The sequence below is a fragment of the Parus major genome, chromosome 12 (assembly GCF_001522545.3).
Source record: "Parus major isolate Abel chromosome 12, Parus_major1.1, whole genome shotgun sequence".
In the NCBI taxonomy this organism is placed as follows: Eukaryota; Metazoa; Chordata; class Aves; order Passeriformes; family Paridae; genus Parus; species Parus major.
The window spans coordinates 4,316,552-4,460,200 of NC_031781.1; the positions used below are offsets into that span (position 1 = coordinate 4,316,552).

The following is a 143,649-nucleotide window of genomic DNA, read 5'->3' on the forward strand; positions in this document are numbered from 1 at the left end:
CACCTGGTGCAAAGGGTCTAAACACCAGGAGGCTTCTGGAAATTTCTGCTGTACAAATAAAGCTCCCAGGCACCTCTGGGAGCTTGATGGCACCTGAACTCTTGAACTCCAACCCTCAGCTCTCTGGAGAGCCTACAAAATTGTATGGCAAAGAAGCTACTGAATATGAATGGAAAGAGAAGGAAGCAGGAGCCAACAGTGATCAAACCATCAATTTCGGAGACTTTTACCCCCAGGTGAGGGGCAGCAAAGCTGTTGGCTGACACTCAGAAGACCTAGAGCTTATTTCCCTTTCTGCCCAGACCTGTCAGCTATCCTGAGACAAACCACTTGTACACCCTGGGCTTCCAGGCCCCCTTTCCCCCGTTATTTGCCTCACTGGTATCAAATACAAGCTTCCTGGGAGATGGCTTCTTGTAACATTAGATGCATCCCAGATTGCAAATGCTGAATGGGTCTGTAATGGAAATGATAACGAGCACTTTAGGTTTGAAGCCTTGTATTTCTAGGATAATTGTCACAGCTCATATCACCAGACATCCCAGGGTCAGCAAGCCTGGGAAGAACTGTGCCTGCAACTTCTGGTTACAAAAGAGGAACATTTTTACCATAAAATGTAAATAAAAGAAAATTCTCATTCTTCACCCATGAAAATTCTAGGCTGCTGGTAAACAAATCTATTGGAAATTTGTGAGCCCAGAATTATCAGGGGCTCATTCTTTATTTCACTATGATCAGCCAGTTACCCAGAAATAGGATGACTGTATTTTATTCTTGGGGGTGGTATCTGCAAGGCCACAGTGCAACGACCAACCCAGCAGTATCATGCTTGGTAAGTGTGTGTTAGTTATTCTGCACCCTGCAAAATCACTCACCCACCTTGTGAGCACAGCACAGGGATGGAGCTGTGTCCAGACAAGCAGATAAACACAGATTTCTGTTTAAATGATGTTTTGTGGGCCTGACTCAGCTGCTGACACCTCCTTACCACACAGGATGCCTGAAGTCTTTTGTAGCAGCTCTGTTTTTCCCTTTGAATCTGTGCTAAAAGGAAAATATCAGGTGGATGCTATTTTTCTAGTTAGTGTTTTTCAAGATGCTGCCTAGCATAGATCAATTCCAAGAACTGAGGCAGTCAAACAAAGAAACCCTTACAGGCTGATCAGCAGCATGAGCATTGCTGCTCTGGCAACTTCCCACGCTGTAAGAAGAATGAGCACAAACCAAAATAAGACCACACGCAACAGAAGGGCTGAGCTCTGCACTCAGGGAACTGCCAGTGACAGCACCTCCAGCCCCTCTGCACAGCCACAGCTCCAGCACTGTGCCCCTGTTTCCCTGGAATACACACTGCAGGAGAAAGCTGCTGCTCCAAGCAGCTGCCCAAAGCACAGCAGTTATGGGAGCAGGATGCAGATGGGCTTGGTCACTCAGCTCCTTCCCCAGAGGCCAGAGCCTTGCCAGGGATCCCACCCCACAGCCTCTTCCCTGCCTCACAGGACTATGGATGCTGGCTCTGGAGCCTGAAATTCAACTGAATGGCAGTGAAATTCCTTTGGGGACAGGATGGGGCAAAGCAGAGTCTTGTAGGATCCAAGAGCTTCAGCCCTTCTTCCTTCACCCTCCATCACAGAAAAAAAAAAATAAAAAAAAAGAAATCAGTCACTTCCATGAACTCTGTACAGGCACAAAACTGATCTCAAGAAGTTGTCTCATTACATGCTACCAGTGGCAGCTACCAGAAATGGTCAGGTCACCCCAACACCTTCTCTCCTTTGGGTGCCCTCTGCCAGATGCCCATGCTGGCACTCATGACAAGTTTGTTTTCTTTCCCAGGTTACTGCAAAGAGGAGATGAAATCAGGGGCCAGCTCTCATCAGAGCTCCACAGAGAACATAAAGTATCAGTGATGATCTGTGTCATTTAAAAAGTCCAAGCCAATTTTAAGCACAGGGAAAGAAACAGATTTTTTTTTATCCCTTGAATAAAGAAAGCAAAAAACACTGAAAGAGAAAAACCTTTGGACTACTTCTATTAATTGCATCCATGGAAATAACACTAGACATGCCTACATCTGCCTGTTCTGGTCACTTTAAGCTGTTTCCTGATCTCATCAGACTCAGCTAAATTTGGCACTGGGGCTATGGCTGTGACATTCACAGCTGGGGAATAACAAGCTTTGAATCAGTCTAAGTAAGGAAATAAATGAACCAGTGCATTTCCAGTGGTCTGGAACAGATTGTGTTTCTGGAGATCTCTCTGCCTGGGGACCCCACAGGCACTAATCCACTCTCAAGATGCCCACCTGAAGCACAGTATCAGTGTATCCTACACTACTCAGGGAAACTGAGGCACTGGAGAACCCATCATGCAACAAGAAACAGAACTCAAATTACAGGATCACAAACTGTAAACTCCTCGTCCCTATCTGTAACCCTCATAAAAGTAATTTCATTTAACTGACTGGAATTTACCCAATGGCACAGTTGTTAAATGACTCTAAAAGCACAAGATCAAACATTCTGTGCATCAGTGCACAGCACCAAGCTGGAATTGCCCTCTCAAGGTTTTTCTTAACTAGGGCAGTTGTGGGGAAGTCTGTGGCTGAGTTCTCTGCTCTACAAAAAGCGCTTCCCTCACTGAGCACAGAAGACATGGCCACTGGTACAGCCTGGCTGAACAATTGCTCTGCTTCAATGGGCAAAAAAAACAAGTAAAAGGTTTTATTGGTCCAGCATAAATCTGGACAGCCTGAGTTACCTCAGGGATGCATTTGCTGATGGTGTGACACTGCATTTCAGAGTGGCTTCCAGACACACAGCCCCTTTCTGAAAGGGCACATTTTGTAGCCTGTCTCGGTGCAGTGAGGGTTAACCCTGGCTAGAGAACAAGCAGGATCAAGATCAGCTCATCTTTTCCATTGAAGCAGAGAGCGCTACAGAAAATGCTGGTTTCTCGATGCTCCTTGTCTCAGTGACTTCCAGGAACAGTGAGCTAAACTCAGCTGCTCTTCCCAGCACCAGCTGAGGGGGCGGCAGGGGATGGAACATAGCCTGTTCTTGGAAGGCAGGAAAAAATAAGGCTCTGGCAGAGCTGAGTGAACTCCCCTCTCTCCCCCCTCCTCTCCCCAAAAGAGTCTTTTTAGCATCTCTTAATGCCTCACTGTACAGCTGGGTTGGTTTTCCTTTTATCAAAGCAAATGTAAGAGCAATGCAAGAAGGTAATTCTCAAACAGAGAGAGGTTAAGTTAATCGAATAAATAACCAATTAGCTCATCTCCATGAGCCCCTACATGCCCCATGATCTTGCTCAGTTTAGTGCATGACCTACTGTACTTCTTAACTTTGTCTTGTTAGATAAACACAGAAAGTTATAGAACCATCCAGCTTATAGAAACTATTTTTGGCTGCTTTATCTTCAAGCATTATGAATTCCAAGGGATGATTGGATATTTGGACTTCTCCCAGCCTGGCTGACTGTGAAGGGAGCACACAGCAACCTCATTGCTATTCTTCTGTGGAAACAAACATCTTTTAGAGATGACAAGTATCTGGCTTGTAGGTAGAGCACCCTGAATGAGACTCGGGAAAACTGAGCAGTCATCAGCAGTGAGGAATGTGAGAATAGCCTTGAGCACAGAAAAAAGGAAAACAGGAACCAGAAGGAGTTTGTTTTAGGGTTCCCCACAAGCTGTCCTAGGAATAGAAGGCAGCAGCACAGAGTCATGAACAGAGGGAGAAATCCTGATGCAGAGTTTGCAGTCAGTGGTGCAGCTGGGTGAGAATCCACACAGTTATTATAGAATTCAAGCCTGACCTGGCTGGAAAATACAAGAAATGCCGTGCCAGCTGTGCTGGGAGGTGTGCCACCCGTGTGCCTGTGTGTGCCTCAGCTGGGCACTCAGCAGCCCGGTGCCCTGAGCCGGGGGTGGCCGATGAAGGTCCCTGGCAGCGGCTCCGAGTGGCGCTGTCACCCCGGGAGGGCCTGGCCCGATACCACCAGGGGCTGCCCAGGAGCTGCTCCCCGAGATACAGGAGCTGCTCAGCTCACAGATAAGGCTCTGTCTCCACTGCACTCAGTCTCTCACCTACTGCAAGCGTTCCATGCTCTGGTTTTCTGTCTGTTGGGTGCTTCTTTCAGCTGCTGGATTGAAGGAAAGTTCTGGTCTGCCTGGGCACACGGGATGCTGGAGGTCCCTGCAGTGCCAAGGCCACACGCCCAGGTCAGGGACACAAGCAGGCTTCATTGCTATCTTACACGGATTTTAGGGATATTAAAAACCCACCCAGGGAATAGCACAGAAAGCAATGTAGAGTGAGCAACAAATCAGGTTACAGGCTGCTGAACATTTTCCTCTCTCTGATTTTCAGGTTCTTAAGCACCAGCTTAGAGATTGAAGCGCCCTGCTGTCCCTCCAGGACTTCTGAACTTCACCAGCATGACACACTATTTATCTCTGCTCCCTTCAATTAGGAGCAGGAAGCAGAGAATTGAGCACTGGGCTCATTTTTAGCTGTGCCAAACTGATGACCCAGCTTCTTGCCTATAAATCAATGTAGATGTGCTCATTTATGCTCTGTCAGAAATTGGTTCATTAGCTAGAATTAAACAGAGGCCCAAACCATGCCATTTAAACTTGAACAGTGCTCTTGAACACCCTGTTCTGCCCTGGATCTGGGATTTGCTTGGTGCCTTCCTATATTTAGCATACAGTAATGTAATTGAAGCAATAAAATTAGACCCACAAATAGACTGGTTTCTCAGTACTTAATCAAGGACCTTTTCCTAGAACTGCAGAGGGCTGAAATTAAAAGAAAGGAATGTGTGGTAATCAGCCCCATGGAGGCAGGAGGAAACCACCATGAGTTTAAACTCCAAACACACACTCTGGCCAGCTGAATGTACCCTTGTTTAAATTAAATGTGGCTTTACAGTGACCCAGGCCAGGGTCACACTGCACGAACCACTTGAGAATGCACAGCCCACGTACAGGGAATTAGTGAGCAGATACAAATCACGGTCTGTGAGTCACTGAACAATAAGAATGTCCTTGGAGCCCCCATCTATAATGGATGAAGGAAACAATAGCTCCAAGATACCTCTGCAATGACAGGTACCTCTGCAGCAATGCTAATCTGTCAGTCCTGTCAGTTTGTCAACAGCAACAGGTAAAGAAGTGACTGAAAGACAAACCCAGTGTGCAAAGTGCAAAATGCATAAAGCAGGCAGCAGTCACATTGCAGCTGGAAAAATGGCAGGAGCCTGCAGCACAGCACTCATTTAGATTCACTAATAACAGGTCTTAGAAGATAAACTGGAAGACTTCATTTTATGGCTTTTTCTTCTGAATAACTTAATTTTTACTGGGGGAGTGCTAAATAGGAGAATTAAATTTAAAAAGTTATTTTCTATTACCAGTTTTCATGTGGTGATTATTATGAAAAATATCCTCTTCACATTCTAACCCAACAACTGCTAAAAGAATAAGATAAAATATTCTGGAACCAGAAACACAGATATTTAAGAAGTGCTGAAATGCTTCAGAAACTGCAAAGCTTGTGGCTGACATCTGGAGCTTCATTTTTATGGATTTCTGCACTGTAAGCACCCCAAGCCTCACAGTGCCAGTAAGGACATGCAAAGACTGATGCAGAGCTAACACCCAAGGAGGTATTTTAAAAGGTATTTCCGAGCTCTATTTTCCAGCTTTGGCAATACCCTTGAAGAAGTCAGTTGTATCCTCCCATCTCCTCTTCTGCTCACAGCCTGCAACTGTTCTGCAAACAGATGGAACAGCCTGTCATGCTCCCAGTATGCCCCTAAAAACATCCTCCAAGTAGCTATTGCCAAAGAAGTTTTAGGACTGAAGTTACTTCCCAGATGCAGAAGCTACTGATTCCTGGAAAATTTTATCTGCATAACATGGGATCTCTGCTAGATCAGACAGATAACGGAGAGAGATTAAGAGTTTCCCTGAATGGGTTTCATTTACTGCATTCCCACCCCCAGAAGATAAGGACATGCTGGGCCCCCAAGCTCACTCCTCTCCCTCACCCTGCACAGAAAAAGCAGCACTATGCTCTAAAACTGCAATCAAAAAATCATCTCCTGAAAGCTCCAGATACTGAGAATTGATTATGTAAAGCTGCACCAGGGAAAGTACTCCTTGTGTGGTACAGATCTTTTCCAATGCAGGTCTACAAAACATTACAGCATAATTAAGCTTCCATAAATACTAATAATTCCATTTGTAATTCAATTTCTAGCTCCTACCATTTATCCAATAATTAATATTGCTTTTACATCAACATTACAGACACCAGCCTGATAATAGGAACAAAAGATTAGGCTGAGAAGCTCATTTGTAATGAATGGAGATGAATAATACCAGGTGCAAAGTTCAGGAGTACAGAAACTGAATGCCCCTATCTCAGAGCTAACTGAACACACAAAGGCCTCTCTATCTGATATTCACAGGTACTGGCATTTCCTAGAAGACTGAGAAAAAATAATTTACCTTTAAATTATGAAACACTGGAGATGTCAGTACATCTGAAAAATACACATTAAATAACAATTCAGGGAAAAGCACTCCAGTGTTTTAAGAAAAACCAAATTACTTTCCTAGCAAGGCAGCAGTAAGGACATAAAGTGGAATTACCACCTCTGCCATCAAGAAGCTGCAAGACAAAGCTGATGAGGAGGTGGAGGACTGTGCATATATTTATATATTAAAAATACAATAAATATCTTTTATCATACAATTGAAAGCAGAATGAGCATGTGAACAGTGTAATGCTTCACCCTTAGCCTTGCTTTCTTGGCAAGGGAGACAAGCAGGCAAAGGCTGTTCCTTTGATGAGGTTTCCCTTTCCTGCTACACCCTTTTGCAGTGAGGAGCTCAACAGCCTTGGCTTGGAAGCAGCACCCAGGCATGTCTGTCTTGTATCTCTGAAGCTTCATGCTTGGGCAGCATTTCACCCTTTTATGCTCCAGTTTGTTTTGCAGGAGCAGTCTGGGCTGCCAGATCTCATCCAGGCCTCCAGCCCATAGCAGGGAAGCCCCTGGTAGTGCCCCAGTGGAGACACAGCCAGCAGACAGAACTTTCCTGGAGTTCATCTTGGAAATCCTGTCCTGGAGCAGGTATGAAGGTGGGAAAACTCCCTCAGTTCACAGGCTGCTCCAGAGCACCCAAGCCCTGCAGCTGGACAGTCCATGGCAAGCCCAGAAGCTCACCTGCAAGCAGACCTTTTCTTCAGAGGGAGGCTCCAGGCTGTACAGACTCCATCCCCCTTCCTCGCCCATCAGAGAAGGAATTACTGTTTTCAGCACCTGCATCATCATTCAGAACCTTTCCAAGGGAAATTAATTCCTATGTAAGCAGGAGCTTAACTCCCTGGTAGACAGAATATCCAGGAGTAAACAGCATGGGATCACCCCCAGTACCAGTGAACCCAAAATCCACATTGCTTTGGGGAATGGTGGCCAGGAACCTCAGCCAGCCCACTTCTCTCTCAAGTCAGAAACACTCTGGAGCTTTTCTTGGTCCAGACACTTTCAAAAAACTGTTTATTTGATTCCATGACTTCAAACAACCTGTTCCTAAAGAAGCTGACTTGTCATTCTGTCCTGTAAGAGTCACGAGAGGCTGTAAATCCAGCATCTACACAAAAGGGTCATCTCCCTCAGGGCTTCTCCCTAAGCCCACAGAGAAAGAGGGAGCCAGGGAAGGAGCCCTTCACTCTGAACTCCCCACATGATTGTTTTCCTTGACTAATCCAGTTTTCCCTTTGGCACATTAAAAACTCAGCATCCTGGATTTTCACTATTCACTATTTTCACTATTAAGAACTGCTACATGCACACCACCTGTCCTCTCAACACCTCTGCTGAGGCTTTTGCCTGCATGTTATCTGAACATGTACTTTCTAAAATACTCATTACTTGTTAGTATTTTATAATACTTTTTTTTCCCTGATGCCTAATAATTGAGAAATTAATTCATTGTCTTCCTGTGAGTCTAGTGTATTATTCTGCTGTCATCCAAACACGGATCAGAAATACTTACTAAATGCTTCTACTTATTTTCATCATCATTAACAATTGCAGCATTTCCATTTCAAAGAGACCTTATACAATTCCTTTTTCTGTTTCAAGCAGAATGTTTAAATTCTTCAGTGCCCTTGAAAATAGCAGCCAGGGATAATTTTACATTTTCCTTTTCATTTCTAGTTTTCTGCACTTCATTTCTAATTTATATTAACTGTGCTCAGCTCACCCTCCCCTTGCACATTGCTTTCACTTTTTTGTTCCTAATGCTGTCTTCACCATGGAACAATGATCAGCTTTTATGAAGATAACTCTTTCCTGAGGGCAAATCACACTTTTTTGCAACTGTTTTTAAAGGAGACCTAATTCCAATATTGTTTTCTTACACAACACTTGCCAAGTTTAACTCAGGAAGTCTTTTAACTTTGCTTAAGTTATATGTTAGAGTATTAGTTGGGATAGTCTTCTTTTTATTTAGGTTTACCTTTAACAAGGTCACAGTCATGCAGCCACTACCAGCTTCCAATCCAGCTCTGAAATCCTTTGCTCTCAGATGTGCTAGCTTTGTTCAAACACTATTAAATGGTTTCTTGGAAGTCCACACACACACATCAATCCTTCCACTCTTAGAAGCTGCAGCTGCTACTTGTGTAACCAACCAGCACACGTTTATCTTCTCAGGATGCACATTCCTGGACTCCTGTTGTCACTGAGCCGATGTGGCACGAGGGACTAACGTGTTCCTTCACCCCAGCACCAGGTGAGAACATGCTGCTCTCCTTGGAGCATCCTCCCACTGCTCTCACTGGTGCTGGACTTAGAGTTAGACCTTAGAAGTGTGCTCCAAAAATGGGTGTGAAAGAAGGGAATTAAAACATTGTGTGTGGAAAACTGCAAAGTAAGAGCCTGAATGCTGCACAGTGCGGATCCTGATACAGGCTGACAGCTGGAGATTGAGGCCCCACTGCCTCAGGGGGACTGAGGCAAGGACAAAAGGAAAGGCAAGGGAAGAGATCATCAGTGAAAGGAGTAGAAACATCTTCTTGGGTCTCTTGTGGCAAAAAAACCCTTCTAGGTGGAGACAAGAGGAAAAAACAAGAATGGGAAAGGACCACATGAACAACAGCATTTCCTGAAAAGCTTTTAACTCCTAGGACCATGGGTATTTCATGCAACTCAACAAGAAATTACTGCTCTCAGTCTCTGATGAAGGGTTTGGTCAAACTCTTCCCTCCTGGCACCTTCACTGAATCATCCTGTGCAAAGACAAAGACAAACCTCCTCAGGGTGGCCAAAACCAACTAAACAAGACACCTCCAGGCTGCTGCTAGGCCCATCAAGGATTAGAAAAGCACACAATGGGAGGAAGCCCATGACACTAAAGGCACAGCTTCCTAGAAGTATGAAACAGCCCCTTTGCAGCTCTGCCCTTGATTCCAGGACTGACAACAGCTCTCACCAATATCTGGGGTGGCTGTTCCTGCTGCCTGGGCACTACAGCAGCACAAATCTAGGAACCCTTGGCACAGTTACAACCACAGGCAGAATTCTTTGCTACCACTTAAACCAGGAGGAGTTCTGAGAAACTGCTGCCACATGTTCCCTCCATGACTCAGTGCTTAACCAGCAGCTCTTACTCAGTGCTGGCTTCATTTTCAGAGTGATTGTAATGTATGGTCCTGCAACCAATGCCTTGCAGAAGAGAGACCAGAGCTGGGCAACTGTGGCCATCCTCATGTCTATGAAGACATCTAAATGTTCTTCTGGCTACAAATGAACAGGAACAGTGGCACTCAGGAAGGCTTCTGTCCTTTGAGTCTCACTTAGTCCTTCTTATCTGAGAAAAGTCTGGCCCGAAGCCTTCAAAAGCATACCCCCTCATCTCTGAGACTCTGGTGATTTGAAGGTGTCAGCTTCAAGCCTAGCTTTAGCAAGCAGCCACCACTGAGATCAGCTGAGCTGACACCTCACCTGTGCCATGTCCTTACTTGCAGTGCTGTCACTGTAAGGGGTGAAGGGCCACTTTCACCACAAAGCCACAAGGCACCTCCCTGCCCCTCACTGGCCTGGTGGTGGAGGTCTCCAGCAATGACTCACTGTTGACAGTGATTGGGGAATTCTGTGCTGATGCCCTGAGTAAAAAAGTGTCTTTGTAGGTAAGTTCTTCCAGTTCAGCACCCTGACCCTCCATCCAGGAGACAGGCACTGAAATTCCATCCTCTGTAAGGCTCCCTTCCATGCAGAGGGAACCTGGAGGAGTGAGAATGCTTGGCATAATGGGAAACATCTTTGAGGAGACCAAGGTGCTTCTGTCCCACTTCCTGATTCTTTTCTGACCAACCCTTATGTTTCAGACACAGAGGTAAGGCTGGATTTGTTTCCTTTCACTACACATGGAACTGAGAGACAAAACAGTAACAACCCTTTGCTGATACTTTGATTTTAGAGAGTCAAAGCTTTCACCTATGCTTAGGTTAATGGGGGAAGGAACACTAGGAAAGGGAATACATCCACTTTTCAGAGAACTCTGCAATTAACTACACCAATGAAAATTAATATTAAGCACAGTTCTCCACTTCTTTCCCTGCTCACACAGAAACAAAGAGTGCAAGTGAGTAATAAATATTTGGAGTGAATCAACACAAAGTCAATACAGCACCATTTTGCTGCAAACTGCTGCAGCTTCATCCCAACTCTGTGCTGGGCAGCACTGATCCTGCCACAGTGTCTCTCTACCACTCTGTCAGGGAGGAAAAATCAAACAGATGAAAAATGAATCAGTAACTGCTTTGAGACACCTTTACTCTGCCAGAGAGATGTGAAGGAGCACTTCAGCAAACCAGACCTGTGCTCAAGCAGCAGGAGACTAACTCCTGTTGTACACCCAGCACCTGAGGAACACCTGCACCATGGGCAAGTGCTTAACAGCCCTCAGCAGCCAGGAAAAGGGCACTGGTCACAGGTGTCCTCACTTACCACATCAGTCATTAAATACTTCACACAGAGGTAAACCATCCCCAACATGGGCCAAGCTCAGCACAGAACAGTGGCAGAACCCAAAAACAAATAAACCAAAACAATCTGACCATTGTTTCTGTTGTCACTTAGAATGAAAAAAACCCAACAATCTCTTTGATGCTCCACAACCTAGGACATTGTTTGTTACATCATAAATGCAGCTCTTGGATCTCTCTCATTCAGGTAAAAGTCACTGAAAAGCCCAGGAGCTTGATGTGAGCTGTCAGCTTCAAGTGAGATGCCTGCCAGCAGAGCCAGGGGTGTGGAGACAACACCCACATGAGCTGGGATGATCAGAGCAAGGGCTCCTCCAAACTGTTTGGTAGAGATTTTATCAGAGCTGGGCAGGCACCTGGCAGGGCCTGAGTCACTTGGCAAGAGGCCCCTACCATTAACCCCTGCCAGCAGTAAGGTTTGAAGGTGGAAAATTACAAGTGTGTTGCAGATCAAGGCTGTGTAACAGGTCACTCTGAGGGTTTGTGCTGCAGATGCTTTACCAGGTGTCAAAATGAACTGTGAAGGTGTAAAGCCCTAAGAAAATGGGTAAAACAAGAAGCACTACACCTTCATAGTAACAGGCTAGAAGCACCTCACACAACTATCACAGTCATCTTCCATGACATTTGCAGCTGAACTCAACTTTTCCCAGATGATGGCCTGTCTCTGTGTGATATCCCTTACCCTGAGCCAGTGAAATGGAAATGCCTGCAGAGACTGCACCGCTTCTCCTGGTCAGCAGCAGCACAGAGGTGTCAGAACAAAAGGCACAACACTGAGGCTGGAGTAGCTCCTGATCTGAACAGTTCTTTTCAGGATATTACATCATGTTAGTTCACTTCCTTGAATGGATTTCCTCTCCAAGGTCTGGCACCACTGCCTTGAACACAGACTGCAGCATCATACAAGCATCTCTTCCTTCTTGTCCTTCCTAATTGTTCAGCTACATTAATATCCCACCTCTGCACCCTGCTGACTGCTGCCTGGACTCTCTTGCAGTCAGGTGTACAAAAGAAGTGTCAGTATCCATAATCCTAGGCAGAGAAGTGGACATTAAAATCTGCCCCTTCCTTAGGAGCTGGGCCATACTTCCCAGCTGGGCACTGAGCTCTGTATTACCAAAACTTAGAAGTCCAGGTGTAGCCAGGAAAAGGAAAGATGGGGTTAATCCTCACTGCCTTCTCCCTCATTTCATTAATCCATCTTCTAATGTCATCTACTCCTTCTTTTGATCTGCTGCAACCTCACACTGAGACTGCAAGCAGTGACTGAACTGAGCATGGGAGACCCTCCACATCCAAAATGACCAAGATTCTCACCCTCAGATACTTCTACAACTAAGTGGTACAAAATTGGATGATGTGGCACTGGTTATAACTGACACATTTCAAGAACAGGCACACATCACTTGAATCTGAACTGAGCCCCAGAATTGTGCCAAGTTCCCTCCTGCCACATAGAAGGGTGTTTATAAATCCCCAGGGCTGGCCTGTCTTTCAGAGAAAGTGGCAAGGTCCAATCCATTGGGTGTTGGAACTCTGCACTGCAGAAGTAGCACCAGGCTCCTAATGCCTTATGGATAATAGCAGAGCTCATTTTAGTTCTTCACCTTTCCTTCAGAGCAGGAAGAAACCATCTCAGCACAAGTGACCAACTGCACTGGCACAAAGAACAGGAGACAGGAACAGCTGGTGGGAGCACAGGACAGGAGATGGGGTGTCCTTTGCACCAGCGCTGCACTAATGTCCTGAGACACAAATGGGGGACTTAATTCTAGGATAAAGGCCTTTCATTATTCAATGCAGGGATTTTATCCCTTTAATGGAAACATCCTGACAATCATGAGTAGGAGAATTCAGATTGCAGGGCAACTGTAGCTGTGTTTTTCAATTTATCTTGTGCAACACAATCCAAACTCTATTTCGAATGAAGCAACTGTTCTGAGTCCCTTCAATGGGATTTATGAACACACCTTTGGGCATTCACATACTCCACCCTGCATTATGCATTGTCCAACTGAGGCTGATGTAACCAGAACTGGACAGGTTTGAGGAGAACCTCATTGCAAGGACCCTCACCCCTGGCACCAGTGGAAAGAATGAAACTCAACTTGAGGGAGGAGCTGAGCAGGTCATTCTGATTGGATAAGCAGGAAATGTGGTAAATTGAAAAAAAAACCTTGAAATTTCTTTCAACCCGGTTATGGGTACAAAGCAGCAAACACCATTCACTTTCCTTCTCTTACTGGAGAAGTCTGCCTGGATTGCTCCATGGCTGCCTCTCCATCCAGCTGAGGGTGGGGTCTGACACCCACTGGAGGCTTTCACAAGCTCCCAGGTCTGTAGGGCAGCCCTGTGGTTGTGTAAACCAGGCTAAACAAGATTTTGTGGCTCAGTCCTACAGGCAGCAGAGAGATGTGGCAGTGACACAAGATAAAGAGACATGGAAAACATTTTCCAAACATCTTCCATTACTCCAAGGGCAGTGCCACTCTGGAATGTCCATAGCTGAGGGATTTACAGAAATACACAAACTCTTGAGGATCCTCTGTTCTCATCTCAAACACCTGCAAACCCCTGAAAGCTTCAAAACTGAGTGTGTACCCAGGGCAAAACTCCAAATTTACAACAGCTAATTTTCCCAAATTCTTTCAGTCCTCTCTCACATCCACTACAGTTGATTACATCCACTGCTCTGATTTGGAGCACACAGTAGCAAAAAGGGAAGGCATGTAAGATTTGAGCCTTTTGTTTCTGTTACTGCTGTTTGCTGGAGCTAATACAATAAAAATAGCTCCTCAATGGGCAAAAGTTTCTTACATTAACTAAGAGAATTACAAAGAAAAGGCACAAAACCAGTACAACACAAGCACCTTCCATAGTTTCATTTATGATGTGAGGGAAAGGAGAGGAAGAATGAAGTGGCAGAGGAAGGACAAAAACATGGAAAGAAATACAGAAATTTGTGTTGACTATCCCCTATACAGATTATTCTCTATGTTAAATTGACAGAAAGTACAAAAGAATTTGGGAGAACTCTCAGAAGGAGATAGATTCATCTCAATTATGATTTCTTGAGGCTTTCAACTTCTTAGTGAGAAGCATTTGTTGTATTCCCCTCTTCTATTTGCCAAGAGACAAGACTGTATGTAGGCAGTTTCTCCAAATGCCTCTGTGTTGCTAAGGCAAACATCCCACGACAGCACAGAACAAAGATATTCTTGTCACAGTTGAACAGGCATTGTTTGGACAACTGAGGAGAAAACTTTTGTCTCTATAGAATAATAAGTCTCTAACTCCATTTTTCAATTACTGCAGAAAAAGAAAAGTGAAAGAAAATCCCTTCTCCCTGCAGACTACAGATGTAGGACTCACAGAATCCAACCACTAGGTACAGTCAAAACTGGATGTCTGCAGAACTCAGCTGCTCTGAGACTCTCCTCTCCTGCAGCTGATTTGTACCTTGGCTATTGATTCCTGATTACAGCTGTCTCACCTGCTTCTGCAAGTCATCCTCCTGGCTGGGTCAGGCTGTCTAAGGCATCTGCAGGCATGAAATGAAATGAGACTGACAGAGAGAAAACTTGCTACTGCAGGATCCTCAGGCTCCTTTACAAAGCTCCCTTGGTTCCCATTTCTCCCTTTGAGACACTGTTCCACAATCTCACTCCAGTGGTTGAAAATCTAATTTCCAGACTAAGTTTATTAATAGCAAATTTGTACCACTTTGTCCTTGTGCCAGCATTGATTTTTATTACAAAGGACTTTTCTATCCCTCTAGTATTTACTTGGCATTGAAGTGTTTACAGAGAGACGTCCCATTCTTTCCCAGGCTGTTTTGTAGGCAAAACAAATTTCTCTCTTTTGGTTTTTCCTCATCTGCCAGGCTTTCTGTCCCTCATTCCTTCTCCCAGCCCTATTCTGGCACCTGCCCATTTTTTGGACCGAACCCCATGCAGAATTCTTGGCACACTCCTGCAGCTCTGGTTAAACTCCCTGTTTGCAGCAGGGCTGTCTCCCTGAAACCATCCTACAGCCATGTGAGCCCTGACTCTTCTCCACCACACATTCCTTCTAAATCTGGAGATTCTCTGGCTCAGGCAGTGATCACAGAAGAACAGAGTCTCCATTAGACCCTCAAATCTCAGGCCTGTCCTACTGAGAAGTTCACAGCCCTTACCTGGATTCTGCAAGCTCTAAAATGCAGCCAAACACATACATCCACTGAACCCTCTCTGCTGCCATCAACAGTGGGAACATCCTTCTCCTAACAAGGCTCAGTTTTCCTCAGGCTTCCCTGCTAATGAAACATCTGTTCCCTACTCGTGGGCAAGCTCCCTGCTGCCTGCATTTCACTGGGGTTTCCCTGCAGTTTTTAATATCACATGGAGCTGTGCTGTCTCCCAGATCCCAGCCTTTGCCTTGCCTTTCCCAGAGCCACTTTCAGTATAAACCCAGGCTGAGAACAGTGGTATATGAAACACCAGTTAAGAACAAGCAAAGACATTCTCATACATGCATAAAGAATCAATATGGACACAGCTAGACACAGATCTTGGCCTAGGGTATAAATTCTTCCATAGCCTAGATCTGCTCCTCCACTGTGGATGCTACTCCCAAACTGAACATATTTGTTTATAACAAACAAGCTGTTTCTGCAGTATCAGTTCATTTACATTACTGCACAGTGTAATAGTTGCATAAATTTAAGACTGATACACCCTTCACCTGTGCTGGGATCCACACTGGAATTTGGTTCCCCAAACCATGGGTTCCCAGCAGTGTCTGCAGTGACAAAGGCTGCAAGGTAACCACAGGAACACCTTCCTCCAGAAGAGCAGCCAAAGCCCACCCACCAGACAACCCCTTCCTATGTAAAGCAGGACAGGAAAGGAAACTCTGGCTCCATTAATTTTGTAGCCTTCCAGTCATGCAGTCAAGCCACCTTCCCTGCTCAGGACATCCCTGGGGGGTTTTCTGGAACTTACTTGTGCTGAATGTTTGGGCAGCACTTTGGAGAAGAGAAACAGGCACGGTGACATTTGGCATTTGCTGCAGGTGGAGAAGGCTCCATGAAGCACAGCAGGGAGAGCAGGCTGCCCTGTCCCCTGCCAGGAGCAGGAGGGTCAGCAGCTGAGCAGCACATTCCTGCCTCAGGACAAGGAGGGTTACCCAAATTCCCTCACACCTGACATGATGTGCCACAAGCAGTGCAGAGCAGGAAGGGCAGCTGGTGCAGTGAGGGGATTTTCAGGACTTTCACTATGGAGTCTTGGGTTTAAGTGAGAACATCCAAGACTTCTCTACTGACAGTGCTCAGGAGTGCAATGAAGAGGCCTTTGCTGGGGCAGGACAGCAGAAAAACCCCAGCAAAACAACTTCTTAGGAAAAATTTCATATAAGAACAGACCTTTTCTTTAATTTGTTTTTTGAAAGAACATTGATAAAAGTTCCTGCCAAAGCTCCTTGGAACAGCTTTGCTTCTGGCAGCTCAAAAGATCCATTCCATAACTTCCAAATTTTATCTTAAGAGGTCTTTATCCCACATGCATCATTATTACCTTGTCCTAACATGATAAAAACAGTGAAGTATTTTATTACTTTTCAGCTCATAAAGATGGATTGCTCTTTACTCCATAATAAAATGTTACCCAGTGTTCTAGATTAAGCCATTGCTGGGTGTTGTAATGGCAGTGCCAGATTCTCATTACATTGCAAACAAGGCAGTTCCTGTTCTAGGAATAGATATGTTTCAATCATATTAAGCAGCTGCTGTTCTTATTGATTAAAAAGAAAAGTAACTACCATTTAAAAAATATAATACATGTACTGTGGTCTGCTACTAGGCTTTACTTAGCAAATCAACAGGAAGCATAAGCAGTACATCTTGAAATGGATATAACTCAAAACAAGAATTCATAAATCCCAGAGCAAAACAGTTCTAAAACTCAAAATCTGAGACACACTGTCCTCATAGGAAATTTTAAACATTATTTCATCCAGATTACAGGGAAAAAGAAAAAAGAAAAAAGAAAAAAAAGCAAGCCAAACAATCTTTAGAGCGTCAGGACTTCCCAGGAAGCAGCAATTCTGAGTTAGACGAATGTGCCTTAGTTCCAAGAAGCCTGAGCAGGATTTTCTGCTGGGAACAAAGTCCAAGAGGATCTGGATGGAGGGAATTCTGCAGGGACTCACAGCTCAAATAGGGAGGAGAGCTGGCCCCAGGCTGAGCAGAGCCTCGTTGGAGCAGTGAGGCACTGCCAGATTGGAGAAGGGAGGGAATGGGGGTTCCCTTCACCCCTCTGCCCTGGCAGCACAGAGCAGCAGGTCAGACCTGGGCAGGGAGGAGTGTCGTGCTCTGTGTGGGGTGTACGACCCCATCCATGTGGGAATGCTCATGGCTCTACTGGCAAGTGCCCACAACTTCCACAGGGGCTCAGGAAAAGGCCCAGCATCAGAGAGGGATGGGGCCTCCCCTCCTGCCTTTCCAGACTTTGCAGAGGAAGGTGCCAGCAAACACCAACCCCTGCAAAGACGGGATTCCAAGGAGTTGTTTTGTGATCAGGACTCCAACAGGACATTCATCTGGACACCTTAATCCTTCAACTTTTGTGCTCATGACTACCCTGACCTTAACCCTGTCCTTCCTTAGCAACAAAATTACACAATTACTAAATCAAATTCTTAATATAAAACTAATGCAATTAAATTATCCAGCTTGCACAAGTTACCAAGACCACCTCTCTAAAGCAAAATTTTCACTTTCCAAGTACTTATGGCCTTTTTCTTCCCCACACAGGCAACAGCAGATGGAAAAGCCAAAATAAACGAATAAGTAACTACCTCCATACTGTTGGCTTTATTGCTGGTCAATAGGGCACACAATCACACCCTGAAGTGGAACAGACAATATATTTCCTGGAGTTTATTGCACAACTCAGGACCTGCATCACATGCATGTGCGTTGCTGAGGTGGAAAAGTTGTGCTGCTGAACAAAGGCCTACTGTCTGCTGACACAAACAAGACAAAAAACCCACTGACCTGGAAGTTAAAGTACAAAATCTACTTTCAGCCTGAGTGCCTGCTGCCCATCCATATTAAATGAAGAAGCCTTATTTAAGTGAAGTATGATCTTAATCTGCTCTTCTCAAGCAGAGAGAGTACATGCCAGCACCAGGACTCCACCCAGCAAACCCAACCAGCTGCCAAATCACTGGAGGACAATGCACCTGCATTTTAGAGGGGGATTTTTCTGTCACAGGGTTACTCCAAATTGTCCAGCATCAAGAAATTTATCTATGTAAGCCGACAAGATTGGGTGGGGGAGAGTTACACAACAAGATACTGGCGGGGGAGTAGAGAAGGGAAAACTTAGAGAGAAATGGAGCAACCTCTGAGGAGTTTCTAAGCACAGTGGCAATACAAACACACCACAAACTGCAAAGGCTCAGAGAAGGAATCCAGAGAGGCAGCAAGCTCAAAGTCAAAAGGTGTGGTGAGAAGGTCACTGCTGGTAAGTGGCCCAGCAATCAATAGAGGAGAGGAAAAAAGATTAACAGCTTAACAGCCTCCAGTCCCTGGAAAGACTTAAATCAATGACTGGATGCTGGTTTCACAGAATACAAATACCACAGAGCACCAGGTGTGCCAACTTGGATGACTGGGATGACTTCACTGAGGTCAACACAGTTGTAACAGCTTGCTCTGGGTTTACATTTGGAACATCAAAGTACTACGCAAACCTAAGTAATTAATCATCAGCCAAATACCAGGCCAGGAATTTTATAATAATTCAAGCCTTTTTCAACAACCCAAGCAACTGTGTTCACATTCCAGACAGTCTCACATGAGTATTCCAATAAGAAGAGAGAGGATGGCAGAAGCCAGTCTCCCACCAGCACCGCTGGGTACTGCAGCTCCTGCAGCAGCTCAGGCTGCCAAGGTAAGGGCCCCATGGCCACAGGCACTGTGCTACCAAGCTGATGGACAAGTCCCACTGTGAGCATGCTGCTGGGTCTGTACAAAACATGGGGGACAGCCTGACCACCAAGAAAGGAAGAAACAGCAGGTGAGGAGCTAAATTATAGGCAGCAGCTGGCATAAAGGAGAAATCAGAATCTCCCATTTCTGAGGACATGCCTCAAGAAGCGGAGTTCTGCCTCCCCTATACTCACACCCAGCCTGGAAACTTCCACAGAAACTGTGTCTGTAGAAATAGACCAGTGGCATCTTTGTGACACACTGAGAGTGCTCTGCTCTTGATCAACAAGAGCGCTGTGCTCTGTCCACTGTTGCTTGCCATCACCTGTGGTCCACAGGAACCCATCCACACTGCAGAAGGGGCTCCACTCACCTGCTGAAGTGCAGGCATTAAGCAGAAACTCTCAGTTTGCCTCCTACATACAACTTGCACGTTATAGAGACTCAGTCCCACGCTTCTACTTATGATTTCAGGGTGGCAAAGCAGGAATGTGGCAGCACAGGCCTTCCTTCCTAAAACCTCAGCTTTAACACACCCTTTCCCAAGAATCTTGTCTTCCCTAGATGAGCTTCATGCAATGGTTTCTTCACCTCTCCCTCCAATCTGCTATGTGTGTGCCTCCAGGCCCTGCAGCATTTAGCAATGGCTGTGTCAGTAATACAGTGTGAAAATTACCCTCCTGTCACATCCCAACACCAGAGCTCTCAAAATTGAACATTTCTCTCACACTCCATCAAGGAATAACAATCACTGCTTTCTGCTCTCAAGGCACCATCATCCTTCCAAGGAACAGCTGGGATGGACACTATTTAAAATACCAGTTAAGGGAGGAAAAGTACAGCTACAGCTGGGTTTGCCAGAACTGCCACTGAGAGCATTTGAGCCCTTGCTGTGACTCTGCCATGTCTCTTCTTTTGCTATGCCTCATTTTCCACCACACCTGTTGCCACTGGATATTTGGATGGCAAGCTCTTCTTTGCCATGTTGCAAATTTCAGCCCAGGACCTGAGAATCCCTGCCATGGACAGGATGATCTCAGAACATCGCAGTTGTCACAAAAGAAAGGATGAAGTGTGAAACTACTTATGTAGACCTTTAAAGCAAGCTGAACCAGAGTGAGCATTGAGGCAAGACCTCTTCCTTCCCAAGGCAGCAGTTTGTTCACACACAGTGGTTCTAAGGCCTTCCACCCTGGAGTAACCTTGCTCATGGTTATCTCTGTAATGCTGACAGAGCAGCTGCCACTCAAATCACATCGATTTCAGATGCCACTCTGCCCAAAATGCTGAGATGAGCACACAAAACACTGAAGGGTGACCATTCAGGTGTGCTGCTGAAGGGAGCAGATGAAGCAGATCTCTAGAGCTAGAAGTTGCCACAAACAAAGCTACAGTTCTGACATCAACCACACTATGGAGACAAACTAACTCCAGAGACCACAATATGTGGCAGCACTTCTCTGCACCTGTCTGCAGCACAGCCCATTTGACACTTGTGCACTGTCAGAGCAGCAGTTGCTGCTGTGCACAGGATGCACCTTCCCAGCCCTCTGCAGCAGCCCCTGTCACGCTCTCATCGTGCTCAGAGAGGCACTCGCTGCAGAGAAGTGACTGATGGTGCTCTGCACTCCCACATCCTCTGGCTTTGCACTGGAAAGCAGCAAAGCCAATCTAGGTTATCACACTGCAGCAGGGTGCTGAGTCCTGTCACCAAGCAGCAGATGAGATGAATTTCATATAAGTGCCCCTGTGCTCACCAGAGACTGCATCAACCACACTGACATTTGCCAGCAGCTCCCAAGGAAAAGAAACAGGAGGACTGTGACATGACCCTCCACAGAACAATATCTGAAACTTCTGACACTGAGCTCAAAGCATCCCAAAGCATCTCAAAACATCTATGGAAGAGGAAATAGCCTGGAAACTGGATTAAGTCTCTCTTGGTACCTCGTTATCTTCTTGAGTGTGAGAAAGAAGCCTTCTCATTTGTTCCTCAAGTTCATTAAAACTTAAATACAGTTTTTGGTAACTTTCCCAGACACCAAAAAAGTTAATGCAAGTTTTGCCTTGGTCTTCACTTGAGAAATGACTGCCCTGCAACAGGGTGAGCTCTAGCAGCTTTATTATCCCACTCACCAGAGGCACAACTATCACCTCTAACAAGTTTGAAGCACATATAATCCCCCTTACATTTCACAAGCACGGAGAGAAGGATGTGCAAGCAGCCTACAGAAAGAAGTGCTGGAGTTCTTTGTCCCAGAAATGAAGACTGTGAGGAAATATGGGGACAGAGCACATGGGAGGTGCTCTAAGGAGAGAGGCAGTTGTTCTCTACCTCAGAACACCTCAGAAGTGCTCAGCTTTAGTCACAGTAGAGCTGCCATGACAAAAGAAAACTTTCTAGCAGGTAGAACCACAAAACACCAGGACAGACTGCATGCTAAAGTCCTTACCAGCAATGGGAGCCTATGGGTCAGGCTGGGCAAACATTTGTCAGGAATGATGTAAGGCAAGTTGATGCTTACTTGGATGGGGAAATTGGCTAGATGGCTGTCAAGTTCCCTTCCAAGCAGTTTTGATCTATGGCCCTACATTGAGGAACTCAGTGCTGGCCAGCAATCCACACATACACATGGTCATGTGGGACCTCAGAGTCACCCTCTGTTACCCTAATGCAGTCTCTCTGTCTCCCAGCTCCTCCCATGGAAACGAGTCTCAGCCCTACAAGAGCACAGGCTCAGCAGAGAACAATGTGAGGATAAATGTCTGTCTCTCCAAGGTCCCTGCAAAGTCCCTTTCACCCCATATTTCAGATGGAGACTGAAAGCACGGTCAGTGCTTGCACTTCAGGGTGCTCACATGGACAATACACCAGAACAAGAATGGGATCTATCTCTGACCTCCAGTGCTGGGGGGGTTTGGGCTGCCCATTCACAGCAGGAGGTACAACCCCACTCCTGTGTCCCAGCTGAGTCCCCTTCCAGCTTCCCGAGCCCATTGTGGAAGTTCTGTATCCCCAGCACAGGAACTGAGGTTAAAGCCCCATTTGCAGCTGCACCTACACTCCAGACCTCTGCTGACCCCTGTTCTCGCTCTCCTGAGCCTGCACCTTGCCCAAAGGGGCAGGCTGAGGCAGAAGTGTCTCCAGCACGGACACAGCTAAACTGGGACCGCAGCTCCATCTGCAGGGCTCTGCCAAAGCGGCTCCTCCTCGGGAAGGGCAGTGTCACACACCTGGTAACCCCCAAAACACGAGCACAACCCCGCTCCTCAGGGTCCCGAAAGCAAACAAAGCCCCCCTCTGACAGCATCACCTCAGGAATCAAGTCACCATTTGGACACAGTTCCCAAGACCCAGAAAATTCAGTGTATGTCAGATACTGGATTATGCAGGATGCCGAGAGAAGCCTCAGCCTTTGTGGCTGCAGGGAGCAGCTCTGCCTCTGCAGAGCTCATGTGCCCAGGGCTCTGCCAAGTGGCAGCTCGGCCTCCTGCCCTCAGGCAACACAGACACGACCCATGGCTCCAGCCAGGCCCCTTCAAACCTCCAAAGAGCTTTGCAGTGCTTCTGTACCAAAAGGAGCCCGGGCCAATCCGTGTAAAACACCGAGGAACATGCTGTACTACAGCAGCACATTCCCTCGGATGCGAGTCCCACAGGAACATCCAGCCTCCTGGGAGGAGCAGCAATTTTTCCTTTTATGAAAAGGTCAGCAGCACCATGTGATTTTCCAAGAGATATAATGACTATACAATGCAAATACATAGAAATGCAAGTGTTGTAGTGACAAATATAGAATTTAACACTTGTGCTACTGGATTAGACCAATAGGTCTGTCTTGCATGGGATTTGTACTGCTCAGGGCTCAGACAAGGGATTGACTGATGCTTCCAAGAAAAAGCACACTCCCTTCTGCAACCCAGACACTGGCACTCTCAGAGGGCCACCTAACACCATCCTGCTGCAGGGAACCAGCCCACCCCCTAAAGAATGCAGCATGATGCTGTTTAACATTCCCATCAGCACATGGACTATCCAGCTTTTAAGGTCTCCTGCAGAAGCAGGCTGTGCATAATGCTCTGCTTCATACACAAACACTGCCAACACCCAGAAGAAATTTGAGAACTCATTTCTTTAAATTTAATTTTTAAACAGTCTGAAAAACTGAACTTAAAAAGTATCCCTAAATTACTGTTAAAAAAAATCCACAACCACACAAAATACCACCCCTTTGACTGTACTTTGTGCTCATGGCTCTAGGAGGCCAAAAATCAGCTGCTCTGAAATGGTATTTCCAAACCTATGCTCAACTGCACTTTAACTGACCTATTTTTCTTTTCTCCTCCCCTAGATTTCCTCTACTGTGTTTAACCAGGGCAGGTACTGCAGGCCAGAGAAGACTCCCAAATTCAAGTAAAAAGTGGATAGGACATGGTTAAACTACTGGGGTGGATAAATATAGTGTGAGATGTCCAGTGGGTGAAAGGCAAGACTGTGAACAGAGCTGTGAGGAGGGAAAGGTTCCAGCTGGAACCCAAGTGCTGGCTCATCAGAGAGAGCTCAGGTGTCTGTGGGAAAGCAGGGCTGATATTCAGGAGTTAAAGGGATGGAGGAAAGACTCATTTGAGGAGTGAGAGTGTGGAAGAGGGGAAAGGAAGCAGATGTATCGGTGCTCATGTAACACCCTCTGAACCTGCTGCAGCCTTCCAACAGACTCAGTTTGCTGCTGCATGCCCTGCCTTTTATCTCAGGCTGTGCAGCCCCAGGTCAGCCTGGACAGAGCCTGGGAGCTCCTCCCTGGCACACACACACACACAGCAGGGCCCTGTCTGGACACTCCCACCCCTCCTGAGTGCTCACCTCCATCTGGACTGGCAGACCAGACCGTTTCCTTGGCTTGCTTTCCTTCCTTCCCTGGCTAGCTATGGTGCAGAAGGGAACCTGCACCACTGGAAACAGCAGCAACAGCAGCTTGAATTCAATCCTGCCATTATTTACACTGACATGATGTTGACTGTCCACTTCAAGGACTTCTCTCAGTGCTGTTTCAGGCAGCCCTAGTCTGAGTCACCCTTCCCAAAGAGACAGACCTCAGCTATTCCCATGCCTGTCAAGAGACTGGGTCCTACTCCAAACTCAGCTTGTCAAATTTTGTGCAGGTCATTCCACCTCCTGTTTTTCAACTTCTCCATCTGCAAAACCAAAGTAGTGGCTCTGGCTTTCTCTGTAAAGTGTTGCAATTAAATGCCTCATGTGGTATTTAGGCATTTCTGTTACTATCAGAGCAATGTGTGGATGCCAGATGTTTATTCAGGCCTGCCAGCATCTCTGAATAGTAGCAGTGAAATTCTTTTAAGAACCCTGATCTGAAGCATTGTCTTTATTAAAATGCTTTGACTGTTTCTGGCAGCATCCACCAAGTGTCAAGGGCTGTAAATTCAGGTGCTGTAACATGTGCACTGATCCTTCAGAGACAATCACTCAGCAGGAGTGGAAAACAAAAGCTGCTTTGCTATTGGAGCATCAGGATCCTGGAACTGAACAGCATTTGAAATGTGCACAAGAGTTATGTCCTGTTATACCTGCATATCCATGTGCCAGTATAAGCCAGGGTTTGGGCTTATCATCATCCCATCTGGTCACATTCCATATAAATGTATCTCAAGGCCAATTAAAAAAAATAAAATTAAATTCTTTCTAGGCCAAATGGATGATTTGGCATGTTGAAAAGTTGTATTTTTAATCTGGAGCTGTGAACTCTTCTGTATTGGGTCTTGAGATGACTGAGTCACTTTAGCAGAGCAGACTAAAATGTTTCATGCAGTTCCCTGAGGAAGGTGAAACACTTCCACATGCTCAGCTGAACTTCTGCATCTCTGGATGAGGTCTGTGTCAGGAAATGAGGGGTCTATCACTGCAAGGAGAGTCCAACATTGGGGAATGGAGATTCCTTTCACAAGGCAGAAGGGGTTTTCAACAAGCTGTTGAGCTGGGCTCAAGAGCAAAAACGCATCCTTGAAAGGAGAGTTATGTCTGACACAGTTGTCAGCTGCTCTGTTTCTGGATGTGCAGAAACCTAGGCCTGTGGGAAAGAGAAAGACCAGAGCTTTAAGTCTCACTAAGGACAATGTGCTCTACCTCCACCCTATGAAAGCAGTAATTTTCCAATGGCAATAACCCCACCAGAACCAGTCACCCCATCAGAATGCTCACCTGTCAGAATTTCTGACTCAAACACTTGCATCAATTGCCAAAGACTATCCTGTCTCAGGATTCCAGAAGGTTGAGATACTACCAGGGAGCCCCTATTTTGTCAGACTGGCTTCAGCTGTGAAGCTACTCTGGGCTCACTCAATACTTACAAGGTGCAGGGACATAGGACACAAAACCCCCAAAAACATGAAGGCAAAGAAGGACTTACTTGCCACAAAAGTCCTTGTGAATGGCATGGAGAGTGAGCAGTAACTCTGGGTGTGCCTGTAGCCAGTGCTCCACCATATTTGGATGCCTGGGATCAACCTCCAGAAACACACTCCTGAAAAGACACATTTGGGAGTAGAACTGGGGACATGCATTGGGTTGCAAAACCGATAAAAATTAAGATCTTTCTTTCTGTATGACTCTGCCCACTGCAGGAAATGAAAAGGTCAGTAAACACAGTGCAATCCAACAACCCTAAACCAGATCATAGCTGTCTACATAAGACACAGATCCCAGCTGCCTCCTTCAGGGGATAAAGTGTTGATCCTGGGAGGAATTCTCATGGTACTCTGTGAGCAGTTAAAGCCTTGTATCGAGATGTAATGAGCCCTTCTGAAGCCTATCCACAGGTTTCTGAAACCTCCAAAGGTTTAAGGGCAGAAGGCAGCTTTTATGCTGCAGAAACACTGAGCACTGGCAGCCTGAAGTCCCTCTGTGTATAAGCAGTGAGAGACATGAAGTACAAGTCAGAACACACATTCTTCCACAGTAAATGTCTCCATGAAGCAGTTATGAAAACAACACCAGCATTCATGCCTACACAGAACTGTTCAAATAAGCTCATTTAGGGCACCAGGACCAGGCCTGGACACTGCAGGGCTATTTCCATCTCTGCCAGGCTTTATGACACTGGCTTATTCCCCACATCCCCTCCCATGACAAAGCAGAACCACCCCAGCTCACAGGCACAAGGAGTGATGGAGCTGGTTATGGCCTGGGACACAGCAAGAGACACATTTAGCAGGCAAAGGACACAGGCCAAACCATCAAGTGCTCTCCTGAGAACTCTTAAAAAACATCCCACACTGAATACTCTCTACAAATTCACTAGGCTAACTACAAGCTGGGTGTGGATCTCATTTCTGACCTTAAAAAACTTCCGCTCCTCAATGGGGGCTCCACCTTATTAAACAAGCAAAAAGAGAAGGAAAATAAATCACTTTAACAAACAACCCCACAGGACCAGTCTCTAATGCTGGGAAATTATGAGGAGCATCTTCTGCTCTTGTGGTCATGCAAAACATGAGGAATGAATTCTGCATGCACTATGCCTCTCAATATTCCCATTCTTCTCAAATAGCGGATTTTCAGTGACCTCTCTTATGGTGGCCAAATGTCAGGAATATTCAACTGGATGTGTGAATGCCCTGGCACATGAACAGTACACTCAGACTTTGGGGTATCAGCACGTTGACCTTCAAAATGTATCCCACATGACAGACAATAGGAACACACACTTTAGAATATTAATCATGGAGAAATTTAAGAAGTTATCCCTGACTGATCTTCTTTCTCCTGGGATATTCAGCATTGTATACTGGTACAACAAAAAGGTTTCCCCTCATTAAAGGGAGGGAGGGAAGAGGAGATCTACATCCACCCTCAAACAGATCTCCATTGCTTCTCCTTCCATCAGTTACTCACCTTAGAAAGCTCCCCTGCTTTCTGCACTCTCTTTCTTGGCTACTCTCTTCCATTTTCTTTTTGTTGCTGCTTTGACCTTCAAAGATTCTCACTTCACTAATGACCAGGAAACAACACCAACAACCAAAGAAAGGGTTCATACCACTTTATTAACCATTTTCAAGCTAATTTTGCTTACACATGACATTTTAAAAACTGCTTTTATTAACTGGGGCAATGAGGGGACAATCTGGCAACTATTTTCCCTCTGATTTGTTTTCCTACAGGAAAATACAGAATTTACAGATGTGGATGGATAAAATACATTAAATTCAAAAGAGGATAGTACTTACCCAGAAACTTTCAGAAGAGAAGGAGCCAAAGACAGAATGGTTTTGATGACTCTCATGCCATCATCTCCCCCATCCAGGGCATCAAGGTCCTCATAGCTGGAGTGTAAGAAAAAGACATTTGACAGCAATTCCTGTGGCCCTTGAGAATGCATGACCCCACAAAGGAAGGTGCACCTGACACACCTGAAATCCAGTATTCCTAGAGCAGGTGACAGACAGCACTCACCCCTTCTATGGGAAATACAGGGAGGGAGAAGGCAGCTACCACTGGGCTAAGAAACCCCACATTTAGCACAAGCAGAAAATATCCCCTGATGTATTTCTGAAAATTAGGAGCCAATTGTAGCTGGGATCTCATAGTTCCAACACACAGGTCTGTTCTCTCTAAGCTGGCCAGAGTGCAAGGGTGTTGACTGATCCATGCCAAACATCAGCTCAGGCTGTGGCTAACCCAGCAGAGCCAGCTGGGATGCAGAAAGCTCAGCTGTCAGAACCTGCTCTGGTACACATCTCATACAGAGGTGGGGGCAGGACTTTCTCATCACATGCATGACAATGAGTTTTGGATTGGGAACTTGCTAATTTCAAACTGTGTGCTTTTTCCATTTTAATAAATCTTTAAAACACTTCCATGTTGCTTCAGGCCTGCAAGCAATATCAAAGCAAGCCTGTATTATTATATCCCAAATAAACACACCTATATTTTGCATGTGTATATTACATTTGCATATTTTGTGTGCAATTCTGTGTAGTACAAGGAAGCAGACAGAAAACCTTGCTTCAAGGAATAGGAGAGGAAAAATCTCTTTGTCTGATTACCAGAGGATTTCTGCATCCAAAGAAGCCATGTCTTCATGGAAAACATACGGGGGGTTACTGACTATGACATCTATGGGGCCCCAGAGCAGCAGCTGTTTGGCAGAACCTAGAAAAGAAAAAGAATCACAAGCAGCTCTCAACCACAGCATATTCTCTATAAGCTCAGTGTTGAGACCCTCCCCAGGGAACTGTCTCCAGGCACATGTAAATGTGTTTGGTTCTGCTTTGTGATAATAAAATTTTATCCTATTTCTTTCTGCAATAGCATACCTTTTTCCCTGTCCCAGGAGTGCAAGAGTGATACAAAGGAAAGCACAGGCAAAGTATCATTTTTTCATAAGAGCCTGCTTAACAAAACATGATAAAAAGCACAGGAGCTTGATGCCCTGGAGTTCATTGCCCACCTGTACCTAAAGCAACAACCAGAACTCAGAGAGCCCACAAAGGCCTAAGTGGGAGCTCAGACTGGCTGTTCAGATGAACATCCTCCCTCTTACAGAGCTGCAGCAGGACCCTCAACGAGCTGCAGAGCCAGGGCCCCTCAGCAAAAACAACAATGGGCTGCTCTTCTGCAGAGCTACACTCCTGCTGCTGTCTGACACAGGCCAGCCCTGAATCAGACCTCATGGAACCATGTGAGCATGACACTGTCCTCAGGCAGCCTCTTGACACAGGGCTTACAGCTCTAAGAGGTAGCAGAGTGTCAAAAGTGTCAGAAAGGTGTGCTAATGAACCCACAGTGCTGCAGCTCCTGGCTCCACAGCTGTTAACTGGATAGGCCCCACCAAATGTTTGTTTTAACTGGTTTCAGCTGGCTCTGGGGAAGAAAAGTATCCTTTCCTGGTTCAACTAACCTAAATTCAGGTGAATAAGGTTGGGCATTTAATCTAAGCTAAATATGTGGCCTCCTTCTAATATCAATGGGGAGAAAGACATGTACATGTTTATCTAAAGCCTCCGTGTCAGCACGGAAAGAATTACACTCTTTATATATTTACCTCTCCCCAGCAAAAGTAAAGAGCACCTGGACTCCCAGCTCAGATGCAACCTTGGGATATCTAAACCCAGGAACAATCCGCTTTTTGATATAATCATGGACTTCTGTCAGCTGATCATCTGCCCTGGAAATATCTGCAGGGAAAAGCTTCACTGGCTCACTTCTTACTGACCTTTTTCTCTGTTAACTTCAACACTCTTTTGTTGCCTGTATCCCAGAGTGGTCCCTTGGCTGTCTCTCATGCCTCCCTCCACCCATCAAAGACAAAAAGGGAAAAAGACAAAGGGGATTATAACAGTGAAAAGAGTTACTGTGTGAAACATCTTGGTGGATGATGTGAATCCTTTCTTGGAGTTGCAGCCTGCAAAATTCCAGATGCAAGAACAGAAAGAAGAAAGATTAGGAAGTGTATTTGTGTTCATGAACAGTACATTCTACAAACAGATCATTAAATATTGCACCTCTTATCTGATATACATATATCCACAATTGCCAAGGTCTTCCCAGCATGTTCTCTCCTCCCACCACAGTGGCCTTTACACCCAAGTTCTACTCCCTTTGCTGTGGGTCTGTGGTCCTTCCCTATCAGGATACACAGGCATCAGGAAAGGGAGGGATTCCTGCACTGTGTGCCATGTGCCCAGATGGATCTGGCACCAAGATTGATCCACTAAGGCTCATCTAAGCATTTATTGAACACAGCTGGGATAAGGGAGCTCTGAAAAGCAGGCAAGATCTAAGCTGGGTTCAGTCAAGCAGTAACAGAGCTTATCCTGCTGGCTCTCCCAAGAGCTACAGGGCACCATGCCAGGGACAAGATCACAAAGATGCACTGAAAATATCCATGGAGAAATATGAAGCTCTCTGACATGGCATTTATACTCCCTCATCCACTCTTGAGCCAACAAGCAATGTTAATAAGCAAAACAATTTTCCCCAGAGATCAGAGTTAGTTTATCAAGGAGACAAAGATCTGGCCAGCTTTTATTATATCTATGAAAAATTGCAACAGAATTTGGTTTGACATTGACACATTAGGAGGAGACCTCTGCTCCCCATTCCCTGTAACTGGGCTAGGAGGCAAAGGGTAACAGTGAGGTGACCAGTTTGGGAAGGGCTTGTTCCTACTCAGCTCTTCAGACTCACACACAAGCTAAGACTTGCAAGAAGTGAAGAAATGCAGCCCAGTGCAGCCAGCACCAGAAGTAGCCTTCCCAATGCCAGCAGCAGCTTGGGAAAAGAGAGGTATTTGGATCTGTGGACAGAAATCCCAGTTAATGAGCACCTCTTGAGACTCACAGTTGTACTGAACTCCATGAGAAATAGCAACAGGAATTCTTTCTGATATGGCTCTAATTAATGCCTAGGGCCCAGCAGTTATTGAGAACGTGAGTGCAACCTGGAGCTCATTTGACAAAGCCTGCAGGGATGCAGAAGCACGCTGGGATTCCAGCTCTGGGGTTCCCTGTGGTAGTGACGGTCCAGAACAACCTGACAGAAGAACCAGCTGAGGAAGTGGAGACACTAGGAAGGACAGTGACAACCTGACATATCTCTCTAACTTCAGCACAAGGTGTTTGAGCCAGCAGCTCTGAACATCCATCCTGCCACAGCATAGGTGTCTGAACTGCACAGAATCCAGCAGAACCATTCCCACCAAACTACGACTGCAGGGAAAATGCTGAGGGACACCACTGAGCACATCAAAAGAAAAGTGCTACTTGACTGTGCAAGCATTTCTGGAGGAGCAAGGACAGAAACAAGCATAACAATAATGATCGAGGGATCCAGAGAGAGAAAGGCTCAGGATACACTTGTCCTGAACCTCCTAAGTGACATAAACATTCCTACTTTAGTCCTCAGCTTCCTGAGTTCACAGACAGGGATAAGAGACCAAAAAACACTTTGAAAACCCATGATGAACAACATGTGGGCACCACTGCTTTATTTAGGCTGCTGTCTTTGCAAAGCACATTCACAAGGCAAAGAAGCACACTCTGGTAAAGATAAGCTTTTTTTTTTTTCTGAATTGTTACACACTTTAGGAGTTCAACAACTAAACATTCTCTGGTTTCTGCTGCTGATAAACATGAACCACATATACAAATATTGAGGACTCTTGCAACAATTTACAAAAGAAATAAGTAATATGTGGTCTTGTACCTAAGTGCATTCTCTCTAGTGAGATCCACGGCAGCCTCCTCTTTATCCATGGCTATGACTCTGCTCTGGAACAGAAAAAAACAACAAATCCCACATAACACCAAGCAAGCAGGTGTTGTAACATCAAGATTCCCGAGCAGACACGCTCTGCCAAATATGCAAGATCAAAATTGACAGGAGACTGCTTACTCTTGGCTCCTGAAAGGAACAGCTCCTGAGAAATGCACGCAGGGCATAGCTGGGATCATGACTGATGTGTGTAAGGCACTAAGGTGACTGAAGGCTCTCTGTGGCACATCCAGCAGCCCACCAGAACAGACAACAACAGAGCCACAGTGACTCATCTCACCTGATCCCTCACTGCTCCTGGCAGGGTGAGACTCAACACTGGCTAGTCTGGGCTAGGCACAGACTGCAGGAAGGTCATGTTGTTGGACTTATCCTCCCTAGCACAGACAGGATCCCTCTTGACACTACACAGCCCCTTGGACACAGATTCTGCCATTTTCCATCTCTTATGCAGACACCTTTTACCCAGTTACTCCACTGCAGTCCTTACACCAGATTCACTGCCTGTATTGACTGCATGTACTTGACTGTGTGTTGAGTATTTGAAAGCTCTCCAGCATAATGGTAAGAGACAGGGCTCCACAAAGAGAGATTTGTTTGACCTTCAAGTCCACCTTGGGAAAAACCACAGGCAAAGGCCTAACACTCCATCCTTTTTTAAGCCCAGATGTTGGTAAGCATTTACACAGAGGACACATGCTTGAAGAAAGTGCTTGCATTTGGAGATGGTGTGATTTGCCACCACTCCTAAGGGGATTCATTTCATGCTGCCAGGCCAGCACCCACACACATGAAGCTCACCCTTAAGGTGAAGAACATAGCTGTGACCATAAATGAAAAGTTGCTGCTGTTTTCTCAGTACCTTAGAGCCAAATTCTGCCTCAAACACTAAGGAGATTACCCAGAGTGTGGCTACCACTAATTCTAATCAGTCAAGGCTCCTTATTTCCCTAGGCACAGCAGTTTGGGCTGGGAAAGAACTGTTATGAGTTACAGACTGACACAGCTATTTGAGTTAACAAGCAAGGAAAAGAGCATGAAGCTCTTCTCCTAGCTCAGGAAATCAGAGCCATTATACTCTGAAGTCATGAAGCTCAAATATTAACCTTCTCAGGTCACTGGGAGGAGGAAAACCCCTTCCAGTAGAGGCATCAACCTCTAATTCTTACACAGCAGGGCTCATACTTCTACAAGAGAAGGGGCTGGCCACAGCAATTCTCATTACTGAGAAGGACCTGGCTGGTCTGCAGTTCTGAGGAGAGGCAAATACTTTTCCCTTGATCACATGCAATGAGATCTTGAATTCATTTCTCATTTTCTTGACCAAAAGTATCTCCATAAAGATGTTACACACCACAAGAATCAGGGTCAAGAAGGGCTTTGGTCACCCAGATCTCAGTCCTCTTCCTGCTCTTTTGACTCTGTTCAGAAGCTGTGGGTTGTAACTAGGGAACAAAAGACCACAAAAGCATGGTTTGGAAGTTATGGCAGTGAGATTTGTTTGTCTTTTTGATCCCAAGTACTGACACTGCTATGGTAATCCATTTCCTGTATCATTTAGTCTTCAGTTTCCTAGAGACAATAACTTTTGATTAACAGCAAGGTGGTTTTTAGAGATGACTGCCCCATAAATTCAACTAATAGTGTGTGTGCCCATGCCTCAGTCCCTCCTGTCCTCAGCCCAGGTTAGTATCTTAAATCAACACCCACCAATGCTTCAAGGTAAGGCGATTATTAGTGAGCTGCAGCAGCTCAAGAAAGAGCACATTCACCTCTTTCATTCCGATTGTCTCTGCTATTCCTGCAGACAGATGGGGAGAGGGAGAAATTCCCAAATATCCCTCTATGCACTAGAAACTTACAGAGCCTGTCAGAGACCTGAGCTGCCAAAGTTCCATCAGAGAAGTTTGTGACATCTCAGTGAAGATGAGCAGAGTGGGATTGTCTCCTGACACAGGCATCTATTGCACCAGGAGCACTGAAGGGAGCTCACCTGTGGCAGTTTACAGAGCAGACTCAGAGCAATTGCTCCAGAGCCACAGCCAATTTCTAGGATCACAGGACGAGGAGCAGGAACTGGGAAACAGAGGGCTGAATTCTCACATTTCTGAAATTCTTCCTCCACAACTAAAGAGACAAGATCCTAAGAAAACAAACAAACAAACAAAATTACTAGGAGAGCTGTTTTGACTCACACCTTTGTGATCTGAGGACTGAAGTTTAAATTTCTTGACTCTGTACCCAATAAAATGTATTTTTATTGCTAATTTTAAAAGCACAGATGGCAGTAATGGAACTGGGATGCCAGAAGTCACTTCAGCTCCATCTGCTCCTCAGGGTGCTTTGATTAGTAACCAAATCCTGAGGATACAATCTCCCACAGATCCTCTGAAATCTTCTAGCACTGTTGGGAAAAAAACAATAACCAGGTAGCTGGAGCACATTATCTTCTGCAACACCATTTACTCCAAAATTTTTGCTTTCAGAATTTAGAAGATTCAAAACTCAAGATTTCTATACAGTCTCAGTAGGTAGGTGACCAGGAGGCAGTTGCACAGCTCATAATAGCATCTAAACCAGTAATCCAGCCTGCAGATGAAAAGTCAAGGCAATGAGTTACTAAATGATCCAAATGAGCAGCCCCCTGCATGTATTTCAGATTGTGGACTCCTACTACGTTTTGTTGCTATAAAGTCACATGGAAAAGATTTTCATCCATGCTCCTGGATCTGTATGCAGTTCTGCCATTTCTGCCTCCTCCCTCATGTCACTCTTCTTTTTTAAATCTCTTTGCCATGTTATATAAAATCCAACACAGCAGGAGAGGTCTCAAAGATTTCTAAGGTCTGTGAAAATGAGATACAAGAGAAAGCATACACGTGCCTCCCTCTGACTGCAGCATGAACTTCCTTTATTATTCACTGGAGAAAACTGTAAGATGGAAATCTTATGAACACCTTGAGTGCATCAGCAGCTGAGCAGATGCTCTCAGCTGCCTCCCATCCTTGTGCTTTCAGGGCACAACAGCACACACAGGCCTTCCTGCCCTCAGTGTTCCCAGCCTGGCTAGGATTCTCCACTTGAGAGGGCTGCTCTTGGATCTCACCTGTAAGTCCAGAAGATTTAACAAAACGTACAAAAAATAACTGGCATAAGCTGGAATATTTAAAATTAACAAATCCTGGCAGGCAGAACAGCTTCTATTTTACTTTACAATGGTTTTTATCAGGAGTCTGAACTTGACAGGCTTGTGCATAAGGGCAGAAGCCTTTCCTTGGATCTCTCACCCAAATTGGACTGCAGCATAAGAGATGCCTTGTGCAAAGCTGCAGTATTTCTGACGAGATTCATAGCTGCTGGTCATCCTTCATGACAGGCCACTCCAATGTGCAGTAAGTGGGAAGGGAGATGCAAACAGGTATAAAAATGAAGTGTTCAGTTAGATGAGCTTCGATGAACCATCCCTGGAGCAGGCAAGGTTGGGGACTGATATCTAAATATACTCAGCCAGGGATGAAGAGCTACATCACAATGCCCTGCCCTGGTCACAGTGTCATTACTGGCATTGCCCTCGCATGGGAGTTTTGCTAACAGACTCCAAAATCACAAACTCCTCACTGCTGCTCTGGGATTCCTTTCCTTTCATCCTATAATTATGGATGAAAACAGTCTCACAGGCTCCCAACCTGGAGGAAACTATTACAGGACTCAGACAGCATAAGGGAAAAATAAACACCTTAGCTACCCACTTCTGTAAGAAGTGGCTTTGGCCATTCAAACAAGCTCCAGATGAATCAGCCTGAAAACACCCAGGCACTGCAGCCAGAGACTGCAACCACAGCTGCTTTGGCCAAGCAGGTGAGGTGCTGAGGATTCCAAGACCACTGAAGAAAAGGCACACAAAAATTTTTGCTTGGCTATTTAATCACTTCTTTAAATACCAGCCATTTCTGGACACTTAAAACATTTCCTGGAAATCTCCACAGTAAGTCAGAACCATCTGTTCCCAGAGTAGCACAAGTTACTGATTACAAATGTCCAAATGTGACTTCCATACTCTAGAACTATTCTAACCATTTATTAACTTCCTTAAGGTTTATCATTAGTAATTTCAAGCTTGATGGGTTTTAATGGAATGCCTACTTTATACATTCCGCAGTGAAAGCATTTTAGTGTGCTTGCCAAAGCTCCCATTTAAACATGACCTATTTCAGGTTTTACCACATAAAATATAAATAAAATGGGATGTTGATATTACTTAGGCTTTGTATCCTGCTTTCTGACTGCCTTGCCTCATTGTCTTGGTTATTTCATTCCAACTGTTACTGAGGCAAAGGCTGGTTTTCTCATAATGCACATTTACCATAATAGTACAAAAGTAAAAGACATAAAAAATAATGGGACAACCTAAAGGAATAACATAATTTCCAGACTTAGTACTTCACTACAATAAAAGGCTGAATGATTATTTTCAACCTGATTGACAAGCAAAGAAGATTTATTCTAACTGGCAAAGAATCAGGAAAATCCAGCAACCATGACACAGAGTATGTCCTGTCATTCCACTCCCATTGCCACTAGGTTTCAGGAAAGGTTAAATTATCAAAATTGTTTTGCAACTGTATTTGTCAGATTCTTCTCAGTATTTTTCATTTCTACCAAATGATCCAGCCAAAATCTGTGCTTCTCCATCCAATCACACCATCACCTCCAAAATATCACCACTGGAAATTGATAAATTACAGCACTTTGCAGAACACAGCAGAGCCCCTTTCAAATCTCATCTTGGGACATGAAGTATTTCTGGCAAAGTATTAACAGTGCTCATACAAAGACTATGAAACACCCAGCAAGTCAGACATTCCCAGCCTTTGCAAAGAATCTGACTGGAACCACAACCAGGGAAAAGCAACAAAGAGGCCAATGGTGCTAAAAAGAGGTGCCTTGGACTGGCACAGAGAAACTGGGACTGGGACAACAGCAACTGGCCAAAGGCTGGGATCTTTACTGGGTAGGATACCCCATGTCTTCTCAGACTGAACAGATTCAGAGTACAAATGCCTGCTAATATAATGCCAACATTACCAAAAGCCATTTTAACCACCAGTTTGATCACCAGTTTTGAAGGCTGAGATATGAAATTACAAAAATTCCACTGGGAAATAAAAGAAAACACTTCGTGACCCAATTCCATATTTGCCCACAGCATGCCTATCACTGGGTAGAATGAACTCTCAATTGTGGGGTTATTAACATTCAAATTATTGCTTACAGTATGAGTCATTATTGTCAGTTACAACCCAATTTACAACAAAAAAAATCTGCTAACCAGTGCTACAGGTACTGGCAGAACTACTTTCATCCTGGAGCCCAGTGTACAGGCATGTGGGTATCAGTGTGATAATTGGGTGAGAATGGGGAAATGGAACATTTTGAAGAATTTTTTTTCCTCTAGTCTGTGCAAGAAGCTCCTTCCTGCAGCAAAAGTCAGTTTTGGAAGGAGTGAAAGGACTGAATGGCAAACAGAACCAGAAAAAATGTAAAATCCTCTGGTGACTTCTGCTAGCATTGGCAGCAAGTTGGAAGGAAGGTCCCCTACACAGTTTGGGCAACCCCACGATGGAGCTATTGACACCTGCATGCAGGGTCAGACTGTCTGCAAACAGACTTCACAGGCACATTTCATCCCATAGATAGATGAGCAGAGGTGTTCAAATAGCCAGGAGAAAGAGACAGAAGTCACATGGGAAAGTAGATTCAGTGACCCCGCTTTTCCTTGAAGCAAGTCTTATGTATGGCCATAAACTAAAACACAAGTTTCACATCAACATGAGGAAAATGTTCTTTACATTGATGGTGACAGAGCACTGAAACAGCTGCCCAGGGAGGTCATGAAGTCTCCCCCTTGGAGATATTCCAACCTCACCTGGTCACATTCCTGTGTCACCTGCTCCAGGTGACCCTGCTTTAGCAGTGGGTTGGACTGGATGATCTGCAGAGGTCCCTTCCAATCCCAACTGTTCTGTCATTCTGTGATTACCCTGTGCTTACATGTACAGGGGACACAAATATTTGATTCTCATGCTACCTAATTTCCAATACTCAAGAGGCTCTCAAGCTTTTGTCTTTTAGCCAAACCACTCACAGGCTGTTCTCACCTTGTGACTCCAGGAAATCTTGCTTCACTGCCAGATTCACCCTAAGTTCACACTATCATTTATTTGGGTTCCATCTTCTCCCCCCCCCCCAATCTTCTCTTGGAGTGCAACAATTGTGAAACTTTATGAACACCTCCAGCTTCCCCTGAGCCTCTGCCTCACCCTTCCACCCACAAGTGCAGTTCCCCAAGGCCCCCCCGGCACCCTCTCTGTTCTCACAGGCTCCTGGTGTCACCTCTGGCCTGTGGCCAGGGCTCTGGTTCACTGCATTTCTTGGAACTGCAGCTGCACAAAGCAGTGTGAGGCCAGGGGCTGCCAGTACCCAAACCACAGAGGCTGCAGAGCTACAGCCCAGGCAGAAACAGCACAGGTTCAGCTGGGTTCCAGCCCTGAGACAGTTGGGAGGAGGCAGCAGAGATTCCTGGGCTCAAAGGTGGCTGCAGAGCCAAGCACAGGGACAGAGCTGAGGGGATCCTCTGCTACAGCCCAGCACCCAGGAATAACCCATCATGTGTTTCTGCCATCAACAAGGACAAACTAAATAAAACAAGAGGAAGTGAGGAATGGGAAAGGCAAGGGTGGCAGCCACAAACTCCTACTGCATTCCCTACAAGCACCCTTTTTCCATGCCCCAGGAAAAGGAGGGAAGACAAGGTTCCAGAGGTAAGAGCCAGGGTGGCAGGAGATTTAAATTCCCAGGGCAGTCAATTGGAGAAGGAAAGCAAAAAAACCCAGAAAACCCCTGGTAACCTTCTCTCTGCTCTCCCACACTTCTTGGGAATGTTTTACTTGTTTGTGTGCTTTCCAGAAACTTCTGTTCTTAGAATCCAGGACTTTTCATAGAACCTGATCTGATATTAACCCAATCACCTCTCGTGCCTTGTTTGCCCACTTGGCTGCCAATCAGCACATGACAAACACTGGGAAGCCAAGCTGGAAACCCAATTCCATGGTAATGGCCCTAGCAGATCCCTGCCACATATCCCACTTCCAAAACCAAGCCACCAATCCACTGCTTCATGGGCAGGCAGGGGTTTTGTCCTGGGCTCTTCTGCCTGGTGCCATAGTAGGAAAGAGAAAAATCACAGAATATTCTGAGCTGGAAGGGACCCACATGGATCACTGAGTCCAGCTCTTAAGCAAATGGCCCATGTGGGGATCAAACCCATGGAACTCCCACTATAAACATATGGGAATCTGAGTGACTCCAGAAGAGCCACTGATCCTGAAAGGGTGGCTTTAGGCATTAGCAATGACAGACAAGCATGTCAAAGCATACCTAATACTGAGGAAGGGGTTTGGCTTTGATCACACAGCAGCAGCTCCTGATGTCAGGGCACATGCCACGTGCTGCTTCATCTGTTGGAGCAGAGGCTGTGACAGCACCAGAAATTACTTTACCAACAACCCATATGTGCTTGTGCCCAAGAGAAATTACCACAGCTGTCACATCTAAATTTAGCCATGCCCAAAGGGCAAGAGTGGATCCAAGTTGCTGTACACTGGCCATACCTCAGGTGTCCAGCACAGAGCTCTAGCCAGGCACACCTCTCCAGAAGAAAGGTATTTTCTTTCTCTGCAGATACAGGTATTGACCCCTGCAGACACAGCATCTGGACAGATGCACTAGTCTAGCTTTCTAATCCCTAGCTCTAGTTACTTGGATGTTTGAGAATAATTTAGGGGAGGAAAGGGATTTTTTCCCCCTCATGTGGGAATCTCCTTGAGTCCCATCTGTCACAGCCATTTTAGTGCTTGTTTTTCTCCAGTTCTAGTCCTACATCCTGCTTTCACTGTGGATGAGCTACAGGATTCAGAAGAAACACATGAAAACAGGAGGCTCATTCAATCACAACAGGGAGATTAAAACCCCCCAAAAATACAGGCATTAACAACAGAGAGATCTGTGAGAACATATTAGAAAAGTCCATATAAGTTAACCTGGGGAACAAGCTTGTACATGATTTAAAAGAACAGCTGCTGCTTTCCCTGCCTTCAGCACAAATTTTAGCTTTAAATTTCTATTTTTTAGTCTCTCCTGAAAATCAGCAGCTTGGAAGTAACTTCTCTGCACTAGCAGAGTCTTGTTTTCTTGCATAGGAAGCCAGCAGAAACTACCACTACAGTTCATCTTGGCCAGTCAGCCAGGAACAAACCTGTTTCTTCCATCATTTCCTTTTGAACAACAAGAAATCTGTCGGGGGAAAACATTCTGTCCTGATTTTCAAGTGGCCAGCAATAGACTCTTGCTACGCTGTTTCAGCATTTAATTACACTCTCTGTTGAGATGTGCACCTTTTCTTCTAGCCTGCATTTATAGTGCTTATTATACACTTGTCTGTGAAACCAGAGAGACTTCAGTTTTCAAATTTCTGCTGTCTGTGCCAGATAATTTACCCCTAAGCTTGTCTTTGATGAGCTAGACAGTCTTCAACAACAAGGCAGACTTTTTCAACCTATTAATCCACATACTGTTTTTTCTCCAAATCTAATTTTCCACTTCTTCCTCAAGCAGTCAGTAAAATAACTGAACATAATAGTTCTGCAGCTATTCCATTACTGCAATACTCATTATTTAATGCTGCTACATGCACGTGGCACTCCCCTATCCCACATGCAAGGATCCCATCAACCCCCTGGGCAGCAAAAAGTGGGTGCTCCTGTCAGCCAATATCCTATAGATACTGGTGATCCCAAATCTTTCTCCAAGCCCTTCTGGCAGCACAAGTGTCTCAGCCACAAGGCACAGGCTGCTTTATTTGCCTCTCTCTATATGATCCTATTAAACTCTTGTGCCTTAGCACAAAGGGAAATTCCAATTGCTCTACAGCAACAACAGGCTCCCTTCGTAATTTCCATTCCCCAGCCTCTCTGCCACATCCCACCTGCAGAAAAGATTGTTCTCCTCCAATACACTGATGAACTATTGCCTATCACATGGGCAAAATCTGATCCATGAGGACACAACAGCAACACTCCATCCTTAGCACATTTACTGACAGCTCTATTTTGACAGATAGCAGATAATTTTTGATTTATTAAATAATGCTCTACTGCATTTATGTTTAAGATACCTTATACAAGTCTACACATATTTCAAGAAAGGACCTTAAGCTATGTCAAGACAGACTATTAGCCTTCTCATTTTCCAAACTGGGAGACCCATTACACAGAAAGGGGAAGCAGCTTTCCCTTGAAGAGGCAACTGCTCAGAGGCAAAACTGTGAAAAAAACCCAATCTCTTGACTCTTGATTAATGGCTGTAGTCACTAGACAGTGTAACCTTTAGACCTTTCCAAGAAGTATCCATCTGTGGAAAAGAAATTAGGGAAATGAAAGGACATTTCTGCATCAAAGTGTTCCTTTCAGCACTGAATGAAACAAAGAATGTCACTGCTTTGACAAAAAACTCTGGAGAAAGAAAGGGCCCACCTTGCAATCCGTTTATTTGCATATACAGGCCTAGAAGGGAAAATTCTCCCTTCTCTGTGCACTGGACTTTATTGAAAGGTTAATGATTATGTTTGTCTAGAAGTTAAACTTCATGAAAGGCTTCTCTGAGCCAATCTTTGACTCAAGTGCTTTCACAGAACACCCCACACAATGAATGCCATTCCACAGGCAGCTGCAAATAAACAGCATTGACTTCAGGTTTCAAGCATGTTATCAGGGGAAAGAAACAACCTATTTTTGGAAACAAGCAAAAGAGCTTCAAAATCACAGGTGGAAAAAGAATAGACAGAAACATAACTAAGAATTACAAATCCTGTAGTGAATGGTTTAATTGTTACACAGTAAAAATTAAAGGTTTTCCTTTATGTGTAAATGAGCAGGCAGCACTGGAAGCAAAGAATACACTTTTCCCACCTACAATACAAGATTTGCTGTCACATGATGCCAGGGAGGTTAGACACAGACAGACTCCAAAGAGGATTAAACAAATCAGTGGGGGACAGATCCATTAGCAATTATGAAGCAGGATGGACCCAAATTCAGCTTTGGCTAAGAACAGTCCTTAACTGCTGTCAAGAGAAGAAGGGACCTTCCACACCCACCTTTACTCTTTGTCATTTTGCTCCCACCATCTGCTATAGGAGCCCGGATCAATACCTGCGAGGCACAAAGATGGCCATTTTTGTTTCCACTGAACAATTAACCTTCTCAGAACCACCAGAGATCCCGGGATAACGGAGGGGGAATCGAACCGCCAGGAACGCAGCGCCCGTGAGCCTGGAGCGCCCTCTGGGGGTGGCAGCGGGTGTGCCGCGCATCCCACACCCCTCCCTCGGAGGAGCCTGGACCGAGCCAAAACTGTCCCTAAGGAAAGCCATGGTGAGCCCAGAGAGCCTGCAGTCACCTGGACACAAAAGGAATAACATATCCATGGCTGGCTGAATTCTCCTCCTCTTTGTCCTATTTCTCCCAAAGCAAGGCCTTCTCAAATGTTAAACTTTTTAAAGTAAAAAAATAAATAAATATTTGCCTTGGGAAAAAGTCTTTTTCTTCCATTAATAGTGAGGAAGAGATAGGGATGCCTTGACATTACAATTATCACCTAACAAAGATAATTCATTGTGCACACCCCATAACTTTGGTCCAAATGTTCCCCAGTGCAGAAACCTGGCTCTGGTGCCACAGGAGGACAGCTGGGAGGATGCTGAGTTCCAAAGGCCTTCACAAACCCACCCAGCACTCACAACAGCCAGTCCAAAGCTTTTCTCAGCAGGCCAGAGCTTGAACAGGACCTGCTCTTTCCCTGCTTTTGGCTGCCTGTCCCCTCCCAGCCAGATTCCCATGGAACAGAAGAACAAAGCCACATGTGCTATAAAATATTCCCGGAGGGAGAGAACAGGAGAGGGCTCAGCTAGCAGAGAGAACTAAATAGATGACATAGGGGCAAATTTCACACAGGACAGAATTAAGCAGACAAGGGAGCTTCTCTCTCTGCGTGTGTCTCTGTCCCCAAGCTTGAAACAATACTCATGGTTTAGGTCATGCTGTGTTTAATTTCATGCCATTACCAAGGCGCTGGGAGCAAGAGTCATAACCCTTCTGTTGCAGCCAGAGAACAACATGTGTGCCATCAACATGGCTCCCCTTCTTCTCTGACTCGAGTCAACACACAGGAGCACCTGCAGAAGCTACACACAGAAAATCAGGAAGAAAATTTTGAAGCTGCCTGTGTATCTGCACTAACGAGTCAGTTTACATAGTCACATTTTCTCAGCCAAAAACAAGATGTGTGGCTTGTGTGTGCAGTCACAGATAAACTTGAGCCTGGGATAACAACGATTCCTAAAGGACATTATTAAAAGGATTATTTACAGAAATTATCCAGTGAAAAGTTTCAGCACTACTGGTTTTAATAACACTGCAGACAAAGTCTAAACAAAAGGAAAGCAACAGATTCAATGAACTTCAACATTTCTGAAAGCAGGTACTTCCACTGTAGTTTTAAAGTCCAGTGAAGGATGAAAAAAATTAGTGATGAAACAAGACATAGACAAAGCCCAATCTAAACACATCATACAAAGTCAGTGATTACCAACCTTTCCTTCCAGCAGAAGGAAAGGATCTGGATACGACTGTGCACAAGTTAGACACAACTCCTGAAAGCAGCACTAGTCCTGAAAGGGGCTGCTGAATAGCTGGATTTTGTCCCCATGGCTCTCCTGTCACAGGAACCTCCCCAGCACTTCACAAGCAAACTCGCCATTGCCCACAGAGCTCCATTCCTGAATCATTATCATAAACTTCTGGTTTTCTGTAATAAATGTGTTGAAAATGTGCCTTCATAGTAATTTAAGCAAGACAACAAAGTTTTGCCAGAGACAAGGTTTGGGTTAAGCTGTTTACACTCCATTTTTGCACCAGGGTATGTTAAGTGGTTTCAAACTCAGCACTGCACTCCAGTTTGGGCCAGCAGAGATGCTTTTACCAAAATCAGGCATGTGGGCTCAATTAACAACATTCTCAAGCATGGGCCAGCCCAGCTTCCAGTCCACACAATAGGCTTTTGTTATGAGCCTGGCACTGCATGGGGACAACCAGAGCATAGCTCCAGAGAAAGCCTCACCAGCAGATATTTTGACTTGCAGAAGATAGAAGCTCTCCCTGACTGCAATACTCCCATTGCATCCATGAACTTAACTGGGATTTGAAGGTTGGAAATACTTTTTTGAATCATCCAGAGCAAAAATACTGTTGACAATAACAAAGCTAACCATCACTGGCTCCAACTGGCAAAATTATTCCTTGGAGCTCCATCTCCAAACTCAATCACCACAGAATGATCAATCCAGACCAGGGAGAGAGTGCCCAACTTTGCTGGACACAAGTGTCAGCACTATGACTTAGGGCCCAGCAGATTCTCCATGGGGTGCTGCTGATGCCCCACACCAAACCAAGAATCTGGTTCTAAATATTCTTCCCCTCTCTGACTTAAGAGGGTATCTATGCTGTAGCTGTGCTGATTCCCACTAAATGCTCTGGAACCCCCTCATGAATTCCAGTAGCATCCTTCTCCTGAAAGGGCACAACAGAAGCACAGGTTGTCTTTGTCCTTAAATTTTTGTTTAACTTTTGCACATTACAACAGGCAAACAATTGAAGAAATTACTACTAGACTGAAAAAAGTTTAAGCTTCTGGGACTCATAAATGGACAAGGTAAGAGGACCACTTCATTTCCAAAAGCTAACACAGCTTCCAAAGGAGAACAAAATCTCAGAAGGTAAAAACCCCAAACCAATCTAAAATAAACAAAAAATGCACCTTGCAAATCCTAAGCCCTCCTGAGGACTAGTAAACAAAAATTTTCCTTGCTAGGATGGCCCATGTGCTGAAAGTGAAAGCTAGACTACTGTCAGGGCAAGTGTCACCATGTAGATCTTAAGCTCTTCCATAGCAGTAGGAATGTTGGGGAACACAGAGTTTTAACTTGGTTATATATGGCTGTCCTTTGCATTCTTATGACTGACAGTCACGCTTAATTCCAGCCCAGGTCAGAACTTACCTTTCAGATTCCTGTATTTGTCCAGAAACCACCACGGAGCCATGAGACAGATGGTAGGTGCCACTTCCTACCAGCCACCACATGGACACTCAAGCTCTCTGGATTCCATTACTGTTTTCCTATGACTGCAGGGCTCTGCTGGCAACCACTGGATATTGTTTAGATTCCTGTATGCACTAAACCACTGGGATATAGCAGTAGATGTTTTGAACTTCTCAGGAGTCCTTACTATTGCACAACGAAGGGAAGCAAAGCCACATCCTTAAATCAATGGCAATTGATTTCTGTGTAATTATGGGATACATCAGCTTGCAACATCCCTCCCTCTGAGGCAGGAGGCAAAGGTTACCAGCATCAGGTCCAGATCATAAGCCTTGAATCATTATAAAAGAAGTGGAGCGATCTGATTTCCCCATCACTGCAGCCTCACAACATACAGGAAGCCTCCACAACAATGCCCTGATTGTATTGTGTCATGTAACTCACACATCCAAACCTGCCCCTGCCACATTCCCCACATTCATACCTCTGTTTCAGGCCGTGGAATAAATACTGGGGGTCTCATCTTCAAGGTCAGGTCCTGGAAATCCCACTCTCCAAGCACGTACTGCACCGGCATCCTGCGGCAGGCAAAAGGAGTGTGAGCGCTTTGGGACTGTGCTGGGCGACCAGAGGCGCTGTCCTGCTGTGCTCACCTCACTGCTAAGCACAACCCCTGCTGAGGGCCAGCAATTGCATCAGCAATGTGCATGTGCACACCAAGGGAGATCCCTTGGCACAGCCTAGCTTGTTATCAAGAACTGGAATTGGGAACTACAGGTCAGTCAGCCCCACCTCGATGCTGGGGAAAGTGATGGAACAAAGAGTCCTCAAGGTTGTGTCCAAACATGTCAAGTGCAGGAAGGTGATTGGGAGTATTCAGCACAGATTTACAATGGGGAAATCATTCCTGAGTGAGCTGATAGTCACCCATGACACAATGACCAGTTTGGTGCATCAAAACCACGTCTTGACTTTCCCTAGGGTTCTGACACTGTCTCCCATAACATCCTCATACACAAGCTGATGCAGTGCAGACTGGATAAATGAGGTGGGCTGGAAACCGACTGAACTGTCACACTTGGAAGGCTTATTTCAGCAGCACAAGGCCCAGCTGAAGGCTGATTCCTAGTGAAGTACCCCAGGATCAATATCCTGTAACACCTTAATGGTCTGGGTTAAGGGACAGAGCACCCTTGGCATGCCTGCAGTGACAGAGAATTAATTGGGAGGAGTAGTTAACAGACAGGATGGGTGTGCAACTTTTCAGAGAGACCTCTGGAGAAATGGGCAGACAAGAATCTCATAAAATTCAGAAAGGTGCAATACAAAATCATATAAACTGGGAAGGAATAACCCCATGCATCAGTACAGGCTGGGGCCTGACCAATTGGACAGTGGCCTTGCAGGTGGACAAGTTGTGCCTCTCACTCAAATCACCATGAGAGATCACCAGAGCACGGTTACTTGACCTCTGAGCTGCCTTCCCTCTGCTGCCATTCTCCTGGCTGCTTTTGGGCTAAAGGAAAGCCCTCCAAAGGAACTGGTACAAGAGGATTGCTCCTACCTTTGTAGCCGCTTGTGGCTCAGCTGCTGGATTTGCTCCTGCTGCAGTGCTGTGAGTGGAGTGTGGAGGCTTTTGGAATCCAGGCTCTGAAACTGAAGACAAAGCCACTTTAAAACCTGCCCACCTGTGCCACTGGAGGGCCCTCTGCCACCCTGCCAAGGGCATCCTCCAGGGTGACAGAGGATGCTAACAATTGCCTGGAACTGCTGGAAACCAGAGATTTGATGGAGAGCGATCAGAAGAACCTATCTGCATGTTTAGAAACAATCCTTTACTACTGTTCTTCTGCTGCTTTTGGGGGTTCACAAGAATAATTAAAATTAAGAATCATTTCATCAGGCAAGTCAGGGTGGATGTTTATGTTACACTTCAGTGTCTGCAGAAGAGAGTATTTAAGAGACCCCTGAGTATTCTACTGGCAATAATAAACTATCCCTCACCCTCTCTGCCATCTAAGGCAGGATAAGTTGTTCTACTCCCCCTAAAAGAGATAGAAAGGAAAGAGATCCAATCAAAATGAAAAAGTGAGAAGACTTTATTCTTTTCCTGTTACTTAACTGTTTTTGCTCCCAGGACAAATGACACGATATATTGACTGGATTCTCGTGCTTCAGGGATCCCATTTGTCTCGAACACCTTCTGCCAATAGTTGACCATATCAGTGGCAGTCATGAGCCCAGGTTCTGCACCGCAACTCTGCCTCAGAAACAACTGCTTTGGACTGAGGACAGCACCTTTACTTGGAGTCCCTCGCCCTGGCACATGCTGAGGTGGGAGGCTCAGCAACTTCCTGAGCAGTGGATGGGTGAGGCATCTCATTGTGCTGAAGTTTCTGGCTTCCACAAGTGTTCCTCGTTGCCACCTACTGATCTCTCAGTGCTGAGATTCATCTGGTGCTACCACAAGTCACTGGCTAAGCACCAGCTGACCACAGTCAGTGGATTCTCCACAGGGCAGCATTTGCAGCTCTTCTAGGCAAGAAAACAAGGCAGGAGAAGAGTGTGAATTCCTCAGGCTACTAATTAACAGATTCCCCTGTGACAGAATGCAGACTGCTTGCCCTAATCCCAGCCCACAAGCACAAAACCAATTACTCACACTGTACCAGTAACAAAGTACTACCCCCCAAAAAGATTCATGCCAACTAGCTAAGCCACTGCAACCCACTTCTTCCCAGAACAGTCCAGCTCCAGAGGTCAGAGGCCAATCCGTGCCCATGGCAGGGCAGAAGCCAGCTGCCCACACAGAGGCACAGCTCTCCTGCCTGTCCTTGGTCCCAGAAAGCCACTGACACACCAACCTTCAGCTCCAGCCCTTGGCCCTCCACCCCATGGGTGGGTCACCCTGGTTTCCCTGTAGAAAGACCTTCAGTCCCTCCTAGATTGTTTTATTCCTCTCTCTGTTCATAATCCACAAGGAGGTTGGTGGGGATACTCACAGAAGACCTGGACCTCATGGATCAAGGATCTTTCACACTGCCACCATCTCCAGAGGGCAAACAAGGGGACACAGAGGCAGAGCTGAACTGCTAAGAGCAGAGGAAGGAGAAAACCTCACAACGTATTAGAGGGAAGAGAAACACTGAAAGATGGAAAGGCCAGAAAGGGCAAACCCTGCTAGAGGGAAGTCGGTCTCTTAAAGGAGAGAAGAGCAGAGCCAGACAGAGGGAATAAAAACAAACAAGATGACTGCAGGAGACAAAGGAAATGAAACTTTACAAAACAGCTGCTGCATATCACACTTGGAACTCTGCGAGACAAACAGAACAACAACCACATTTTCCTGCTGTGACCCATGAGGAATGAGGGCCCCTCTCCTTTCTGACTCACAGTCCCTGGAGCAACTATGGGTTTCCCTGAGCACTCCTTTCCATTCTTCTATTGATGGATGGTTTTCAACACTGTCTCAGAGAGGCCACAACCTCCTCTACTCCAATTTCTCCAAAAAATCACCACACAACCTAAATATCTCTCCTGAGGAGCTGGCAGCTGCCCCCTAGGAATGCTCCTGCTGGGAGAGCTGGGGAGACTGACTTGGCTCCAGCCTGGAAGATGCTGGCACCACAGTCCTGCTCCTGCTGCACAGGGAAATCCTGGAACAGTCAGGCCTCACTGCCCTCCGCTGGAGGGCACAAACACAGCCCAGGGAAGCAGCAGAAGGAATACCCTGCAGCAAAGATCTCTACATTGTCTTACCTGCTACCTCCTGGCAAAGGGCTGGATGCCCTAAGAGCTCAAAGATCCCCTTTTTACCATCTGCATTACTCTCAGCAGAGAGACAAACAGCTCCCATGAAAACTCGCCTTTTATGTAAAGTCTGTCAGCTACAGTATTTATTTGGGAAGCTTCCCACTCCATGGCCCTGTTCACTGATACAAGAGAAACACTAAAAGAATAAAATGTTAACAACCATTAGCATTCTAAGGGAGGCAGAGAAGACTACAATTGGTTAAATTGACTAATTGGTTGAAACAATTTGCACAGAATCACTGTGGTTAGAAAGGACCTTTGGAGATCATCCAATACAATTTCCCAACCAAGGAAGGTGACACAGGAACATGGCCATGTGGGTTATCGTATCTACAGAGAGGGATACCCCTTGAGCCCCCTGAGCTCCATTCCAGCACCCTGCCACCCTCAGTGTAAAGTTCTTTCTAATGTTGAGGTGAAACTTCTTGTGTTTTACTTCATGGTCATTACCCCTCATCTTGCTGCTGACATCACTCTCTTGACAACCTCCTTTAAGATACTTATACACATTCATGAGATTCCCTGTCAGGTTTCTCTGGACTAAACAAGCCCAACTCCTGCAGTCTCTCCTCATAAATCACATAATCCAGACCCCTCATCACTTTTGTTGCCTCTGCTGGACCCTATCCAGTGGCAACTTGTTTTGTCTCTTTTAAGAAAGGACACAAGCTACTGATGTGAAGTCCCTGCATTCTACTTGGTACAAAGTCTGCACACAGGTAGGAAGCAGATTTCCTTTCCCCTCTGGAGTTCCTCGAGTGGTTTGGCCCTTTCAGCCCCATCTCCCACTCCCTGTAGCCTCACACGTGAACAGGTGGCTGTGGAAAGGCCCTGCCCCACTCACAGGTTTGAGCAAGGGCTGCAGCTCGCACCGTCCAAGTCCCGTTCCAGCTGCTGTCAGCGTCCGGCCGAGCCAGAGCGGCACGGGGAGGGCAGCCAGGAGCCGTATGAGCAGCGTAGGAGCCGGCTCCTCTTCCAGCCTCCCAGCTTTCCCCGCACATTTAACACCGTGAGCACGGCCGGGGGCTCCCTTCGCCTGAGGGGCGAGAGTGGGCCCGGGGCTGCTCTGAGGCGAGCGCGCGCACAGCGACGCCTCACCTCATGGCTCCCGGCGCGGCCGGGGTCACAACCTGCTCCCTCGGGGCCGGGAGCCCGACCGGCTCCAGTGGGGCTGGGGGCACAGCTGGCTGCCTCAGGAACCGGGACCGGGGCCGGGGCCAGGGGCAGTCGCCTCCCGTCCCGCCACAGGGCCGTGAAGGAGCAGCCGCGAGCGGAGCCGCTCCCGAGCGCGCCGCCGGCCCGCCGCCGCCGCGCGCATGAGTGACAGCCGCACCAACCAATCGTGAACCGAGCCCTGAGAGCGCTGACCAATGGCCTGGAGCAGCGTGCGGGGGGGCGGGACCAGCGGCGGTGCGCGCGGAGCCGAGCGGCGCGGCCCGGCCCGGCCCGGCCCCCGCGGCCCCGGGCGCGGCCCCCGGCGGCCGCTCCGCCCGCGCCCCGGGGGGACCGGACGCCTCAGCGGGAGCGCCCAGTAAGTGCCGGCCCGGCCGCCCCGGCGCGGGGAGCGCTTCCAGGGGGGAGTGGGGTGGGCCGGACCGGGCCGCGGGGGTGTTCGGCTGCGCCGTCCCGTCCCTCCCGCGGGCACTGCGGGGCTGCCGCGGCCTCTCGGGGGCCGGTCCCGGCCGTGTCCCGGGCGGGCCCGGCGGGGCGGCAGCAGCGCAGCGCGGGGAGCCGGCTGTGAGCCCGCGGCTGAGCCAGCTCCGCCTGGGCAGGGGAAGGGCCCCGTACCCCGTTATCCGCCTGGAAAGTTCTCCTCGGGATGGGGAAGGAGGTACTGCCCTCAGGGCTGGAGCCCCCGGCCGGGTGCGGTGGCACTGCCCGCACGGGACGGGGCGGTCGCTGCCATTGCCGTGCGTGTCAGAGCGGGATCACAGGAGCGGTGACATTGCTGGGAGGGTCCCCGCGCCTGGGCCAGGGTGGGGTGGGACCGTGCCCCTCTCGGACGGGGAGGGTGACAGCCGGGCAGCTCCGGGGCAGCGGGCACACACGGTCCGGACTTTCCCGCTGCCCTGGAGCCTGGTCAGCTCTGGAGTAGAGATGGGGGAAGCCAGAAGTTCGCCCATTGGGAAGCCACAGCCCGTTGCCAGCAGCAACAGAATGCCGCTTCCATTGCTGAATTACTAGAGATACTTCATCTTGGTGAAGTAATGCAGAAACTATACTTGTTACTATTCTTCATCCAGAGACCCTCTGACCCATCTTCACCCCTGTGACACAAATCTCTGTTCCTGCCACACCCAAAATGAAGCAGCAGCACGGAGAGATTAAAACCAAAACTTCAGAAAATGCTCGAGGTTGGGGTCCAAAACAATTTTCTGCATCTCAGAAGTAAGCAGCACCTATCAGAGATCAGTTTGGAAATGCTGGCTTGGGAGAGAAACAAACGTGTTCTCCTTATTTGCAGACCCAGCAGAGCCCAGCAGAGCAGCCCTGGCTGTGTGAGGAGCTCTCTTGGTGCAGGCAGTGGAACAATGCCAGCTGGCAGCAGCTGAGGATCTGGTTCCTCTTCTGTTCTATTTGTGCATGGACTATGCTGGAACCTGCCAGTGATAGCTAGTAGCTGTCCCCGGCCTTACAGCTGCCATCAGAGGCTTGGAGTGTGCCCAGCCTGCAGATCAAACTTCCAGCACCAGGATGACAACTGGGAAAGGAGGGTGTTGGGGAAAGATGATCCACCCCAGTTCTGCTGTGTAAGCTGTGGGCTCTGCCCATCCTTGCACTCAGTCTCCCTATGCGACTGTCTGCAGCCTGGACCAGGAGGAGCTGGGGGGCAGAAACAGCCGTATCTGGACCTGGAAATGGTTGTCTAAGCCAGGTCAGGAACTTTTGACACAGGACTGCTTTTAGAGCTAGGTCTGTGGGCACAGGAATCCTTCAGCATGATCAGGACACTAAGAGCAAGAAAAAGAACCCCCATTCTCCCTCGACCAGATTTTCAGCTGCTTCATTTTCACGCAGCCTTTTTTGGTTTTTCAGAACTGACACCACATTCAGCTGAAGGCCTAACCCATTTTGTTTCCAAAATTCAGGAGCTGTTCAAGATCTAAAGCCATACTATACAAAGCCCTTGGGCCTGCTTCAGTCCTTTCACTCAGGCTCTTTTTCCACATCTTATTTCCTTGGTAGTGGCTTTTTAAAAAATGGGTATTATCATAATGGAAAGTTTCCCTGAATAGCACAAATTGATGGATTCTGCCTGAGCAGTTGCTTGATCTGCTCAATAATTCTTTCCCTGCTGGGCTGTTGCTGCTGCTGCTACTGGTGTTATTGTGACAATGATTTCAAATCTGTTGTATTTGTGCCCAAGTGTCCACTACACCTGAGCTCAGCTGTGGTCGGTAATGGCTGGAGAAGTCCATGGAAGCCCCGTGGTTTAAGCAGAGTGCTGGGCTTAATGGTCAGTGAAGGGCACAGTCCCCTTCATCTGCAATGAACTCGTGACCCAGCACAATGTTAGGAGAAACCAGAGCAGAACCGTTAGTATTCAAGTTTTTCTGGAAATTCCAAGGAGTTTGACAGCTCCCACAGTCTCCCAGGCAATTCAGAATTCCCCTTTGCTTCACAAAGTTGTTTCCAGGAGGTTGAGATAGGCCCTGATGTGTGGCAAGGCGTTTACCTGCTCAGGGAGCTGCAGGACAAGTGGAGGTGACTACCCCAGCTGCTGGCTGACCATGGCACAGCCTGGTGCTGCTGGCCTGGGGTGGTTTCCCTGCTCCAGTTGTTAGTGGCAGATGTTGATCACGCTGCTTCCTGCAGTTGTGGACAGCAGTCAGGCACCACAGTATGGGAACTGCTCAGTAACCTTGTCTGCAGTGAACAGAGGGGAGCAGAACAATGGCTCGTTTCTCTTTGCAGGCACATCTTTTTCTCTTCAGAGCTCGCTAACCCCTCTGTCCCAGCTGCATTCCAGCCCAGAGATGTAATGTCTGCTAAACTGCAGAGAAATTACCAGAGAACTGCTACAGAAGTTCTCAGGTCAGCTCAGCTCCAGAGGTAGCTGTGTTTTCAGGGAAGCAACTGATGATCTAAAGTTACATACAGTGCTTTTACAAACAAAGTGTGCAAATACTTTCCATAAGCTCATCCCATGGTGTTTTGCAACTCTTGATCATTTGCACAGTAGAAGTATGAAGCAATTAAAGTTCTCAGCATGAACAGATCTATCAAATTTCACAACTCCAATCCAAAATTGGACTAATTTTAAAATTAATATTGATAATTGCCAGTGCATGACTAAGCTTGAGTGGGTGCTTTCATGAGGGATTGAGAAATACTTGGTGTCTTTTGATGGAGGACTGATGCAACCCACCCTTTCCAGGGCAGCAATAAGCAGGGATGAGCAGCAGTGGGGTAATGGATACCCATTACCCCACTGTGTGTGCAGGGACTCACCACAACAGGGAGTTCCTACGTTGGGTTCAATAAAAAGCATGCTGAGATATGGATACCTCACAGCTGAATGTCATCTTATTGGGTATGTTCCCACTGGTAAGGGGATCAGTGCAGCTTTCCAAAAATTAAAAGAAAGAGACAGAAGTAGGAAAATGCTCTATCCTGGGGCAGATAGAGACCACCTGGTTCAGCCTGGGGTACACCAGAGACAAGGGCTCTGAGGTTGTCCCCACACAGATCTCCAAGTTACTGCAAGGACACAGAGCTGGAGTAGAGAGGGGAGAGTTATCACCAACTCCAGGTGAATCAGGCATGACTTTGGGGGCTCTCAGAATGCTTAAAAACCATTTTTCTTATTTTGAACAGGCATTGCAAAACTGTGCTGATGAATTGGGGAACCGTGGGAAAGATTGTGCCTGTCTCCAAGAACTCTACACTGTTCATTTGTTCTCATTCTCTCCTAGGCCAAGTCTAGTGTGGTTCCCACCCCGAAGAAAACCCATCAGAGGTGATGCTGCAGGAGAGGTCTCATGTGAGGACCCTGCATTGGAAGGGCAGCTCTGCACTTCTGTAGCTGATGGGAGAGGACAACAGCTTGGTAACAGGAGCTACCAAGAGCTGGCAGGATGAGTTACAGCTCCCCCCCTGTGCATGACTTGCATCGCAGCACCCCCAGCACGGCCAAGCCAGACCTAGGGACAGCTCTGGATGTGACTGTGCCACAAACACCCACCGTAAGCCCTGAGACTACCAGTTTCAACAGCACCAAAATCCCCGATGTGGCCAGCACTGGAGCTGGCATGAGCACCATGCTGCTTTCCTTTGGGATCATTACTGTGATTGGGCTGGCTGTAGCAATGGTAAGAGAGCCCAGCTAGGCATTCCTGTCTCTTGAGGGTGGAGGGTGGTTAGAGGTTCTAGGACTGATTTGTACTGAATAATTTATTTGCATTCTATTAAAGTCTCACACAAAACTGCTGGGAACTGATAGTTCCTGAGATTCCTTTCTTTTTAAGGCCTTTATCACGTGTTCCAATATTTCTGCAGTCTCTCTGAGGTCCAAATGGGATGCTCAGCAGGCCTAAGAGCAGCCATATGTAGTATCAGTATTTGTTTTTAATAGCAATGGGAAGTTCAGTTAAAAGGGAAAAAAAAGCAGATTCTGTTCTGACTTGTTACCTGGAACAGCTGCATTGATTTAAACCTTCTCTTGGGCCCCACAAGAAGGTTTATCCATATTAACTTTCCAAGCTGATGGTTGAAACCATGTTAGTCCCCTCTGTGGATATGGGGTAATTCTTTTTGAATTAAAGTGGCCTGAATCCATCTCAGCAAGGCTCATCTTGGACTGCATTTCCAAGGTTCTGCATGCTGGGTATCAGTCCTTGAGGGTTTGGTGTGTCACTAACCTTGTCATTAATGTTGTGGGCAGAAGCTTTCAGAGACCCCAGTTCTGGCCCCACCATGGGCAGTGCAAGAGCTCAGCTCTCCTTTTATGTAACCAGATCATTTCCCTGCCAACAGAGAACAGAAGGTAGCAGCAAGCTCCCATTCCTCGTATAAGGAAGGGCTTCACTAATGCAGCCATCAGAGGAGCCTACTGCAAAATTTCATTGCAGGCCCCAGGAGGAGTTTTTCCAAAAGCCCCTAAGAAAACCTGGAAACGGTCAAAAGTTCCCAAGAGCAGCATCCAGCGTTCCTAGTTCTCAGAACAAGGCTGTGGAGGCCCAAAGCCTCCCTTTCTTCCCAGCAGAGGCAAGTCCCTAAGCATGTCCTCCCTCTTTGCTTCTTCCCTTTGTACTGGGGAGGGGGTAGCAGCACTTCTGCGCTGTAGGAAATCTACACATGAAAACCACAAAGGGAAGCTTTTTCATCCACTCTTAAATTCCAACATGCGTCCTGCAGCCACAGAAATGCGCTGAGCTACACCTGATAATACCCTAATACTCTTACTCCTACTAACACACCTAATAACAGGCCACTGAGCACTTAGTGTTAGACATGATGTGCTGCCAAGCTCACAATGATGCATATGAAGTGTCATTTTCCTTGTCACTTCTCCCTTCCCCCACTTTGGTGCACAGTGACACCAACCTTCTCTATCTCTTTCTTGTGTTCCCAAAATTTCTCTTCTCAGCTATTCCCCATCCTACTGGGACTGCTGTAATGATGCTTCTTTTTCTTCTTCAGGTTCTGTATATCAGGAAGAGGAAGAGGTAAGTAAGATGTGTTACTGGCTGAAGGGAACTCAGTGCTTCAGAATGCAGAGCGAGCTCAGGAGGAGATGGGGAGATGGGGAGTGTAAGCAATGGCTGTGTGAGAACACTGACTGAGGCTGGGACACTGCACTCCTGGGACTGGGCAGCCCTCTGACACCAGAGTGTCAAAGACTCCTCCACAGCTTTGGAAGGAGAATAAGGCTGAGCAGGAGGAGGTCAGGGATCCTGCAAACTCACTTCACCTATGAGATGCATTAAAACATGGGAGATGGATATAGGTGTATAAAGAAACTCAGAACTCCATCATGTGGATCTCAGGTTTCAGCCATTCCCAGATTCCTGTATTTTCTTGCATCCCAGGCAGACAGCAACTGGAAGCAGCACAGTGCAGCGATGCAGCTTCAGCCCAGGAGTTAATGTCTTAATTTCCTTGCTAAGCTTGTGGCTGAAAATAGAGAGGGGAGCAGCATGCAGGGAGCATCGTGTCTTGATTCTTCCGTCTCACGGCAGGGACTCCGGTGGAGATTCATAAGCTGTGGTACCTCCTCCCTCCCTGACTCCTTGGGGCAGGCCTAGCCAGGCCAGGACTTCTAGAAAGTGCTGCTGCCCACTGTAAAATTTCCAAGCCCAGTCCCCAAGCCCAGGTCTGGGTGCAGCTGCAGGAGCAGCCAATGCTTGGCCTGTGAAAGTAACTCTGCTGGAGATAATGGTTGTGCTGGCAAACCCATAGAGAAGCAGGGGAAGATTGTGTCATCCTAACACTTGCCAAAATAGATATTTGTGGTGACACTGCCAGTAATTGCTTGTGTTTCCTTCTACTCCAAAACTCAGCTATAGCCAAAGGCAGGACTCAGTGTTTTCCCAGGAGAAAACACCATCCATCCATCTCTGAGGAGACCCTTTGAGTAATAATTTATAGCTCTGTCTCTTGGAGCAATGAGATACAAGAGTAGGAACAGTGTCCACAGGCATTACCCCCCTGTGAGAATCTCTCTCCTATTTTCTATTTATTGTTTATTATTTTCTATTTAATTTTGTGTACTTCAGCCCCAGAGTTAAAGTACTCTCAGGCCACTGGAGCTTGAAGTAAACTGCTGCTGGCAGACTGTGACATGGCAGGATGAGCTGGTGTGGAAGAGGGACAGGGGGAGAAGTCACAAAATGCCAAGCCAGTATGTTCCACTGTTTCTTTTGTCCCTCCACATAAAGCCTAATCTCTTAAGGTCCACAAGAACTTAAATCCTGATTCCTCTGTGTGTAAATGCCTGCCAACATAGATTAGCAATGGCAATTAATCCCTGTAACAGCACTCTGGGTGTCTTCCACTCCTGCCAGCTGTGTGTAGTGGGTTCTTAGCCTCACCCGGCAAGAGCCACAGGAGCAAAATCTCTGCAGCAGGAGAAACAGCCTGCAGGAAGCCTCAGCAGTGGGGTGGGGAAGCAGCCTGAGCCCTGTCCTTCTCAACCCACCCTTTCCCTCCCCTCCCACGGGCAGGTTGGAGAAGTTACGGCACCAGCTCATGCCCATGTACAACTTTGATCCCACTGAGGAACAGGATGAGCTGGAGCAGGAGCTGCTGGAACATGGGCGAGATGCAGCATCTTCCCAGGCATCACAGAGCAAGGTAGGCAGCAACCACCACGAGTGTCACACTGCAGCCACTGCTACCTGCACTGCTTTCTTACAGGGCCAAGGAGATCCTGTAGGGCTGCAGGGTAGGGAAACCGTGTAAGACCTCAGGAGGATTTCCCCATCTCTGCCAGGCCTACAGATAAGGACTTGAGAGTTTTGGAGTGCTTAGGGTGGACTGAGGAGTCAGGCAGGTCTTTGACAGGACGCTCTCTCCTGCCCAGAGCAACAAGAGGTAGGAGAAGTTGGAAAGGGCTTCTCACCACTGTTTGGGTCCAGCTTCACGGTGTTGTCTGTTACCTTTGTCACCACCACCACCATACAAAAAACCTCTTTTAAAGAGCCAGCAGGGGTAGTTGGAGCAAGTGTCTTTTAGTCAGTGACAAAGCCTGTCCTTGGAACAGACATACATTTCTTCTCATGCATTCCTCTCCAGCTGCTCTGTGTTGCCTATGTCATCTCCTGGTTTTCCTGTTCAGGAGCAGGAATTCTCCCAAACAGTTCTCAATTTCCACACACTTTATACCTTGAGAAAATCTGTAGCAAGCTTGGTGTGGGCAGAAAAGGAAAGAAGAATAATAAATACAACTGTAATTATAAAATACTTACCTTGAGACATTTTTAACCTGCTAAAGAGCACAAAGGAGAAGTGTTGGAATATGAAAGATAGGCAACATATAGAATATATTAGTTTGGAAAAGCAGGAAATGTGGTGTATAAAAGCAAAGGATCTTGTTCTCCAAGTAGCACATCCTAGGACAACATCAGGTCCCTCTAGTAGCCCACATAGGGGGCTTACTTGGAGGTAGTAAAGGGAGGGGATTGTAAGGCCAGAGTTAACCTCAGCACAGTAAAACCAGAATCATCCTCTCCAGGGACTGGCCAGCAGGATACCTCAGATCCCTCTCGCTAATGCTCGGCAAGTGCAGGAGTTTGAAGATTCAATGTAAAAAGAGAGGGGGAGTCTAAAACAACAGCTCAAGTTCAGGCAATGGCACATTTCCAGGCCTTCTTGATATCTCAAGCCTTTTCATGCTGCTTTGTATATATAAATAGTGAGACTCAGTAATCCAATGATGTGGGGATTTTAAACTGGCATGGATGTACTGACTTACTCTCCAGCCTGTTGTATTTTCCTGTCACAGCCTTGTTAATGCCTTGTTAGCCAGGCAGCCTCCCCTGGAAGGGGTGAAGGCAGTTCCAAGCGTGCAGCCTGTGCCCAAGCACAGCCCTGAGCCAAGCAGTGCTGGCTCTCAGCTCTCCTGCTCCCCTGCAGGTGCTGCTGACGAGTCAGGGAGCCCTGCAGAGACCCAGCCGCCTCGTGTTCACTGATGTGGCCAACGCCATCAATGCATGACCAGGACCTGCCCTGCTCCGGGATCCTGCTGAGAACAAGGAGGATGAAGCCAACAAAGCAGTGACTTCCCTCAAGCATGGCTGATCCACTGAGCCCAGCTGGTCACCTGTTGGTTTGTGTTACAAATGGGCACGGGAAGTGCCATCACTCTGGGAAGCAAACCCTTTGTAAGGGCAGTGGTGATTTTCTGGTGTGTGTGTGTTGCCACTGAAAGGTCCTGAGCTCCAGTCTGTGGGCTGGCACTGCCTGACACCACCTACCAAGCTTTGTGCTTAGGAACAGTGCCTGCTTTGTGTAGATTAACCTGCTGGAGCACAAGGCTGTGCTCTCCGGGTCAGGGAAGGGGAGAGGTGCACATTTCAGAAATCTTCTCCATTGGCTTTGTGTGCCCAAGGCCCGTGGAAAGTGATGGATGAGCCTCTGTGCAGTGACCACAGCTCTGGCCAGTCCTGGGTGGGACTGGTGGCAAATCCTCTGAGCCAGAAGAGCTGCCTGTCCCAGCTGAGGGGTGGCCTGGGGCACAGCAGGGAGGACACAGCCACGGGATTATCCCCTCCCAAGCCTGAGGCTGCTGGTAAATGTGCAGCAGGGTGACGGTGAAGCACGGGAAATTCCACTGGCTTTAAAAAGTGAAACAGTGAACATCTGGCTGATAACTGAAGAAGTGGCTGAATATCCCAAGTTAGAGGTACTGTATAGACAGAGGGGATTTCACACAGCTAGAGGCAGGTACTGTAACTGCCTGGCTATGTGAGCCCTGCTGCTGAGCTATGAATAACAGTGCTTGGGCCACAAAGAGGAGTTGAGCAGACCTAGGGTTCCAATACCTTTAATCCCCTCCTGCTTTGGCTCAGGGAAGTTTCTACATCGCAGAGTGTTATGCAGGAAAAAAGATGAAGCTTTGAAGTACTCTAAAAAAAGGAGAAACATATATTGGCTCAACAGCAGCCCAGTGTCTGCCCCCAGAGATGACTAACAGCTGGTTTGTACTTCCTTACCTGCCAGGACCTGCAGTCAGAGCCTTCTCTTCCTCCTGCTGAAGGGAACACAGAGCTTTGCGTTAGCCTCTGCTCGAGTTACCTGCTAGGAACAGGTAGGTGGGACTAGACAGGTAAGCCAGGGGTTTCCCTGTAGCCCTGAAGCTTCTCTCTGCCTGTGCATCCTTCAGGGCTGCAGGAGGAAGAGAGTGGGGGCCTGTTGGCTACAAGCCTTTTGGTTGGCACTGGCCCCAAGTGCTGCAGACCAGCACAGCAGCCAGGGACCAGCATCAGTGCCCAGCCACACCCTGATCACACCTCCTGATCTTTGTGTGGTTAAAGGCATTTGTCAATCAGATTTTATTCCATCCACAGCACCAGTTAAAAGGGAATCAGGGCAAGCCAAAATCTGAATGCAGACCTAAATCTTTATGCAAGGAGCTGTTTGAGAGTGGCAATTCAGGTATCATGTGCTTTGTTGCAAGTTTGGTTTGTTTTTGTTCTCCCAAATATTTTGGTTTCTTCCCCTGTGATTGTTTTTCTCATATTCATTAAATGCAGGCTCTTTCCTGGGCCCGTGCCCCTGACCCCTGCAGGGCACAGCTCCTTACCAGCCTTCCCTCTTCCACTGACACAGCTTCCCTCAGGGCAGCTTTGCAGGGCTAAATTGCTTTAGTTTTTCAGTATCCAGCTGTCTTTTTGGAACTAGGGATTTCTGGGAGTATATTAGGGGTTGGAGTGTGGAAAACAGCCCAGTCCTCACTGCCAGGAGATCTGGCAGGAGGCACTCCCAGGCTGCTGCTGTTTGCCCCCAGGGATGCTGCTGGAAGGAAGGTGCATGGGTACAAATACTCAGTGTAATGCAGATTAGGTCCTTAGAATCTGGAGTCTGTCTGTGGGTATTCCCAGTGATCAGCTGAGAGACAAACACCTCCCAACACACACACACACTTCCCAGCTCCTACAGGTGCTCACTGAGAGCAGCCACACATCTGATTTCTCCCTTCACTGCCTGTCCTCTCTCCAGGCTCTGCAGCAGCACAGGGATGCACGTGGCAGAACAAGTGTCCAGCTGTCTTAAATTGCAGAATTTTCCCCAGAACTCTCAGCATTGGAATTTTAATGGTTGTTTTAAACTCAACAAAAGGCAAGTGTGAGCTGAGCTGTTTCCTCAATGCCCTAGCCCAGTGTGTGCCCTTCTTCCAGTTCCCTGTGCTGCAGCACAACAACAAACAAACCTACAGAGGAATTCTCTTGAACCATTGTCCCTGTGATGATAGGCTTTGTCCTGTGGTGACTGCCCTTAAAGAAGTACAGATAATAAGACTAAAAGAATATTATGGGTAATTGCTGGGCTCCTACTGGAGTATTCTTTTAGTTCCATAGCACCTCCTCTCACAGTTCTTGGATGTATAATTTAGCAGAAGCATTATGATGTAATTTAATTCAAGTGTTTCTGTGTTTTAAAGCATTGAAATATAATTAAACTATTTACATGAAAGTCTAGTGTGATTGTCTTTTTCCCCCGTCACTTGCATTTTCCCACAAAATGCTGGAGTGTTTCCCCAATATCTGCTGGTTATTTGTGTGCAGTAAATTCTCCTGCTCTTTCAAAAACTGAACTAGATGTGAAAAATTCAGAAGGGGAAGCTCTGTGGGGGTCAAAGTTTAGTGTTCTACAGCACAGAAACTCAGATCTCTTCAAAAAGGCTTGTTGGAGAAGTCAGGAGGGCAGGAGCTTCCAGCTGCCAGTCCTGGGCCTCCAGAGTACAAAAAGAAATCCCAATTTATCCTTAGGCTGAATTCCTGTACAGACCAGGGGTTCAGCAGCTCACCTGCAGCTCTGCCCACACCGAGGGGAACAGAACATGATGACATTGTCAATATATTTCAGATTTGCCGCTGCCTCATCTGGCCCACAGCCCCAAATCTTGGGACCAGTTAGGAAAGCTATCAGAGGAGCTGAAGAGGCAATGCTCAGGCAGAGAATTAATTGTTTGAAAAGCTAAATAGCTGTATAGCCCACAGAACAATGTGGGGGAGAAAAGACAACTGTGGAGACTTTTGGGTGCACGTGTGAAGCAGAACTGGCTTGTGTTCCAATCAAGACACACAAAAGGATGGAATTAGGCACCCACATTTGGGCTTAGGAGCCTATCTGGTTTTCTCCATTTGTGATTCCTCATACTCATTATTTCTTGTTTCCATATCAATCTGGGGCTGTTCCTGAATGACCAAATTTTTGTTTAAAATCCCCAAAACACTCACCTTGTCCAGCAATGTCTGTTTGTGTGCTGAAGGTGCTGCACAAGGAAGAGGCAAAGCAGGCTTTTGTTTAATACCTTTATTTAAAACAAACTTCAAGGTTAATTTGCAAGTTGCCAACACTCTCTGTGCTTTCACCAAAACCATTTATGGAAAACTTCCAAACTTTGCTAGACAACAAACCTCGCTCACCTCCTGTGATTTAACTTACTGCAATGACCTTTTATTTTTGGCCAAGTCAGACCAAAACTGCCTGAGCTTAAAAAAAAACTTGATGTATACTTGCCTCGAGGTAGGTCTGTCTATACAGAAAAGGTAATTAACTATATAGGTAATAAAAATGTTTATAATTTCAAAGAAGACAATCCAAGTGATCCAGTGAGAGATCCCAGCTCCCTGAAGATGTCTGGACTTCTGCCCCTTTCATAGACATTGACTTCCATTCTAATTCTCTGTGTAAACATGGAAGCTGAAGCTATGGGCACACAGAAGAGCTCCTAAAAGAGTGGAATTCTGTTTGTTCTCCTGCAGCACTTGCATTTTCATGGAAACAAGTTTTTTACTGTGGTTTTTCAGCAGAGTAGTAAGAGGTAGCAAAGACTAGATTTTTGGGGGATTTTTTTAGTTTTAAGAGAAGTACTTTGCAGGTACTTCCCAAAGGAATACTGCTGACCTAAAGCAGATGGATTTACTATCTAGCCAAGGCAGTTTGCACCCCTATTCCATGCCACCAGCTGAGAAAGGACTGTCTGATGTCACAGGAAAAGCTTGAGTCTTTTACAGATGTAATCCCTAATCCATTTAGAAGCTGAAGTTCCAGTCTCACACTGCAACAGCTATTACTCTCAGGTAGCAGGGGTTAAATAAATAGGCAGCACAGCCTTGCAAACAGACACTGAACCTGCCAATTCAACTGGAAATCAGGCACAGAAGTTGGTAAAACATTTTGGTCTGCTACTGGAGTGGCCTTTGAATGCAGACATAAACTGCAGCTGAACCTGTGTGTGCACTGGAGAGCAGCAGAATTCCCCTTCTCATGTAACCATCAGCAGCACAGACTCACTTGTGTCACGTCCCACCTGGAATTATCCCCACAGCACCAGCTGGGGGTCAAACTCCTCCTCGTATCTGGCAGCACAGCTCATCCCATAGCACAGGATTTAGGTCAGTCCCTGTGATCTAATCCATTTAGTCCTTGATTTCTCTGCTATTTGGTAGTGGAGGCACAAAGATTAGCTGTGATGCAGTTTTCTGCTGTGACCACCAAGCTCCATACACAAGAGAGTTCCCTTAGGGCAAATCAGACACCACACAGAATTAGGACTGGGAATCTCATCACTACTAAGCAGAATTAATGGGATAAGGACTCATCAGTACTAAACTGGGTGGACTGAACAAGATGACCTAAAAAGAAAAAAAAACACTTTTCCCCCATTATCTTTCCAATCAGCCCTTCTTAATTCTGCATACATTTTCTTGTGTTAAATAAATACTTGCCAAGGGAACAGAACTCTGATGAAAAGATAATAAATGAGTTCAATATATACATCCATTTCATGGCTTTCTGCTCTGCACCACCATAAATTTAAAGCAAATTATGTTCTGTTTAAATATTTAACACTGTAAAGCTAGCCAATTTTACATCCTGTCAGAGATAATTGAAATACCCACTTTGTCCCTTTAATAGGCAGGCAAAACATCCAGGAGATGGAAAATACCACCGGGATTTCACTATTTGCAACTGGATATTGGAAATACCCTCAATTCCTCAGAATTTAACAAGTTCAGCTCTGACACCAAAAGCACAAAACCTGCAAACAGTGTGAAACAGAGCAGCCAGCAACAATCTCAAACCAACTGGCTATTGCTGTCTCCCAAAACTAAACTATCAGCAGCTTTCATTTGCATAGTTGTGACACTAGAGGACCTCACACACGCATGTTAGGGACTGAACTGGAATAATTTAAATGTAATCCCGAGGCTCTGCAAGGAAGCAACTTTTGTAGAACTGGTTCCTTAAAAACACTCCTTTGAAGGGATCAAATCCAGTGGCTGTGACTAAGCTTGTGAGCACTGTGCACTTAGAGCTGCTATCCAACTCAGGGGGAAAGCCACTAGGCCAGAAGATATAGAAGAAGGCCCTGAGCTGTTCACATAACAATTTTTGTTTAAGATAAACATTTCAGAATCAATCCCTAAGACATCAGGGTGCAAACTTTCCCCTAAAGCATGCAAGTTACTGGCCACTGGGGCAAGCTGGAAATGCCATGAAGGCTTTTCTTTCTGAACTAGTTAATAAAGGACTCAAAGACTGTCTTTCAGATGCAATCCCTATGGGTAACACAGCAAAACTTAACTGGTGGCACTGCTCCATCAGTCTGCCAGAGGTGATACAGCAGACAAGCTCAGCCATTGGCTGTGTAATAGATGTGTAAATACATTTCCTTTCCTGTATCTGTAATTGCTGAGTCAACTTCTGTTGAAATACTGCTCTCTGTGTCAGGGGAAGGCACCAGGTTATACAAGTATTTTAAAGAAAAATTGTTAGACTCACAAAGGATATACTACAAACTGTAAAAGGCAACTCTCCAACAAGGCATTTGCCATTTCTTCCTCTAAATCCTTGTTTGGGTGTTTGGGGTAAGCAAGTCCACAGGCAACAGGAGAGAACTTGGCTGAAATTATCACAAATGAATCTCAAATACAACATTGGAAGTCCTGTTTGCTTTCCAGTCCTCTGGCTTCAGCAAGACATGAGCAGGTGGGACTCTACTGAGCTGCAGCAGGGATGTTACTCAGACATCTCCTAAGACCAGTGGTTTTGCCAGACCTGGAACCAGTGAGGCCTACAGGAAAGATCACAGGAGAGAGAAGGTTACAGCATTGGGTCCAGGAGCCCTGCTGCCCAGTACTCCTTACAGAGCCAGTAAAACATTGAGAGGTGACAAGGATCCATTCCCCAACAACACTCCCATTGCTCTCCTATCAGCTCCAGGCTAAATGGAGCTCCTGACACAAATGGCTGCCCTGGCAGCAGGGCTCAGCATGAGGTACTGAGGGCCCAGAAGTGACAGTCTTTGTCAAATTGTCTGGTTTCTGCTCTGCAAACACTCATCAACCACCTGTGCTGACAGCAATTACATATTTCCTCAAATCCTCATGAGACACCAAGTACCTGAAGTGCCCTACCCAATATTAAACACCAGGGAAGTAGATGTGCAGAATGTCTGGAAGTGGGGTGAGTGGGGAATGTTTCTGGCTACACAGGCTTGCTGTGATCTGTACCTCACCCTGGCTTTCAGGAGAGCTGAGGTGACCATTGAGGCAGCAGAGGAAACAAAGTGAGACAAGATTTGTATGAGAAAGAATTCAGGAATGGCAAGATAGACAAAAAAGAGCAAGATCCCAAGGCTGCTTCTGGGCTTTGCACTGGCTCTTGGAAATCTGACCATAAAGCAACCTCTTTCCCCCTCACACCTACAGTCCATGAGCCAAGAACAGTTATTCAGACAAAACACATCTGCCACTGTGGCTTAGGAGCCTATGAAATGAGATTCATCAATCCTTCAGTAATGGTACACACAGAAAAAAAACCCCAAACACTTCTTGACTCAGAAAAATGGAAATGTGAATGCTGGAGTTGTGATTGGCAGAATCTACAGGTAGCAACACAACAGAGCCTGATCCATTAACAAATCCTGCCTGCTCTTGGATAACCTGAAGTCCCCCATAACCAGGGGTTGCCTTGGGAAAACCAGGGCTAGATCGCCAGGCTAAGGGCATGGAAAAAAAGCCTGCTGGCTTTAAAGCAGCTCTCTGCCCCACTGGAGGCTTGCAAATCTTGCATATTTCTAATTCAGCTCTGCACATATCTTGATTTTCTCCATAACAGACTGAGAGACAGAGGCAGTGTTTATTTCAGTAATTCACCTGAATGCTGCAGACACAAAGCCCAGGGCAGATCTTTTTCCCCCTCAGAGCTGTGCAGTGTACAACCTGCAGGATGAGCAGGTTGGACATCCCTTCCCATCCCCTCCCTGGTGCAGCACCTTAAAAATCCTCATCTGGAAGGGAGAAACCCAAATCACCAAAGCCCTCAATGACCAAAGCTCTGGCTGTGTCTATAGCAGAAGATGATTATGAGATCACAGACTCCTAACAAGTCTCAGAGCAGCAGCCTCCTGCATGAGTAGTACAAAAACTTGCAGGCATATAATACCCCAGTTAAACCCAGAGCCATAGAATGGGTTAATCCTGTCTGCAAGCTGCTACAGCTGCACTGTGCTTGCAAACAAGCCCCAGGATCTACAGTTTCCACTAAGTCAGAACAGCATGCTTCCCCTTTCCTTTTCCAGTCAGAAGTTTTAAGCCAGGATTACCACTCCATCTCAAGCTCCTGAGTAAATAACTTAAGAACTTTTCCAGAGGATTGCCTGGTTTCATACTGTACATATCCCCAGTGATTTCCTGGCCCTTTTTTTGTTCTCAGAGAAGTGCAGATGCTCCCCAAGAGCAGAGGTCCCCTCTGCACGCCGGGGTCGGGCAGGCGCTGTGGCTGGGGCTCACTATCGTGCTCTGCACGGCCGTCTCCCAGCGACCGCAGCATCCGCTGATCCCGTCCCGTCTGCCGCTACCTCACTGCAACAGCAGGGAAACGGATTCCTGCCGTCACTGCCCCGGGCCCCACTCAAACTGAAAGGAAGAAGAAAGTACCTGCACTGGCTGTGGTTTGGGGTGATGTTTAACTGTACCAGAGGCGGCAGCCGGGCCGGAGGTGAGCTCATCCCCTGTGAGCTGCGGCTCCGCTGATGTCAGCGCACAACTCCGTGGCAGGAAGCGATACGGGAGCAGGAGCCCCAGAGGAAACTGAATTGAGCAACTGAGGTTAACTCCTCTGGCATTTAATCATGTGGCTTTTCCAGGGACTTTCTAAGAACCCAGGGCTGGGCTGGGCTGCCCAGCGTCACTTTGCACACCAGTGGCAAGAGGGAGCAGCTGTGCTGCCACATGGCAAACCAGGCAACATCTGCCTCCCCTGGCCCCTTTCTCCCTCTCCAGGGAAAACATTTCATGAAGAGCTTCCTACAAAGCCCACTGAAGGTAGGACATGGATGCACACAAGATTTCCTGGAATCCACCTCAGTCCTGAATGATATAGACTCAGATTTGTATTTTTGCAGGGTTCAGGTGCGGTTGGGGCTCTGTGTGGTGCACCTGTACATTCCTACAACAGTGATAACAGTTATCTGGCATCTCATATCTCAGAAGCTCAGATAAATTGGAGCCCTCTACAGAAGCAGGCCAGTGCCATCACAGTGCTGCTGAGGCACTTCTGCCAGTGCCAGCCACTGTCAGAGTGATCTGCCTTAGACTACAAACCAGGAAATAGACAGGAAGACCATCCTGGAAGCATTCTGGAGTTATTCCAGCGTAATAAAATGTCCCAAATACCAAGGGATCTTCTATTCATAAAGTCTTCCAGGCAAGACACCAACAATAAACTATTTTTACTTTTTACAAACCAGCCAGACAATTTCACTGAGCTGTACCTCTACCAGCAACCAGAACCTCAGATGTGTGACTTCTTGGAAAGACAGACAGACAGATTTTCTTCTTTTTTCCTACCTCCACTTCTGCTGAAGCAGTCACAACTGAATTAGATGGAAGAAAAACTTTCCAAATGCTCCTCTGTTTATGGGATTTACCAGAACGATTGCAGCCAGTGCTAGAGCCTTGTGCATGGTTGGCCAGAGCGCTGGCTCCACTGTTTAGTCTCGTGTAATTATAATTATTTAATTTCAAACCTTGTGTGGCTGGTGCAGAGTTCAAATTCGAGTCACTGCTTTCCAGAGGATTCCCACCCTCAGATTCTCCTTCTTGGACCACTGCTTGAGGCTACAAAGAAAAACACCACAAATAAACAAGTCCCCCCCATGCAAAATTAGGTATTGAAAGACAAAATTGCAAATATGCAAAGTAGCTGGATTATTACTTAAACAAGACTGTGCAGCCCTGACAGCACATCTGTTTACCACAAACTCCTACATCCAACCAAGAGCACACACCAGGGTGTACAGTGTCCACACAAACTCACCAGACTCTGAATAGCTGTCAGAATCCAAGATAAACCATCCCATTACCAGCCTTGAAAAAATCTGCCCATTATGCAGCTGTGGTGATTTCTTTTATTATCACAAATATTTTTTATATTTCAGGTTATTCCCCTGTCTTGACCAGCTAAACATTTTGTCTATTGAAAGTTAAAACCAAAATGAGTGTTCTTTTTTCTTCTGCTTCCCCCAAAAAATTCTTCAGCTGTTTAATTCTGAACTGAAACATCAGAATACTTCACTAAGCAAAGTTAAAATGACACATTTTGAAATGTTAAAAACTCTAGTTCCTCCTTCTTGTCTTTGAGATTTGTCAGTCCACAAATGACACCAGCAGAATTCACTGGGTAAGTTTTGTTCTGGAAGACATGGCCACTTCTGCCTCTGATGGCTTTCCATAGAGCTTGAGGATCCCAGTTTGCACAGCTGGCTGCTTTAAGCACTGGTAACACAGGCCTCCCTAATCCGTGTATTCAAATAACATAATATAAATGGGCTTAAGGAAAGCAATAACCTTTGAGCAAGAGCAGTGTGCTGGGCTAGCCTGTTACCTTCTCACCTGGATTGCAGAGAAGGAACAGATTCATGGAACAGCTCCCTTCTCTGGGATATTCTGTACAAGGCTTGCAGTTTCCCACTATGCAGGAAATACCTGCATGGCAAGGTTACAGTCAAAAATACTTTTGATTTTTCCCATTATCCTGGCACTTCCTTGCTGGTGAACATTTCCTTCCAAGCCTTCTGCATGGTCCTTCCTCCCAGGCTGCTCTGTCCCTCTGGTTCTGCTGAACCAGAAGTGTTCCTTTCCCTCTTGAGCACTCCTGAGCCACCACAGCTGTACAACAAACCCATGGATTCCTGCAGCAAGTGCACAGCTTGGGTTTGGATCTAGCAATTTTTGTGATACACACTAAATAATGGTTTGTGGCTGTTGTGGGGTTTTTTAATCACTCCTAATGACAGGTAGCATACCATTAACAGTTTACAGGACTGAATATCCTTATTGATTAAAAACTTTTGTCTTGTTTTTACACCTGAAATGTTTTATTCTTAGCTACTAATTCTTACTAATCCTTTGTTTGCGGCATAAAATAGTCTCCTGCTGGCAGGACTCAAAACTTTCTTCATTCATTAAAATCTCTCTTCTAGCTTAACTTTAAGTTTCTTTTTTTGAGACAAACTGTTATGCTAAGCAATTGCTTCAGTCTTTCAAGTCTCCTAGGAAGACAACCTCTGTAAGAAAAGATAGATGTCTGGTCTGCCATTATATATAGCCATTATATAGCCCAAGAAAGTGCTATACTGTGGAAGTCTGGTATGTCTTGAAGTACAGCATCTCCCCCAGGCTCTTTTGGAGGCCATCAGGAAGGCACTCAGCTTCCCTAATTATTTCCAGGCTACCAAGGCTGAAAGAACATTGTGGCAGACACAGGGCCTGAGAAGGGCAAACACAGCTCAAAGTTCCCCAGGATCTGTGACTGGAGAAGTGGGAAAGGACTGAACACCATACTCACCCACTTGCGGGGTCTCCCTCTTGGCCTTTTCCCAGCAGAAGGATCTTTCTTTATTGAGAACAAAAGGGGAAAAATATTGTCAGCTCTCAGATTTGCTGGACATTGTGACTAAACCACTAAACATGGCAAGGTCTGTATAAAGGTCTCATCTCACAAGTAGCAGAAAAAGCAAAAGCTGGGCATAGAAGACAGTTGAGGAGGAAACACCTGCCTGACTGCACTGGTTGTGATTATTTGGCAGTGGTGGAGAAGAAACACTGAAAGGAAACTGCTGAACAGGCAGTAACAACACAGGAAGGCTGGGAGGTGAATAAGGACTAAAACCACAATAACTGATTTGTCCAACAGAGGCAATTAAAGTTGAGCTGAATTAGGGTCAACTTTCATTATCTTTAAAGTAAGAGAAACATCCCTGCTTGTCTCTCCAGCAGTGCTTCTCTCCCCTGTAAATGAGTATAAACCATTTCCTCTCACCATTCCCCCAGTTATAGTAGTCAGTTTCTTGCTTCCTTTTGGCCTTCCTCGTGGTTTCTTCACTGGCTGTGGTTCCACACCATCCTGTGGGATAACAGCTGTGTTTCCACCATCCTCCTGGGATAAAAAGAAGAAACCATTTAAGCAGGATGATCCCTGACACAATTTACATTCTCTCATTCTGGTTGGACTGTCTCACCCCACTAAGAGCACCCAGACCCCTAAATAGCTGGTTGTTTCTGCTTTTCCAGCTGTGAAGTGCATTAGAAGATGATCAGCAATACTCCTACCTCTTTGTCTTTTGGGCTAGGGAAATGAGTAAGTTCCAAGAACTCTGGCCAAGGGACCTTGCCTGTTCTGTCCAATTACTGGTGCAGACACAGAGGGTGATGACATGTGAAAGTCTCCAGGCTAGAACAGAGACCTGGTCAGCCTCTCTCACACGTGTCCTGGCTGAACTGTCACTGCCTGTCACATCAGAGGTGCCTCTGAGGCCAGGAGCTGAGATTTCCCAGGCTGCAGATCCTGCTGCTGTCCTGGGTAGGAGGATGACATCTACCATCTAGGCATCTACCAGAGAACACCTCTTCTTCCCTTGTCCTTGTTAGCAAGCAGCTTTCCCAGGGCTGCCTGCAAATCCCATCAGGCTGCTGCCATGACATCCTCAGGCAGCTTCTTGGGATGAGATGTTCCCTCACCTGTGGCTTCTTCTTTGGTCTCCCCCTCTTCCTCTTCATGCCCTCGGTCAGTGTAGATGCGATGGGATTCTCTGGCCCCTCGTTGCTCATGCTGGCACTCTCCACTGTTTGCAGATTATAATCCAACAGGTTATTTTTTCTGGACTGGGAAAGAAAACCTTCCTCCTCTTTTTTGCTTTATCTTATTATGGATTCTCCTCTACCTGCAAGGCTGAAACGATGAGAAAGAATCAGGCATGGCAGCTTGCTGTGGTTTTCATCAGCTGCAAGAGTTCAGGACCCAGCAGACATATACAGAGCATAACTGTGCTCTATAAATATTCTAGAACCATTCTTTTACCTGGCCTATTCCTCAGCTTTCTGAGGCTTTTGGCCAAAGCAGGTGGATTGCTCCAGGCATGGACTATGCTGGTACTTGCATTTGCCTTTCCCTGTTTAATCTGAACCAAAAAAAACAATGTCTGCAGCTCTCTGAACTCCACTCTTTGGTGGCTTCCTCTGCCCAAAGAGGAAGGAGGTGGGAGATAGTGGTGGTGAGTCATAAATGCACCAGTCAAGGATAAAGCCTCCTTTGGTGCTCCTATGCTGTCAAATACCAAAGCTAATCCTGAGACCAAAATCTACAGCTAAGAGAGCCTTACATGAGAATGCCTGAGAGAACAAGTCCCAGGGTACAAAAATCTAAGAAGTCTGGCTCTGGAGCCACCCCTCACGAGTTTGCTCTTAGTTATTGATTGAACAGGCACTGTCTGGAGAGATGGCCTGACCCCATTCAGTGCACTCAGCCCTTGGTCCTACACGAGGTTCACTGTTTTCTACGGGACAACACAAACCCCTAGACCTGGATTTTGTTTGGATCTTGAGCACTAGCTTGTCTGCTGGAAATGTGAATCAGCAGGCTTGTCAGCCTCCTCCCTGGCCCCAAGCTCTGCTTAGTGCTGGCTGTGGCTGGAATGAGCCCTGATCCAAACTGTTTGCTCTAAGAAATAACCCAGATCATGAGCTGCTCAGAGTACATAGGAAACCAGTGACCTTCCCTGCTTCTGCCTGAGGTGTCTCCTCTGGCTTGCCTGCCAGAGAAGGTGGAGGTCTGACTGCGAGCCTCAATACCCTCACACCCCAAAGCAGGAAGAGGAAGGGAGATCTTGACCAGAACCTCAGCAGAAACCTGAATCCCAGGCACATCAGGAAAGGTGGAAGTCACTGGAGTTTTGCTTGCGTGCGAGTCAAAACCTAGCCAAGGGTCTGAGCTCAGCCCACTTACAGCACCTCCAGACCCTGCATTTCCTTTCCTTCTGGCACACAAGGGAGGGCTGAAGAAGATGGGAGGAGATAAGGAGGCTGAGCTTGGCTGGACAGAGGCCAAAAGTGCTGGCTGAATCCTCTTTTGCTAGTAGTTCTTATCAGAAAACAACCTGCTGAGAATAGAGCAGTTAGGAAAGCAGCATCATTTATTGCTCAGGAAAGCAGGAGTATCTAGATGAATCATGCATTTCTACCTTTTCTGCAAAACCATCACCTGAGAATTTATTACTTTTTTTTAAACTCTTCATTTTACCTCTTTTACTACTTTTTTTTTTCTTTCTGTTAAAAGAAAAATAACAACAGCAAGCTTAAAGAGCTCTTTACCCCATTGGCCTTAAACACTGCTGAGTCTCCAGGTCCCTCCACCTGAGACAATAAAGGCAGTACTAAGTAAGAGCACAGTTGCACCACATAGAAGAATGTGACTTTTTTGTTCAAAATAATGCTGGAGGGCAGCAGCTGGCCTCAGTTCCAGCTCATGCATGAGCAGCCCTACAAAGACAACTCCCTGGATAGCCCTTTGTGCACATTGTTGGGCCCCAGCTCACAGGTGCTGCTGCACACTTGGCTTTTCTATCAAACCTTCTGATCAGAGGGTGATGGAAAGACTACAGCTCGGGTCTCTGAGTTCAGGCTGCATCTGGAGGAGAGGCAGTTAGGGGAAAAAAAGTTTCTATGTGCAAGTCACGCACAGTTGCCACCAAGTCCCTGAGAGACAAGCAAGAAACACTTGCAGTCTCTTTCAGAGAAGAGCTGTGCTTTTACAGACACAGTTTTGTAGTCTGATCAGAAGTTCAAGTTCTAAAGATGAGAGGACCTTAACTGAGAATGACAACAAATATTCTGCCCTCTGGCTAGCTACAGTTCCTTGAGCCTCTGTTTTCTGCTCAGAATTGGGGTTCAAACAGGCTGGTGCCAGCATCTGGAGCTGGCTGTGGCAGGAGCGGGTCACTGAAGCTCTGGACTGCCCTAGGAGGAGAGAAGCCCTAGTGCCTCTTCCCAAAGGCAGGTCTAAGCCAGGCCTAGCTCATGTCACACACATCTGCTCCTGGATCAGCCCAGTGTGCTGCAAAGGTGGCTTGGAACCTCCAGAGCCAGAGCCTTCCCTCAGCTGCCAGTGGAAAGGGAACAGATCTGGCCATAGGAATGGACAAGTGTGAAAGTGCTGGCCAGACCCCTGAGCAGAGATGACAGTGGCTTATCTGGGGGAGGCTCTGCTGATAAGAGGTGGAGTTAAGCATTTTCTTTCTGTTTTTCAGTCTCAGCTTGCATTCTCTGCTTGGTCACCACAGGCTGGACATGTAGAATCTGACAGTCAGACAGATGCAGCAAGGAAACTTCCAACTTTCCTCCATAGCCTAACACAATGTGTGCATGTGTGACAGACACCGAAGCCACTGCTCTTACTGACAACTTCTCTCAAGAGTTCGCTGTAACTGACCTGTATGGAATCCAAATTTTGCATGTCATTATTCAAGTGGGAGCAACTACAGTGCACAGAATTCATTTTTTCCCAGATGCAAAAAAAGTCAGTTCTTGCACAATGATTTTTTTGCTAAACTAATACACTCTACAATGCCTTTAACATAGCTGGCCAGCTTTCTACAGGCAGGACTGCAGTCAAATGCCAGAAACTGCCAGGAGATAGCAGTTGCTTTGTACATCTCTTCAACCTTTCCATCACCCACCAAAGGCATATCCTTCTCGAAGCCTGGTGTGAAAAGGAAAACACACAAGGAAAACTATACAAGCATCAGCCTTTAGGGCTTCCGTCAGCTTTACGTGACTCAAGCAAGATACAGACAAAGCAAAAGCACCCACTGCAATTTTACTTCAAATTTCTCAACAACTTTCCATGTGTAAGTATCAAACCCCAAACCAATACTGAGCTGCACAGCGTACCAAAAGCCAAGTAAACCTTCCAGGGTCACTGCATTCCCTGCTGGCATTGGAGCTAGCAAGAGCTAAAGCCCAGTCCTACACTGTGTTCACAAGGGCACACGACCTGAAGAAGTTAACCAAATATTTGTGGGCCTTAGATCACCTTTATGTCAGCCATATACAGTTTTGCAAATGGCACAGGGATGTGAATGGTTTTGGCAGTATGGAGACCTCTGTGTTGCACAGACATCACCTAAAAGAAAGCCTCATCTCCCAGATGCATTCCCAGGCACTTGGCAGAGGGCAGGGAATCTTCACAGTTATAGTACTTGACACCTGATTTAAGTCCTAAGCTTAAACAAAGCCAGTTTTCTCATGTCACAACTGCTCAGGAAAGAAAAGTTCCTCCTGGGGGCAATGCAACTGTAGCCTAACACAGAGTATTGAACAGTGTTCTTGAGGGACTTCTCCCTTTCTACAGACTACAGAGGAAGCCTTGGGGGTGAGGCTGTTGACTTGGGTGGGTAAATTAAACAGCAGAACCCCTCCCTGCTTGTTTCCTCAGGGAGGTTAGATTTCAGGCTATGTCCTTGGGAGAAACATGGTATAACACAGGGATACCTCAGACATTGCACTAAACCCCCCAAACCATGCGTGTGATTCAGTGCCAGAAACGCTTCTCTGGCTGCAGTGCTCACTTACAAAATAAAAGCTTGCAAAGCCTTTTACAAAGCATAATAGGAGTGTGATTATAAGAGACCCTGCATTATAGCTGAACTCCATTGCTGTCTCTGTAATAACATGAAAAAATATCTCCCAAGCACAACTCCCACTTAGCAGCACAGCACCATTGTGCTGCTGTCATGTGTGACAGCAAACCCAGAGGAGCTTCACTGGCATCAATGTGGTCACTCTTTATTCCCTCTGGTAAAAGATGGAGGGAAAAATTTGGCCCAAGCTCTGCATCAAGCAGAGGAGGATAAAAGACTTTGTTAGTCAAGACATCTAAAGAAGAGCACTAAGAAGGCCAGGCAGGGAGAAAACTCATTCCAATAACTGCAGCAATAACGATCTGTACTCGTATTACGAGAAATTACTTTCACCTTCCGAGAAATCAAATGCTCACATCTTTTCAGATCTCACGGTAGATCAAGATATAACACAGCTCGTTGTGGTTCCCCACGGACAGTTCTACCAGAAAAGCAGGATAGCCAAGCACTGGAACAGCTCCCTTGGGGAAGTACAGTGGCAGTAACACTCTGGCAAATACGCCTTTTCTGCCAGACTTTTCTGTAAAAAGAGGAACTTATGGGCTACTAAATCAAGTTTGTGGCAACAGAAGCTAACTGCCACTGTCTTATAAATCATTTCTCAAAACCATAACTAACCTCTCTATGTGATTTCCCTGACTACTTTGAGTGACTAAGTCTAAAGCTTCTTTGATCTCATGCTTAAATGTCTCCTAGTTCCTTGCCTGTTAGGTTTTGGGTTTTTTTAATGAGTAATTTATTGTCACTTGTTCTTTCATCACCAAGTCCTTCAGCAGCAACATTTCTCTTTCCTCCATATTTAAACTCTACCAGATTATACATCTCCCTCATCTTCCCTTGCTGAATAAACCAGCACATTTGTTTCTTGGATGTGATCGTATCTCCTGATCATTCTGGTTGTCATTTACACCCTTTCCAATCTGATCTCAACACTTTGAGTATGATAAAGATTCTTGCTCTCAAAACTATTTTAAGTGAGGACAGCTTGAATCTGAGAAGCATGGGCTAAGCAACACTTCAGTGGGGAAAATTCAGTTCTTGTGTAACGTTAATAGCATTGGCTTCCAAAATGATTCAACCAGCAAGCTATTCCACCACCTCTAGCATATCCTGACTGATAAAATACCCAGGTCAGAAGACAAACTATTTCAGTTTACAGAGGAGAGAAAGTACAGGAACCATACAGGCTTCCACACTTCAGTTCTAGAGACTTGCTCAAGGTCTGAACGAGAGTTTTTGTAGCTCAACAGAGTTAGATTTCCAACGTGGTTACAGACTCCTCTATGCCACCCTAATTAAAGTGCCCTTATGTGTCTCAGTTCTCCACCCACAAACTGGTGTGTAGCTCCCTGACTGCTGAGCTACACTGGGGATGGGGCTGAGGGCAAAGAGCCTGAGCGAGGCAAGCAAAGGCCATCCTCCTGGGCTTGCTCTGACACAACCAGCAAAGGAGGCAAGGTTGGGACAGGAGCTTATGGACTAAAGACCTATCTTCCAGGAAACAGGGCCAGGAGCTTTATTTTTTAACATTAAAGACATGCACAGCTACACGGGAAAGGGGCTGATGATTACTCAGTTTCAAGCAATGATGTGGACAGGAACAGGCTCCATTTCCTCTTTCCCAACCTCTCAGTGCCCAGCATCAGCACAATATCAAGGCACTGCAAGAGCTCTCTTGAATGAGCCTTGCTTGATGCAGTGCCTTCCAGCTTCTCTCTGTCCAGATACCTAAGGCAGCTATTGGTCTGAGAGGCACCTTGTTCACCCTAATCCATGCAACTAGCCATAGAAATATCACCATGGTTCTGCTGTAGTTAGCCTAAAGTTCCTCCTCAGGAAAGTGAGGCTTTGCACTTGCCTGTGCAATGAGTCAAGCCACACATGCAGTCCTGGCTGTGCTGAGGTCCTGTTTGCATCTACATGGACAGGGCTTTCCCTGAAGGCTGCCACAGAATTCCACAGTGAAAGGCTCAACCTCAATCCTACCTCAGCATCATCAGATTCCAAACCCTACCAAAGACCCAGGCTTCTTATGGTCAGAGCAGGCAAATCAAGGGGGCAGTTAACCTTCCAAGGAAGCCATGGAAAAGCACTGTGAGGATACAGAGATCAGAGAGGAAGAGAGTTCTGGAATCTCTTCCCGACTCTGAACTTGGCAAGTTGTCTTTCTATGCTTCACATTTTCTCTCTAAGATTATGGAACAGCACTGAAGTATTAACAATTCCCTCTACCTGGGGTGGAGGGATTGAGGGTTAAGCAATTCCTTTTTGCAGAGTGACACTAAGAACCCCCAGCAGCAGAGAAGAGAACAAGGCATCATTAGAGGAATGCACCAGCAGCCTCCCCCATGTCGTGTTCGGGAGCACAAAGGAGAGGCAGTGGCAAATGAAGAAATACAGCTCAGATTAGCCACATCCTGCTGAGCAGCAGAACACACCCTCACCCTCTTTCCCCAGGAAGATGAAGGCTTGTGGGACCAGTTTGGCCCAAAGCTGGCAGGTGGAATTCCCTGCCCTGGGAACCTGGCACAGAGCCCTCTTGGTTCCCCGGAGTCTCACAGCACTCCCCAGCCTCTCCCAAACCCCAGCAGGCAGGGACACACCTCAGCTGTCTCTATCCAAGAAAACCCCTGCACCAGACCCAAGTGATGAGGCCTGGGGTTTGAAACACCTTTCATTCAAACTCAGGACATTTCCAGCACTTCTCCCAAAATTATCAAGCCAGATCAGTTGAGACTCCCGTGTGGATTGTAGACTCCCTAGCATTACACATTTTGAGCCTGCTAGAATTCTCCCTCAGGGAATTTGGGTCCAAAGACCCAAACGTTTGCTAAAGGACTCTTCCTTACCTTAAAAGTCTCTGTCCAGACACATCAAAAAGAAAGCGCTCCAAGCCCTGCAGAGTTAAATCAGTGGAGAAAAACCCAACAGTGTTTACAGGAAAATAACAGAAAAAGCAGAAATCTGTGTTTAGTAAGAATTTAAAAATCACAGTTATTTGAGATAGCATCAAGCCTTCTTCCTTTACAAAATATCTTGTACAGCTCAACTACTGACATCAGCAAAACACTGTCCATTTGTGCAAAGCCAGAAAATGGCCCTCTGCACTTCCTGCCGAGGACTGGCTCTGTGGCACCTGGCACAGGGACATATGAGGTAGCAAGTTCTGTACCTCAGACTGCTTGAAAGTAGGTTTTCTCAATTACCAACCTACAATTCATCAATCCCCACACCTTAATAAACCCCAGCACCTTGCAGACGGGCTCTGTATTCGCATTTCAGATGACGCGGTAAGAAAGGAACAAGATTTACCCGTTGAGAAGTTGGGCAGCTTGACTTGGCCCCAGCAGAGTTAGCAGTGAAGGCAGGAGAGGAGGAGAGGCTATCCAGCAGCTGGGAGCCCCCTGCAGTGGCGAGAGGCAGCTAACCCAGGTCTCTGCACACACTCATCTCAGGAGCCTCACACCGAGCCCAGCGCCGTGGGTTGCGCTCCCAGTTTGTGATATGGAAACAGCGCAAGCGCTGCCGGAGATCTCCTTCTGATGGCACTCCTGAGCACTGACTGCAAGCAAACCCCAGCTCCCCTCGACCCGCCTGGAATCACATACTGAAAAAAACAACCAAAACCAGAAAAATCCCCAACCAGACCACTTACACCAGCCAGCTTCTATGTACCAGCCTGATTACTGAAAATAAGGCCAGCTTCCAAATGTGAAATGAATGATCTGAATAAAGGGGACAGATCATTCATGTACTTCTTTACAAATGCTAGAGAGAACCATGCTGACCCTGTTTTATGAAAGAAACAAAACCAAACCAAAACAAAAACCCTAAATGGGCAGCCCCAGGAAGGCTTGTGATGATAAAGTGGTTATTAATCTGAGTGCAAAATGTGCTCAGGGCATTTACTTTAAGCCACAAATAAAAAAAAGGAAGCTGAGCTCAGTTGAGCATAAACATATTTAGAAAGGAGTTGTTGCATGGCTCTAAGTCAGGTATTCTGCATTAATTCTGTGAACAGCCATTAAATCTCACAAAAGTCCCCAAAAGTATTTTGCAAAGGAAAACACAGACTTTTCATGACTGCCTTGACATATTCCAGACACCTATATTGGGATTTTTTAGGCACATCACCATTAGCAAAACCATAGACTTCAAATATCTCAGTCTGTACCTGCACAAAACCCACTGCAGCATCTTAAGAGACAAAATCTGAGGCTTTTCTTTATGTCAAGTAGTAAATTGCTTACAGTGACAGTACCACTGAATAAACTGAAGACAATTTTTTTTCCCTCAGTCATCCATACAAAAGGTTTGCATCACTTGAGCTCCTAAGTAACTTCTCTAAATCTAAATACAGCTCCTAAATAATTTGCTGCAGTCTGGAAAAACACTGATCTTGACCTTATAAATAGGGAATGATCTTCTGGTTAAAGCTGTTCATAGGAGATCTGGAAGTGAGTCCAGAGCTGGGGCTCCCATGTGACCTCAGGAACAGCACTTTTTTTCTGTACTCTGTTTCCCACATGTGAAGTGGAGATAAACCAGAGAACATCTGGCTTATTTAGACAGTATTTTTCTGGGGAAGAGATTCATTTCCCACCATGAAATTTAATGTCTTAGGCAGAGTGGCTCAAGGTTTTGTTTGGAGCTCCAAATCACTAATAAAGTAAAATCAACATGAAACACTAAGAGAACACTTTGATCTCCCCTGCAACAATGGCTAATCCAGAAATTATTAAATAGTGTATGATATCAAGTACCTGAAAATTATTATCTCTTAATTTAAATGCCTATATATATAATTTATCAAATATCCTCCTGCATATGCACTACTGTTCCATATGAAAATATGCAAACAATTTTTCATTTTTAAATGACTTTTAAAACGTTTTTTTAAATATCACTAGAGACAAAGCTGTAAGCTTCTGTAGCGTAATCATAATGACTGAGTCAGAACTTGAATTGTTACACTTCGTACGAAATGAAAAAATCTGCATTTCATACAAATACCTCCCGGCAATTCAGTATTAAACTTGATTCTACAACACTAAACCAGAGATGGTTGACAGTCCTTAAGTGCTAAAGAACATTATTAATATTGTAGAAATTAAACTCACAGTTAGGAAATGGCAGATACAAAATTGGAACATGGAGTCCTATTTAATCTTTATCGGGCACATATTGGTGAATAGTGTCTTTAATATCTGCACTTCATAATTTCTTAAGTATTTAAGGGCTAAGAGAAATTATTTGATCATTTTGTATATAAATGACTGACATTTGATCAGTATTCTTGGACTGAGCCCAAAAATCTCACACTTGACAGAACCATCAGTCCAGAAAATGTGTTCCTAAAGACAATCACAGAATCATTAAGATTTTAAAATACCTCTAAGATGATAAAATCCAACATTTGAACAAATCCCTCCACATCAACTGAACCATGGCACCAAGTGCCACGTCCAGTTGCTTCTTGAACACCTCCAGGGATGGTGACTCCACCACCTCCCTGGGCAGCCCCTTCCAATGCCTGACAACCCTTTCTGTGAAAAAATTCTTGCTGATGTCCAACCTCAACCTCCCCTGGCACTGCTTGAGGCCATTTCCTCTTATCCTGCCATGGGTTATCTGGGAGAAGAGGCCAACCCCAAGGTGGCTCCCACCTCCTTTCATAGAGCTGCAAAGAATGAGGTCTCATGGGATGGAGAATGTACCATACCTTTGGACAGATGTTCCAGTGGCTGATCCCTCTCAACAGGGTGCCTAATTTACAGTTTGCTTTGTGCTTTCAGAGTGCAGGTGTTGGTTCCTATCATACTTTTCTCAGAAAAGCACCCAGCTTCCCCTGCTCAGTTACCAAGTCCACTCAAACTATTTTTAAATTAAGCAGACAGAGATCCTTAAATCCCACATTCTAAAACCTTAAAGAAAAAACCCAAAACAACCAACATTGTTGTACTCTTCTCTTCATCTCCAAATATTAGTACCTTTAGGAAGAGGAATGAGTACCAAGCAGTGTGCCCACTTCAGGAGCAGTCTTGAGCCCTGTTAAACCACTGCTGTGGTTTAACAGCCATGGATCACAGGAGTCCTTTGAAAACACAAAAATATTTTTTTCATTTCACAAGCTGTCCCTTCCATCCAGTAAACACTGCTGTTTCTTTTCACTCTTTGGCCAGTTCCTCACTGCTGTGTGCAACCCTGTTCCTGTCCCAGAGCACCCTGGAGAAGAGCAGCTCTCCTGCTATGGGGATAAGCAGCTCCTGGCCAAGGGGTTGAAGCTTGGTCTCAACTGCACCTTCTGATGAAATGTCCCTTCTGGAGGTCGCATGAAGGAGGAACAAGCATGACCTAAACCAGACAGCAGAAAAGTAGCAGCAGCCAAATCTAGAGTACAAGGATTCCTTAGATGGCATGGGGTCAAATTAGCACAATTTGAGTCACCTGCCAAGACATTCATATTCCCAGAGAGTTTCATGTATTTGCAGCAAGACTTGACCTCCACAAGGTTGTGCCTGCAAAACCCTTACTGGTTTCCTTTTGGAAGCATCCAGATTTTACCACAATACAGTGCAAGCCTCTGCCTGTACTCCTATTCCTTATCTTCACTCTTCCAGAAACCAGACTGGTCACTGTGGCACAGTGTGAGATATGTAGGCTAACACCAACTGTAGATTCATTTGTGTATAATCCCTTTCTGTTAGACAGGTGTGTATAAAAAGCTTCATTCACTGCTATTCTGATCTTGTCAGAACCTCTTATGTGCACAAACCCGTATCTCCTAAGTATAGGGAAAGCTGGATTCAGAGTAATTGTTCTGTATGTCCTCATTATTCAGTCTGTATTAATGAATATTTTAACTGGAGATTAGGCTGAGGTGTGATTTCCACAAGATAAGAAATAGATTTGCCATGCTCTATTTTATCGTTGTAATGGAAGTGTGCTCCACAATACTATACTTCTTAATTCCTTCATTCAAACTCTCTGGATGACACAGGGTTACAAAATCTCACTTGAGAAAGTTGTGGACTTAGTGGAAGGCCTCCAAAAAATCAGAGGCTTAGAAGACATGGCCTGTGAAGAAAGACTGAGAAACTGGGTTGTTAAACCTTGAGATAAGAGAGCAGAAAGGACATTATAATGACTTTCCAACACACAATGTAGTGCAGCATCTAGGAAAGTAGTAACATGTGGCTAGGACAAAGAGTCAGCTTAAATGCAAAAGCTAACTTGAACATTGAAGAAAGTCTAACAACTTAACTGGTCAGGACAGCAAAGCATTGGAATAAGTTATGAGGTTGTGGAGCTTCTTGCCATGGAGAAACTACAAATGTGTCACACATACACACACACACAGTAGGACTGGCACAGATGGTAACAATAATTCCCTGAGAAATGAAGTGTGTATACCAACTCCTCTTTTCTGTGACACGAAGTTTCTAAGTTGTGGTTAAGTATGTTTATGCAGAATTATCTATGAAAGGGCCAGAACAGGTGATTTCTGGGAACCAGAATAAATTTTTACTTGTCCTCTATGGCCGCAAAATCTCCTGAACTGGTTGGGTATTATTTGAAGCTTTAGAATCCAACTGGTTCTACATCTACAAAGCTTGTGATTCATACTGGGAAAGCTAAAGAATATTTCACAATTTCAGACCCCAAATTCTGTCAATTAATTACCAAAGGTGAAAGAATTTGATTCTTGCAATGGGAAGAATAAATCTTGCCAAAGTAATGCCATAAGCACTGTCAGCTGGTAAGAAGGGTGACCTTTTTCTACCTTTATAGCAAGAGACAGTTACTGCTCCTGACAATGTGCAGACAAGGAAGGTGGGATAACTGAGGATGTGAAGAGGGAACAGCTTTGCTGCAGGCAAGAAAGGTGCAGCTAGAATTAGAAAGAGCTCACACTTCGGTTGATAAAGCCATGTGGAGACATTGTGAAAGATGGCCTGGGGATGGCCTTGAAGGACCTTTGTAACACAAATTGAACCTTCCACCAGCAGATAGCTGGGCGTGAAAGAGGACTAGGATGGGAAACTAAAAGAGTGGAGGGTTGTGTACATATGGAAGAAGAGGTTTCTGAGAGAGACAGTTCAGGCCCATGACTATCCCCTTTGGTCACCCTCCAAGGGAAGGGAAGAGCAGCACACACATAAAGGGGGTGTGTGGGTATTTAAAGGTGCAGTGCAGACCCTTCCCTGATTTAACAACACATATCCCATGTGCAGCTTCAAGATACCAGTAACTGAATCCTTCTTATGAGAGTGAAAGGGACAGTGAAAAGGGGAAGCTCACATACAATTCCAAATTCTACCAAATTTCTTATGATCAGGCGGAAGATTACATGAAGCCTGGTTGCTTTGGAATGATGTCTGCCAAGAGCCACAGAGCATATGGATGGCTCAGCTGCAGAGCCAGTGCCTGGTTTATAGCACAGGGAAAGCCTGCAGGCTATGCCCCTGGCAAGGTGGCTGCTACTTACTGTTGTTCTCTTTTCCATTCAGTCTTACAACAAACTTCAGAAGGAAGCCTTCCCTTCCCTGGAGCAGAACCCAAAGCAAATTATCCACAGACTTATATATAAGCTAAAAACCACTGAAAAGCAAGACTTAAGGTGTGAGACCTATTAGCAAAGCCAAATGACCAGGTTATGAGGATGCCAGGACAAGTGACTAAGACAACTTTAGTCTCAGTATAAGCCCTGTGGGTGCAGAATGCACACTGTAATAGAGGTATGATCACAGTACAGCCCTGGTGATCCTGGCAGAGGTACAGGAAAGCACAGCCCTGTGTACCTGAATTTGTGCTGTCTACAGGATGTTACAAAGACAATTTGTAACATCCTTTGGACAAAATTTCAGAACACAGCATATTATCTGTATGTGTTCTGTTCTTACCTCCTTAGTTCCCTGCCCCTGGAGGAAAGACATGACATTAACACACAACTAGAAAAGAACACGTTTTGCCTTACCTTTGTCAAAAGGCTACTGGGGAGAAAAGGGAAGGAAAAATAACATATAACCAAAATATAAGCGTCTGGAGTGTTGCTCCTGCTCCTTTACCAGGCAGAACCCAAGCCCTGTGAAGAAATCGGGCATCCTTGCACTAACTTCAGAGATGTTCTTTCCACCCCCACCCCGTGCCAAGGACGCCGTGCTCTGTGTCACCACACAGCGGCACTCTGCCCACACATTTCCCAGAGGGAAACCTGCAGGTTTTTTCCACATTACCAAGATACCCACGAGCATTTATGCTCATTGCTGAGCAGGCAGGGCTTTCAGAAACCACCAGTCGCTGAAACACACAACGTGGAACCCGCAGAGATGGTCAAGCACCTGCTTTGACAGCACAAGCATTAGCTGATTACGAGCTGTTAGAAACCAAACGCTAGGAAAATCTGATTTTAAAACTGCTGGGAAATCTATTTCTAGGATTTTTTTTTCTTTCCACCCTCTTTTTCTGCACACTTCAATTACATGTCAACATTCTGGCAATACCATTTTGAGATCTCAGGTACTTCACACCACTTCTCTCTTCCATAACTCCAGCAGCACCACTCCAAACTCTGGCAGACCATTTACTCTCCATAACTTCCTCAGAGGAAAAGCCCCCTTAAGTCCAGGGACAAATGCAAGACTTAATCTTTATGACCTAAACATTACACACACCTTGCACAGGGACAAGGCAGAGCTCATGTCTGTAATGATGCACATAAATGAGAGGAAGCCTACACAATATGAAAAAGTCCTGCTCAGCCCTCCCAAGTGACCTTTGGATGGGGTTATGTGTTAATGTAGGTGGGAGCCAGCCTGCTAGTGATAAAACACTGTCCATCCCAAAGCTTTCCCCAGGTTCTTTAAGCCACAAATTGATGGGGATTTGCAGACAGAAAAGTCAGTATATTTAGCATGCAGTAAGACTATGCAGGTGCTCTGAAGTCCACAGGTGCCCTTTCTAACTTGCCGCTCCCACCTTCCCCACCTCTTATGGAAACTGTGGGAAGCTCCCTGAGCTCTGGGAACAGAGATGACACAGGGCAGTCTGTAAGCAATGGTGCAAACATGACAATCAAACGTGCAACACCTTCAAAGCAAAAGGAAGAGAGGTCTCCAGAAAGGGTCTTATCAATTTCCAGCTATTTCTAGCCAGTCTCCACCTTTGCAGCTGCCAGCTGTGATGAGCCAGGCTGGCTGCCAGTTACCCAAGCAGAAGAATCCCAGATGCCTACAGAGATCAAAAAGATTATCATGCATGTATGGCATAAATACCAGTGAGTGATTCATCTGGGCGAGGAAATTCCCTCCACAGCCAAACCTCTATTTGGAGGCTGGGCCAGCATAATGAATGCATAAATTATCACACAAGACTTTACCTAGGGGGACTTTGCCTTCCCTTTACAGCAAAGAAATTCAGATAGGAAAGCAGTATTCCTAATGAAAGACGATTCTGCTGGACATGAGAAAAACCACTCTACAACAGAAGAGGTAAGAACATTCATGATGATTCAAGCCAAGGCTTTCTTTGGAAACCCATTGTTGTTGTGTAGGGGAAGGCAGTCATCAGCTCTTCCACCTTTGCTATGCTTCTCATGTCTCCTCCAAGCTGAGGACAATTTCTCATTCAATCCTATACAGAAGCTGTTATTGGAATTTTCCCATGTCTACACCCCTCGAGTATGAAGAAAGCAGAACCACGTGTTGTACTCAATGTGAAAGCACATCAGGCTTTTTTAAATTAAAACAAACAAGCCAACCAAAACAAGACTAAAACCAAACACCACCTCTCTCTCCAAAACCACGCAACAGTGTGTTCTCCTGGTTTGTTGGTTTGTTTTTTTTTTTCCTTAGCCTCTAGTATTAGTTTTTCTCTTAAGCTCAACCTGATGCTTTCATGAAGTTATATGACACAAATTCAAGATCTTGGTCAAGCCCAAGCCCATGATTTTAGACGCACAACAATCCCTATTTCTCTGCATACTTCATTTCACATTTATTTACTTGAAATTTCATCCACCATTTCACTGGCCAGCCGTTCAGTCTCAGGATTTTTCAACAATACTTCACTGTTAACCATCATCTTTGCTTGAAAAAATTTATTTTAACAACCTATTTTGAAGTCTCTCTCTCCCTGATTTCAGTGGTCATTCTTGAATAGGTTCAACATTAGAAATCCCAGAACCGAACTGTGAAATTCCCCGGCTCTCACCTTGTTTCCAATCTCTTTGCCAATCATTTGTACATCTCAGGACCTTCTCTCTTTTGCAGTGTCTGCATAAGTTCTCAATAAGGTATTCTAAACTTCGTCACAAGTCTTACAGAAATCTAGTACCAACTCTTTCACTCTTGTCTACATTCTTTTCAAAGAACTCCAAGAGGTTTGGAAGACAAACATCCTGTCTTCATATAAACCACACTGACTTTTCTCAAACTGATTGTGTTTATCTCATTGTCAAACATATTTTTGTCGATTACAGCTTTTACTAGTTTATGTACTACAGATGCCAGGATTACAAGCTCTTGGTTTCCTGGATTCTCCCAAACCTTTTTTTTAAAGATTAATGTTATATTTACCCACTCTCCATGCTTCAGGTGCCAAGAAATTTTTAAAAGCAATGTTACACACCGCCTTTGGCAATACAGCTATTTCATACTTGAGTTCCTCAGACCTCAGGTGAAGCCTTCCAGTCCTAGCAATCTGTTAGCATTCACGGCTGCTCAAATGTTGGATTCTGGATCCAAATCAGAAACCTGTTCTGCCAGCATTTTATGTTCTGTGACGAAGTGTAGGAGCAAGAAGGTGCTATCAACATCCTCAGCAAGCAGCCAGTGGGAGCTCAGAATGAAGGGAGGCCTAGTGAGAGCTGGGTATAAAGCCCCACACACATCCTCCTACACAAAACCCTCGCACATGGCCTGGGTGGGAGGGTGGTACTCATTACAAATGTAAGAGGTTCAGTGATCACTGTGCTCAAGACCCAGCAGTGAAACTACACAGCATCTGCCCAGTACTGATCTACAACAGGCCTGGTGTTCCCCCCATCACAGAGCAGCAGCAGTAACAAAAGGGGTGTGTTTTCAAGTAATTTAATTGCCCAGCCATTTGGCCAAATGAAGCATGTTAGTAAGTGGGTGGTTATCTCTGAACAGACACATTATCACTCACCTCAACCTTTAGAGCCTGATCAGACAGCAGGGCCCCGGTGTTGCCAGCCACAACATCAAGGTGATAAAACACATGGACAAAGGTAACATGTTTAATGAAGGAAAAGGGAGAAAGTTGCATTTATTAAGTCTTCACGTTCTTAAGGGCTGAAAGAGGTGGTGTCACTTCACCAAAATTGCAGATGGGAAGAAGACTTCAACGTGTCTTCTTGGGGCAGAAGTTGTGATCAAGACAGCTTTATTTGCCTTCCCCATCCCTCCATCACCCTCAGACACAGCCATGATCAGGACAGAGAGCAGCACAGTCCAATGGTACAAATACAGCCACTTACCTTCAAGCAGACATTTCATAAATGGGGTAGAGTAAGATTAAAAAATAGAAAGTCTCACTGTACTGCACTCCTCTGTCACGAGTGGCACCCTCAGCCCCGCTGACCTCCCAGGAGCACACAGCTGCTTGGGGTCCTAGTCCTCATGTCACACCCCAAGACTTTCAGGATGTGTCTCCTGGGCTGCACAGAACAAGCAGGGGAAGGGCACAGACCAAGTGCAAGGCACCTGCAGAAGGATGCACCATAGGTTTTAACTCACACCTCAAAACAGATGTTGTTCTTTGGTTATACTCACAAGCATTGCAAATTTGGGTGCTAAAAGATAGCTGCAGTTAGAGTATTTACTTGTATTTCAGCTTGACTGAAAACCCAGTAAAACTTCCAGGTTTTATGAAGATAATTTCAGCAACACACCTCAAGCTTGAAAAGGAACAGAGCTGAGGAACTGCAGTGTCAAATGAGCTTGGGCCCAGGTCTCTACACTATGATTTACTTTGCCATCTGCCCAGGACATTCCCAGAGGCTGCTGCTTTTGCCCAAGTGCAGGTCTCCAGTGCTGGTGCTGTGTCACCCCTGAGAGAAGCGACCTCTCATGCTGCAGGAGGCCCCTGCATCCAGCTACTCCCATGCCTCTGTAAGACTGCCCCATCTCCCATCACTGTCCTCATTGCTAGTACAATTTACTAATTCTCCTCAAGTCTTTAATATTTTACATCAGAGGCTCTGGGAATTCATCATTCTTCCAAAGGAGTCTATTTGCCCCATCTCTCCAACACATGCACTTCACATGTATCCCCTTATTCCTCTGTCTAACCACACTTCATTTTCCCCCTGTTTCTTTACCAGGACTTTGATTTCCTCTCTTTCCAAGGACTTCATATACCATGAATTTCATTGTTTTTAATCTCACTGACAGGATCACAACTGCTGGGAAAGTTGTGTCTCTTTTACCTCTTCTGATCTTAAATAAAATCAGTGGCTTTCTATCCAAAAATCAGTCCTGAATATTACAGCTAATCAGATGCAGCAGCCACTGGCAGCTTGTCATAGGCAGATACTGCAGAGACAGGCAAGCTCTTACTCTTTCACCTTGCCTCTCTAATGGGCAGATCAAAAACACTAACTGTGTGACAGAAATGAAAATAACGTATCTGGGCTCCTCAAGATGTATTCATTAACCAGGTGCTAGGTTTGCCAGGGATTTCAGTGGCTTGGGGTTTGAGATACGGGCTTTGAATTTTGATAACAATGATGCCATTTCAATCGAGGTAGAATTCAGATTCCATAGATATGAGAAGTGTTCATTAAGAAGAAAAGGGAAGGGAACTAAAAGAACAATCCTGCAGAAAAATCAATCTATTTTGAAACATTGGCTCAGCCACAGCAGGAAATTAAGTCCTCAGTCTGTTATCCAGCTTTGGACTCCACTATCCCAGGAAGAAAGGAGAGGCCAGGGCATGGAGCACAAGGATCTCTGTATGCTTTAAGTACTCATGGATTAGTTTGAAATAAAGTAGTTCTGGTTTTGGAAAGTCTTGTGCTAGCAACAAAATTGAATAAAATAAACTAGGTTTGCAGACTGCTTTAAAGTTGAGGAAAACAGGCAAACATGTTTGACAAGCCAACCTGTTTTCCTTACAATTATCTCCAGTTTCCAGAGAGTTTCCTCTGGGTTTATTAGAAAACTTGGAGTCAAGTTCATCTCTTCTGCAGTATTCACTTAGCTAAACTAACCTGGGCAGTTTTTAAAGCCTGATGTCTGCTACCTGCAGGCCACCAGGAGACAAGAAAGGTTCATTTAAAGGAGAGGTGATCAAACAGGGAGGGGCAGAGGGGAGATGAGAAGCACCAGCAATTCACGTGGGAGCCCATGTAAAATTTCAAACCCTCTTCTAAAGGAAATCAGATAGAGATCAGGCTTGGGATTCATTTGCAGGGGAACTATTTGCTTTTCTAATCTGGCCCTCCATTCCTATAGCACACCTGTGACATGGTATCCTCCTCCTCATCTGTCTCTCATTCCTGATCCAAGCCTTCCTTCTGCCCACACAATGCTGCACCATCCCACCTTCTCTTCTGGCTCCTACCTGTGCCCAGCGAGCCCAGGCACAGGCACTTGCTGTGACTCCTCATTACAGCTCAGAATTTTCCATTGCCCTCTGCAGCCCTCATGGTTATTATACTCTCATCGCCTGGGCAAGTGAGCTCAATCTTCGCTTTTCTGATTTTCTATTGTCTGTTTATTAGATGGGCCCTTTGTGAACTCAGCAGTTCACACTCTCCTGTGGTGCCAAGTGTAAAATTAATATTGACTAAAAAATCTGGGCACTTCTTTCTGGTCAGAAAGGAGACATTTCAAATTAATGGGAATGTTAGAGTGTTTCACACCCACTGCCACCTTTCTGAACCCTCCAACTCTTGCTGCTCATTTCTAATTGTAGGCATTAACTCTTAATGGGCCCTGTGTGCTCTGGGTGGGTGGGTGCCTCAGCCAGCCCAGTGCCCATGCCCAGGGCTCCCTGGTCTCCTCACTGGCAGCCAGCAGAAGTGGTGCTGTGTCAAACAGCTGCCTGGTCCCGCTCACTCCTTCAGAATCAGGCAAAGCTGCTTCCTCTTCCTTTGTGGAACATCCCACCAGCCTAATGGGCTTTGCCTGAGGGCTGTGCTGGCACCCAGGGGCGCAGCCCAAGCCCTACTGCCCACCTTGCTGCTGCTGAGCTCTCAGGCTGAGCTGGCACAAGTGTCTTGGAGCATGGAGGTGGTTCTGTCTCCATGGCTCAGTTCAGCTCTCTGGCTGTGACTGCCAGTGACTGAGGGGACAATTACTGACAAATCCGGTAGGTTATCTACCCCCACACAACAGTACCTACCTGGTCTACGTGACACCAGAAGCTTTTTTCTAAGTGTCACCAAATAGCCTCTGAAGAGATGACAGTAACTTCTGCTAGCTCAAAGTTCTGAGAGGAGAAATTCCCTATCAGCCAAGCACGGGCTGTGACCCGTGGTGGAGACATCCATGCCATAAAGTCCAGTTCCTGGGTCTCCCTCCAGACATTGCCCTGTTTCCATAGGGAAGTGCCAGGATTTTCTAACTGGTGTATCCCCCACAGGTGGTTATGGTCAAGTCACAGATTTGAGGTTTCTACTTGTGGATCAAAATCCCCCAAGGAGGTCAAGAAACACAGTCCAGGGAGGAGAAGAGGGTTAGAAAGATAATGAACATGCAGCTACGACTTCAGGCAAAAGGAATCTTGCTTTTGCATTCCTTGAACATCCTAACCCTTTATAGCCAAGAGCTGTTTGCCAGCCCCTTAAAACAAACATACAATGAAATTAAACCAGTGTAACACCGTTACCATTGTTACCTCTGTGCACCTGCATGCCAAGTGTAAGAACAGAGTTTGGGCTTTATTAATTTCATCCCTTCAGGTTGTATTGCAAACATGAATCACTTGATAAACATTGAACAACAAACAATTTATTTGTTCCTGTTTTCCTCACTTTCATTAACTGCCCCTACCTGCTACAGAAGACTCCAGTATCACTGCTCTTACTTTCAAAATGAAGATAATACTGAATAAACTTTTGTTCTCCAGTGGGACCAAATGAATGACCGAAGTCTGATGTGAATCTCTCCTGTGTCACCTTCGACATACTGTAGACTTCTGGCCCTGTTATAAATGAAGGAATGGTGGAATATTATTGCACACAAGAGAGAACCAAGACACAAGGAATTACTTGTCATATCACATCCCACTGGATGACCAGGAACTGAGCTGCCACCTCCAGCCATAACAGATAAAGAATTTCCTTTTTTAAACAGGAAGAACACATGGACTCTAATGCTTCACCTGTGGATGCTTAAAATAATTGGATCTGGACAGATTAAAGACAAATGGCAGTTGCTCAGATGAATATAGTGTACTATATGGAGCTATGAAAACTGCCAAAAATACTTGATTTTCAGATTATACCAGCCATAAAAAAATATGGATCACAGAACACTGTCAGGAGAGGACAGCAAATGCTTTCCAAATGAAGTGTCAGATCAGGCACTAACAGAACTGTGCACCTGCTAAGCAGGGCCATGTGCAGTGAACCCCCTGCCCAGCATGGCCAAGCTGCAGGTGTACAGCCACAGCTCACACACAGCCAGCACAAGGCTTTGCAGCAGCACAGATCCACATGGGACTCTGTCCTTCCCTTCCTACAAAAGTGGAAGATTTCCAAGCATTCAACTGAGTGAGCTTTCCTCACACCACAAATAACAGGCAAGACCAACACTGACAGGTTTTGAAATCCTCATCCTCTGGCTCACAGGAGGATCTATTATAGTGAAGGCACAGAGAGATAAAAACCTTCAAGTCGTATGAAGAATTTCACTTTACTAAACCAAAAATTAAAAACCTTGTCCTCAGAAAAAGATAGCAGGTTGTTCTTTGTCTTGCAAGATCTTTACAAAAAAGGAAAAACCATGCACTCCAAGTTCTCCATCTCATTAAGATAAATCAACTCAAGAGGCATATTATTCTCCTGTGTGGTCCTGTAAAACCTAGAAATCATACTGGCAAATTGGTGGCAGATGAGGAAAGGCTGGCAGCAGCTACCCAGGGTGCAGCCCCTGGTGGGACAAGCAAATCAGCCCTGCTGCACACCTGACAAAAATCTTTCCTTGGTCCTTCATGTCTGTGCTTAAAATATAAGGAAAGTGCAGCTTTGAGAAGACAGGCTCAGCCTTTACACTAGAAAAAACATGTATGTCAGTCTTCACATTAAATGTGCCAGTAGTCTCCAGGAGCATCAAGCAGAGCAGGAGTGGGAGCTCCAAAACATGGCTGAAACATATTGTTTGTATTGAAATATACCTTACAATATAACAATTTTCCTTCTTCAGATGAAGCCAAAAAGGTAAGGAACATAGTACCTTTGCTTGGCATGACCATCTCCACTTAATATCACCAGCTGAGACTTCACATTATTTCATTTGCTAACTGATACTTGTCTCAGTTTTTCACAAAATGGCCACAATGACCATTGTTATTGTGCTATTTGTCTAATAAAAACATAAAAGGGACATTTTACTTATGACATTTGTGTATGACTGTGATGAAGATAAACTTCTTCAATAACCACTCAGTAATGATTAAGGCATGTTAGAGTTTAAAGCTCTAGATCACAATAACCTTTAAAACCAAATTGTTTTCCTTTGCATTGCTGCAGGGCAGAGTAAAGGAGGTTAAGATACCTTAATTGCATTTCTGCTCCTAGCATGTTGTTAAATCACACTTGGACTACTGTCCTGGAGTTTCCAAGGCTTCAGTTGAAAGGATGCCATCTGAACTGCAAAAATGGAAAAAAAACCACCAACCAAACTAACCAAGAAAACATAAGCATTTCCTGAAATTAAATCTCAGACAACTGGGATATGTCTGACACTCAACAATGATGCAGTGCAGAGATAATGGGGTTAAGCATGCACATAGCAAAGGACAGACTATCAGCTGATCCAGAAAGGTATGCCAGGTCATTCCACATCCAAACGGTGCAGGTCCCAAAAGACTTCACCTTGGCCATCTTGCTTCCAGTTGTGAATGATTCTTCAGTAGCTCAGACATTTCTGCACTGCAGAACAGTGTTGACACTACTTGCTGCACATCCACTCACACCTCCTCCCTGTGGACTCACCAACCAACCAAATTTTACAGGCAATTAAAAGCCATGTTTTACAATGGGGGCAGGGATGAGGAGAGGCAGAGCAAAGTGCTCCTCTAATTCCCTGTGGAGTTCTTGACACAGCAAGCTTGTGTCAGATATACCGAGCTCTGAGTGACTTCTTACAAAGTTTTGTGTGTTAATTCTGAGGGCAGAAGTTAGTCTGGATGCCACTGGCTGGAGGTAGATGACAGCATTTCTTGTTCTCTAAATGGGAATGGTTGCTTCAAGCACAGGGGCACTGTATTGGCAAGTCTGTTTCTCACCACAGCTTTAATAAAATGTATGGGAGTGCAGCACTCACTCTCAATTTGTGGGAAATGGTTTGAAAGCTATTCTCTACCTCCCAGGCTCACATGTGATGTGGCTGGGATTTACAACCTCAGTTAACTTCACGTAGGTTTTCCAATTTGCATCTATTTCCTGAAAGATTCAAGCCTAAGGAAAGTGGATGCTAATGTAGGAGCCTGTATTTGGATTGGTGAAGCAGATAATCCAAGATTAATTTCATCTGACAAAAGAAATCTATTATTACAGTCTCAAACTCCAGTGTGCAGCTAGTAGCTCTCAGCAAGGCTGGAAATGCAACTCAGCACTTGCATTCTTGCACACAGGTGCTACTAGAAAATTCCCAGGGCAATTGATGTTACTCTGACAGGGGCAAAGTCCCTGGCCAGAACATTCTGTCTTACCACCTCTGGCTTCTGGATAGATGGAGCATTGAGCTGGTGTGGACACGGCAGCAGTAAGATTAAGCTGGCCACTGATGGGCACAACAGTCTTTTAGAAAACCACAGAGCAGATCCTGCTCCTCACCACACACAGAGCTACATTCAACACATCACTCACTGCAGATGATTCAGGTCCATTGCACCTCTGCTGCCCAACATTCATCTCCCATTACATCTTCAGAAAAGATGCTACAGTAATTTCAGCAATTATTATAATATTAGCTGCTGCTGACATTCAGAAGTGCTTGCTAGTGTGATCTCTATTGTAATGAAGATGTTTTTTTTCATCCAGGCCTACCTATGTGCCCATGCAAAGCCTAAAGCAATACTGTCATGGCCCTCAGTCCCCCACTCCTGCATTAGACACCAACATTAACCCCAAAGCTTCTGCAGACGTGAGAAACATGTCTCTGTACTCCCTTGGATGGGGAGGGAGAGGAGGAGGCAAAAGAGCATCTGCACATGGACATACAAAGGCAAAACCCAAACAGCTGGTCATGACAATAACACATTATAAAGCTTATTAATATTTTTTCCTGCGTATTATGGGACTCCTTCATCTACCTGCCAGAACCAGGCTGTTGACACCACTTTGGGCAAGGCAGCAAGACAGCTGCTTGTGTCTGAGTGTTGCACTTCCTGGCTCTGTCCTGCCCAGCTGAGGTCAGTGGGAGCTCTGCAGCCACTTCAGTGAAAGCAGAAAGATGCTCAGCATTATGAAGGTCAAAGCCTTCTACAAGCTTCTTATAAACCTCAGTGTTGCTCCCAGCTCACAATCCCAGAGTGTTTTACCAGCATTTATCACTTTAGTCAATATTGTATTTAAGGACCAGCGGTTTGAAAAGTGTTTCAACAGATGGAGGCACTTTCTGAGCTCACCGCAATCTGGTCAGGATGGCCTGGCAAGGAACAAGCCGTCCTTGCTTTGTGCAGCTCTTGAGAGGGGCTCCCAGTAGTGACAGAAGAGCCATTTGTGACCTGGTCATTGGAAGCTGGACTGCCATCCAAACCCCATGGCATCAGGGAAGACTGATTTTCAGTTATGGCACTTGGTGCCTGGTGAAAACTGAAGAAGTACTGAGGGAGGAAGGGTAGTACACTTCTACCAGAAAGCAGTTTTCAAGCCACCTTTGCCTACTGATAACACCAGAAAGGTCCTTTCCTGTTGAGATCAGCTCCTATGGATCACTGGTACAAGCCCATTACCTAAAGGAGAGAACCTAGCAGAAAATACCCATACACAAAAAATTAATAAATATCCAGCAGCAGGATTAACTCAATAGGTCTAAACTATGAAACAGAAGCTTTATATTTGGCTTTGCAACCCTGGTTACTGAGAACAGGCCATTTCAACCTCCTGGCATTACACTGGGGATGTATCTGAGCACCCCTCCTTGAGCAAGAAAACTTGGGCAAGCCCAGAGAAACCTCACTATGTAGCCATAGTATCCCCCAATCCAGGTGATCCATGGAAAAACTTTCATGCTATTTGTCACTGACTGTCAGAGTCCATTCACCTTCAGCACCCTGATTCTTTTAAGCTCAAATATTTCCACCTTCAGGGTAATGCAAAACCTCATGCAACATTGCTGCGGAGAGCAGGGATAACACCACCTTTCCAACCTCTGCTATGCAAACAATTTACACACTGGAGCACAGGATTTATTCGTACCCATCCCAGCATGAATAATGCCAGACCTCAAGCAATCCATCTTTCAGACTGTGCCAGAATGAGCTGGTTCAATGACCTACTGGGGTAGCAATTGCCCCTTGATGGTTACAGAAACAGAAAGTCCTGCCTGATCCATGCCCTGGAGATGATCTGAAATCTCCATGCTTGCCTGAGAGCAGACATAAAAGGATTACAGGCTTGAGCCATCTGTGTTGGGGTCCTCACTCCTCATACATGCCCCATGGTGCAGAGAAACATGTCATGAGATATGACACTCTCTTCCTCCTGTCGAGCTGAATCTGTCTCCTTGGAAGAAACAACTCATAGTGACATGTCACAACCACACAAAGATGCAAATCTACCAATATTGTAATAATCCATAAGTCTCAAAATATATCTTCACTCTTTTTGCTGGAAGCAACAAAGATCAATGGAAAAAAAAACAAAAACAACAAAAAACAAGGAGTCTCTTAGAGTGTGGAGAAGGTAACAGCTCAGAAAATAAATCCTGGGAAGGTAGGAGTACTGGGGAGAGGCTTTTAAAATGACCCACAACAAGGAAAAAAAGAAAAAAAAAAGAAAAAAAATCACCAGGGTCTGACAGAGATCCTCGTATTTCCTGAGTTTAGCTTTTGTGTCATGTTTTGACAAGGAGTTGAGTTAACAAGTTCTGTTTTGCCGCTGTCAGCACAGTGGGCTTAACGTAGCTTAAGAAAAACATCTCACATTATTCTTCATACTTCATATATCATTTCCAACAAGCCAGAGAGCAGAAAACAGGCTGCTACTGTGCAGCTGATTATTGGTGATCATGTACATGGGCAGGCCCTGTGATGGAAGAACACTGCCAGACTTTGCTGAGCTCTGGTTTTTGCTCTGCACAGAGTAACAACACAAGGCGAGCCTTTGACTCAGGGAAACAGCCAGACCCTCAATTACAGAAACACAATGCAACATTTTCAGCACTAACTGCACCAGAGAGCACCAGTCTGACAAGTCCCTTTTACATGGTACCCATTGCTAAAGAGCAACAAGGTTGTTGACCATACAAGACATTTTCACATGTAAAGACTATTGGCAATCATTTGAAAGTTAAAAGAGTTGAGAAGGAACAGACACTGAGAAAAGTAGTTCTATTAAAAATGTCAAAGCAAAACCTGCCATTTGGTCTTTTCCTTTCTCAGTTTGGCTGCTCATCTGTTAGAAGCAGCAAGTTGCTCCATTCTTCATAGATATTTTGGCCAAATCCATCTCTCTGGATGGTACCTGTCTCCACACATACAGGAATTTAATACAGCTTCTGGCTTCAGTCACAGAATGCTAGTTAGTTACTTATTTTTGTTTAATTGCAGAAAAATCAGAACATTCTCCTAACAGCATGTTAATAAAAACTTGTGGGATACACAATACCCGAAATAATGCAGGTCAGTTTTCCAAAGCATCAGCTATTTAGTTTAGGAGAATCCCAGAAGACATGAAGATGATTTCTGATACCTAAGTACTCCTGCCAGTGTTTCACTGTGCACTGTTTTCCTTTGCATATCCACCCTGTGAAAATCTCTCATCATCATTCTCCCCTGGTACTCAAGAGGGATCTTGTACTGCTCTCAGCAGTCAGCATTATAGTCTTCATACTCTCTGCTGAGATTTAATGGTTCATTTCCTCTACCCAGACTAACTTCAGCTTGTCAATACTGCCCTGCAGTTCTGTAAAAAAAGTACATGCAAAATATACTTATTTGTACTTAGAGCAGATAGTTCATCTTGAAATTTCCTTACGCAGCAAGCCAGCAGTGATAAAACAGGTTTAAACTACAGATTATTATTAAAAATGTCTTCCTTTTCAAAGCTTCCATGCTAAATTCTTGGACTTTGTTGACAACATGCTCAAAGCGGTCCCATTCTTCTCCTCTGTGAAGCACCTGAGTGCAGCAGCAATGCTTATTTCTCACCACTTTTCACCAGGCTGGGAGCTTAGCATGAAAAATTAAAAAATATAAGATCTGGGGTGCAGCTGAGAAGGAGAATTCCATATTTTCCAGTCCAGTCTGTACTACTGCTGACACTCATGCCCTGCAATTCATCAGCAATGTCCTAGACACTTAGTTTTTTCTCTCCATTATTCCTATGGAAAAGATGCTTCACAACCTTACTCTTACGGTTGGAGGCATTTTTCTTATTTGCAGCCTCCATTTGTTGAGGACTAGATTGTACATTCTCATGCTCACATTTCCCTTCATCTTATAAATGAGGCAGCCCTTCCCCAGTACCTCTTCCTAGGATGCATTAGTAGACAGCTTTCACAGACTTGGCAGACTTTTTTCATTGCTAGCTACACTGAGTCAAATTTTTAGCATTCTCTTACCAGCCTGGGTCTCTCTTAGCCAATCATCTCAGCTGTCCTCATCTCCCAGGCCAAATTCAGCATGTGATATGGGGTAGTGGACAGGGCTCAAACATGAACCTTAATCCTGTTGGATCCAGCCTCTGGTTCCTCATTCCCATCTCTACGCAGAATTTCAGAACCACCTGAGGTTTAAGATAAAAAACCCTTTTTCTAGATGTTACATCTACCATCGAGAACAACTCTTCCCTTTCCACACAGAAGAAAAAGTTCACTTTAAGCTATACCATATTGGTGTTCCAGTTACTGGGTGGTGACAAATAGCAAAGAAGGCAAGATAGCCAAGCCAGCTTCACCACTGCAAACTATGGGGTGGGTCTCATTAAGACACAAACTCTGAGCAACCACCTCAGGACAGCCCTGATCTACAGCAGATACCTGTAGAGGCAGCACAGCACAGTCTGTTGTCAGGGTATCCTCATTAAACCCCTTGTCACTTCACCAGACAGAGGTGATGTGAGCTCTCTGTCCTTCACACATGCTTGCTTCACCTCTTCTTTCACCCAGGCACTCATTAGGTCACAGAGTGGAGAAGCTATTTCTTGTAGGATTCGGCACATACACCTCCCCTTCCTGTTGCAGAGTTTTTCACCTTATGTCACATCACTGAGAAAATTTGGCAATGAAATTGTTAAATGCATCATGCTAAACACTGTCAACCTGTAAAATCCCACTGGGCAGCTGCTGTACACACTTATCTCTATGCAGCCAGGCTCTGCCATCTTGCTGGCTTAAAAGAAATGTTAATTTTCCCACGCAGAATATGGAGCTTGATTCAATTTCTATTCCTGCCCCTTTCTTCTCATTCTATCACTGCTATTCTCCCCCCTTTCCTTTGTAGCCACATGCCTACAGCGAGCAGCCTCCTGGCAGACCTCTGAGGCCAACCAGTCCAAAGCTTTCCTGAAGCCACAAAAAGTTTAACCAGCTTACACTGGAGTAGGGCGTGGAGTCAGGACTCTTGCTGCTGACTGTGGTACCTCCCTTTCCCTTAAAACAAGCTGCCTCACTGCTAACACCTGACTCACGTGGAGCTGACCCAGCCTCACTGCTGCACTCCAGATTAGAAACAGAGAGGGATCCTGGGCAGCCAGCAGGGACAGACACGAGTGGGCACCTCACTGGCAGCCCCATGCTCCAAGACACCTTGTTGGCAATAACACCAAGGAGTCAGTGCTCCGTTTCCTGCCCACCAGAAAAGCTGCTACCAGACAGCAACAGAGCAGTGCTTGTGTCATCTTGCTGTAGCACAACATCCTGGCAATTCAGAATGCTACACCAAACAGCAAAGACATTTTGCAATTAAGAGCTGGATGACAGGAAGCAGAAAGTTCGCACCTGCCACTGAGCCTTTCAGGCCAAACTGAAATAACCCACTTGGATTTAATCTCTTCTTCCTAAAGACAAAGACACAACTCATATGTTTCCATTCTGTTGATGACAGACAGATGATCTTGTCAGAAAGCCAAAGTCTTAAGTACTAAATTCCTGATTCCTGTTCCTAATTCTGTCACACACTGTTTTAGTCAAGTCATCCCATTGCTGTTGCTCAGCTTTCCCCCCCAAGAAGAGGGGAGGGTTATACTTCACTGGGCTCTACTGAGCCCCATCCATGCACTCTGGAATCCATCACTCCTACGACAGACTTGTTTTTAACACTGGAAGGAATGTATTGTTATTTATACACATGCACACAGAGTAACAGCATCTGAATAGCTGATTGAACTGAAGGAGGCAGGAAAGAGCACAGGTACAGCATGAAAAGAAAACAGCAATGTTCTGGATGTCTTCATGCAGATCAGAAATACAGCATGACTTCTCCCAGGTTTCAACTCCCTGTCTGGAGTCTACACCCAGAATTACACTGGTCTACATTTAGGGTCTTTCATTTCCACCTCATTGTTTTCCTCCTCTCCTGGATGTCTCTGCAGAGCCTTTTCCAAGCACACGTACTACGCACTTTTTGCCTCTATTCAGGGTATACTGAACATAAATATCAAGCTGGTCAGTACAGGAAACCAATGATGTGGCCAGTTGTTCTAAATGCAGCCTAAAAGGACAGTCTTAGCAAGGCCTGTGCTGCTAAACAGAGAGACTTGAGTTTTTATGCTAAATAGAGATGTATGGGTGCAGCAATTAACAACCACCTTGAGATAAAGGAGGAAATTGAGTGATGATAATAAGTCATCATATGGAATCAACTGCCTTGCACTGAGCATCACCACCTCTTCAGGGAAGTCAGGCTAAAATTCTGAATTTCAATTTATTAAGGTAAAAGAGAGATTGTGCAGTCTGCAGAAAGAATTGTATGTATGTATTCTACAAGGAATAAAGGGATGCTGTTTCTGCAAGGAGTGGGAAGAAGAGGGAAGTGGTATTTTTAAAAGCCTTAATGCATAGAAAAGCAGGATGGATAATGGTGAGTTCCTTGTGTCTCAAAGCCCTAAGAGCTTGCACATCTCAGGAGCTATAAAATACTCATATGCAGGGGAGTAATTTTGTCCCTACTTTTATTATTTTTTTAATTGCACTGGTATCATCTCCTGCCCACCTGCAAAGAGCTCCCTCCCCTCCCCTTGACAGGGAACAGAGGAGACTGTCCCCTGCCACACTCTGCTACCAGTGAAATCAAACCGCTTTCAGTGCTGAGAATTTCAGCAACATCCTCCATGGCCTAAGAAACAGAAACCCTGTACAAGCCCAATCCAATCCCTTGCTACAGCAGGATTTTTTTGACTAATATATGTGGAGTACCTCACTGCTTGGGCTGGAGAAGGAATCTTATTTATTTTATTTTCCTGCAAACAAAACTGAGAGCTGCTAAAGAAGAAAATAAGAACCACTTCTATTTCAGACAATGCTGGTGTCCAGGAATTGGACAGTGTCCAGCGTTTGCTGATGAGTTCTTACCTGATCCAGGAGGACAATGGTGGCAAACTCTCCATTTTCCAATGTGTAACATATTTTTTAAAGCACAGTTTTGTGTTTCTGCCAGCTCAAATATGTGTTTCTATCAATGCTGGCAGTGGTGCCAATTGCTCAGTATCATTGCTCTTGAGGGCTTTTTAGAACTTGACTTTCAAATTACACTAGATATAAAATAATGCCCACCTGCACACTAAACATTCATTGCCAAAATGATACGTCCCAGTGAATGGGGCTCTAAAAGGCAGTGGCCAGAAAGGCTGGTCCCCTCTTAGCTCTGCCACTGTCCCTGTGCCATCCTTCCCCCTCCTAGCTTCACCCAACACATCTATTAGAAGAGAGCTTGCATTTTGCTTGGACACACTCTATGCTTCCACACTGTAAGGACAAATGGTTTTACTTCTGTCAACTGCTCTACAACGACTTGCTGCCACGCTACAGAAATTCCAACAATCCTGAAGTCATTTTACTGCCTCTTGCAGACTTCAGTTCATTGCCTTAATGGGAAGGCGACACTGTTTGGGGTATCCACAACAGCAAATGATAGTGAGATGCATCTGAGCTCTGCAACATGCTTTTTAGACCTTGTTTTCTCTTTCCAGGAGCAGGATAATCCAATGAGTTGTATTTCTCTTCCAGATTTGGACTCTAGCTTTTTGCAGAAAAAAGCTACATCATGAGACATGGTTCACAAGCTGCTGACCCTTTGTCCACCAGGGAACACCTGCAGAACAAAGTCTCAGGAGAGTTTATTGTTGCCATTTCTGATGTAAAAGCAAACAGCCAGCATGGACTCACTTCTGGTAGCTCCACCCAAACACAGCTGGAACTTCAGACCTTTCATTGCAGGCTACAAGGCTGCCTCAGCTCTCCACAAGCTTTAGAATAGTGAAAACAAAGATGCCTGTGCCAGTTGTGAAGGGAGACATAGAACAAAGGGCAAGTTAACTCACAGTTGTAACACAGAAAGCCCTGCAGAACTGTAATTCTACATGGTGGTCTCTGGATTCTGAGTGGTCTTGACACAGAAGGCACTGGGTGACAGGATGAAATGGGCTGATACATTTCTTACAGGAAAAAGGATTCCCATTGTCACCACCTTAGCACTTTGCCAATCAGCAATATCAGATGGGAAAGAATGCCAGGAATTCCTGGCCTACATTCCTACTCCTGCTGCAGAAATCTACTGGTAAAGAACACAAATCCAAGGCACTCTCCTGCTACAGAGGTGGCACTGGAATGGGCATGGCTTGTTTTTGTGGATGGGAAGCCAACATGTCTGCATATCCACTTCCTGCCCTTGAGTGTTGAGGTCTGATAGGTGCAGACAAGTACCTGCACAGGCATTTTCAAAGTCTTTTTAAAACTCAAGTGTTTGTGCAGCTGTGATCAAGTTACTTTAATTCAACCAGAGGAGAAGCATGGCATAGCCATGTGATTGCAAACAGTGAAGTTTCCGTGGCTTGGCAAATTACTGTGTGTCCACTGGGCTGTGGCAGCATTTCCTTTTAATAGAACTCTAATGCAGAACAGGGCATTTTGGTTTAAATCACTGGAAGGCAGTAGCTTTTCATTTGGGTGGTTTAAACAAAGGCACTTCTCTACTCAGTGAGGATAACTGCCCATGCCAGAGCTGAGCTCTTGTATCTTAACCACATAGAATTATACAGTCTTGGAGTGTAAAATAATCTGTCTAGACTATAGGAAAGTACTACCTATATAGGAAGCTGTTTTTTTTTTTTTTCCTGAGTGCAGCACTGTGTCAAAGACCTATTCCTGAATTTTTTGTTCAATTGTTTCAAACCATTAAACTGCCAGGGTTTGAGTGCTACCACAATCCCTCCTTGTCTAAGACCTGGGTATAGAGAAGGGGTCTGTAACCCACTCAGTAGCAGAAAATGCTTCAGAGAATCCAGCTGATCCTGTTGGATGTCCAAGTGTCAGCATCAGAGCCAAGCCATGGAGCTCCACAAGGCATTAGGACTTTGGCTTGCTCTAGGCTGTTGCAAAAACCACCAACTGGAACAGTTTTACCCACTTGAAAGCGAGAAAATCCTACATTTATCTCAGTGGTCAATGCAAGTGCTTGGGAGCACTGCCAAATAATATTTATCAGCCTTGCTGAAGGTTTTATAACTCAGCTGTGTAAGTTCACATCACAGAGAACACCCCGATACAGCAAGCAGCCAGTCTGGGAGCACTCAACTTGTTCTTACCACTATTTCATTTTTATTAGTTAGCAGACACAAGTGAGAGTTTAGAAATGAGCCGACTTGTGAACTGATCTCCTCATGTGTACAACACAGCAAGGCAAGGATCAGACAATATTCCCGTAACCAAACTGGGGCAGCTTGCCAGTGCCAGGAGGTTTCATAAGCACAGGGGGGAGAGTAACTTATGGACACTTACAGGTCTGGAGAGGAAGAAACTGAAAAGTGAGGAGCTAAGTGTCTGCCTCACCTTCCCCTGCAAACAGAGCCATACAAATACATTGCCAGCCTGGCTGTGCTAGCCATAAAACATCATTGCAGATGAAAGAGGTGTGGGGTAGCTTCACACATCATCAAAGCAGCAGCTGACCAGGAGAGCTGAGGGGCAGGATGGCTCTGGACCCTCTGTTTTCCCCTATACAACCCAAGTGGCTGCTGCCAAAGCAGGGACAGGATATCAAGGCCAGTGACTTCTTGCTGGAAATAAGCATGTAGAGGGAAGGTCTTTCCCAGAAGCTCTTATAACTACTATCTCAATTTTTTATTTTTGTACTTCTTGCAGCTGATCTCTGTCACTTGGCTGAGTCTCACCAGCTGCCTCATTGCCCTTAGCTCAGCATTTTTCTTATACCACCCATTGCAGGACTTACCCTGCATCACTCTTCTTGGGACTACAAAAATGCAGTTTTATCTGTACTGCCAACTAATCTTGAACCAAAATGCCAGCTGTGTGTGCTGCCCAGACTCCTCAGTTCCAGGAAAGAAAGACAATTTGATTTAATTCTATTCTCTCACCTCAAGCTAGTGCCCAATGAGAGTAACAGAACTCTAATTACACATGAGGGCTCAGCAATTTAAATAATACAGCATGGCTGTAGCTGTGGCAGTCTCTGCTTCCTCATCTTGCTTATTAAAAGGTGCTAACATGACTGAAGCCTTTCCAGTGGCTCTAGATAGCTGAATCACTGCAGTTAGGACATGACTGAGCCAGAAGGGATAGGGTGGAAACGCTTTTATTCCCACATCCTACTAGTGTTATGTAGCTGGGAGTGAGCTACCTACACCCAGCTGTGCAGATATGGATCTACAGCCTCTTCAGCACACTGGTAAAATCATTGAAAAGTTACAGAAAAATTACAATTACAGTTCAAAATTAGCAGTAATATACCAAGTACAGCAGTTGGCAGTTTTTTCTTCTACTAGAACTGTTTTCAGAACAGGCTGAAATGAACAACACACATGTAGGTCAGTGCTTGCCTAACAAGGCCAAGATCTCACCTGGGAACTTCAAGAGCTAAAGCAAAACCACCAACCCATTACCTTGGCTCTAGCCTATGCTGTTGACCCTGCACTTTCCCTGACATCACTTCACAACTTAAAAAAAGTAATAAGGGGATTAAAAATATATCGCTGAACCTCTAAATCCCACAGGCCCAGTCCTTCCTTCTAGTCCTCCCAGAAAACCAAGCCACTTGCTCGGGAACATATCACCAACAATGGCCACAGTGAGAAAGCAAAAGGCCCTGACCACGATATCAGTCTCACTTTATAACCCAGCGCTGTCCCTGCAGGAACCAATTGCTGCAGCAGGGAGGCTGGAGGCAGCAGATAAGCCTTAGCTGGGTGATAGGGATCAGCTGCCCAGTTATCAAGGGAGTACAAAAATCAAATAGATTTTGATTTAGTAGTTACAGCTTTTCATATATCCTGGGAAAAGAAAAGGACCAGGGAGGGGGAAGGGGAGTTAGAAGTCTTTTTCCAGGGTGTTATGATGTCAGATCTTTTTAGCAATGAATTTCTAGGTTAAGCAGCTACTGAGACATGTGGCTGCAGAGAACTGCAGTCAGCGCAGGCGTTTGTAGGAGGAAACTGAAAGCAGTGGAAGAAAGGCAAAGGATTGCACACACAGGGCTGCAAATCCTGCCTGAAGCAAGCAAGACAGTACAGCAGAGTCATTCCCAGCAGGCACAGAAACAAAGAACAGCAGCACTGCACCTTCCCAGAGTCACTTCTCAGTGTTACAATTCATCTAGTCCATCTGGGGTAGGAAGTTAGCTTAGTTCTTCTCTCAGATGTGACCCAGGCTTTGGGCTGCAATGCCAACTACAACATCCACTGCTCCATGCCACGTGTCCAGCTCCACAACTCTGTGATGGGGGCGGATCAGCACCAGTGGATTAGACAGACCAACAGACATCAGCTGTGTTGCTGTTTTAAGTCCAAAGGAAAGCAGATGAAGGTAACACACTGGATTTCAGTGCTGGCAGGAGAACAGGCAATGAGCAGCAACAGCCAGGCAGAGCTCAGTAGACAAAGTAGCAGAAGCAAAGATGAACCTTGATTACATTAAATTTGACCCAGTAAAGCCTGGCATTCAGGTACAATTCTGCTGTGACAGACATGGCTATGACATGGGCTACATTTGTAAACCTCCATCTATTCACCCAAATATTAGCACTTCTGGCATAAGCTTCTAGTCAGAAGTTTTGGAAGCTGCAGCCATTTCAGCGAAATCATTCACACAGCATATAAAAAGTACTTTTTAACACACAATGACTTGCAATTAGGCTTACAACCAAAAACTACAGAAATTTAATTCAGAATTTTCCTTGACATCATAGGATCAAGTACATAGAGAAAGCCAGACCACTGGATCCGTTGTGGCATCGTGGAAGTGCCATTAAGGCGCTGTAACTTCTGCTCTCAGCCCCCAGAGCCTGCTCAGCACCTGGAAGCAGCATCCAGCCCCTCTGAACAGTGCCAAGCACCAGTGGCACAAGGACCTGACCAAACCCAGATAGGTCCAAACAGGGAGACAGTGTTTCCACCACACTGAAAGTGAGACTCATGGAGTGACCCGAGCCACTCTTCACCCTCAGGGAGCTACACACTGTATTTGTGCTCCTGTAATCCGCTTCCCAGCTCCATCTCCATCCCTATCCCTGTTAATTACTGTCACAGCAGGAGAGTTTCTGGCATTTCAAAGAATGGCCCTTCTTATTAAGCAGGAAAACTGGCAGAAATAGCAGGCAGCACTACACACATGGAAATTTGTAAGAGATGCTCTCCTCCTCCTGCATGGCACAGTTCATTTGTTTCCCTTGGTTAAAGCAGGAGGAAAGATGGAAAAACTGCTCTAACTGGTAGGAAGCTCCCAGCTTCCAGGTCTCCAGCCAGTCTCCTGGGAGAGGCTGATGGGCGTGGGATGTACTGGCAGTAGTAAACCCCAGCCTCACAGTGTCAGGCATCTTAGCTCCGACATTCCTGGAAGGGAATTGTGCAGGACCACCAACTGCAAGTAAATTGGATTGAGCCTTGTATGCCGTCTTCCAAGAAGTCCTGCCACAGGGCAGAAGGGCTGGGTCTGGCAAGAGCTCCATATTATTTTAGTTACTGTGCATCTAGTTTCTTCTGTGGGCATCTCTAGTTCAATTTCAGATATATCTGCTATTGAAGCAAACCTTAACTCTGTTGTTGGCTGGGATCTTACATAAATTTGGCTTTTGAAATAACTGGTCCTCCCTCAATCAGCTGAATGAGACCATCACACCCTTCTGCAGATAAATCTGCTCCTTTCACTTAGGACCTGATTCCTGGCAACCTTGCTGGACTCAGATTTTAAGCACTTCCTATTGAACAAAACAGGCTATTTAAATGGGGGAAAAGATGTAAAAAGCACAGCTCGCTCTCTCCAGTTGATTGTCTTTGGAAACAGGACTGGAAGCTGCTGTCCCAGAAGACTGAGCTGCCCTTATCTCAGGCACTCTGTTAAAAGACTTGGAATCACTTATTAATTTAGTGAAAGCCCCTTAATTTTGATCTTTTGTCTGCATTAATTGATTTGCTATCAATAACCTACATTGATTAGACCTCCAGACCTGGCAGCCGCTGAAGATGAAGAGACAGAGACTCTCTTTTAGAGCAGGAGTTCAAAGCCTGAAATGATTAAAAAAGACAGCACCAAAACGGCTGATAACAAAAAGGTGTCATTCTTTTTCCATTCAAGTATGAAACTCTGTGCAGTTAACCCTTCAGTACCTAAAACCACTCTCAGGTCTAAGGTATTTGTATAACCTAGAGCTAGCTATTAGATTAACTCCATTTTGCCATTTTAATTAAAATATTATGGATGCTCTTGAACACCTGACAGAATGAGAACCAAGGGAAAATTTTATCTGCTTCAGCCACAAAGGGAGCTCAGGGAAAGCAACCTGACCCAGAGATTGGCTCAGGTGGTACTCTTGGATCCCTTCCAGCAGACAGCATTGTAAAGAGTGGTTCGCAAAGTCAGATTTAATTTGCAGCCGATCCAAACCAAATGCAACAGTGAAATTTAATGGTCATCAGTTAAAATTTTGACAATAAACTTTTGAAACCTGAGAAAGGCTTGCTAGTCCAAGATGCCAGGAAACCATTAACAAACCAGCTCCCTGTCAGAGATGGTGCTGGAACACAGCCCTGGGCTGCTCCCACCTCAGTATCCCCCCTGCATGAGCTACAGCAGGGGCAGGAGGTCTGAATGCTCACATACATTGCTCCTCTGTCAGGAGAGCCCAAGGTACTGGCTAGGGAGAGCTCTCAGGCCACCTAGGAGAGGCTGTTTTGGGACAGACACTAGGCACACAGTGGGAGCACCCTGTGTGCATCTAGGGGGCAAAAAAACCAGCCAGTGCACACATCCAAGGATCCACAGTCTCAGGTGGGTTTGTCTGCTTCAGATTCCAAATCTCTGATAATAGCTTGCTAAATAGTACAAGACCAGCTATTCACTTTAGCCCAGCATCTGAATTAATCCAGGTGGCCCCTGTCCACCAGACACTTAACTGCTGTTTGAGACATCCAACTACCTTAAGAGCAAGGCAGCATAGCAAGTTCTTTTTTCATCCAAGCTGTGTCAAGAGCCCTGGCCACCCCCCAGCTGTGACAGTACAAACCTTAACAGCATACCTTCCTACACCTGCAGATTTCCCTGTCAGCATGCATTTCACTAGAAAAAAACAATGTAATTCCTCTTACAGTTTGTTTGGTGGCAGCACAGAGCATGGATCAGGTACAGCACAAAGTAACTGACAGTTCCTGCCCTGCAGAACAAGATTATCAGCTGCTGGTCCCCAAGAACCTGGCTGGACCATTCCCCCAGCATCCTACCCAAAGGTAACAGAATTCTAACTCATGGCTGAAACACCCTGTGTGACAGCTTATAGAGCAGCACAGCCTGTTCACATCACAGCACTTCTGCACTGACACAAACACAAATCATACCGAGCTTCTGCATTTCCACTCTGACAACAGCACACAGCTACCAGGACTCGAAATTCTTTCCTGTGCATCTCTGCCAACTCTTCCTTATGTGAATGTTTATAATGTCCCTCCTCTCTTTTTTTTCTCTCCCCTCCCTGCATACATTACACGTAGGTGCTAAATACCCCTGCAGCTGCAGTCACTCTTCACAAGCTATCCTGCCCTCCTCGGGGGTCTGTTTACTGCACATGTCCAGAAATCCCAGAAAAAATGATCACACACCTAAGTTCTAGCTATACAAAATTTCTGGGAAAACAAGGAATGTGTTGGCACCCATGCTCTGGTCTCACACTTTAAGGAGGGGCGAGTTCCTGAGCCCCCAGGCTCACGAACAAGCATTGCCACACCTTTGTCTGCTGGGAAGGAACCATCTTACACATCACAGGAGAAACAGCCCACTGAAATTAAAGATCCCGTATTTTCTAAAAGTTCTTTCCTTTTGTATGAAAAGGCTTTGCCAGCTTTTGTCCTCCACAGATTAAATGTGAATAATGATTGGGACAGTTGAGCACTGGAATAGATTGCCTTGGGAAGTTGCAGATTCTCCATCATCTGAATTTTTTTCAAACGGGCTAAACAGTCATCTGTCAAAAATCGTCTAAGTATTAAAAAGCCCTGCCTTGGGGAACAGAGGGAAAGGAAGAAATGACCTCATAAACTTTATTTTCTGTTTATGTAATTTAAATATAACTTCTGGGGACTACAAAAATTCTACTTGCCCCTTCAGCTGTGCACAGCACACCTTCTCCTAAGGCTTTGTGTTTTGTGTTCACGGGTTACAAAATCTGCTGTGCAGTAAGAGTGGCCTGCTCTGTGCAGTGGTCCAAGTGGTCTCTCCACATCAGTTTCCTACATTTGTAAAATGTAGAGGGATGGAAAGCACAGCAGTGCAAATATCTCAAAATCTCTGTATTTTAGAAAGGAACTTTTATTCCTACTTTTAACACATGACTAGTAGATCAAAGTAACTGAAGGCTTTATCTGGTATCTCCCAGATACTAACACTGGGTGTACATACATCACGCTGATGTGCACAGGATGAGAACCGAGGGAGCCAAGTTTTTTCCCACCCACAAAGAACAAAAATAGACTTTTATTCCGAATGACTTATTTTAAACTAAAAACGAGAAAGAACAAAAGCAAAGGCTCCAGGAAGTGGAGTCTGCACCCGCATCTTATTTTAAGATGCAGCTTTGACTCTAGAAATTTAAAGCTGCACTGCACAGAAAGCAGAATCAGATCAGTGATGTTACATAGCTCACTCTTTCCAAGTATCAATCTAGGATCTTAGAAGCAATAAAGATTCAATAACACTCAACAGTCTCCAGCTCTGAAAATGCAAAGATAAAAACTGTAACAATTAAGGACAGATACAGATATGCAATATACATTGCACAGATGTTTTATTTCCCTGCAATTATATATATGTCCTCCAAAATAAAACCCAACCTTCATTAACTCGACATTAGAGTGTTGTTGTATATTCCTGATGAAAAAGGATCAGTAAAAATGAAGGAAAGTACTCATCAAGATAGCATCAGCATCCAGACTAATCACATACACATTCCACCAAATTAATTTCCGACATGTTCAGATGCTGGCCCTCCATGAGTAATTATTACACAAATATTTCCAGTTGGCCTCTTCAGTCTCAGATGTATCTAAAGGAAATATTTTTGTGCAAAATCAGTAGCACAGTTTTACACTATAATCAGCACATAGTTTTACCCTACTGAAAAACGGCACACATACATCCTCTGGGGATACACACATAATCACTTATGGAGACTTCACACAACCATGTGCAAACTTACTAGGAAACAGAACTTCAGCATCAGTTAATGAGAAAAATCCCTGCTGAGGGCACATGCTCTGATGCAGATTGCAGCTCAGGATCGCTGGCTGAGGCCCACAGGCAGAGCAGGGCCAGAACAGCTGTACACGAGCAGTGAGCACCAGGAGACTGGGATATACAGCTACAGCTATTCTCCTCTCAAACACAGCAACACATCCAGCACTGCCAACTTGCAGGCAGACACCAATAACTGTGGCCAAGCAGGTAAATGGAACCACACAACATTCACATTTTCTGATGCGCAAAAGCAAAAAGTGTTCCATTCATCTTCAACCAATTTACTTATTGATTGGTTCTCTCAACTGATATCCCAGAAATTCTTTCAGCCACCAAGGCAAAAAAATGCCAAATGGCCTTGTTCCTTGAAGTTTTTTCCTAATCCAAGGGAGAAATTCAAGGGAAATAATTTCATTTGACAATGAAATTAACTGGTTCCCCTTTCCTGCTATCCTACCCAGTGCTTAGAGAATTTCTTACTCCAGGAACAGCCTAACCCTTCACAGCATTCATTCAGCTTTGACAGTGGTTTAGCTTCAGACTCACAGGCAGAGCAGTAACACACACTGTTTATTCTTCCTCTCCAGTGGGTGTCTAAGACAGCCCACAAAGATACTTAGGTACCTAGTTTACCTTCAAGTTTACCTTGAGCTCCATAAAGAAGGTAGTCAGCTAAATACTGTACAGCTCTGAGCTTGCACTTGGAAAAAAAAAAAGCTTTTCCAATTTTGGCAAGTGATTGGAAAATAAGTCTTCCAGTTCTGATGAATAATCTACTTTGAGTTAAAACCCACTGCTGAACTGCAGCTTCCCTCTTGCTTTAATACGAAGGGATAGACCAGCAGAGACTACATTTCAGCACACAAATTAGGAGGGGCAAGCTGTAGGTAGCAGGTGATGTATTGCTACTGCATCACCTTTTGTTTGATTAGTGATTAGGAACTAATTGCCTCTCTGCCCAAGAGATGAAATCTGGCTGAGTCCTTCTGAAATGAACACGGCATTTATATATTCCTCTAAAAGCTGTAAAATACTTCTGTCTCCAAGCACTGTAGTCCTAATAATCTTTGAATATAGTTTGATACAATCCCTGTGTACAGCTCATTAAGCACTGAATTCTTTGAAATAAGAAACCCTTTCCTGTCATCCATGCACAGATCTAACACAGATGCCCCCACAAAGCAGATGCAAAATGCCACCACAGTAAGAGGTGATAATAAAGGAATTTGATTGGGTTAATGGAGTCACATATGGCAATGGTGTGGTCCTTGAGAACATTCCCCCTCAGCTTCCTCTCATATCAATCCTCTCTAGGGATTGAAGGAACAGAAGCATGGACAGGTTAAAATTCAGATTTATTGCCAGAGGTGACATTTTTGGATGAAAATACTATTAATCACAGTCACTGAGTCAAGTTCAATAAAAAATTCATAAAGAACACATCCTGTAATGTGTACTCCAAGAAACACTGAAAATCATACCAGCACCATGATGCTAAAATAAACCCAGTGCTTTTCCTCTCCTGAGTTTTCACTTCTGCCTCTTCATCCCGTGCAGCAGAGCTTACAGTGAGGATGCTGCTGAGTGTCCCCTGTGACTGTGAGCACCGATGCCCTTCACCAGCTCCAGCAGGTGCTGTACACATGGGGTTTGGGGCATGGAAGGTTTGACAGGAACAGCAAAGAGGGAAAAATAAACCCAGTACTTTGCTGTGATCAGTGCTCAGACTTCAGGGAAGGGGGTGGATGAAGTGCTAAGACTACAGATTGTACAGTACTATACATTCCCATATTTGCTTCGTTTCTTGACTGCTCTGCAATTAACTCATGCTCCTGAGAGCTGTAGGTCTTACATGCAGAATGAAAAAAAATCTTTTCACTTGGATGCTCATGCCTTTTCTTGTTGTAGGTTCTTTATATGTAGACCCATCGGTAATGGGGCAAGAACAATTTCCTTTGCCTGTCAAGAATGGCAGTGTCTCTTGTATAAAATCCCATCCCACTGGAGCATGAGAAAGGATATTGCTTATGACAGTGGCCTCCAGACTTTTAACTACAGAGCAAAAACCAACCCCATTAAAACACAGCTCAGCTGCTGTCCCCAAAAGTCTGCACTCTCCCCCAGATCAAACCCCCTGCTGGTCAGAATAATAAATTTCTGCAGATGTTTATTTTTAGGGTACAGCTAAATGCTGATACCAATCCAACAGTGCAGCCACAGCACTAGTTCTTAATTACAGTAAATTCACTGTGGTGGAAAGGAGCCTGAGAAAACAGTCCAGGTGAATTCCTAAAATGGCTCTGTCAAATCTCACCTATTTTATAAGGGATATAACCATACCTGACCCTTTCATTAAAGCTCCAGTGTCTGGGCTAAGTAATTAAACAGTAATTTAATTTAAAATAAATGGCTAGAATAACTGCATTGAAAAGGAAACCATGAAAAAGCCCAAGACTGTTCAATGTCACACTCTTTGAAAGAAACTAAAGAAACAAAATATGATTTCTCCAAGTGTATATGTTAGTAAATGCCAAAGATTTTAGGAGACCTGGCTTATGATGTTTTGAAGCAGACACATACTCTAGATTAATACTGCTATTAAATTAGCAATAATAAATAATTACCTAAATAAATTATCTTCTGTTCTCAGGACTCTTTGCTGCCTGAAGTACAGCTTAACCTCTCTTGAGAGAATAGCCCCAACCGGAGCAAAGGAAACTTGTTTTCAGATAAATTAAATTTCCAGGGCACAGAAACACCCAACAGTTACTCTCAGGGAGTGAAGGTTCAAGATGGCGCTGGAATAAATGGTTTTCCTGTGCCTCTAAAAAGCTAACAATGGACATGCTTATTATTTATGTCCAAACTGGTTGGCACGCCTAATATTTCAGGACAAAGATTTTGCAGGTGTAATACAACTTGAGGAACACCCTATATTTCACTGATATGAGGTACTGTAACAGCTGAGCAATATACCTTTTTCTATACATCACATTCAAAGCTGGGAAATACTTTTTTTGTTGTTTGCTGCAAACATGCTTTTTCTTATCTATAAAAATAGACATAATAATGATGCTTTATACAGCTCTGGAATCTCACAGCCCTTTCAGGGAGCTCAGCATCTGTGTCGTGGAGCTGAAACAGTACCAGCACCTCCACAAATCAACCAGTGAAGAGAAAAAACACTTGTGGGGGAGCCAAGACTACAACTTAGAGCTTTTTCCTGCTAGGGTGCCCAACACTGTGAAACACTTATTTTCTATAATTACAGAGGTGCTAGTTATCACAACTTTAGAAGCTTGGTGATATGAGGCAAATAGGATACAACTGTGGAGAACATTCTGAACTGATAAGAACGTTATAAATGTGGCAAGCACTGGGGTTTTATGGATAGCTTTTTCACTATAACCAGGGCATGGAGCAGATATTTTGCCAGAATAACACTTTTAACACTAACTAGAACCTTCAATTCCCGGGAGACATTAGGTTAGCAAACCACCTCAAGACAGAAAACTACAGGCAGGGGGTCCCTTAGAGCTTCCCTTTCTACATCCATTCTTCTGCTCTACATTACTTCCGATGCATGTCAAAAACACAAAAAATGCAGGAAAACAAACCACCGACTCTTTCAGGGCAAGTAGAGGAAGGCTTAGAGCAGCTTGAGTTGCTTACCAGCAGCGGAGGGGCACAGAGCGAGCAGGATCCGGCCGCCAAATGGCGCCTGAGGCCTCAGCCCTGGCGGGAATTGGCACATTTAAGCCCAGCAGGGGCAGCTGGGCTGGGCTGGGCTGGGGGCGCGTCCTGCCCGGGGCAGCCGGGGAGAGGCCCCGAGGGGAGGGTGCCCCTGTGCCCGAACAATGCCTCGCACCGCTGCGCCACACCCCGGGCTCCGAGCTTGCCCTCGGCACAGGACCTTCCCTGGGTGTTGTTCAGCCATCCCAGTAATTCCCTGGATCCACGGCCGCTCTGATGGATGGGCTGCAGCAGCAGGATGGCTCCATGACGAGATGGCTGCTTCTGAGAACTAAGTAACACCGCAAAGAAGTGCGCTAGCGGTGGCTACTATTAATAGTTGAATCACATCCACCTCCTTTAGATAGTAAACCAGAGTTCCAGGCTGCCTAGGCCAGAAGGGGAATCACCTGTAGGCAGTATTAGCAGGAGGGCCCTTTCTGACACGGTGTCACAGCCTCTCCATTACAGGGTTGCATTTCTATGCAGTCATTGGATCTGTTTGAATCTAAAGGCAGCAAGTTTTTAAACCAGTTAGCACTGAAACCTGCCAGGAAGACAGAAGTGGAAAACCATTGCTTGCTCAGCAATTTGGCCCAGACTCAGCCAGCAGCTGGCAAGCCAGAAGTGTATTGCTCATCCCATGAGAGTGTTCTGGTCTGTGGGTTATGCTGCCGATGCCGTATGCTCCCTAAAAGCCAAATCCCTACATCCAAGCCATTCTCATTTTGCTCGTCTGCAGAGATTGGTGCTTACAGTAACAACGATGGGACGCCGAGTTTGTGTTCTAAACTGTAAATAGAGTACCTGGCTGCAGTAGTTCTTTATCCATTACAGAAAAATTGCTTCAGTGCATGAGGTGCTCTTGCTGTTTCACATTCCTAGGCAAGAAAACTGATGAGCAACTGGAAAGCAGATGGACAGTTGGAATGGTTAGAAGATGGAACAGCAAGTGAGAAAGCAAGCAAGGCTGACAAATGTGCCTTTGGAAGGGGCAATCTAAGGGAAATCCAACAGGAGCTTCTCCTGACACTACACAGGCACCATCTCCCTGGTATGTTCCACAGCCAGCATGTGCAAACAGGGATTTTCTAGTTGGTGGCAAGCTTTGTGACATCTGTTATCACCTGAGGATGTGCCATTAACTTCACCAGCATGGTAGCCTTCTGCCACTGGCTTCCATTCCACCTCAGCAGTCTCAGGTCAGCCAGCACTAACACCAGAGCTGATGTGGGTCTTGGAGAAATTCATAAAGACCGTATAGCACTCATACACTCTCTCTAGCTGGGGACTCATTTCTGACTCAGAGAGAGAGAGTTGTCTGCAGCATCCCTGCAGCTATATTTCACTGTTCACCTCCACACCTCATTTCCCACCATGGGTGCACTGTCATGTGTACAGGGCTTCTCTGTGAGTGTGGAAAGGTCATTTCACTGGCTGGTCCTCAGCAGAGTGCTCCGAGCAAATGTGAATGTCTGACAGTTCTCGATCTTCATTAGATATTCCTCTGCCTTAGCAGATGAACCCTTCATGATATCTGATGTGTTTCTCCTTATCACACCTCTCTGAGATGGGCAGCTCTAACCTTCTCCTTAGGACTTGGAGGTTAGGGCACAGAGACTAAGGGCATGTTTTTAAAGTCCTTAAGAAACTTACAGATGCAGAGTTGGCTGATACACTTTTCAAACCATGGAATGCATAACTGCAATTCAAATTGCTGAATTGAAAAACCCTGGGGAGTCTATTTCCTTTTGATTGATATCAATGAGAATTAGATATGTTTGTTTCTGAAAATCATCATCTTTAAGAATCTAAAAGCACCAATTTCAGCACCTCTCCTACCACATAGCAGGAAACTGAGTCAATTTTCCAAGCATGAGGCTACTGCTCTAGACTCTAGACACAGGTCCTCTTCTCAAATTTTTATTTTTATTTTTTTATAATAAAAGTCACCAGCCAGCCTGCAAAAGAGGAGCATGTTATTAGACAAATTCAAAAACAGATCTACAAGTGGCTACAGGGCAGGGATGAATCCATTAGCATTACTGAGCCAACATTTCTGAACACTGAGGGGAAAAAGCAGAAAGTGCCACAGCTCCCAGGCTCCCCCTGAGGAACATGTGCTTTTGCTGTGGGGGAGACAGAACACTTGACCAGATGGCCCAGTGCAGTGCTCCAGGAAGCAATTCCTCATACTCTTGTGTTCTTACATCTCAAGCAGTCTCTGCTGTGGCAGTATAAATGCACCAATAGCTTGCTCCAAGCACCAGCTTCTACCACCCTGCAGTCACTCTTTCTGCTGTAACTCTCCCAGCTGGACAGGAGCACATGGACCTTGAATGATCTGCTTGCCATTTTGCTATGCAAACTGCTTTTTGTCCTGATCCCATACATTTTTAAATTGGAGTCTGAGCTGGTTGTCTTCTTTGGAGCTATTTCATTGCCACAGTTCCAAAACTGTGAATACACTCTGCTTTTCTCTTTCTTCTTCAGACTCTTTTACATTCCATTTTTTTCCTTCACAGCACTGTTATTGTGGCAGTGCCTGGCATGATTATTGCTACTTACTCCAAATCCCCCAATGGCAGAGTAATACCTCTTTAATTGGGTATTTCTCCCTCCCGACACTAATCTCCTAACAAATGCCGATGCCGTGGTAGATGCTGTGTGGGGATCTCTCATCACTATCTCTTTAAGCAGGCAGTTGTGTGTGGAATGAATGCATAGTCACTCAGCATGGATGGATTTGTCTGAGTCCCTGTCAGCTCCCTGGTTTTGTCACTGAAATCTTGCATTGCGGATCCGGATTTCTATTGCTTTAACTTTTTGAGGCAGATTTATCTCAACCCCTGTCAGATCAATGGGTTTTGTCACAGAAATCTATGTGACTTTGTTCCCCGTGGAGATCTGGCTAGTCAAGTTTGTTGAGGCTGATTTGGGAAGCTGAACCCGAGGCCTTGTTTAGCTACATCAGGGAGGGGGGGAGAAACAATAAGAACTGAAAAGAGCAGAGGCCTAACAACCAGAAAAACTTAAATAAAATCTGCAGTAGCAACCTACACGCAAAGCCCGAGACAACACCCACCCCATGAGAGCGCATTCAGTCTCACATCCATGCACACATGGGCTCTATCTGCTGGCACATCAGGAGCTGCTGGCTCTGCCCATGGCCTGCAGCCTGTGACAGTGGCTGAGATCTCACAGGGCTGCAGTCTGAGGCAGATCTGCCTTCCAAGTCCTCTCTGGTAGCTCAAACCCCCAGAGCTGTGGAGGTAGGAAGTCTGTCGGACTCCTTTAATGCCTCCACAGTACATTAGGAAACACTGTGCTATCAGAGATGATCCTTCTTGAGGGATACAAGCCCAATTTTCTTCTTGCCTGTAGCCATCAGACTGCATGATTGTCTGACACTACAACAACACAGTCTTCCAGATAAGGCTTAACTTTTCTGAACTGCTACATGTCCATCTTGTCTCCTTAGCTGATTCAAAAATTTCCAGGAAAAGCTTCAGTAAATGGAAGTTCCCTGATGAAAAGTACATTGTTCAAATAATCTCTTTGTTGGATGGAGGGATAACATTATTTCTTTTGCTTGTTACTCTTTGAATTTTTTTTAATAATGATTATCACAGTTGAATTTGACCATGATCAAGGTCTGAGTGAACTTTTGGAACAAAATGGTAGTGGTAATAATAATAGCAATAACAATAATAGGAAAGCAGGTAACATACATTAAAGGAAGAGCCTGGTGTTGACTGATAAAGACTCAGACTTGTCTGGAACAGCCAACTCAACCTGAAAGCTCAGCGCAGCAGGGATGGATTCCCTGTTGGTGAAACTGCCTCAATTTTGTATTTGAAGCAGAACATTTCAAAAAGAAAGGGTACCCCAGGAAAGAGGAAATTTGGGGAAGGTAACCATTAGCATCTCAGTATTAATGAGAAACAGTGCAAATTTTTGGCCATGGGTCACCTCATTGTTCTCTTTGCAGTATTCCAGTCTTAGGTTTTCTTTAGAGCAGATGCTCATTTCTGTGCCTGCTTTGTGATATTTCCTTTCTTTCTTTTTAATGGAACTCTCCTTTTGTTGTATGCTTTTCTATTTCAACTTTACCTCTGGAAATTCTCCATTCCCATTTTTTGCCTTCTAATCCTTCTTCATCCATCCTTCTTTCCCTGCCTCATGTAAACAGTCATGCTTCTGTTTTACTTCACTTCCTCTAGGTGATTATCTATTCTCTTTTAACTGGTGCTCCTCCTTAATTTTTTCCCTTTCCCATCCTTCCATGTCCCTCCATCCCCTCTGCTGCTAAGGAAGCTCTAGTCCTTAGATATTGAAATGGCATGTGTAGTTCCTGCCTGTGATTCTGTGCTGGATACCTCTGTGTGCCTGTGCAGCGTCAGACCCAGCGCAAGCCTGGCTAAATACAGGAAAATAAGTGGGAAGCAAAGCTGAGTGAAAGGTTGCTTACTTGTGCCTGTGATTTGTGATTGTTTAATAATGGCCTCCTGATTAACACAGACCTCAATTCCAGAAATGCCACAGTGATAGATACTCAATATTTACCTTAATAGAGACACACAATTCCCTTAACATTTAAAGCCAGTGCTAGCAGTACAACTATTATCCTGAAGTTGTTCATGCTGCTGCCTGAGTGCATATCGCCTGGTGAAACACAACTTTAATTCTGCACAGGTCCCCAAGGACTAGCAAGGTGTTAAATGATCACTATTACATGCAGCTGTCACCATGCCTGAAGTTCTGTCAAACCACAAGAATGATGTTGTAGCTTTCCTGTTTCACTTCAGAAAAAGGCAAAATAGCTATGGCTTCAGTAACACTGCTGAAACTGTCCCCTCAGAAGTCATCTTGTCTGCTACAGCAACTGCTTTTCACAAAGGTCCTTGTATTTTATCTGGCTATAGTTAGTTAACAAAAAAGAATTAAAAGGCTTGACTAGACAAGAAGTGATAAGATACCTGTAGACATCTGATTGCTTTAGTCCATCTCTTTTGGTGCATCCTAATGTGCAGCAAGGTCACTTCAATAAGGAAATATAGAAAATACTGCTATTGCTGCTTTTAGACTCGTTCCAGAAGCACAGAAGATTACTTTAGTCAGATCACCTCTGTGTGCTCTCCTTCTGCAGGAGATATGTTCCAAGCAGGTAGGGAGGAAGGGCTAAAGGGCAATAGCAGATCAATCATTAGTAAGACAAAAACAAAGGCTGCCTATTCTGTCTTGAGCTAATTTTCTGTCCTGCCTTCACCATAGGTGTAAACCAGGCTGATTAGCTCAATCTGCCACCCTGGCTCAATAAACCAAGCTGAGAGTTGCTGTTCCACACTCTGCTGGGGTTATAACTCTCTTTTAGCAAAGATCCAGGTCTAGGAGTGAAGAGGTGCAGAAGTGCATTCACAAAGATGAACACGTACCTGGATTGCTGCAGCATTAACCGGGAGTGCCTGTGAGAGCACACCTCAGGTGCTGTCACATGTCAGAGCTGAGAAGGCAGCATTTGAAAACTGGTTTGGAAGGGACTTTAGCACAAAGTGTGGGAGGCCACATTTAGGAAAAAAAAAATAACTAGACTGTTACACCAGCACTGCTGTGGGAGGAAGACTTGCACAATGCCTTGACTGCAGCCATGGCTGTTTTTCCTCACATTCGTGGGCTCTAATTCTACAAAAAATAAGAAAAGAAGGAGTGAGAGACAACACTGCATCATCTTAACATTCCTTTCTAAGTATATAAAAGATGAGCTGTAAGTTCCTCAGCATCTTGCTACCATATAAGCCAGCAACAGCAAACTGCCCTCTCTAGAGCCATGCAGGACAATGACAGACTGGGGAAAGCCAGCCTAATTCACCCAACAGCAGTGTCCTGCTATGTTTTCCAATAGTTGGCTAATTAGTAGAAATACAGATTTGCAAGACAGCAAAGATGATTAGGGAACTCTGTAAAAGCCTCAAGGCTGCCTATGAGACAAATCTCGGAGGACTGTGATACAAAATCTTTGCATGTGTGCCCCTTATTTTAAGCTGACATAAAGCAGTGTTGGACTGAGGGCCTGATGGACATTTATGACCTGAAACTAGCTGATGTCCTCTGCCCATCTTTTACTGGATAGCCACCTACACCACTAAAGAAGCAGGCTGTCAGCTCATACTTCCAGATTTGTGGACATTCAGGCTGGGGCTCTAAACTGACCCTGAGGGCTGAGGTATCTCAGCTGCTGTTGTAAAGATCCATTGGCTCAGGACTGAGGGAAACTGGAAATGTGTGGGGAGAAGGAACTTAGAGCTTTTGCTGTAACTGTGCAAATTAAAGAGAAGACTAATTTCTATGTCTATAATATAAATTTGTTTGTTCATTTCTATACTTGCCACACTAAAACTGTATAAAACTTAGAAGTCTGCAACATTCTTGTTAAATACCCAGGGACACTGGTTAGTAAGAGGTCACTGGAGGAGCAGAAACATCAGGATAGAGCCTAAATAACAACTTCAGCAACCATGGAAAGTCAGGTGGATTTACTGGTTGTACTACCCAAATTTTCAAGAGTTGTAACTTTGGACAATACTGTATAGCAGTAACTCCAACTTAAGCACTTGTGTAGGGCCCCATCTTTAGAATCATTAAGGTTAGAAAAGATTTCCAAGATTTTCCCCTTGAAATGAGTGATAGAAATCACTAAATGGATAGAAATCACTAATGGATCACTACTCAAGGTAGACCCCCAAAAAATGAAGTTAATATTTGAAGAGAACTCCAAGTTGGGAAGTTTCCAGTTGTTATTAATGACTACACAGTGATACCAGGGTTAAGTCCTCTCCAGTTTTGAACAAAACAAGGAGTTGTAATTAGTAACATGATAACTACTTGTATGTAGTAGACCAGACCAAAAAGGTCTGGTTATTTGTCCAGAATCTCTTAGGTCTGAGAATTGTGTCAGAAATCAGAATGTCTGGTCAAGTCATCAGAATTTAGAACTGGTTACGGTGAAATGTAGGGATTGTTTTTGAGGTTATGAACCATGTAAATGACATTATTCAGCTCCTTTCTAGCCCAAACCTCCAATAGAAAATCCCACTGTACCTTATGTCATTCAGACTCCCCCTTAAGACAGATCCTTCAGCTGAGTAAATATCACATTGTTTAAAAATCAAAATGTTATGGTCAAAGTGGGGAGCAGAATGGTGAGGGCTCCAGTAAGATGTTTTGGTAACTGCCTGCTCTCAGTCCTGAGCAGCAGGGAAATGTGATGTGTGCTAGACAGACTCTGACAAAACCTGGGCTCACATCAGGTGCTGCTGTAGACTCCAAATCTGTTGCTTTGAACAGCACTCTATAGTAAACCAGCAGCTGATACTGTCTACAGAGAATTGTGGTTCCTGAAAATACTGAGTGGTCTTTTAAGGCAGTCCCATACAGAACCTCCATTACAACAGGTAATCAGAGTAAGAGCTTCTTCAGATGGGTGAATTTCTTGGAAAGTACTTGGAAAAGATAATTTCAAACTGTCTTTGCAGGAAAAGATCAAAAACAAATAGTAGGGTTTTATCCCTGTTAATAAGTAGTTCAGTAGTGGAAACAATGCTGCATGTTCCAGCTACTTCTCAAAGAAACTGGCCCCAGTCTGAAGTCTTCTGAAACAGCCAGGTTGATCCTCAGAGAAAGTGTAAATTAAACAGCAAAATCATTACAGGGCATAAAAAATTATGCAGTCCAACTAAGAAGGACTACTATTGCTTTTTAGATTGGAAGACTCATTTAAATTCAATTAATGAGACCACCGTCATGTACAATTAGAACTGTATCTCTCAGTGATTCTTCTGCTTTGAGAACCACATGACCTTCAGGAAAACAGAGCTTAGCAAATTACTGCTTCTAAATTTTATATATTGAAAATTCGGTGGGTCACCTGCAGATGTGACTTTTGGGTGTCACAGGCAGACCAAAGGAAATATCCTCCCTCTTCTCCCTGCAGTGTTAAGCACAGATGTGCAGCTGCTTGAGAGCAGCTCTTGGTTTTGGCAAAACATCCCTCCCCCACTGTAAAAACAGTTTTTACACATCAGCTTTCCTGAAGGTTAAACATAATGGGTCAGAGCCAGCTGCTTGTACAGCCTCCTTTTAGTCTCCTCTAACATTTGTGAGATCACCTGTAAGTTGGCATAAAAAAATCAGGGAAAGCAGCAATGTTGGAAGCAGCTCACGCTGAAAGTCAGACTAAATGAACTCCACTGCAGTCACAGTCTCAGGTGGGAACTCTGATAAAATGACAGTGTAGAATGACAGCTTAAGAGGAACCTGTGGGTGGGTAGGCATTAAACCTGTCCCAGACACACAGACTCATCACCTAAGTCACATAAGAAGAGGTTGGTGAAACAGCACAAAATTATCTAATTGTATTAGGAACAAGAACAAGTTATCTAATTCATGTGTTGTGCTGCCAGAAATCCAAATCAGAGCTCACAACACTGAAATTTTAGATATCTTAAGACACAGAGCAAAGTGTCAGATAAACTCTCATCTTTATCCAGGATCAAAAGCGACTGGATTTTTTTGTGGCCATCACAGATTCAGTCCAAATGAAGAATGCAAAATTTGATGCTATCTCCTAAAACCTTCTGTACCATGAACACCAGAGCAACAATATTTGGTGCTGAAACAGTCTCATATTTAGCCTCAGAGCTAGATGAAGCAAAATCAACACCACAACTAAAGTAAAGTGAAGAGAAGCTTGCAGTGAGCCATCTTTATATCACTAATTTTATCTTACAGTCAAGAAATTACCACTGTGTTTGAATTCTCTACACTTTAGCAATGCTCAGTAGAGAAAAAATATTAAGAATACATGGTGCCACTGCTTACTGAAATATCTAATGGTCCTTCACAAGGCAGCTCTTGCCCTAGACTTGATTTCTTTTAGCATCTAAACAATGCTAAGAAAACCACTAATTAATTCTCTAGCCCTTGCAAGCAGCCACCTTCCTATTGTGAACCTTCTTTGTATGAGACAATGAATACAAAACTGTCAAAGCTTCATCTCCACAGGGGACATGCTTGGTGAGAGTGATAAGACACTTGAAGCATCTCTGGCCTTCCTCTCACACAGTGCCCAGAGCAGCTGTTCCTGTAACAGTTCCTGAGCATCCAGAGGGGTGGATTTTGCCTAAGCCACAGTGTGAATGGCAGCCTTTGCCTTCTCGTGAGCCATGGGAATGCTGCATCCTTTGCTGTGCTGGGCCATGCCTGTGTCCTCTCTGCTGACTGGAATCAGGGAGACACCTGCCTCAGAAGAGGCTCACTTGGCATGCAGTGCAGCAAGGGATGTGCAGTTGGATTCACAGCTCTGTGGCTGATTTTAAATACCTACAGGAGGAAGGGCAGGCATTGCAGTGGGGCTGACAGAACTTCAGGGGTAACATAACACATGGACATCATTTGGGTTCCCTAGGGGATATCTGTTCTACAGCTGGGGCTCCCATTCAGTGATAAACTAATTCCCTTAATCGTGAGATTTTCTCCTCCAGAAAGACACAAAGACACAAAGAACAGTCCACTTACCAGCAGCAGGGCCCCTGACAGGTTTGTGTGGAATCTGTCCTTGAGACTCCAGTGGAACTGATTCCCATCTTTTGCATCTATATGACAATAATTCCCAACTGGAAAATTCTCATTCTCTGTCTCTGTTTCTTTTAGTAGGATGGACATCAGTTCTGTAGCTCAATGCCAACACTGAGTTCATGCCACCTCCTGCAGTCAATATATGCCTGAGGAGACAGAATGGTTATTAAACATACTCTAGATTTGCTGTCATATTGTAACTAAGCACTGGAAATCAAATAAATATATCATAAGACAAGCAGTTAAAATGTCTACAGAAAAAACAGGCCCAGGGAAAATGGCTTAATCTGCAGCATTAATGAGTAACAGATTGTTCCATCAATAGTATATGAGGAACAGCATGCAAGAAGGCAAAACTTCTACAAGTTCCCTGGGACTTGTGTCCTTGTAAAAAGCCAGTTCTGGAGAATGCTGAAGAACATGATTAAGGTTAAGCACGTGTTTAAATCCCATTGATTCAGTGAGACAGAGCTACAAGCTTAAAAGTTTTTGTTTTTAATCAAGGCACTTTATTAAATTGAAGAATATTCTGTGCAAAAAGCTCAAAGTCAGAAGGAAGATTACCTGGCAGTATGAGCCTGTCCAGCTCTGTGCTGATGGATATATGCAGCCATCCTGCTGTCCCAACTAGGAAGAGGGAGACACAGCTCTGTGTTTGACAGCCTAAGAACCTTCCCTAAGATGCACCTCCTAAGCCAGGCTTTGTCTGTGCCACACATTATCTTTTTCCCTAATGTAAGCCTCAGTAGAAGGATCAAGCTTTGCCTGGAACCAAGTGTATGTCCTGACTCCCTGCCTGCATGGGGACAGCTCACAGAATGTCCCAGCACAGTCACCTTGTGCTCCCTGCAGCACATGCACAGTTGCAGATGACCTATAGCAGTTCCAGGATCCAAACAAGACCAGGGCCACGCTTTATACATAGAAAGAAAAGCTAGATTCTTTCTCAAGGAGCTTGCTGACTTAATGAATGCTGAGAGAGAGAGAACAGAGGAATAAACATGAGAAATCTCAAGGTCTCGAAGGACAGAGAGTCTGAGAAAGGGAGATAGTAAAAACAGACGGATAATATTTTGTCTGGTGAATATGTGCACCTAAACCCCAGCAGCAACAATACAAGGATATGGATTTGTGCATGCAGCCCTGCCCACCGGAAAGGCCCATACCACACTAATTACGTCTGCCAGGTCATTAGCTAGATGCTGCAGAGCAAATAATGAAATTGCTTCACAAAAGCAGTGAAGACAACTGGCCAGCTCTCACTGTGCTTAATTCAGACTGGCTCTGTGTTTCTCATCTATTATTATTCGGTTTTAACATATTCCTTTATTTCTAGTGTCTGGTCAGGCGAAGCAGAAGTAATGCTCTCCTCCATACACACTATAATCTCTTCCTATTCCCTGAACAGCCAGGGTCACTGTGGACAGGAGAGCAGCAAAAATCAGTGTGATGGGTGCTGCTGGATGGCCTGCTCTTCCATGAATGCTTTTCTGCCTAGAGCTTAAGAAGCCACATGGAGTGTTTAAAGAGAAGAGAAAATGTCATTAATTGGCAAAGCCTTTGGAGCCTAGGGCTTTCATCCAGCTGTTACACCGAGGTGAAGTGAAGCCTCGGGGGTGTTTGTAGATAAATGGAGCTCGTGTTTTTCCTCTATAACAAGTTAGGCAAATGTGCACAAATATAGGGGAAGGGAAGGATATCTCCACCATGCTTAGTGCAAAAATCCTTAGTTTTGCCTCCCTGGCAAGACCAATTGTCTTGATATTTAATCTTTATGTGACCTTTAATCAACCCAGTGTTGTTAAATCCAAGCTAGCTCAATTCATAGGCAGGATTTCTGCAAAGACAATGGGCCTGCTTAAATGGGTTTGCTTCTATTCATACCATAGTGTCTCTTTAAATTCCTTGGGAAAAGAAGACTGAGTCTGCAGCCTAGAAGCAGAAGACAGTGATTTCATTTCAACTGCAACTAGAAATCACTGCAATGACCTTGGATGAGTTAATAGCTTCCTGGTGCCTGATAGGGAGGAAGGAGCCTTGCCTACATGAGGAACTGTAAGGCCTGGAGCCAGATATTCTGACCAAGTCCTTTGACATTCTGGAGGGAAAGGTTTCAGAATAAGACAAGGTCATGGTCCTCCCTCATCTGCACCTTTGTGCAACTAACCCATCCCACAGAGAGGAGCAATGACAAGGCCCGCTGGAGCTGGAGCTGCTGGGCTGACAGGAGGACTCCCAGTTTGCCTGAACACATAGCTACAGAGGTGTGTGGCTCTTGGCTTGCATCTCTCCACCTGAACACACAGTGCTCAGTAGAAGTGCTAGTTGGAAGCTTTCACACATGCCAGGAAGCTGCCTTGGTTTGATGCCATGGAATAGACACGTTCATTCTCCCAGTGCTGGGACCTGCCCAAGGATGGCAGCAAACATTTACGAGCACAGGTGTTCCTGGCAGGTGTTTTGTTTCTGAGGAAGCTGCCTTCTGGCTGAGCTGCTGCCAGCCCATCTATCCGCCTCCCCCATTGCCACACAACCTTGCCTCCCCCAGGGACTTTCAGGCAGGCCTATTTCGAACAGCAGGCACAGACAATGAACACATCAGGCAATTAAATGGCAGATCAATTCGACTTAGCTTCTCTTGGGAAAGCAGCCCTTGGGAGACAGAAGAATCGAGGCAGCAGGAGACAAAGGCAAAGAGAAAAATTGAGAAGTACAGGAGAGAAGGAGGAGAGCAGAAGAGCCAAGATGGAAACACAGCAGGCAGAAAGGGCCACGCACAATGCAGTGTGAAACCACAGCTGCAGGGGAGGAGGCATTCAGGGAAAAAGGGACATGGCTGGCATAAGCAGCACGAGAAAGACAGCATCTGGGAGAAGACATAGAAAAGAGAGAGTATGTCTAAGGGAAGGTAAGAACAAGACAGAGAAAAATGAGACTGGAAGGGGTGAGATGATGAATATAACAGCAGGGAATGGCCTCAACTGCCTACCCGGATCTGCAAAAATGTAAGCTTTATGAATTTGGAACCATCAGCAAAAAAAATATATTTGTAATATCCTATTCACTTTATTTAAACTGATGGAGAATCACTGGACAGAGGACTTCTCTCCCTGAAATATGCCATAAACTCAGGAGTTTCCTGGTGCCAATATGAAATACAGACAGTGGCACTGACAAGCAGAAGGAAAGGAAATTAAACAGGCTGGTATCACTCCAGCCAGCTGAGTGGAACACTAGAGGAAAAACCAACATGAACTCCTAATTAGTTTTCAGTTTCTATCTTTAATAATCTGAGATACTGGTAGTACTAACTCACTTAGTAATGCTAGTCACAGGGCATAAGAGTCAGGAGTAAAGTACCAAAAATCTGAGAGTCCTAAAGTCACATGGTTCCTGTTTTTCATTTATTCAAACAAACAAATAAACAAACAAACAAAACCCCAAAACCTCCCAACCCAAATAACTGCCTGTGATTTACATGTTCAAAGATTAAATTCTTGGGGAGAGGGAGAAGGAGAATACTGTAATTAGGGGATCCCAGAGAAGGTTTGAGAGTCTGCAACACACAAGGACTTTTCACTGTATGACCTTTATCCTGTCAGACTCCGCTTCAAGAGAAATAACCTCTTGTAGGATATCTCTGTTTGCTCTTTCTCCTCAGTTGGGAACAATGCAAATCCCTCTCTCCCTTCTGCCAAACCCAGTGCTGCTGCTCTGCGGGACTCTGCCCCATCCTAGGGGTGCGCTTCTCACGCTCCCTTTGCAGCACAGCAAGGGCCAGCCACAGGAGGGGCAGCTAAATGTCAGGCCTTGAAACTGCTGTGCCAAAGGACAAATGAAAATATCTCACAGTGACTCCAGGGAAGCTTTGTCTTTCCAGTTTTTCTGCTAAGGCGCTGTAGTACCATTCTATGCTCTTATAAATTTTCTTGCATGGCTTCTCTCCAAGCCCATCGAGGCTATTTACATACACCCACCATATTTACAAGAGTGCTGTGAAGAAGCTAAAGACAAAACCAAACCAAACCGTGCAATGAGTCAGTGCCAGAAATGGTGATAAACCCAGACTCCTTGCTGTCTTTTTCCTTCTTACTAGGTAGACAATGAAGCCTTTCTTTTTCCCCTTTCAACTGTCCTGTGACAGATTTTGAAAAATAAAACTGGGAGGAGTTAATATTTTAGTTTCTGCTTAAACAGAGGAGCCAAGAACATTTAATCCAACATTAAGGATTACCAGGCAATAGATAACCAGTTGAGAAATCCTAGCTGGAGTGTACTGCTTCACTCCTCAAGGTCAGTACATTAGAAATGCCTTTTTTCTACCATCTTTGACTTCTCGCTTTGCAGGAAAAGAATGAAAAGTTTCTGAGTCTCAGATTATGTAGCACCAGTTTGTCATACCAGGCAGAATGTGACCATGGTGTTTGTTTCATTTTCTTTTCTTCTTCTATTTTTTAAACCTTGTTTTCTCTCCCTCTTCCAGTCCAGCTCCACAACTGGCACTGTCCCATCAGTGGTGACAAATTCTTTTAGTCCCATACAGTCCTGACAGTTGTTCCTCAGGCCGTGAGGTCCATGAAGCAGAGCACAAATTCCTGGCTCTTTCAGGGCTCACAGGTAGCTGCCATAGTGAGGCTGAAGATGCATTTACCAGCCAGCTGCCACTTCACCCTCTCCAACCTGGAGCCATTGATTGGCATTGCCAAAGCACTGAATGGAATTAGATTGCTTGTACTACAACAATAAGAGGTGTAATCACACAAATAGGAAGGCAGAGAGGGAAGAAAGCCGGAAAGTTCAAACTAAGTTAACATGAACCAGGATGGTGGGAAATGATGGGACAACTGGTCTGCTGACTTGCTCTGTCCTGAAAGCATACACACATACAGGCAAGATGTGAACATGTACACACACTCCTGTCTGCTAAATCTGGGCATCTGGATGTCCATCAGCTCAACACTATATTTCCCTTCTAAATGCAGGTTCTTTGGCTACCAGCTCCCACAAGCAAACGAGCCATTATGTGGATCACACAGACCTGAGTAACTGAAATCTGCTTCTTCCCGAGGTCTGACTCTGTAAACAGTTCAACCTTTCAGCCTCTGCTTGTCTCTCCTTCTAAATTTTCCACAGTATTTAAATTGTAAATGGGAGGGGCACAGAAGAAGCTGCAGCCTCAGTTCCCTGTTTCTCCACAAACAGAAGCCATGCATGGATTAGAGGCTGCACGCTCCCTGGAGAGCAGGCTGCAGAGTGGCTGTGCTGGCACAGAGCTCTGTCACAGCCCTGTCCCCAGCACAGTCCTGGGGGAAGTGGTACCATGGCTTTGGCAGCTGTGGCTGCCAAGGGAAGCTTCTTCTGGGGCTGGAGTGGAGAATCCACATGAGCACCTGGAGGAACCCTAGCAAGGCAAATGCTCCCATCTCTCCTGCCCTGCTGCAGCACTGGCATGATTTATATTCCTAGTGCACAGCTGGAGACAAGCTGTAGCACAGCACTGGAGAATCAAACAGCCAGTTCCTGCAGCAAGGCAGAAATACAGGAGCTGGAGGTAACTAGAAAGGGAAGATGAAGTCCAAACTCTCAATGAATCCTCACTTCCACTGTTCTTTGTCGTGAGACAACAGGACTACATTGCACCTGCTGAGAGGAGAGTTAGCAGAAATCCTGGCTATGCTGTAGTGGCCTTGCTTAAAGCAATCAGCTCTTTCTGACAGGAGAACACCTCTTTCTTCAAATAATATATTTTACTATGTCTACACTGTCATCAAAGGTGGCTGCAGCACCTGGAAACAGACTGGAGAGGGTTTTCAACTATCTTGCTACTCTTTTTCATGCAATGCATGAATGATACAGCTGCCTGCATTGCCTCTTTCTCACCTACTAAATTGCTCCTCCTTCTCTTACATCATGAAATTAATTTTTCAGTGCTCCCCAATATGGCTTTTTCCCTCCAGAATCCTCATCACGATTCTTCTTAGCACCATGGAGCTGTATCCAGTTTTGACAGAATTCAATGGATTCTTGCTCCCAGATATTTGCCATTAAATAAAAGGGGCAGATAAATATGATAAATATTAAAAATGAGGAATGTTTAATAGGTAATAAAAGCTGGCTAACCTTTGTAGACTTTAGTTGTATTCACCCACTTCTATGAGGCACTTTCTTTAAATTAAAGGTTGATCAAGTCTCTGTAGCTCGCATCAAGACCTACAGGTTTTTCAAAAGACAGCTCATGAAGATACCAGACCTCAAAACTGGAGGAATATGGCAAGAACTTCACATGTGCCTTAGTGCTGGCTGCAAGAAAGCCATTGTGCCCTCTGTGTGTACACTGGAAATTCAAAATCAAGTAGATAGCATTAAGACATTAAGAAAATATTTTTAAAAATCAATAATTAGTTTGCTTAGAGTCTGTTTGTGTTTGTGCTTCCACATCTTTCTTCACAGGTAGACAGGTTAGAAATGGACATTTTAAAAAATGAAAGGAGAGATTCACATAATTGCATGACCTGAGAGCTTAGACTTTAAGATCAGATTTCACAAGGCTTACAATAAAAAACGTGGTGACTGGTAGCATGGGGCATTCACATTCCTTTCTTTGTGCCACAAAAAGAGAGAAGAGCATGCACACTCCAAATACCCCCTGTCAACCGTGTTCTTCTTGATCTTTTTGAATTTATTGAGCCTGTCAGCTGCAATGGAAGCCAGTTCCACATGTGATCCCCCAGTGGTAACATTCACAAATAGGTTTGCAGTGTGTGACACCACCCCTATAATAAATGCTGTGGTTTATGAACTATTCCTAGGGCAGAGGAAAAGGAGCACTAAAAAATGATATAAATTACACTGGCCATGCTGCCTGGCTTTATGTCCTGTCTTTTTATACACCCTCTCCTATTTTCTTCAATATTTGTTTCTTTCTAAAATCTTTACCTTCCAAAAGTACTATATTTTAATTCTACCTTCAGTCTTTTTTCTCTGCGGTGATTCTGATTTATTTTTGTTTCTTCATCCCCTCTTCTGACTCCTTCCCTTTAGCTGTCTTTTAGCATTTTGTAATGTATAATTTTTCTTCTATGTCAGGTTGGCACCAACAGAGTTGTGATCAAATCTTTTATCCCGAGGGATGCAATGTCTCTGTAAAAAGACTTTGTGCCCTGCCAGAGCAGAAATATTCTCTCTGCACCATCATTTCCAGACATGCCAGCTTCTTGAGCCCAATTTGCTTTCTGTGTAATCACCCTTCATCTGATTGCTGCTCTTGCTGACAATACCTGCATGTCCCTGTCCTACTTATTGTGACTTGCTGATCTACGTGTGCTGGGAGAAGCACATTTTTACCTAATGCTGGACTAGGACTCTTCTGTTCTGTCACTGATCTGTCATTTACAAGTCTGTCAGTCTCTTATGGACAGAGCTGGGGAGTGTAGAGCACCCAGGAACACTCCAAACTGTCATATACTCCATCCTGTCTGCAAAGTGCTTTCCTGGCCCTTTCTCAGTTCCCAATTAAAAAAAAAAAAAAAAAAAAAAAGTTAAAAAAAAAATTCCTATTCTTTTCTTTGCTGAAAATTCCTAATTTCCCAATGGTAATTTCCTTACATTCTTTTCTGGCCAATTCTGGAGTAGCAAGCCCTAGTACAAGTGTACAGTGCCTGGTATTGAAAGGAATGACTGATTTGTCTTTACAAACAAGCTGTGGGTCTGCTGGTAAATAAAACTAGCACTGAGAGATAAAAGAAACAATGGGAAGGATTCTACTGATTGATGAATGGAAAAAAGATATTTGCCTTTACAAACAAACTGTAGGTTTCCTGATAGATGAAATGGATATTGAAAGATGAAAGAGACAATGGGGAAACACCATAAATTCCAAAATAATTAAAAATGAAGAGAGAGGGTTATACAGTATAGGGAAATCTTAGGTATCAGGCATTCCAGGAAGTCTGTACCTCTCAAATACCCCAGCCAAGGGAAAGAGAGAGGGACATGAGGTCGGGGAATTAGGATAAAAAGGAGTCTGCATCCTCCAAAAATTTGAGAGACCCCATGGGAATGTCCCATGGCCTCTCCCTTTATTCGAATAAAGCAAAAGGACTCCTCTGTTTCCTTTTTGGACATAAATCTCTGGTGTTTGTGGATTAATTTTCCTGACAGTATGTTCTGTTGCTGAATTTTGGTCAGTGGGAGTTTGCAGATGAGGCCAGAAGAAACAAGGCCATTCTCTGAAACAAGGCAATCCCACAGACTTGCAGCTTCTCAAGGGCTGATGTGAGGAAACCAAAGCCTCGGTAATCTGGAGTCACAGATCCCAAATCAATTGGGACATTTGGCCTCCCCGAGGCTCCCCGATGGGTGAGTGGATGCAGCACTGGGTTCCCTGGCTGGGCACTCCCTGCTCTTTGCTCCTGCCCATACTGAGGCACTCATCCGAGGTGTGGAGCATCCTCACCTCGCACTGCAGCAGCAGCAGCAGCTCCCGGCCCCGGCCCGGCTGCCAGCAGCTCTTCCCGAGCAGGGCGGCTGCTCTGGAGCGCCTTCCGAGCTGATGCTTTGTATTTGCATAGGCCATTGTCATTCCCGGCGCGGCTCCTTGCAGCTGGCATCCTGACTGGAGAAATATCTTCTTTAAGGAGAAGCATGAACGACGCAGCTAAAGATAAAAATAACAATAATTTTACTAGATGAAACTTCATGCTAAGCACTTAAAAAGCCATAAAAAGTCAATTTTCATTCTTTCAATTATTTTGCTTATTCCGTTTTTGAAATTAAAAAAAAAAAAAAAAAAAGAGGGGAAAAAAAAGGAAAAAAGGAGAGAAGTTTTCTAGTTAGAAAGATGTCTGTTTTTTTCATCAGCACCCAATGTATTCATGATTTCTCACCTCACTCTCCTCATTGCCCCCCAGTCCTACTTAAGTCCAACTCCCTGTGAACATGAAAATAGCCTTTGTCAGGCAGGGCTGGCGCTTCCTGGCATGAGGAATGCAAGGGAAAGGAGCACTGATAAGTCCTGAGTGGTTGCTGCCTCTTTCAGAACACAAGCAGCTTTTCAGAGAAAACGAAAAAGATAAAGCCAGAAATTACTGTTCTTGCACAATATATGCCAAGTTCGTAAGAGCAGCATTTAACACTTAATCAAAATGGTTTGACAATGTAAAAATTAGGTTTTCAAATGTCATTAGTGCCTTATAATAGGTTCAATTTATATCACTCCCATCCCTGGATTTTTTCATCTCTGCTAATTGTTTTTATTAATTTCTTTCATTTTTTACACTGTTGTCTTGTTGGTTTTAATTTTTAATTATCATAAGACTTTTTCTTTTACCTTGTTAATTGGTTTAGGTTTGAAAAGACTGGTTCTGTCATTCTTCTTCTTCAAGGGCAGCTACAAGAGATTTTTTATGCAAGTCCTTTTCCATTGGTAGGCTCTCTTCTGGGCTAATTTGGGAAAAAAAGCACTCGCTTTTAGGGCAGTCTAAGCACCTTTTTTGTAGTGTGATTCACAGAAATGCTCTCTTATATTGACCTGTAAATTTCCTTCTACACTGGCATACAGGATTCATTTGATATTGGCATAGAAATTGTACCTCTGTTCTACAGTTGATATGCAGGCTCTTTTCTGTTTGGAAAAAGATGAAAGTTCTCTTCTGCTCTGGCTTGTAAGGCCTTTTCTGTATGGGCTCTCCTTTCTGTCACCCATCGAACACAGGCACACACACCATTTCTTTTCTCTTTCCATGTTCAAGAATGTTCCAAGTCTTGGTTATCACAGGGCTGCAAGATGTCATTTGCATGGAGATGTATATTGGCATCTTCTTGGTGTTTTTTCGGCCAGTATAAATGGAACTGGTTCAAATAATTCCACTGACATTTTGGGGGCAGAAAACCACTTTGGGAATGGACATTTTTTAGGAAAATGCTGATGGTTGTACTTGGCAAAGGAATATGCTTTGGGTCTTCAGGGGAACAGCTAAAAAAATGAAAACAAAAAATCTAGGCAAAAAATACAATGGAAAACAATAATTTTCCAACTCCTTTAACATGTAGACAAATGAAGAAACCCTTGTTGGAGCTCACCCCAGGGTGACTTCTTGCTCCTGAAGGAAACCAAAGCTTTTAAACATAGAAACTTTGGAATCTCTCTCCAATTGCCAGCAAGAGTGGGCTCTGGCTATGCACCAATAAAGCTGCATTACTTTGGCACTGCAGGGACATGTGGAAGTTTATTCTTACTCTCATTCCTATTCAGTTCAATCCTACTGACTGAAATATCCTGCCTTCACCTTCCTGCTGGCTCTCCTGCCCCCTGATGGCTCTGCAAGGCCTTTCAGTGGGCTAGCAGGGCAGGAAACCCTTCACTACAGAGAGACCATCTTAATAGTGTCCTGATTTTCTTCAAAGACATAGTACTGGCAGAATTCCTTCTTGTTCCCTACCATTTGAGATGAGTTACAACTGCTGATGTCCAAAAGGATCTTTGCTGCAGCATCTCTTGTATGGCAACCCAAGTCCTCACAGTCAAGTTGTGAGGCATGAGCTGCGTGATAGTTTTATTCACTTGGCCTTTAATGGTGTTTTAAATTCTCCCTCTTGGGCAGGCTTGTACTCTCATGTGCTGCCTAGAGGTCTACACTGTCTGCTTCTTCTCCTCCACCCACTGCAGCCTGTGTGTTTTACCCCTCAGCCTGTGGATGCAAACGCAAGTGTTTCTTCCTTCCTGCTTAGCCTGGAGATTTGTATAAATGACACAGAGCAGATCTCAAACGAAACCTTCAGTGGCAGTGCTCATGGGCAGAGTCCTACCTGACAAAATGCCAATATGCTGCCTGGCCATGGGAGACCTCTCAGCCTGTGTACTGTTCTTCTGGCCCCAAGCAGCTTTTTGCTCTGTGATGGGCAGGCATGGCTTGATCAGAAGTTCTCCAGAGCGTTAAATCAGGAGCAATACAACCTGTACCTGTGAGATGCCAAGAACCTACACAGATGCTGATAAGAGGAAGGCCTTTTACTCGCCCCTCTCTATATTTAGCAGCATTCCCAGGCAGTGTTTCTAAAATTACCAGCTGCAGTAATGTGATTCATACCCCCATCATCGCCAGCAGTAGATAAGAAGAGTGTAAATGACATGCAGGAGAAAATCCTGAGCAGTATAGCCCAAATCAGGACTGTAATGGTAGAGTCTTTGGTGCTTGTATTGACATCCATGCCAGGCTTTCAGGGAGAAGCAGTTACCGATCTCAGAATCTGTTTTCTCTCACAGCAGTAGGTGGGAATGTCCCAAACTGCAAGAGAAAAGGCTTGAGATTGTTTTCAAACTGTGCTTTTGGGAAAGTCTGGTACAATGAATAATACCAAAAGATGTGCACAAATTGTTTCTGCAAGGACACTGTGCTGCTTGGGCTATGAATGCTGTCACTAGAGCAGGACCTCTGCTATCTAAGAAGGGTCTCCATCTGTAGCAAATCAGCAGCAGACAGGCAAAGCATCTGCATCAGCTGTGGGAATCCATTCCTGAGATGGAAAGAACAAATGTTGTGGTGGTTGTCATAGACTGTCCTGAACCAGTCTAGAAAGAGGCATTACTGTGGAATCAGTCCAAGAGCTGGAGCTGTTACGGTAAATACCATAAACATCTAAATCTTTTAGGAGGTTCAGTCTGCATATCTGAGCCATTATGGGATATTAACTAAAATGCTCATTTGAAAAATTACCCTGTGAGCCACTACAATGTAGCCGAGGAGCTGTTTTGCTCAGATAAATACTAATTGAAAACTGAGGCAGAAACCTGCAGCCATATCTGCCTGTGTCGTGATCTTGTCAAATCTCATCACCTAATTACTAACAGGCCTTGCTGGGCCGTGGAAGAGATCTGCAGGAGAGGCAGAGCCTGAGAAAACAGTATTTATTATTCTGAAGGAAAGCTCTTCTTTCAGAGTTGGTGCCGAGTGAATCCCTCAACAAAATGAAAAGGACCTGTGCTTTTTGCAATGCTTAAAAGTAAATCTAAGTGCTGATATTCTTAATTACTCTTCCCCCTAAAGATCCTTGGGCCATGATAGAAAATTTATTCTGTTTGTCCTGATCAAATTAGTATTTGAGAATTCCTTTCCATCACTCTGATACACCCCTCCTTCATCTCATCTATACACCATCTTCAAAGCAAAACTGGGCTGTTCTCTTCTTCATGCTTCCACATAGATTCCCCTCTGCTTTCAAATAGCTGTTCCACAGCCAGGGAGTGATGGTTATTGCCACACATATTGGCAAAGCACACTTGGACCCTTTGGGCTGAAAGAACATATGTTTACTATAAGAAATTATATCACTGTTATAATCTCCCATTGTGACAAGTTGTTAAAGATTAGCAATGAGGGCAGCAATGCCATTAGATAAAGAGATCTTGAAGATATGTAAAACTCTTACATGTGCTGCAGACTAATTTTCCAGCTGAATTGCTCTTTGGCAGTTTGTTTTGGTGACCAGTACAAGTTCATATTCATCCACTGTTGCAATGGCCACAGGCAGTACTGAGACAGAAGGAAATCCTCTCTGTGTACTTTATGAAAGTCCTGAAAAAACTTCAAACCAAGATAAATATCCACAAAATGCTGTGTAAGGCATGCACACAGAAAAGTGTAACTCCAATGGGTGGCAGCAGAGCCAGGCAACATTTACATTTCTCTAGCATTTCGATAAAACTTAGGCAATAGAGAATTCCTAAGAAGACAATGGCCTCCATTTCTTTAACACAGGTGAAGAATATAAGACTGATGGAAAAGGAACTCAGTTTTTAGTGTGAGGGCCTGAAATAAAGCAACTCAGTAAGCTGCACACTCCCCCTCTCGCAGTAACATTTACAATATATGCATAGTTTCCTTCATGATATTTCTTTTATTCAGATAATTTTCATTATCTTCACAGAAGTACCATATATTTCCTTTAGGGATTTTATTAATTTCCACCCATCCTCTCCAGTTCCATACTGGGTAGAATCCAGAGAAGGCCCCAGCAGGACTAGAACAATGAAAGGGTTAACAACTCCTTCCCAGTGTAGGGGATAGGGGACATAATTTTAAAATCAAAGAGAAATATAGTTATGAAGCAATTTTATTCTCTATTAACCCAATCAATGGAAGGTTCCCATAAGCCATTACCAGGGATTTCAAATGCAAAAGATGTCGCCAGGGGTTAAATAAAGATGTTTCTTTGTTCATTAGTACTGACAGCTCAAGAAAAGAGAAGGAAGGAGGGAAGAAGGGGGAGAGATAGAAAAAAAGGAAATACAGGTTTGGCATATGAGGAGAGAAGAAATTACCTATCACCATGTAAATTGTATAAAATTCCTATATAGATATTACAGGGTATACTAAGGCAGTGTATTAAGTCATGCATTAGGGACAGGAAATTACATGGGCCAATATTCCAGGCCTCATCCTGCTCAGTGGTGGGCCTGGAGGTGACCTTGGAATACCAAATCCAGATTTACACGGTGTGAATAATGGTGATGAAGGGGTAACTATGCCTATGGTTGTAGCCCACAAAACAGTTGAGCCTCCAGCAAACATTAGTCCACACAGCAGTGATGAGTACTGAATCATATCTTCCCTGCTGGAAAACCTCTAGGAGAGAGGCAGAGCTGCTGCAGGAAAAGCACCTCACCCAGGGACTCTCAACAGCCTTTCGCACTGCCATATGTAGGCCCAAACAATATTATCTAGCAATTTTTAAGTCTTAAGATTCACATATAATGGCAGCAACAGTCAACAAAAAATAACTCTTAAAAGGAGGTCCAATTGCATCATCCATCTTCAGTAAAAATTCAGTATTTCCCAATACAGGCTGTTTTGATTTAATGAATGGGGGAATCCCCTTTCCTACTTCCTAGCATGCTTATGTCTTCAAATGAATCGTGTATCATTGGAAAGCAGACAGAGAAATGTTAACAGAAGTGCTGGGAACTGCTGCTAACATATCCTTCTTCCTGGAGAAGGAAGGAAATGTGAGCAACCCCCTGTTTTTCCACAAGGTGTGGCATCCTCTGCTTGCAATCTGCATCTGGCTTTTGGCTCTAAACTGGAAATTTAGATAATATTTCTTTTTATCACAGAGGGGAGACTCAGCAGAGTTTCCACTGTGGAAAAAGGCTGGAGGTGTGTAAGGGCTGGCAGAGGATCTGGGAGGAAGCATGGAGTGCTGCTGGTGATGAATAGGATGTGCCCAGCTGTTGTAGAGACCTCTCAGTTCTTCAGATCTTCCAGAGTTTTTGATGAAACTGGTGTAGCTCTTCCTAAGGAGATAAGACCTCTCCTTGGTCATCTGGGTGTGTGTAATTTTTCTGTAAATCTCCCTTTTCCCTCCTGAATTCTTTAATTTCATCCAAATGCAGTGTCCCAGTGCTGTTTACTAACCACATACAGGCAGCTATTCCTCTGCTCGCTCAGGACATTAATGAAATGCCTGCCCACCCATGCAGCCAAGCACAAAGGGGGCTGCTAATGGCATCTTTCTTTTGAAGTGAAATCCCAAAGCTTTCATTTGGTTCATGTTTCTCCCTGATAAAACTCTCCTCTCTCTGTCTCAATATGGGGCAGTGTTATCTGGTCTCACTTGGGGGTGGCAGGAGCTCTGAGGCTGATCCTGGGGAGTGTTCTACCTCCTGTCTGGAGAGAAGGAGAAGCCAGTGACCCTGGCTGAACAAGATGCCTCAAAGGGGGCCTATGACCACCATTATTCTTGAGGCAATAAGGAATGTGCATAATAGATCAGAAAAGCAGGGAAACAGCCAACAATTTGAATATCATAGGATGAACCTGCAGGATAAATTTGGGGGATGGGGATCCACAGATAAATCCTAGGCATTGCAGTGCAACTTTGGGACATGGCAGAATTATAGTAAATACAGAACTACTCTGTTCATTTCTGAGATAATGTGTTTATACTGACAGATATACTTTAGGAGAGACGCACAACTCACAGAATCATATCCATACATTTTCACCTCAGATTCTGATGTGGTAGTCAGTTCTGCAAATATAATGCAGTTATGGTTCTCAGTATTGCATCTAAGCCTATAATATACTTGTTAAAACATACAGAAAAGCAGCTTCTTTGTGCCACTGGGGCAACCTGCTACAGAGGACACGTACACTGGGCTGTCTCTGACATGGAGAACTTCGTTTTGTACTATTGTTTCTTTCTCTAAAGATTGTGAAATCCTTCTGGCTTTTCTCTGGCAAGTGTAGAAACAGAAAAATGACATCAAGGCACATAGTTGGGACCCATTTTTTTGTAGGACAGGGCTTTACAACACAAGATGTTGCTTGTTAGCATGTCCCCTTGGGAATCCCCTGGAAGAAAAGCAAAGATGGGGAACAAACCCCTGCTGGTTGCATTTTCCTGGTACTCTCCCACAGTCTCATTTGTCTTCACAGTTTAATCCAACTAGACAGCAATCTTTAAGGGATTCTAATCCATTTTAACAAGAACTTGAAAATCCACACTGGGAAAACTTCAGTTTCCATCATAAACGCAAACTATGTCATTGCTAGATGAACCATGAAAAGCCCGTTCTGGGAATAAGGTGAACATTTCAGGGATGTTAGAGGTATTTTCCAACCTTACCAATTCTGTGATCCAAAACATGTTTAATTGCCTCTGAGAAGCTATGTCTCCTTTTAAAAAGTCTTGATGTTAAAAATTATTAATACAGTGCAAATATTTATGTAGTTACTAGAGTTTATAAATAGGGGCTATTAGTCCTACTCCCAGTTCTTTCCATTCCAAAGATGCCCATGCTGTACTGTAAGGAAATGAGAACTGGTATGAGCATCCTGGCCTGATCCTGTGAACTTCAGGAGTTCACAGAAGCCTATAGCCATTTCCATCTCCTCACAGAGGCACTGCCTCTGCACCTCAGAAAGCCTCCTTGAACACAGGGGATGTGAGCTCTAATGGGATGGGAATGGGTTCTCCTTTCCTACCACCCTACCGTGGTTTCATTCTTCCCCTGCTGAGGCTGGGTGACATGTTTCCATTGAGTTCACTGATTCAGCAAGATTGAGCCCTTGGTCTTAAATAACTAAAGACTGCAAACTGAATATTGTAGCCATGGCAACAGCCAGCTCAACTTTAAACCCTCTGATATATAAAAAGGCAATTTTCTTTATTTTTTTCTCCCTGCATTTTTATATTTCCAGAACTTACAATGGTAATAATGGCCTCAGGCCCTAACCTCCACCAGCCAGCCATTAACTTCATGGAAATGCCTTCTCCATCAGCCCCTATTGTCAACAGCCAGCACCATTCCACAGAAACCATAGGGTCTCACCATGCTAACACGACTGGACGTCTCAGCTGTGCCACAGCCCTTTGCAATCCTGCTGCAGACTTATTTCCTGATCATGACAAGTGAACCGGGATTCCATTTAGAGAGGCTGCAGGACTCTGCGGTGCTCCTAACTTCCTCTTGGAAAATGGGGAACAAAACGTCTCTCATCAGACTGATTGCCATTGTGTCCTGCACACATAAGCTCATGCGTAGATGCACGTCTCTGCCCTGCCCCTCTGCCTTCCATGCTCATCCATCTTTCTCTGAGTGAAGCAGGAATACTTTCATGTCTCAGTTTTATTTGGTGTCCTGTTTGTGCCTGAGAAGCTTTGTCAATGCCATTATGATACCACTGGAAATAGTGGGAATAGTTCCTTGCTAAAGCTGCTAAAACACAGACAGGAAAGGGATCTTTTGCATTTTAGGATTTTTTTTTTACTCTTTCTCAAATTCTTCCTGGAAACTTTCCTTCAAGATGTAGGGCTGGATTAACAGAAATTAACTATTTAGCATTTGTGAGACACTGCTTGCCTATTCGTAACAGGAACAGAAGGCCTCAATCCTGTGTGTAATTTTGTCCTTGATTTTGTATGTGGTCAGTGGGGTAACTTTTGTGCCTCAGTTTCTCTTGCTGTTAAAAAAGAAAATTATACATTTCTATCTCTTCTAATGGCCATGAAATTAATTTCCCTGTAATGCGTGTATAGTATGTAGAGATGGCAGGATGAATGGCAATGGTAGCAGCTATTATTATATATCACTTTCAGCAGATAGCAATTTCTACAGTAGGTTAAATTCTGGCCTAAAAAGTACTTGACTGTGTCTCTTTAAGGTCACAAGCTATTATGAGTTGAAGACTAAAATGCTTTGTATATGATCATGAATAAATGAATTGAGTATCTCTGCCCAGCAATGTGGGATATGGAAACGATGCTGAATATCATCAGCCCGTACTATCAACATCCATCAGCTTTCCCCTTGCTCATCTCTCAGCTGTCGCAATATGAAACCCACTTTCCCCTGAGATTTCAAACGACTGGGGCTAAACAGCAAAAAAACATTCGGTGACTAAATTTGCCAGAGAAGGTCTCAGTCACGAATGACTAAAAACAAAATTATAGAGCAATCTCAGCTGACTGAGAGCAGAATGAAATGTGATTCATTTTCATCCACCCGGCAGGGACTGCAAGGAAAAAAAGACTGGATTAACCCTTTTTCTGCTAGCAATGCCTATGCTTCCTGGGTTGATGCACATGTAGTTTGCATTCCTCCAATACTTGGTTTTCTGCCTGTTTTGTAGGAGAACTCATCTTTTTTTACTCAGGTGGACCAGACCAATAGGAGGACTGTGCTAAAAAGATTAGTGCTCTATACTTTGATATCTTACACAGTTTATAGGAACATAACTATAGACCCCACTGCCCCCTACCAAGCAAGACATGACTGCCTGCCCAAAAGAACTTCTTGTAGTCTGAAGATGAAGGACAAAATCTGGACAATGACACATGGTGGTGGGATAAAACATTTGTCAGCAAACCAGTCAAAGGTGTCAGCATTGTGTCACTGCAGGAGATAAGGAATTGTAAGATGGGGAACAGAGGTAGATAATGACAGGCTTTTCTGAATGCCTACAGGAGAGATTCCTTACATGTGAAGAGCAGCAGAGGAGAAAACATGGAGTTGGTAACCTGGAAGTTTGACTATGAGACAATGGAGTCTGGTTTCATGGGAATACAGGTAGATGCTTTGGGCAGAAGATATTGTTCCAGGCTTTCTCATCCAGTCTGCACCCATAAGCTTGGGGATCACTGCTGGACTCAGCTGGAGGCCTCAGGGAGGAAACGGTGCTGAGTCACCTGTGCTGTGCTGCACCCTGGGGTGAAACTCTCCAGGGTATTTCTGACCCTTATTGGAAGGGAGCAGGTGAGACTACAGGAACTGAGCTCCTCTCATGACAAACACCAGCATCTGAAGGCTGTGTTAAGGTTGGTCCTATGCACCATGTGGTTCTGCATTCTGGCTGATCACCTGTTCAAATAAATAAATTAAAAGCATGTCTGCTGTCTCTAGCCCAGAAAAACTGTTTAAAGAAAGATGTCAAAGTAAGAAAAATTGCATTTTTGTCAGTCAACATCATGGATGATCTTTCCTTCAGCATTTTTTCCATGCTTTTCCTAAAAACAGAGTAGATAAAGTAACAAGTCAAGCAAAGGTTCTGAAAGGTCATATAGTGATCTCTCTGGCAACAGAAGCCAAGGGCCTGTCCTTAAGTCAGCCTCCCTGAGGAAGCATTGTTTGTGAGGTCAGAGACTGACTTATGACAATTTGGGCAAGGGTTTCTCCTTCTGTGTCTGATACCCTCCACATCAGCACTGCTCTGAAAATCTCTGTGTAACACTGCAGCAGAGTCATGATACAGCAAGTCAAGCTAATGGATGATGAATGTAATACTCAGAGCGAAGTGGTAGCACAGGTGAAGTGCTGGAGCAGGAGCAATTTACTCAGAGCTGAACAAATGCTGGATAGAAGGCAGACTTTCCCTGCCATCTTTTGAGAACACTAGATAGAAAGCTTCCTTAACAACTACCAGATTAAATCAAGAGGTCAAGCCACAGGCAGTTGACAAAGCAGGAACTTTGTAATTCAACAGCTTGTAGATGGTATAGGAATGGTCCAAGACAGGCTTGGCTGATGCCAAATGCTTTCTGCTTTATGAATACTGTGGTACAACTTATGTGCTTGATTTGGTTTCCTTCCATAATGGAAAAAAAAACCTCATGAACCTTAAAAAACAAGTTTTAAAATCATCCAGCTTTACAGATTATTTAATAAATTTCTAATTGGTTGGTTTAGTCATATGACTGTGCCTTTCAAAAAACATCAGCAAAACCCTTGAGTGAGCAACAGGAAGGAAAAAAAAATCTAAAATTGAAGGTGTTTGGGTTTGCTGAGGTGTTACAGAGAAAAGAAAGCTCTGTTAATATGGCTAGGTTAGGGTCTGCCTGGGCCAAACACAGCATCTCAGCAGGATTGTGACTCTCAATGGGAATTACCATTGTTGCACTGCTTCCCCTCTGTAAAACTGGCTTACACAGAACTGGCTCAAGTTGTGTGGCTGGCATGGTGGAGCTGCACAAAGAAATAGCCAAAGGTTCCCACACTGCATTTCCAGCATGAAATTTGTTCTCTCACCTCTCTTTTAAGCCAGCTTCATGTGTTGATTAGATCAAATAAAAAAGATTTGCTTTCTTTTATGGTTAGCAAACCACCAACATGCCTGTAACTAAATAATAATAATTGGCCAAATCCTTACATGGATAAAATACCTCCTGAACAGCACAATGGTTATCTTGTTCTCTGATATGTGCAAACAAATCCATTATCTTCAATGGAGCAGCACTTGTATGATGGAGAGAGAAAAAGAAATTTGGCCTAACAAGACTCTTTCAAGAGAAGTTACTGAGTAAAAGGTCTGAGTTTTGCTGATTACCAGTTATTTTAGGAACCATATGCACAGGCACTTTCTGACTCATGTTGCTGTCAATGAAGGGCAGCTGTGCAACAGCAGATTTGAGCCCAGCAGTCTGGGTCTGGCTCTGATTCACAGCATGATCTTCTTCAAACCACTTCTCCCTGGGGTCAAGATACTGTGTGAAATAGGGTTGGTAGCATTGCCCCTCATTATCCAGTACTTACAGATCCCTGGAAAAGATTGCTGTGCTAGTGCAAAAGCAGGACTCCAAACTGCCTGGCTGCCCTCAGAGAATCTGAAGGGGCGGGATAAGGCAGGCTGCACTGGGCTGGACTTGAAGATGAGAGGTCCAACATGGTGTCCTTTATATAGTAAGAGACACAGTGATAAAAGAAGATGAACAAAAGCTTCCCAATCTTTGGCTTCAAATGGAAAGGTATTTGCAAAGTATAGATAGCATTTGCTTTGGTTCTAATTTGCTTTGCTTGCTTAAAGTAAAGCCAAAGAATGCAATTAGGATTTCATGCAAATGAAGTCCTGCTATGTTTTGTAAAATGAAATCTATTTCCTTGACCTGGAACCACACACCACAACTTGTTCACTGCACGAAGAGAAGTTGTAATAGAAATTTTTATCAAAATAACACCCAGAATCACAATCACCATCAGTTCCCTCACTAATCTCTGCTGGATGGATACACACAGAGTAGAATTACTTGACTAAGAGCTTGTCATCCAGAGAAAAAGAAAACAAGCAGAGAAGTGCTGTGACCTAGGAGAGCACAACATGCCCCTGGGGAAGGGGCCAAAGTATCCTAAGGCCTCACTAAGTTGTAATTTCTGCCTTCACAGAAGAAATATATCACTGTTTTCCTGTCAGACAGTAAGTTTGCACAAAATAGTATTTTAGCATCAGATTATGAGAATAAAGCTGTTGATGAGTCTACACTGAATTTGCTGGTCAGTATTTGCAGGAAATCAGGGAAAAGTTTTCAAAATGTCAAAACAGTTAATTTTTGTATATTTCCTTATTGCTTTAAAATATCCTTTGCTAAAGAAATTGATTTGAAGCAAATACTGAAAAAAAAACAAAAAAATCAGGAGAAATGGACAAATAAGCTGAGAACTAAAAAACCATATTGTTTGGCTCCCACAGATAAAGAATTTCAA

The 143,649-nt window shown here is 44.9% G+C and overlaps 3 protein-coding genes and 2 long non-coding RNA genes across 19 annotated transcripts in view; 2 read left to right on the forward strand and 3 right to left on the reverse strand.

Moving 5' to 3' along the window:
• The window catches only part of LOC117245036, an 8,256-nt gene extending 2,293 nt beyond the window's left edge, over positions 1-5,963 (reverse strand). The window contains exons 1-2 of the long non-coding RNA XR_004499170.1: positions 5,719-5,963; positions 1-4,196 (exon numbers count right to left, since the gene is read on the reverse strand). The exon at positions 1-4,196 is cut by the window's left edge and continues 2,293 nt beyond it. This is a non-coding gene — a long non-coding RNA (uncharacterized LOC117245036). The remainder of the gene's footprint in view (positions 4,197-5,718) is intronic.
• On the forward strand, positions 4,119-5,414 carry LOC117245035. Its single transcript, XR_004499169.1, has 2 exons — positions 4,119-4,222; positions 4,371-5,414. It is a non-coding gene; the product is annotated as an uncharacterized LOC117245035 (long non-coding RNA).
• Positions 5,964-22,768: 16,805 nt separating the features above from the next.
• On the reverse strand, positions 22,769-49,649 carry HEMK1 (HemK methyltransferase family member 1). Of its 5 annotated transcripts, none has more exons than XM_015640611.3 (12): positions 49,455-49,649; positions 46,666-47,078; positions 46,108-46,199; positions 45,028-45,121; positions 33,324-33,473; positions 31,262-31,326; positions 29,410-29,459; positions 28,102-28,207; positions 27,283-27,378; positions 26,951-27,046; positions 25,467-25,580; positions 22,769-25,127 (listed from the first exon to the last, which is right to left on the reverse strand). In XM_015640611.3, exons 2-12 carry the CDS (start codon positions 46,924-46,926, stop codon positions 25,091-25,093), a joined length of 1,161 nt encoding a protein of 386 aa, XP_015496097.1. In that variant the 5' UTR covers positions 46,927-47,078; positions 49,455-49,649; the 3' UTR covers positions 22,769-25,090. The 5 variants fall into 5 exon arrangements, with proteins under 5 accessions (XP_015496097.1, XP_015496095.1, XP_015496094.1 ...); XM_015640609.3 differs by having other exon boundaries at positions 49,201-49,649; XM_015640608.3 differs by having other exon boundaries at positions 47,546-49,649.
• Positions 49,650-49,803: 154 nt separating this feature from the next.
• On the forward strand, positions 49,804-60,491 carry C12H3orf18 (chromosome 12 C3orf18 homolog). 9 transcript variants are annotated; one of them, XR_001523945.1, is made up of 6 exons: positions 53,435-53,668; positions 54,999-55,024; positions 56,522-56,651; positions 57,933-59,106; positions 59,366-59,453; positions 60,018-60,491. XR_001523945.1 is itself a non-coding variant. In XM_015641352.2 (5 exons), exons 2-5 carry the CDS (start codon positions 53,435-53,437, stop codon positions 58,011-58,013), a joined length of 471 nt encoding a protein of 156 aa, XP_015496838.1. In that variant the 5' UTR covers positions 49,804-49,887; positions 53,273-53,434; the 3' UTR covers positions 58,014-60,491. The 9 variants fall into 9 exon arrangements, 4 of the variants coding, with proteins under 4 accessions (XP_015496838.1, XP_018863683.1, XP_015496839.1 ...); XM_015641352.2 differs by adding an exon at positions 49,804-49,887 and having other exon boundaries at positions 53,273-53,668; positions 57,933-60,491; XM_019008138.2 differs by adding an exon at positions 50,574-50,744 and having other exon boundaries at positions 53,273-53,668; positions 57,933-60,491.
• An 828-nt stretch (positions 60,492-61,319) lies between these two features.
• On the reverse strand, positions 61,320-113,155 carry LOC107210488. 3 transcript variants are annotated; one of them, XM_015641383.2, is made up of 9 exons: positions 112,986-113,059; positions 91,752-91,846; positions 90,027-90,177; positions 70,255-70,262; positions 70,052-70,155; positions 69,354-69,470; positions 68,880-68,927; positions 67,060-67,150; positions 61,320-64,101 (listed from the first exon to the last, which is right to left on the reverse strand). In XM_015641383.2, exons 3-9 carry the CDS (start codon positions 90,158-90,160, stop codon positions 64,025-64,027), a joined length of 579 nt encoding a protein of 192 aa, XP_015496869.1. In that variant the 5' UTR covers positions 90,161-90,177; positions 91,752-91,846; positions 112,986-113,059; the 3' UTR covers positions 61,320-64,024. The 3 variants fall into 3 exon arrangements, with proteins under 3 accessions (XP_015496869.1, XP_015496866.1, XP_015496868.1); XM_015641380.3 differs by lacking the exon at positions 91,752-91,846 and having other exon boundaries at positions 112,986-113,155; XM_015641382.3 differs by lacking the exons at positions 70,255-70,262; positions 91,752-91,846 and having other exon boundaries at positions 90,061-90,177; positions 112,986-113,150.
• Between the last annotated feature and the right edge of the window lie 30,494 nt (positions 113,156-143,649).

Coding starts and splice junctions, on each gene's coding strand:
- HEMK1 (XM_015640611.3), bottom strand. CDS start 46,926: ATGAGATGCCTCACCCATCCACTGCTCAGGAAGTTGCTGAGCCTCCCA. Junction 46,200..46,665: donor TTGTCCTGGGAGCAAAAACA/GTTAAGTAACAG, acceptor CTTTGTCTTCAG/TTTCAGAGCCTGGATTCCAA. Junction 25,128..25,466: donor CACAAGGACTTTTGTGGCAA/GTAAGTCCTTCT, acceptor TCTTTCCCACAG/GCCTAGGTTTCTGCACATCC.
- C12H3orf18 (XM_015641352.2), top strand. CDS start 53,435: ATGAGTTACAGCTCCCCCCCTGTGCATGACTTGCATCGCAGCACCCCC. Junction 53,669..54,998: donor TTGGGCTGGCTGTAGCAATG/GTAAGAGAGCCC, acceptor TTTCTTCTTCAG/GTTCTGTATATCAGGAAGAG. Junction 56,652..57,932: donor CCCAGGCATCACAGAGCAAG/GTAGGCAGCAAC, acceptor GCTCCCCTGCAG/GTGCTGCTGACGAGTCAGGG.
- LOC107210488 (XM_015641380.3), bottom strand. CDS start 113,067: ATGTGCCAATTCCCGCCAGGGCTGAGGCCTCAGGCGCCATTTGGCGGC. Junction 90,178..112,985: donor TCTGTGCCCCTCCGCTGCTG/GTAAGCAACTCA, acceptor CATTTATAACAG/GGCCAGAAGTCTACAGTATG. Junction 64,102..67,059: donor CTCTGCACCAGCCACACAAG/GTTTGAAATTAA, acceptor TCTTTCCTGTAG/GCCTCACTGGTTCCAGGTCT.